The following is a 139,901-nucleotide window of genomic DNA, read 5'->3' as shown; positions in this document are numbered from 1 at the left end:
GGGAAGTACTTCTTTCTACTTTAGGATTTTTCCCAAATGTTGAATTTTTAAAATGAAGAATCTCAAGTAGCCAAACATTTTCCTTTGAGTAGTTTTTCTGTTATTTTTAAACTGCTTCTAATACTAGTCTCTTTTTCAAAGACAAAATATAGACTCAGAGATAATTTGTATTTTTCAAGGTGATCCAGCTTGAACACAAGTGCAAAACAAGCTCATGCAGTAGGTTTACTGCATAAAGCTAGAAGGTCACTGAATGAAAACACTGAACTGTCTGTCTCTTCTATCAAGTGTATGTACCTGGAGTGGATCTAGAATCCTAAAATGTCAAAAAAAGCCATTATATTTTCTGCAAAAGGATATTTTTAAAGTGTAGCAAGAGTACAAAACAATGATTCTGAGGTTAGAAATCATGAGGCCTGTGTTTACTCTGTCTCAAACTTCCTCATCCTCATCAAAATTCCTCCTCTGCAAAATGGGAGTAACGTGGGAGCACTGGGAGGATAACTTCAAATCTGTGAGATGCTTAGCTAGCATAGTAACATAAATATTAAAAAATGCAAGGAATTCACCTATACTTCAGCCTCACTAATACAATAAGAACAAAGTTTAATTCTATTAATACAGTAAAAACAAGTGGTCTTGGCTTTTTTTATTTTTCCACCTTTTCCATCTTTCTCCTTTATACCTGTGACAGAAATGGGACAAGATGCTCAGCTGTGCTAAGTCATCACAAAGCCGTGGAAATCAGTGTCAGTAAACCAGGTAACAATTCAGCCCCTGCACAAGAACAACAGCTGCTCTTGAGGGCTCCAGGTTCAGGATTTCTAGCTCCCACAGTGATGTGGTGGTACATCTTGCCAAAGCTTCAGCATGAACATCTATATTGGGTGTGTCATCAGTTTGCTTCCAGAAACAGTATTGAATTGTCCTCTTCCATTCATAGGTTGGTTTGGTAACAGCATTTGTTCTGCAGAGTTGAGATGACACAAAATAAGTTAGGTAGTGATCAACGACCAACTGAATTGCAGCTGGAGATAAAGAAGCTGAAGCTGTGCATTTTTTAGGAATTCCACTTCTTCCTGCATCAAAACATCAGGTTCCATCTTCTTCTGAGAGGTTAAAAACACCACTGCATTCTCCCTCCCATTAACAGGGACTTCCAGCAACTAAAATGTGTTCAGACTCACTTGAAGTCTCATGTTTTTGTTAATAGAAAATATTTTCCCCAGAGTTTAGATGCTTTGGGGACTATTGCTGCCTCTATTTCCTGCTGAACACATTTCCTAGGACTATGTTTTTTCTTCCTTGTCATGCTTTCCCTTTATCATTTGATGTCAAGGACACGGGATTTTTCTTGCCCTATGAGCAACACATGGCATCTCTGTGTGACTCTCAGACATGCAATACAGTGGAGCCAGCCGCAGGAAGGGCTTCAGGACATGCCCCAGGTAGGCAGTCATGTCTGCTTGTGTACCCACAGTGGGATGGAGTGGGGCTGAGCTGGCTGTGCAGAGGAGAGCCAGGAGAGCACAGAAACGTTCAGGTTACCACCAGCCCCCTAGCCAACACAGTCCCAGTAAAAACCACGGCATATAGCCCTGGCAAGGAAGCACTTAGCTGTGCTTTAATGGCTCACGAGGTACTTAGGTTAAAAAGCTAGAAGGTTGGCAGCTCTGTGTCATCTGTCCTGTTTCTCTGCTTCACTATCCTATATTTTTTTCTCCCGGTTCCTGGCCTAATCTTTTAATCCCTTGTTGTGGTTTACATGTTCCCACTGATAGGAATATACATTCTCATTTAGGAGCAGAGTTTACATGCATGACTCAAGGCACACTTAATACCCATATCAAACTGAGTTTTCTCCACCTACGTTGTCATGCGAACTGTTCTGTTGTGCTACAGAGAAATCAAGACTCTGATCTGAGATATATTCTCAGCAAAGCTATTTCCTTAGTACTCTTCCAAATATGGATTGATGGAAGGAGATAACGAGGTGTCAGTTGCAGAGCTAGACAGTGCCTTCTCATCAGGCTGAATGTACCAATACTCCAGATGACTATATAGTATATAATATGCATAATATTTATTCACATACACATATCGACAAAATTAAACTTACTACTCTCCTGGGTGAAGAAAGGCTTAGTTTCTGGTGGTGTTTTCTGGGAACAGGGATGGGGGAAGGAAGAATCAGCAAGAGACTAGAATATAGTTGGTGGTAGAAACCATATTAATCAGAAGAAAAAAAGCAGGTAAAGAGATTAGTAAAAGAACTAGATAGAGTGTATCTCTTTCTTTCACTGGGAAGTTTTGGAGACATTGTGATGACTGAAGACTGAAACCAGAACTGTCTTTTGACACACCATGTAGAGATCAAGTGCCATCCTTCAGAGCTGCCAGGTGACTCTAGGGACAGTCCTGAAACAGGTGCCGGAGGGGTGACAGGCTGCCCCCTCCTTTTCAAATAAATGATGTAGTGGAATTAATAGGGGAGGAGCAGGACTGCAAAAGCACAGAGCAAGGAAATGGTCTCAAAGCAGTCAGCCACCGGCAAGTCACCACTGTTCTAGGCCAGTGGCTCCCTGTTGGCCCTGCAGAGAAGGTGCAGATGTCCAGCGCCAACACAGAGCCGCCGTGGCATCCTTGGGGTGTGCTACCTGCCCTGCCTGCTACCGCCGCAGCTTGCCTTGGTGCTGGGGGCTGTGCAGATGAAGGAATTTCTGAAGCTGGTGCTAAAGGGTCTACCAGCAGTCATACTGCTGCACGGTGATGATGAGGGAGGTCACGGCACTCACCCGCTCCTGCCACCATATGCTGGCAATGATCTGTGAGTGATAGGGAGCTCCAGGAGAGCTGTGGGGACAGTGGCTGGTTACCCGGAGAGCCACATGCAGCACCACGTCAGGACAAGGCAGTGGGGTTCATCCCTCACACAGCAGATGAGTCACTGGAGCCTGTGTCTCTTGGATCATGACCATTGGTTTGATGACTGCGCTGTGACAGAGAGGCAATATGGGAGGATGCTGGCCAGGACCTGTAAACATGCATTTTTTGTTCCTGTCACCTGTGATAGTCTCCATGTGCATCTACTAATCCTGTTTTGGCCGAGTTAAACTACAGTACAGAATTTGTGAGCCCAACAACAGGGAATGAGCCCCAGGCTATAGGGTGCTTCCTGATCCCAGCTAACTAGTTTTACAGGGGTTTCTTGCATCTTCTCAGCTACTTAAGCGGGCTGGTATGTGTACCTGAGGATGGGATCAGGGTGGAGCCTCTGAATACAAAGGCTTTGTATGGAATACAAAGGCTTTGTATGGTATACAAATCACAAACTCTTCTGAAAGGCATGGTGTGAGCACATGGCTTAAATCACATCACCTAAATTCAAGCCTGTGTTCAGGCATTTTATTCAGTCAACGCTTAAATGCTTCAGTCTTCACATTTTCATCAACTGGGAAGAAACAGCTGAGGGGGTGGCACTGTCTGTCCCATAATTGCAAATGCAAATCTTTCTCGTGATGATCATTAAACTGTAGGTGTGGGTTTCCTGAAGGCATGTCGTGCCAGGCAAAACAAGATCAGGCTTTTCAAGCATTCATCCCCTTGTGTCAGTGATGAAACAGACTTCCCTGGTGGAAACGGGATTGAGTAAGCCTAATTATACCTTCTGGCTTCCAAGAACAGGCCTTTATGTTAATGAAACAGGAGATACATTCTCTGCCCTAATTCACAGCCGGGAGCACTCCCCGACTGCAGTAACTGGCATGATCTTCCAGAGTGGCAACACTCATATTTTCACTTGTTCCTCATATATCTCAAACATACTTATGTATCACAAGCAGATCAGTCCCTTGTTATCACTCTCGGACATGGTTGTTGCAGCACCGCAAGGCGAATTATGTGTTTGTACTTTGAAAAGCCTTTCTTTCCATACAGAACATTGCATAAGAGTCAAAATCCTTCTGGAATAGGCGCAGATGGCCCCTCCCTTCTAGGGTCATTTCTTTCTCATATGCCAAAGCCAAGCTGTTTCTCTCAGATAAGGACTTGGAAACACTTCTGGGGAAAGGAGGGGAAGCGTTTCCTTTTTGGGCCTCTGCCCTGGTCCCTTCTAGTCTTGGATTACTTCACAATGTAATGGATGTAGAAGCCAGAGATGCCCTCCTGGGGCTAGGCAAAGGCCTGGGCTGCCAAATCATCTGTTTGACAGCTAATTTGAAAACAAACAGACCTTAAAATAGTATTTCTGCCATGTCACTGGCTTCAGACTTCCAGCCCTACAATGAATTGGACCAAGCAAAAGGAGCAGAATAAGCAGCGCTAAAATGACTGTTGTGCCTCCTTTGTCCTCCTTATGTGGACTCCTACGTCCACAGCTTTTTTTTTAATTTCCTCTCTTCTTCCTTTATGTGTGTTCCTTTATTATTTTTTTTTTGCTCTGCCCTTTCTCTCATCACCTGTGTGCTCCACAGCTCTCCCTTGAGATGTTCACTTCCTTCTTGTGACCACTTGAAGTGCCAGACAAGGCTTGAGAGATTGAGAAAATAAGAAGAGAAGAATGATGGAAAGGAAAAAACCTCTAAGGCAAAAAGCCATGTGACTTTTTCCTTTACTTTAGTGCAGACAGAGCCCTCAAAGCACGTGTAAAGCTAGTCTGGAGGGCGTGCCTCTTCAGTATCTCCCTGCAACATCCCATCATTGCATGTCTACCCAGCAGGTCTCCACACTCAGGCTAATCATAACCTGCTTTGTGCCCTTCTCCAGTCACACTGCCAGCAATAAAAGCTCTTCTCTCTCTACACACTCATTCCAAAATTACCCACCGGCTTCAGGGGGCTGCTCTCACCCCCTCTTACAGTGTGCTCCGTCTACCTCAGACAGATGATTTATTTTTGTCCGATTGTTTACATGAAGTCTTTATTTGGTACAGGCCTTCCAGAACACAGACATACACATGAAACAGGGAATCTCAGAAGTTTCTTCTCTTTCCTAATATAGGCAGAAAAGAAAACCTTCTCTTTCGTCTTAACCCTTTAGATTTACTGAGCATTGAGGAAACGTTACCTTTTTGGAGGCTTTGTGCTGTCTTCCCAGTTACAGCATCCCTGGAGCTTGTCCAAGCGCACACGGTGACCTGCCTCAGCTTTGCCTTTTGCTCGCCCTCCCACATGGCTCATCTACAGACATCACTAACCCACTCGGCGAAGAAGTCATGAGCTGGATTAGCCGGTCTTCCCCTTGCCACAAGCATGGTGGCTGGCACTGAATGCGTGCAATTCTTCACATGCACAACTACCCTTTTTCCTCAAAAATTAGCGTGCTAGCATTATTCAAGTTAAAAGTAATTATCTTTAAGCATGTGTCTTCAACATTTTAATTACTGCAGCAGCTCCCATTGAAACCTCTGGCAAAGCTCACCCCTCAGCTTGACTGGGAACAGGACCCAGCCTGAAACTTGCTTGAATCTTGACTTTTATTTTTGCCCTGAAAAACTGAGGAAAACTTCCTGTGAAGCACATTTTTTTCCTCCAGTTAGGAAATAACATGGTTACTTATGTCAAACATTATCTAAAATTGTCAGAGACAAGATAAGATGGTATCACCTCTAGCACAATAGTGCATCTGGGCTGGAAACTGACCTGGTCGTCAGAGGACCGCAGTTTCTGGACAAGGTAGGAGAAGAATGAACAGAAAATCCTGAATACTTTTAGGATGGAGTATGATCAGCTTAAATATGGGGTTTTTTTTAATGTAATAACAAGAAATTGGGCTTTGGAAAGCAGGAGCTCCCTTCTAGTCCTGCGTTCCCACTTACTTCAGCACATTAATGATCTCACTTCAGTTTAGTGCAAAAAAAATCAGTATAATCTCCTTTGCATCTGTTCTGCTCTTGGGAATTCTGGATTCAGGTGCTGTGTCTGCAGCAGTGGTATTAATAAACTCTGCTTATTTAGCTTTAATCTTGTTCATGGGTATGTCTGGGACTTTCCATTCCTGTACAACCAGTGGAGCCTTCAGCATTCCATTTGTTTCATTTTGCAAGTCTTGCAAGCAGGAGAGTTGTCTGAGGAAGAAGGGGGCCATCTTCTGTGATTCCCTGGAGGCCAGAGCAGCCTTAAACAACTGCAAAAGCAAGAGTACGCCCTTGTGCCTGCAGCTCCTTCTTCAAGGGAACCGAAAAAGCATGTGAGGCTGCCACAAGGCTCATGTCCTGCCCCAGCAAGGATGACATGGGGATGGTAGGTGTGAGCACTGTAAGCATAAAACAAGAATCTTAGCAAATGCCTCCTGGCCTACTTTGCTTATGAAAGAAGAAAAGTAATTTGAATTGTAATATTGGTTGGCTTATTGTTTTAAATCAATGCCATCTAGTACTTGATTTTTTTTTGAGTCTTTTTACTTAATGCAGTATACAAAGAAGTATTTAAACAGCCTAAAGGATTTTTGCCATTTCATTCAAAACTTAGAGATCAAATGCACCAGAATAAAGATTTCATCCAAAACTTTTTTTTACCCCCGTTTTCGTAGTCTCATTTTTAAAGAGCGATGGTAGGGTTTTATTCTTATTTATATACTTTTGAAATGCCCCTGGGCATTCCCTTTTAGCAGACTGATAAGGCGGCGATTCGCCTTTGTTGACGGGAGATAACCCAGGACACACTGGGGAAGGTCAGAGTGACAGGGCTGAGCACCCAGCCCTTCCTCACGACAGACATATTGAGGCTGTGTCTCAAGGTGAGGAGCACGGGCTCAGGGAGCATGAGCCTATGACACAAACAAGCTCTCCCCTTTTCTGTTGGATACAGAGAATGATCAAAATCAGCACAGCAGGGCTGGAGGGATCAGTGTTGCACCCCCCAGTTTGATCCTTGGAGACAAATTACCACAAAGTTCATGACTCGTGGGAAATGTAGGCCCTAGTTCCACAAAGCATTGAACATTATCAGCTGTTATTACCATAAATGGGGTAAAAGATGGTTGGTACTTTGTACTCAGTACTTTTTTTCCAAGCATATATAAATACGAGCAAACTACACTAGATGACAGAAAAAGGAGGCACCAGGCGTGACGGTAATACATGGGAAAGGTTTATGTCGTAGGGGCAAAAGGGTTCTGGGACAGGAATTAGCAGGGCTCATTCGGAGAGCTTTAAACTAGATTCGAAGGGGGATGGGGTAGTAGCTGGGCTTGCACCACTGGGGCAATGCTGTAGTGTTGAGGTAGACCAGGAGGCCTCCCATCCCCCTGGGATGAAATCGGTGTGCTCAGCTCGCTCCCTGAAATGCCTGTACACCAATGCGCGCAGCATGGGGAATAAACAGGAGGAGTTGGAAATCCGTGTTCGGTCGGGGGGCTATGATTTAGTGGCAATTACAGAGACTTGGTGGGACGCCTCGCATGACTGGAATGTGGTCATGAATGGCTATGTCCTGTTCAGGAAAGACAGGCCGCTACGGAGAGGTGGTGGAGTTGCTCTTGATGTGAGTGAGCAGCTAGAATGTATTGAGTTCTGTCCAGGGGCGGATCAGGAGCGAGTTGAGAGTTTGTGGGTGCGAATTAAGGGGCAGGCTGGCAGGGGTGATACTGTTGTGGGTGTCTATTACAGGCCACCAGATCAGGATGAGGAGGGTGATGAGGCCTTCTACAGGCAGCTGAGAGCAGTCTCACAATTACAGGGTCTGGTTGTCATGGGGGATTTCAACTACCCTGATATTTGCTGGGAGGCCTACTCAGCCAGCCATCCTCAGTCCAGGAGGTTCCTCCAGTGCATTGATGATAACTTTCTGATGCAAATGGTGGATGAGCCAACTAGGAGAGGAGCGCTGCTGGATCTTATCCTCACTAACAAGGAGGGTCTGGTTGAAGAGGTGAAGGTTGAGGGCAGCCTTGGTTGTAGTGACCATGAGATGGTAGAGTTCAGGATCTCATGTGGCAGGAACAGAATAGCTAGCAGAATCGCAACCCTGGACTTCAGGAGGGCCAACTTTGGCCTTTTCAAGCAATTGCTAGGGGAAATCCCATGGGACAGGGTACTAGAAGGTAAGGGGGCCCAAGATAGTTGGTTAGCATTCAAGGACTGCTTCTTCCGAGCTCAAGATCAGAGCATCCCAACAGGTAGGAAGTCAAGGAAGGGTACCAGGAGACCTGCATGGTTAAACAGGGAACTGCTGGGCAAACTCAAGTGGAAGAAGAGGGTGTACAGATCGTGGAAGGAGGGGCTGGCCACTTGGGAGGAATATAAGTCTGTTGTCAGAGGATGTAGGGAGGCAACTAGGAAAGCTAAGGCCTCCTTGGAATTAAACCTTGCAAGAGAGGTCAAGGACAACAGAAAGGGCTTCTTCAAATACATTGCAGGTAAAGCCAACGCTAGAGGCAATGTAGGCCCACTGATGAATGAGGTGGGGGTCCTGGAGACAGAGGATAAAAAGAAGGTGGAGTTACTGAATGCCTTCTTTGCCTCTGTCTATACTGCTGGAGGCTGTCCTGAGGAGCCCCGGACCCCTGCGGCCCCAGAAGAAGTCAGGATAGAGGAGGAATCTGTCTTGGTTGATGAGGGCTGGGTCAGGGACCAATTAAGCAACCTGGACGTCCATAAATCCATGGGCCCTGATGGGATGCACCCGCGGGTGCTGAGGGAGCTGGCGGAAGTCATTGCTAGGCCACTCTCCATCATCTTTGCTAAGTCGTGGGCAACAGGAGAGGTGCCTGAGGACTGGAGGAAAGCGAATGTCACTCCAGTCTTCAAAAAGGGCAAGAAGGAGGACCCGGGTAACTATAGACCGGTCAGCCTCACCTCCATCCCCGGAAAGGTGATGGAACAACTTGTCCTTGGTGCTGTCTCTAGGCACATCAAGGATAGGGGGATCATTAGGGGCACTCAGCATGGCTTCACCAACGGGAAGTCATGCTTAACCAACTTGATAGCCTTTTATGAGGATGTTACCCGGTGGATAGATGATGGTAAAGCTGTGGATGTGGTCTATCTCGATTTCAGTAAAGCGTTTGACACGGTCTCCCACAGCATCCTCGCAGCTAAACTGAGCAAGTGTGGTCTGGATGATCGGGTAGTGAGGTGGATTGTGAACTGGCTGAAGGAAAGAAGCCAGAGAGTGGTGGTCAATGGGACAGAGTCCAGTTGGAGGCCTGTGTCTAGCGGAGTCCCTCAAGGGTCGGTACTGGGAATGTAGTAAATATATATTCATGTAGGATGAATGTAGGAATATATATTCAATATATTCATTAATGACTTGGATGAGGGAATAGAGTGCACTGTCAGCAAGTTCGCTGATGACACAAAACTGGGAGGAGTGGCTGACACAACGGAAGGCTGCGCAGCCATTCAGAGAGACCTGGACAGGCTGGAGAGTTGGGCGGGGAGAAATTTAATGAAATATAACAAGGGCAAGTGTAGAGTCCTGCATCTGGGCAAGAACAACGCCAGGTATGAGTACAAGTTGGGGGCAGACCTGTTGGAGAGCAGCGTAGGGGAAAGGGACCTGGGGGTCCTAGTGGACAACAGGATGACCATGAGCCAGTAGTGTGCCCTTGTGGCCAAGAAGGCCAATGGCATCCTGGGGTGTATTAGAAGGGGTGTGGTCAGCAGGTCGAGAGAGGTTCTCCTCCCCCTGTACTCTGCCCTGGTGAAGCCGCATCTGGAGTATTGTGTCCAGTTCTGGGCCCCTCTAGTTCAAGAAGGACAGGGAACTGCTAGAGAGAGTCCAGCGCAGAGCCACAAAGATGATTAAGGGAGTAGAACATCTCCCTTATGAGGAGAGGCTGAGGGAGCTGTGTCTCTTTAGCTTAGAGAAGAGGAGACTGAGGGGTGACCTCATTAATGTTTATAAATATGTAAAGGGCAAGTGTCATGAGGATGGAGCCAGGCTCTTCTCAGTGACATCCCTTGACAGCACAAGGGGCAATGGGTGCAAGCTGGAACACAGGAGGTTCCACATAAATATGAGGAAAAACTTCTTTACGGTGAGGGTGACCGAACACTGGAACAGGCTGCCCAGAGAGGTTGTGGAGTCTCCTTCTCTGGAGACATTCAAAACCCGCCTGGACGCGTTCCTGTGTGATATGGTCTAGGCAATCCTGCTCCGGCAGGAGGATTGGACTACATGATCTTTCGAGGTCCCTTCCAATCCCTAACATTCTGTGATTCTGTGTTTCTGTGAAGGAGCAAGATCAAATGATACTGTGAGTTATGTATGTATACTTGTGTATATTTATGTATTAACACATTGTATTAATTGCCATTTTAACACAGCAGGACACAAATAATTTGATCAATATGTGCTCTAAAAAATTACAAACTTTTCAGTTACATAAACAAGACTTCTATATGTGGTGATTTTTTCTTTGATGATAGTTATGATTTTATCAGATTGGTTTCCATGAAAAGTACTTAGCAGCTGACTAAGTACATTGTAATACAGGTAATTTGCTAACACGGTCACATTTGCTTGGTCTTTATCACAAGAGAAGCAGCATCCTTCATTGATTTGTGGCTCTGGGTTCCTAATACTCATCCACAAAAGTAAGATCAGTAGGCCCACATCGAATTTATTTTTTTCTAGTGATTTCTCTGCATGCAGTGCTATTTAAAAGAGAATCTCTGCTGTGCCATCAGCTCAATACTGTCAGCTTGGACGTTTGCATAACTTGCAGAATTTTATTTCTAACCTTTGCAGAAGTCCTCTCCAATGAGCAGCTTTCTCTCTGCAAGAAACTGTTTTTACCTGCCCCTTTCCCTGCCTGAGCTGAGATCTTTGTAACCCTGCTGTAACGGGGAACTGAGAATCACTCAGTAAAACAGCTGTTACAGAATATGCAGTACAAAATGCATATCGGCTTTAACTCTGAGGTGTTTGATAAACCCCTTTCTCCTTTGGTGAAGTAATTTGTTTAATTAAAGTAACATTCAGAGACTATTCTGTTCCTAATACATTGGACTCATGAGAAATTAAGTTGTTTGCAATCTCTCTGAATTATAATACCTATGAACTTTTAAACTATTTGATAAGAAGATTATATTTTTCCATCAGCTTCAGTAATGCGAACTGATGGCAGAACATCCCCCGCTTGCTGACAGAGAAAACAGTCCTTGTGACACCACGACAGAGTTGAACACTGTGTTGTCCCTCATTACAGACCCAGCAAAGCCTAATGAGACCAAATCCAAGGGCTTAGAAGACAGCATGTTATTTCTGAAGGCAGTCTTTGTCAGGTGAGTGCTTCCCACGGCCACTTGGGCTTCAGAGGGAATGGTGTCATCCTCTGGTTTCTGTGCTCCAGGATGAAGAGGAGCAAATTTACTGTGTGTGCCTTAAATCTGGCTGTCGCCGATGTGACCTCCATACCAACACTAATGGACCTGCAGTCACTGCAGTTCCAGGGGAGCTTCTCAGCTATCTCGACGTGGTGCTGGGCGTTGTTTTCCCCATTGGGTACAATGCTGGTCCCTTCCTTTTGACAGTGGCCAGCGCAGCATGGTGCCTGAGGGTTCTGTCCCCACATGGCACCGGTGCAGTCGGCCTGAGCCCCTCTCATCCCGCGCGTGTGCTCTTCTCCCGAGCCTGTCCTGCCCACTCAGTGGGATGGGGGATTTCGCCAAATGGAGGATTCGCAAGCTCTGCTAGCCAAGGGCTCTGGGACCAGCAATGCAGTAATTATCTTCACTTCTGTCATAAATTACCTCATTTTTACCCCGCTTGTGGTTCTCTCCGGTTTGATTTAGTTCACCACTGTCCAAAAGAGTCCTCTGCAACAGGGCCCCGATTGAGGCTTGACCTCACCATCGTTGTCACCATCATGGCATTCCTCATCTTTGCTGTGCCTGTCAGACTTGCAAGCACTGTGAAACGCAGACTTCCTACACTGCTGCTGTTCCGGCTCGTTTATGTTTCTGCTTCGTTCAACATCACCAACAGCAGTGCAAACCTTGCAGTCGCCTGTGTCGGGGGACTGAGGGAGATGGGACTCGGAGAAGCCATTCAGAGAGCACTTCAGTGAGCCTTAAAGGATGGCACAGGGAGGGCAAGGTGAGAGCAGAAACAGAGCCAGGATGGGCTGGAAACCCTGGAGTTTAGTTACAAGACCGTCTAGAGGGGATGGACTCTGCAGGTGGATGAGTTTTTCAGACTTGTGAAGACTATAAAGACAGTGAGTGACTACACAAGATTACTGAGGAAGACTTTGTAGTCTTCAGCACAAGTGGATTTGAAGAGGAGGTGAAAAAAGCGGCGGGGGGTGTTGTCAGTCCTGTGGTGTGACAAAAACAAAACATTTTCCCATTGCCAAAGAAAATAAGTTTTTGAAAAGTTAAAGTGAACTCTCCATATTGTTTTTCAAAAATTGCCCCAGTTTTTGTGGTGAAAACTCCATTTGTGGATGAACTTGGGATTTCTTTGAAAAAACCCCCTAAATCTTCAAAACTTCAATGGGACAGAACATTTCACATCTCAAAAAATGAGATACAAGCAGCTACAGGACGGGAAGCTGCTGCTCAGGTATTGCGGGGGTAAGAAGTGAAGGAAGTAAAAAATGTTTAGATAACCCTGCCAGGTAGGCACCCTTCCCTAGCTAAGAAAGAAAATTAAAATCATGCAGGGTCCCTGCCAGAGTGATTCGAGGGAAATTTCCTCCCAGCTCCCAGCCTGAACAAACCGGCTGAGCAGACTAAAAGGGGCAGGGAAACCAGCTCCAGCGTGGAGGGCTGAGGACAGGCTGGCTGCCCAGCACTGGGGCATGGCACAGGTCCAGGCTGACTCTGACACCGTGGAGAGCTGGGTGCAGAGTGGGGCAACCACGGCTGTATTCAGCTGGCCCAGGATCCCTGGCTGCGGATAAGAGACCTGTGAACACAGAACAGAGCACCATCCCTGCTCTAGAAAAAGCAGGGGGAAGGAAATCCACACTACAAAGAAAGTTGCATTTATGTTTATACTTCAGAGCTGGAAGAGGAGAGCAGCAGGAAAGAAACCCTGACCCTTGCTGCAGGTTGCCAGCTCCTCATGTCAGCTGCTCCAGGCCTCTTGCCCATCACTGGTAGAATGGACTGGGTGGATTTCATGCTGATGTGGCTCCATTTGCCTGATTAGAGGGTGAATGTGCGTGTGCCATGAATTCATGACCACTGCTGTAGCACAAATACTAATAAAAATAGCTGACAGGCAAGTACATCCTCCTTGGGAACGGCCTGCAGCAAGGGGACGGAGCAGTGCCTTGTGCAGTAGGAGCCCTGCCTGCTGCTTGGTGCAGTGTCCCTCAGCACAGTGACCCCACCATTGGCCAGCAGCCACCAACAGGCAGGATTTGTTCTTCCAGGTGCCTCCTCCAGCAGTAACACCACTTGAAGCACACAGGTAAAGGAGGCTAAGCTCAGTAGGCAGCAGCTCTGGAATCAGAGGTGCTGGCCAGACTGTATAAACATTTGGGAGTCTAAAGATAGCGACAGGTGCCTATGGGATTAGGAAGAGCTCCGGTTGCCTTTCTGTCCCCCATCACCGTGCTCTTGTGCTAAGTTACGGTACGTGTAGAATATTCATCAATGCAAGCTGTGGAGCAAGAGCATCCCCCTCCACAGGGATGCCTCTGGCTGAGCAGCCAGCCCCAGCCCAACCCCTGGAGGCTGCCCAGCTGCTGCAGGACCGCAGGGGAGGCCCAGGAGCCTGACGCAGCTCCCATGACGCATCAGTTCCCATGACCCAGCGGCCCTATGGAACAATTACATCAAGCTGCTTCAGTCCCACATCCCAGGGGAGGGGGCAAGTTTTGAGCACTACAGGCAGTTGTGGGAGCTTGTGGGTTTGCAAATCCGTTGCAACAGCAAAATCCGTTGTACAAGTTTCATGCACAGGACAGATGAGCTCCAGTGGGTGAGTGAACGATTGCCTGTTTTGGTTACGCTGGCTGCACTTGTAAGCAAGCAGCTTGTTAAACAATGAGAAATTGTAGACAGCATGACCTTTGGTAACCAAAAGCTGGAGGCAAAGCAGAGATTTCAAGCAGCATCTTTTAGAGCAAGCTCAGAACATGCCACAGCTCTGTCCGATCAGTAGTGCCAAGTTTTATGGGGCAAATAAAACAGTTTGTATTACTTCAAAATACAGAATGGGGATTGCCGATTACTCTGCCACTGCTTAGAAACCCAGGTGAACTCCAGGGATGTCAGTCGGTTGGACCAGGTCCAGACTTATAACTATTTTAAGAGTTCTTCAGTTTGTGTGTGCCTGGGTGGTACTGAATAACTCATTTTCATGTTTTAAATAGTGCTTTTCTTTTTCTTTTTAACTGGATATGGTTCTGTCGGGACACCATGTGTTTCTCCTGTGTCATTTCCATTACCTCCTGCAGATTTCCATCTCATAGGTATTTTAAAAGCAAGCCTAACTTACAGCACTGGCATTAGGTTCTTTGCCAACAGACTTGCTGTTGCCATTTTCTTTTAAATCTTGGCTGCAGAAGGTCTTGTATAGGTCTACGGGTTAGCACACTTGCTCCAGAAACAGGAGAACCAGTGTCAATCACTCCTGTGTCTGCAGGGGGGCCTTGGCTGTCCTACGTGGGGAGGAGGGGGTGCAGGAGCCCCATCTCCATCTTGCTTTGGTGAAACATCCGTTCACCGCTGTATGCTCACCTGGCTGGTGAGAAGTTGCAAGAGGCTTCAACTATTCACCTGTTTGTTAGGATGCCAACGGGAAAGGCACATTCGAATACCCTCACACCGAGAATCTGGGTCTCATTCCCCTGCCCAAGCTGCAGGGCAGGGTGCTGAACGTCAGGCAGGAGTGCTGCTGCGTGCAGTGCCTGTGCTTAAAAGCGAGCAACCCTGGCCCAGGTCCCCCTCAGAGCTGGGACTGCCCCATGCTCTTTCCCTGAAGGTGAACCTGAAGGTGGTCACACGATACTTGAAGTACTCGTTTTGTTAAAACTGGTTAAAACCACAAACTTGAACAAGGTAGCTTCTGCAGGAAGAGAAAGCATAGATGAGCTGGGTGAGACACTGGGCATAAACTCTCCCTTGTCCCCCACACATCCTGGCAGTACGACTCTTCTCCAGTTTTCATGGCCTCCTGCCTTGCAAAACAAACTCACAGCTCCTCAGGGACCTCCGGAAGAAAAATCTTCCTTTCCATCACCTCTGCCTGCCTATGTTCTCCTTCCAGTCTGTGTCCTTGCTGAACCCCCCCTTTCTGCCAGTCCCAGCCTGTACCCCACAGCCACCCTTGGCTATCTTCTGCTCCAAGAGCTCCACGTGTCTCTGGGGACAGAGATAGGGCTTGGAGGTGGCTTGCCTCCCTCCTGCTGCTCCACCACTGCCTTTGTAACAAAATACGCAGTGCTTACATATGCTCGCGTGGGTAGCTCTCCCCCAGCACTCCTGGGAACGCATGGGCTAGCCCTGGCAGCAGCTCTGCGAGCCAGCATCTCAGTTGTCAGCTGTCCCCACCACAAGACACACCACACATCCAGTACACCTTTAATCCGTTGCTTTTGGGCTCCTCTGGCAAACCAAGAGATACGGAGATTTGTGCTCTCCCCAGCATCGCTGGTCTGTACCTCCTTAACCCACCTGCCTTATGGAGGGGACTGGGCCAAAACAACACTCCCCTTCTGAGGGTCCCTTGTGTCAGACTGGGTGTAATCACCCCCTTTCCTTAAGTGTAAGGGTTGTTAGAAGAAATACGGCCACAGCATTTCATGCACTGCCCCCTCAATTAGTCTTCTTGGAGTGGCTCTCCAGTGGTGGAGACTACAACCGGTGGAGAGGGGCTGTCGGGAAAAGCCATGGGAAAAAGGGCGATAAAACCAGAGAAGGAAAGTCAGATCTGTTGCTGTGTATGGAGAACACCACAAAAATGTGTTAACGGAGCAGTTGTACAGCAGGGCTTTCCCATGTCTAGGGCATATGGAAATTTCCTCAGTTGCTTCATCAGCACACAAAGTTCTGACCCAGCTGCGGTGCTGCGATACAGCCAAAGCCATTCTGGCTTGTTAGGCTACCCCGCATCAAGGGGGTGAGCTACGCTGGCACTTGGCACGGGGCTGTTTCACTTGATTCGTCCAGCAAGACACATTTGCAACCTCGGCCATCCAAGGTGCACCAAGGTTTTAAGCTATGATGTATTTTGAATGAATGCATAATATTAAGAAGAATCATTGATTCACACAATTAGAAAGCATAGGAGTATATAAAATCTTCTTCTCTATAAAAAGAATACCTTGACTTTTAAGACTGCTCTTCTCCCATGCCAGTGTGTATCTGGTATATCACCACTGAAGCCAGAAGCAGTAACAATGATGTTTTAAGGAATATTTAGGGATAGTTTTGCCTTTTCCATGTATGGATCCGTAGCCATTTTTGCATAATTGAACAGAGTTGTTTGCTTTTTGTTTTTCAAAATTCACGATAAAAATAAATTTTCTCAACAAGAGTCTGGTGTGATGGTATTTCTTTTAATCTGAGACAATGCTGAGCTCCTCCATTGCAACACTTCCACTCTGGGTATTCAGCAACAGGAGGTGCCCTGAGAGGCTTCCCACTGGAGTGCAGACATTATATCAAAAACCACATATTTCATCTTGAACATGTAAAAAAAAAAAAGTCAGTGTATCAAAAATCGACTTATTCTTGGAAACAGATATATTCTGATCTGCAGTGCTCCATTTGCAGGGTTATATTTTTAATGCACACCTTCACAATTTAAATTTTAATATCTTGTTTCATTGAGTGTTGGAATTACCCTTTCAAGTGTTACAGCTAAAGCACAAATTTCTCATAGTGCTGAGAACCAGGTGTGCTATAACTGCTGCCAGGGACTTTGCAGAGGTTTTATCAGTGTCTTAGGGAGGCAGGTTTGATTTTCTGAGGTGCCAGCCCTCAGAGCCACTCAGCAACTTTGACATGCATCTCTTCAGAGCCAGAGTTATGAGACAGGTTGCACCACCTTGAATTGGCTTCACAAGAATCAAGAGTACCCCCCCCTCCTTGCAGAAGACACGCAGGAACAAGCATAACCTGAACTACTTTTGATACTTCCAACTTCATTTAATAACAATTCCCTAGTCTGGAGCAAAAGCAACAGCTGAGGTGGGAATGGCCGGGTTGGCACATTCAGGGAGATTTTGTCTTGATCTACAGCCGCTCAGAAAAACTTGTAAATCTGTTCCCACAGCTAAAAGTTGCTGCTCTGATTTGTTAGACTAGCTCCTGGCTAACCCGTTTCATGGGAATTGACTGCTAGTACATCTGATTGATGTCTTTAAAAGGCTCTGAGCAGGGAGTGACCCTAGGTTATTACAGACAGGCAACTCGTTTCTGTAAATTCTCCCCTAGGAAGATCAGAATATACTCAAACCGCTCTCATTTCTTCTTCATGTATTTACTCTGCATGTAAACTTAACTGATTTATAGTAGGAATATCTATTAGATCTACAGCAATTGTTATTTTTAAGTTCTCCCAGCTCTAATGCAGGAAAGCCAAGTCTCTTGATTCACTACACTGTGTTGCTACAGGAGGTACGTCTGTTCCTTGGAAAGGGGGAAGGCATGGTCAGACCCATGAGCTATTTCTCAAAAAGGGGTGAAAGGATCTCTGGTTTCTTCCATGGGGAAGTGTGTTTCTCTAGAGGGTGAGCCATGACAGAGAACAGGACTGCAGGGAACTAATTAATTAATTAATTGTCTGTGTGCCACTCAGATAAGAAAATGGGAGGGAGTAAAATTCAAAGGCAGAACAAACAATTTCTTTGATCCTTCACCATGCATACTCCCTTAAAAGCTGCTGTGCTTCGCAGAGGTAACAGCATCTTCATGATCCCCAGACTGTAAAGATTAGATGCAAGTGAGACTGCATCTCCCCACAATTAAGTAACTAACTGAATCCGGGCCCCAGAGAACAAGGGTATATGTTTCCCAGATCATAAGCCAAGAAGAGTGTTTTTATGGGAAAATGCATGCAACTGCATGCAACACCCAGTGAAAAATCTCCCAAATCTACACCACACACATAGCCTGTGCTCTCCTGGACACATTGGGGGCCTCTTGTGGTGCTAAAAACCAAAAAACATTACAGAATAAACAGGGAGATACTTACACTGGTATTTGAAGGAACACTGAGACAGAGACTCCCATCACTGAAGGGGTTACCAAAAAAAAAAAGTCATCAAGAAGTCAGTTACTTGCTTCACTACGAGCTGGCTTATGAAGCAAGAGCTGTAAACCACAGGCTGTGCAGAACTCGAGAACCACAGCTGAAGACACACTGCCCTTTTCTCCTAAAGGGCAGCAGCGCAGCAAACTGTTAGCAGCAGACAGCACGTGACCGTCAGGCACACCCCAATGCGGTGCTGCTGCTGTAAGGTCCTCTGCAGCAACTCCCATTTTACAGTCAATTAAAGGCAGATTCTACGTATCAGATGACCACGGGCCCCATCCAGTTAGGCCTCACTAATGAAATCTAGGGGCCATTCTTGGGAACCCATGGATCAGCAGGCTGTTTTTAAAAAGAGAAGGAAATTCATAAGAAAAATTTCTGAAGACCGCAGTCCGTGGACTGACAAATACTCCAACTGTATCAGAGAAACTGATCAATGCCTCATGATATTTTTGGATAATGGACCGCTCACATGCTGTGCACGAGAAGCAAACAGAAGTGCGTGCCAACTCACCTGACCTGTGTATATTCCACAAATTGGAAGGTGATAAATTCCATGTACCTGTGTCTGTCGTCAGCTCCACTGCCACTGAAACTACCACTACACAACACTGACAGCACTGCTAATTATTTACTATTCCCCAGAATCCTTCACAAGCCCCAAGAGTGGTTTCTTCATGAACTCTGCCCATTTTCATTTGGTAAACAGTGAAATTTCCCCTGCTTTACAACTGAAGCTAAAAATAGCCTCTTTCACTTCATAACTTCCAGAAATGTGTTTTATGCAGCAGCGCAAGCACTGGGAACAAACTGGGGTTATGAATAGCTGTGAAGAACCAACAGAGGATCAAAGTACATTAGGCATCGAAAGAACCACCTCTCCCTCTTCAGAATGGGAATGCTTTGAACAGATAACAAAATACCACAAACTGGAAACCAACACAACCTCTTTAAAAGCACATTTCCAAGAAAGCAATTAAAACCACTATTCATACCTTTTTTTTTGCGCATATTTTATTGAGTGAAATGAAACAAAACATAGACAAACACAAAAAATAAGATCTGCGTTCCTCACATCTCATCTGTACGGCAGTCCTTTAGAATGAACAGCAAGGAGCTCCTCCGAGTACGAAGGCCAAGAGAGACCACAGTGCCACAATACCAGAGACTCTAAAGGGCAAGAATAATATAATGTTGCTAGGCTACTTACATTTAAGGCTTAATTTTGTTCTTATTAAGCACTGAGATTCTATTCCAAACAGTGTCAGGCCAGAAATTCACCCTTCATGAGCACTGGTGTCACCACCTCACGAAAGGGGTGCACTCTGAGCGTGGAATTCTCTGCTACTACAGAATCACAGAATGTTAGGGATTGGAAGGGACCTCGAAAGATCATGTAGTCCAATCCTCCTGCCGGAGCAGGATTGCCTAGACCATATCACACAGGAACGCGTCCAGGCGGGTTTTGAATGTCTCCAGAGAAGGAGACTCCACAACCTCTCTGGGCAGCCTGTTCCAGTGTTCGGTCACCCTCACCGTAAAGAAGTTTTTCCTCATATTTATGTGGAACCTCCTGTGTTCCAGCTTGCACCCATTGCCCCTTGTGCTGTCAAGGGATGTCACTGAGAAGAGCCTGGCTCCATCCTCATGACACTTGCCCTTTACATATTTATAAACATTAATGAGGTCACCCCTCAGTCTCCTCTTCTCCAAGCTAAAGAGACCCAGCTCCCTCAGCCTCTCCTCATAAGGGAGATGTTCCACTCCCTTTATCATCTTCGTGGCTCTGCGCTGGACTCTCTCTAGCAGTTCCCTGTCCTTCTTGAACTGAGGGGCCCAGAACTACTACCAAGCTTTTGACTCTACTGTAGAAAAAAAAACCACATCCATCCCACACCTGGGAGACTCTGCCTCTCTCTCCTCAAGCTTGTTAGAGCTAGCACTACAGCTCATTAAGATAACCCTCTATCTGTTATGATAGCATATACATGGCTTTGTGCTACCCATGGGGTAATGTTTCCTGGTTAATCAGGACCAAGATTAAAGTGCAGCTGCCCAGGGCTGAAAGCTCACAAGCAGCCACCCAGCAGCTGGCAAGCGAACCTCCTTCTGAACCCCTTGTTCTCCTGAAGGACTCACAGAAGGACATTGCAAAAGAGCGGCAGACTGCTGCTGTGACAGGGCCAGGCACCCTGACAGGAATGCCTGTCCCCCATCCCCATGCCAATGCTTCCCATAACTCACTGCAGCAGGCAGTTCACGCGCGGCGAGTGCCTCCAGTGGTGATAGACAGAAACCCGCAGGTGAGGGTGATCCTTATAATCTCGCAGAACAAGCCTGACACTGTAATGAAAGCCGGTGTCATGAGCCGTGGCTTGCAGGCTGCTTACAGCATCTCACAGCTCAGGACAGGAATCTCTTTATCTAAGAGTTCTCACAGCAGAGGGAGGGTGGGATGAAGACTTGGATCAAAGAGGATCAAGGGACAGGAAAGTGACTTTCCGGTCACTTACTGCTTAAATTTATTGGAGAGCAGAATGAACTGGTTCTTTGAAAGCCGTCTGACATCAAAGCGACACAGAGCTTTAAACTCTTGATAAATCTGCCTTTCGTTCAGCCCTGGCCAGCCTCGGACTTGGACAACCAAGACAGGAGGATGTTGGCAGGGAACATCTTCCCCAGCAAAATTCTGGAAAAATGTACAATACTGAGACATATCTGAGTTCGGAAATACTATAGAAGCACTACTATATAATCAGAAAATATGCAAAACATGACACATAAATAAGACACAGGTTGTATGACACAGCTATTGGTGTAAAATTATTTTTCTTTTGTCCCAAGATTCTTCTAAACATGAGTCATAAAACCAAACTGTCACAATTACCATGGAGAAACCACCAGAGAAGCAGCAAGCTCTCTTACAGAGCATAGAGAATTAGGGCAACGTCAACTGACTAATGCCATCTTACAGGAAACAATACTAATACATTTCACAAAGCAGAAATTTAACTCATCTGACATGTTGAAAGGTCAATTGTGTCATTTGTATGATGCCAACTTCTGCCAAGGTGGGCCCAGGCACTGGTGGATTTTTCTCCTCTAATGAAGCCATCAGCTAGGCTACTGACCTACGCACCCCACAAACTGGTCACAGACCTGCAATTCATACGCACAATGCTTGAAACACCACCTCGGATGAAATTCACTTTGTTCAGATACTCGGCTAACACGGTGAGATACTGAGAGAAAGAAGGATCAGCCTCCACTGCATCACTACATCAGAAAACAAAATGGAACAAAGTGTTGTTTCTCCAGCGCTGCACCGCTGCACAGTGTCTCTGGAGTGCAGAGCTCCTGAAAAAGCTCTTTAGTGACAAACCAGGTATTTCAGATCTTGGTATCTTCTACAGAAGTCAAAAAGCTGCTAGCAAAGGGAAGGGATTTGAACAGTTTGAACCTCTTAGGAACTTAACTGAAGGCACTGAATCACACTGATTTCAAAAATGGAAACTAATGGAAAATGATTTGACCCTTACCCCAGGGAACAGAACTTGCGAGAGCTTGTTCAAGGATAAAGGAGTCACAGTGCCATTTCCCAACCTCTGAGCCATCGCATGGCCCCTGATTTCATTTATTAAATGTCAGCTTTGACATAAAGCTACTACTTTCAGATTTATAAAATAAAAATCTAATTAGAACAGTGACATTTCCAGCAACACTTTCTCTTATCCAAAAGGAAGGCCAGCCTGCAAAACAAAAAGTCAGCCAGAGCAAACTGATGACTGTTTCCCATAGGATCCATCCACGTAATGCAATTTTCAGTAAACATTTAAACATCACTCACTCTGTGGATCTGCACAGTAGCATATGAGCTGACTTCAGAAGAACTAGAAGGAGGAATAATGAAGTGGCATTAGAACAAAGCTAAAGAAACATAACTAAACAAATGGAAAGCAAAAACTCACTAAAGTGCAACTAAGTTACTAAGAGCAACAGACTGGATATTTCTTAACATTAGATAGAGCTACAGAGCAGGAAACGAATTGCCAAGTCCCAACACAAATTCTGTTTAAGAAGCACTTTACCTGAGCCACAGAGAAATGCATCATAGCCTGCCTCGTGAGGAGATTTCTTCTCAGCTGTAAGTGTCCAACAAAATCAAAAAGGAGTAAGCACTTTTAACACGCTGTGGAAACTGCTCCACTGCAGAATGCTAACATTCATAAGATTCACTGTTCTGTTTTGGGGTCCCCCCCCCACCTTCAGGTCTGTTTCCTTCCTCACCCTGAAACCTTTACACCCCATAGAAGGTCTATGCTTCTACCATGCATTTGAAAACAATACCAACAAAAAGGCAGCAGCTACATGAATGCCTGAAAAGCTTAGCGAGATGTATATTAAAAAATTTTAACTTTCATGAAGATCTAAACCAAATTGTGTTGTATACATTATCGATGGTATGGGAACCATTTCAAAACACAGGAGGCCCTGTGCTGCAGGACACCATGCTGCCAGAAGCCAGAAAATGTCTGCCTCACAGCCAGTATCACACCATGTACTGAACACAACCTCCTGCACACGAGCCACTGAGCACCTGCCAGTTTCTGGGACCTCCCTGCCATTAGCTCCCACTATTTTCCATTCTAGGACCAATGCTTCCCGCCTCCCCTCATCCCTTCCGAGGGCTACCAACTCTTCACAGCACCAAGTCAGAATCAGTTCAGTCCACCTTAGTGTAAATGCCATTTGTGCTAGCTGATGCAAACCTGCCCTGCATTACCCTCGGCAGCTACCAAGGACATGCAGAACACGTGACATTTTGGGAGCCCAGGCTTTGGGTCTGGACAAAAATATGTATCGGCAGCTCTATGCAAATTCAGCAGACCCCCTGGCACTCGCTCATGCTTTGCATGTAGACATCCACAGAGTAAAACAAACCCCTTTTAGCTACCTGACTGAAGACTTGCTTAAGAACGTACCATATCTTGAGCAGTCACTTGCAAGAGCTATCACCGGGCACGTGGGATCTTTGGGATTTAGGTTGCCGCTGAAAACAAGTGGATGTGTAAGATTTTTGTCTTTCTGCAGTATGTGAGAGACAAGTTACTGTTCTCTAGTGCCCTGTGGCTTCGTTTCAGAAAATGCTACTGAAGACTTTAAAAGGAACTTTGGTAGTATTCTGTGAAAAGGTTAAGATACTTAGCTGAATAGTATCTACCAGTTTTCTTCCTGAAAACTAACTCCTAAATACTTCCTCAGTCTCTTCCCCCAATCAAACCTTTTAGGCAACAAATGTGCTCTAATTGTATACACAAATTGTGAAAAGAACTAAAAAAAATCAATGGAAAACTCCAAAAAGGGATTTACTAGGTGGTTAATTTGAAAGTGGGACTCTGAAGGATCGATTAATAAACAGATACCCATGGTATAACTGAAATAAAAGAAAGAACAAAGCAGCATAAAAACTCTGGGAATCTGCTGTCTGAAATTGCTAAAAAGAAAAAACAAAAACAGAATCCCAGTACTGTTTTTATAAGCACTAATTTTGTATCTCCTTCTTGGGAGTAGGGGGTGAGGGGAAAGAGGAGAAATTTCACTTTTCTTAGCAAAATTGACACAAAAACAATTTATCCCCAAAAGAAGTGTAAAAAAAAAAGAGAACTCTTCTACCACATCATGGCTAAGCTCATGAGATATGATACCTACTCATGTGCTCAATCTGAACACTGTATTTCGTTACTGCTTTAGGCTCAGTGCAGCTCTTTCTTGGGAGCTGGCATTTGAAATTAGGGGGTATTTTCACGGAGAACTGAAATTCACTCATTTCACAACACGACAGAAGCAACATACAACTCTGAAGTCGTATGTAAGGCTGTCTGCAAGCCAAACTTGTGACCAATGAAGTAATGGTGAGATGTGATTTAGAACAAGTAATTTACTCCACAATTACTTTAGAAGAAAGATGAGCAAATCTTTTGCTCTTAAATTTAGGAAGACAAGAAATCAGCTGAAAAACATTTGGGAGGAGGAAAAGTATGAACGTATGAAATGACTGACTTTGAAATACCTTTCCCAAGAAAACAAAGGGACTGCTGAAGGCTTTATAGCCCACCACTTACCTGCACAAAACTGCATACACCTCCAAAAGATTAGATACCCGGGGAAACTGACATTTCTGTAAAAGAAGAACATGTTAGAAAACCAACCAAGACAGAGCTCATTTACTGGTACTGCTGATTCATTAAATGAGATCTAAAATCAGAATGTTTCAGGGCAACACTGAGAATTGGTCACAGTTCTGTAACCACTGGGCACTGAGGAAAGATATCGTCTCTTTTGGGTGAAAGACAAGCTTTAAATCCAAACAAAAAGACCTTTGCATCTCACCTTCCAGATGGATTTTGTTACAGTCTTGGTGTCTATGAGGACAGGAAACAGGTTGTGAATGTTCCTTTTAAACTCCTCATAGCTTTCTGAAAGCAAAACACATGTGGAGAACGACATCATAAAACTGAGGAAAAGCCAGTGGTACTTCAAATAAATACAAAGGAGAGGTGACGTCAGACAAATGATGCACTGCTCCAGCAGTTAGAGCTCAGAGGAGGCAACTAGCACTGCTGCTTGCTAAGCACTGTGGGTGGCTGAGGTGGCATATGACCACTGTGCTTACTTTCCCACCCTCGCTGCAAAGGTAGCAGCCTGGGGGCAGCAGCTATGTACAGCATTACCTGGGAGGGGCTTGTAGAACTTGTCGTGAAGATGCATAAGGTCCATAAGCATGTTGTGTCCCACCAGGGGCTATGGGAAGAACAGAAACATTACAGTCCACTGGAGCATATTTTTGAAGGGAGCTCAGAGATAACAAACTTTAGGCATGTTCAACAGCTGTAATCCTTTCCTCCAGTGGACAGCATCCACACACGCTCACCCAAAAGCCATTCAGGCTGCAAGACTCACAGGAGGACTACTGCGTTCAGGAAATCAGACTTGTGGATGCTCTGAGGAGGGTATTTTTTCAGCATCATTCTATTTTCAGGGGACCTAAGGAGCTAGGTGGATTCTCAGTTCAGCTGAACACTGGTAAAATCTTCCAGAGATCAGATTTATAGGTTCACTTACAAGGGGAGGGACAGCCTTTGCCTGCACACCACCCATAGCCTTCTGATCTGAAATTCAATAATCTGCATACACAACATGAGAATCTCCACACATAATCAGACCAATGGTCCACATGGTCCAATACACTGGTCTGTCTCATGCTAAAAAGCATAACTTGCCCAAAAGGCAATAATCTGCCCAGTTTTCTTAGATGGTTACTCATGCTGTGCAACACAAGGATTTTCAACATTGTCGACTCCTGCATTTTCTCAAGTGACATAAGAAACACATTGCAGAATGGGCTCTGGCTCCCTCTCCCCTGGCTGCACTTGGTTTGCAGGAGTAATAGAAAAGTAACACGGGGAAATCTGGTTTTTTGGATCCATAATTCTGAGCATGCTTTGGGACTGTGACCTGGTCAGTAAGAAGATGTCATGTTTAACACTCGTTTTTTCTAACCATGACTGCAATCTAAGAATTCATCTCAGTTTTACTGACAACTAAACAGGATGATCACACTGAGTGAGTGGAGTCATTTAATACAAATTACTACTTTATCTTTTATCATGCCTCTACATCCAGTGTAGCAAATCAAGAAGAGATGAAAAATGAGAGCAAGGATGAGGCATTTTACCTTCTTGGCTTTAACAAGTGTCTGGAAGAGGTTGGTGAAGCCCCGGGCAGACAGGAGAATGAGCTCCTTCTGGCAGCAGTCGTCAGGAGAGTTCTCCAGAAGCCGACGATGCTGCGGACTCACTTTTTTCACCATTACCTGAAAAGAACAGTCATTGGGTCTCAGCTTCCCATGCTAGTTGTATGTACATTGCTTACTGGGGTTCAGCAATGCTGAGGACATGTTCAGCTTCTAGGCTATGAAGGATGGAGAAATAGCACATCCCCTGGGACCTCAGGACTGCCTCACTTCTCTTCCATATGGAGATCAGTGCTCCAGTAACAAGAGAGACCTGCTCTAAGGGTGTCTTATTAATGCTGCTCTTGTTAAGAGGATGGTTCCTACCACAGTTTCTTTTGGAGCACAAATGAACATAATTCAATTTAAGTTGACACCAATACGGTAAGTTCACCGTACCAAAAACCAGAAACAAACTGCAATCACACAAACTGAGTCCCCAAAGGCTATGCTTCATGTGAGAAGGCTGGGTAAATCTGTCACTCTGTTGACACTGGTTATCAGACCAAAATAGTAATAATGCAAAAAAAAGACTTCTCTAACCTACTTCTACGCAACTGACTGGTATCATACTCATACCATGTTTTGAGAAGTCCACAGCCACAGGTTTAATTCAGAAAATATTGCACCAAATGTAAAATAGCAATAGCAAATAGCAAAACAGCAAGCCATGTAACAGATGAGTAAAAGTCTTCAAAGCAACTACATGGCAAAATTCAGCAAAGGAAAACCACAAAAAAAGGCTAAAACCTGTACATTCTTGTGGAGGTATTGAAGGTGAGATCTAACAAAGTCTGGAGACACAGAGAGGGTCCCTCCAGAAGTGCCTGAAGGACAAGCACTTCCAGCTCACGGTATTTTGTGGCTACAGGACAAACAGAAACCAAAGTTAACTCAGTTTTCTGGATCCCTTTTCTAGGGATTCCACAATCAACACTTCCCAGAACATTCCTTTGTCATGGTCTTCTCCTCCTCCTGGACTCTACCACTAAAAGTACAAGCAACAGTTCAGAGTCCCTGCAAGAATGCCAGTCCTACCTGTCTTGATAGAAACCCTCTTTTCAAAAGGTCCACATTTCCATCTCACCTTCTTGTCTCCAAGAGACTGCGTCCAAACATTTTGGAGAGCCTGTCTCAGAACCAGCTGAACTTCAAACATCTGATAGCCTGAGACTGAAAAAAAAAAACCAGGAGTAGTAAAAACCTCAGAGGTGCAGACAAGCCTATTTAGGAAATCACATTTTTCTAGACAGAAGGACTCACCAGATGTTTCTCCCCCAGTATACAGAAAATACTCCTGAATGTATGATCTTGGTACATTACCATACAAGATAACAGCAAAAAAAAAAACAAACAAAAAAGCAAAACAAACAAACAAAAAAGGTCACAGTGAGAATTTCAGACAAATAAGCTTTTGTGACAACACAGAGGAAAGGAAAAGCCTAACTGAAAAGAAGAGGGAAGGCGGCTACTGGTCTGTAAAAGACTGTCCTGGTTTTGGAAAGAGCAGCATATCCAGAAACCAAGCACAGGTAAGAGGTACCAATGTATTTTCCCCCCACAGCTTACAAGGAACTAATCAAGTCCTCTTCTGAATAGCATGCAAAAAGACACCTTAATCAGCCTTATTGCTTACTTAAATAAATGTCTGTCTTGTCACAGGTGATCACCATTGCCAGACCCCATTAAATACAGCTGACATAGCAGATATAAAACACAGCACACTCCCCACCCTCTGTACTTCATGCTCTGCAAAAAACATCAACAGACAAAACCTTAGATACAGAAAAGGTTAGGAAGGACAGAAAGTATTTTATTCCCCAACACCTGGAGGATTAAGATTTGGTTTCTGTGAGCAAACCTACAAACTATTCTCTGCTACAACTCCCTGTCCCTCAACTCCTCCAAAACAGCACAGCAATTCTTCAGCTCTACTATAGTGCTCCCAAAAGCTAACACAGGTGGTAAGTGGCCTTTTTATCCCCACTGCCATGTTACATGTATTTCTATGGGGCTCCTTGTTGCTCCACATAAGAAGGAACAAACTCTGAAAGGAGACCCGCCTTTCCCTTCTCCAAGGGGAAGAAAACAAAAAACAGATCACCCAGGATTTAAAACAAGTCAAAAGTTGGCCTGATTCAGAGCAACTATAAATTCCCCAGTTGCTGCTCTGAAGAAGCACAAAATGGAAGTGGGTTACCAGAAAGCATGCTCCAAGCACCTAGACATCCACTTCCACTACAGAAAGACCGACCACCTCAACAGAGCAGAAGAGCAGAGCCCAGAGATGAATGCCTGACAGGAACTGAGGCATAGACAGGGGCAAAGCATTGTCAAGGCAACGATGGACACAGATGCTTTCACTCTCAACAGAGCAGTTTAGCAGAACAGGCAGCAACGGACAGCAGCAGCCCCAGAGGAGGAGCACTCGGAGGCACCCTGTTTCATACCACTCAGATCCTGCAGAGTCATAGTCTCCTCTTCCTCTGCTGCAGCTATCCAACAGGTCACTTGATCAATAGCCTTCTTCATCACATCCCTGTCCAGAGCACTAAAGCAGGATCAGGGGGAAGGAGGCAGAGTGTGAGAAAAAGTTCTTTAGAGATGGAGCCTTGTGCCTTGCTGTGGGAGTGCAAAAGCATCACTTCCCAACATTGACCCAGCTCTCCAGATTGTATCCTGTGATCTCAGTCTTCCTTCAGAGAGACCACAGCGTGCTGGAACCGCTGGTGGCAAGGATTCAGACCAATAGGCTTTAATATTTCTACAAAAGGTGATCAAAGTGAAGGTGGGCTGTCAATACAGCCAGTACTGAGGAGCCATCTCCATGAATAGTGCTCACCTGCTGACTTTCCAGCTACCCGCTGATAGATGCTGGCTAAGGATCTTCTCCTGTACCTCATTCATGTACGGGATTCCATCTTTGAGGAACTGAGGGGGGAAAAGAAAATGCCAGGTTGGTTACTCTTCCCTGGACTTTCTTGCAGCAAATTAGAGAACAGCAGGTTAGCCAGGTCCAAAACCAGCATATACTTGGAAGATGCTGTTTTTCCTCATTCTCAGAATATCCTCTTCAAAAATACAAACTGTAGGTAATCCAAGATGCATTCTTACATAAAGGAAGATGTGTTTATGTATGGAGGAAAGAAAAGGATCTTTGTCAACTGTAATCAATTTTTTGCTCTGTTTTTACCTTTCTTCAAGTGTCAAGACATTGCGATGCCCATCCAAAACTGCTAAACAGTGCTCTTATGTGATGACATAGTCTGAATTTTGTGTGAAATGTGGCAATCAGTAAGATGCAGGTAAACTGAGACTTCCACACCTTCATGGCTAGTAAAGACTCCCACTGGGGTCTGTTTAGTAACTCCTCAGCTCACCAGAGATAGGTTTTCTTTTTTTTTTGAGGTGGGGAAATCTTTCTTAGGCTGACAAAGATGTGGCTATTGCCTCTACAGCAGGTCAGAAAAAACAGCACTCACTCTCCCTGTTGTTAATGAACTACACGATACATTCATACTTTAGCAAGATGCTATTTACCCCAGAAATGTAGCATTTAGGGATATTAATCCTAATTTCTCCTGTAATTGCAGACTTCCTCTGTTCTATTTTTCTGGCAGAGAGATTACATACCTTATTATAGTCAAAGCCATAATGAGACAGGAACTGAATGCTGGATGCAGAGAGGGTGAATTCGACATCTGTAACTCCCCATGTTAAGGGAAAGAGAAAAAAGTTGTACGAATGTACCACATACCTACAATGAAAAGAAAAATCTCTCTAGAAGACAATTACAAGAAATAACTCCTCCCAAGATAATTCTGCATAAAATCTCAAGTGCACTCTCTTCATTATAACAGAAAACTGATTTTTTACTTACTTGTTTGAATTTTCATTTGAGAATATTGCCAGCCCTGCAAGAGAAAGAAACCTCCACTGAAATGGCAATGTTTAGCTGGATGTCTACAGATACTGTGAAAATTAGGTAAGGGATGCGGGGATCCCCTGATGGAGTGCATGTTTTCCATTCACTAATGCCACAGTGCAAATCTTAACAGCATCTGCCAGACCATTCCCCAGCTCCCTGAGAGCTGAACAGGGACAAGCTTTTAGTGGTAAGTCGGAAAAGTAGTCAAGTCTGATTACATGGCAAATAGATTGAGCAATGGGTGAGAAGAGGTGAGCTGGTGATGGAAATCTCCAACTATGCACACACAGGTCTGTGGGTCCACCTACACTACAAAAGCATTTGGAAGGAGCTAGGCACCACAGAGGACTGAAATGTGTTTTTAACTACTTAGGTTCTTTTTTTTTTTTTTTTACTATTAATCCCTAAAAAGCACATTAAGATCTTACATAGCCTAAGGCTTTGAACAATATTTTAAACAGTTTTGGAGCTGGTTTCTTGACGTCTAACTGGTTCTTAATTGTCAATAGCCCTCCACCACCACCACAGGCCCTTTCTTGTGTTGACTTTTTTATTATTTTAGGAATATCAGAAATACTAGTCTTCATTTTCCTCTCATAGTCCCCTTACTCATACTCTATATCAAGTGACACAGCCTTGAATACAAGCTGCCGTCACCTACTTCTTGCTTGCATCCTCTGTTTTAAAAGCCCTGTATTTGTACCTGCAATCTTTAAATATGAACAACTTTAGGCCAGCTAAAAATATATGGTTCACCTGACTTTATGTTATCTAAAATATTAAAAGGTTGATAGTATTAAACGTCAGAAGGGAAAAAAAAAGTCCTACCACAGAAAACAAATAGCTTTGTAAGGAGTGAATTAAGCCCAGAGTACCCGCAGGGCCCGCCAGCTGGCAAAAGGCCAGTTACCGCTGGCACCTCGGGAGGTTATTTTGTGTGTCAGAACAGCACTTACCAAGCTGAGTAACAGTGAAGCGCTGAACGCTCTGCCTGGCCTTCAGGTACCGCTCCACGGGGGAATCAAACAGGCTACAAACAAAACCAGAATTGGAGGGGAGTGGAAACGGGAAGGTTTGTAAGGCACAGGCTGTTCTCACAAGAGCTAGAGCAGCAAGTCCCCCTCACGTTTCAAGTCCCACAGCTTTACCTGGGCTCGTTATTTTGTGGGAAAGTTGAATGTAAGCCAGTGAACTCCATATCAAGGGCTGTTGAGGTGGAAAGAACACAAAAAAGTCTGAAATATGAAGCATACATTCTACCAACAACAGGACAAGGATCCCTGGAACACCTCTGGTCACCGTAACCTGTGTCAACGGTGGCCAGCTCAAGAGAAAAGGAAACGGCCTGCTGTGGAGGTGAAGTCTCCTGCTCCCTCATCCCTGAGGCAGGATGAGGGACGGAAACACACAAACACCACCCCCCGCCCCGGGAGGAGCCTGCCTCACCCTTTGGAGTATGGGGTGGGGGGTGGGGTGTCCCCGTAACTAACGCCCCCGCCGAGGCCAGCCCCGCGGGCACGGCTGGCTTTCCCGCCTCTGCCGCCTGTTTTAAACCCCGGTGTCCCAGCGTCCGCTGCTCCCGCACACACCAGCGCCATCAACTCCTAAAATACCCCTCCATGCCCGCGACGCTACGGCTACGGCCTCGCCCCTCGCCGGGCAAGGGCCTGCCGACCCCTCCGCGGGCGGCCGAGCCGCGGGGGCCGAGGCGCCGTTCCCAGCCGCAGGCCGCCCCCCGCCACTCACCCAGGAAGGCGGCACGGCCGATGCGCCTCCGCAAGCGCGGCAGCCGCCGCTCCAAGCCCTCCGCGCCCACCTCCATGGCAGGCTTGCGCACCGCCCCGGGCCTCCGCACCGCCCCCGGACCTGCGCGCCTGCGTGCCCGGCGCGGCTCCGGCCGGGGCGGCTCCTACCCCGCCTTTCACAAAACAGCGAAGGCAGAGCCCGTGGGAACCCGAGGCTGGCGGTGCGGGGTCCGGCGGCGCGCAGGGATGCTCAAATGAAAGACGGGGAGGCCGAGGCTCGAAACGTGTCACGCTGCGCAGGGTCACCGAGCGCGGACGCACGCGGGAGCGCTGCCGAGTCACCGGGCAGGCGAGGGGACAGCGAGAGGCTGCGGCCGAGCAGCAGGCACGCACAGACGGAGGGAACGGGCTTCGTACTCCTCCCAGCTGGCGCTTGCGCAGCTTCCCGCCTAGACCTGCGAGGATTAAATAATTACTCTCTTAAGGGTTGCAAAGATGAGCTAGGGGAATTTAATCTTTTTACCAAGTTTAGCACATAACTTTAGCACAGTCCTGAACATTCACATAAATGACTGCATTTTGCTAAATTAGACTGGCAGTGTACATGGATCAAGCACTTTCAAAGAGTTCAGGTTAGAACAAACACAATCAAATACAAAAAAATAAAATATACTTTAAAATTATTGAATTCTACAGTAAATTCTGCTGGCCTGTGAGGCTAAACCATGACAGTTTATTCCAGCCTTAAAAGAAAGGTATTGAAGATTTTAGAATCAAGAATGTGACACACTTCCACACATTTAAAAACATTTTATTATAAGATGCCATGTTCCAACTTTTTCCAGCTCTGGACCTTCGCTGTGCCTGTACACACGCCTAAAGAAGGGATTGCTGTTCCTTGGGAAGTTTTCCCAACGGTCTCCATTTTACTGATAGATTCTTCGTGGCTCACGCAGAACGACACCACCCTCCTCCATAGCTTTTTCGAATTCCTGAATCTTGTTTAAAAGACAGAGAGACACGAATAAGTATAAAGAAAGCCAAGAGCACCGACGTATCAGTGGGGGTATGTTACGTGGAGAGCCAGAGGTTAACAGCCCCGCTAAAGCATAATGCCAGGAACTGCAGCTTGTCAAAGTTACCCTTTTGAGCATTGCAAGAAAGGATTGTCAAGCCACATAAGACGACTAATGGTGGAGTAAAATTAATGCTTAAACAGGAAAAAAGGCCAAACAAGTGTCAGGAGATGGGTACTTGCCGAGTCGCAGCGATATTCCCAGGGGATAACAGCTTTAAAGTTCACAAAGTTGATTCCTGCTTCCAAACAGCGCTGTGCCATTACACGGCCAAGGTTTTTGCATGCTGTTACTCCCTTGGGGCTGTACAGGTGTCTCTTTATGGCCCACTCTCGGGTAGAGGCAGATACCACAACATCCCCATTACAACGCTCAACAAAGGCTTCTACATAATGCTGTGTCCGCTCAAGCCGTAGTCTGAGTGAAGGAAAGAAATAACATGGGATGTGATGTCTTTGCCAGATGTAAAGAGAGAAAACATTCAAATGCTTAACTGCATAAGTGACTCACTTTACATAAACAATGTACTGGAGCTATTAATACAATAATGATTTCTTAATATTGCTACTATTATCTAGATTTTTGCTTACTTTATTAGGACATAAAATAGGGCTCATTTTACCAGTTCAACAGAGCGAAATTCCAAGAGCAAGATTTCACCAGTTATGCAGGGGACAGTCCTATGCTGCCTCCCACCAGCACTCACTCTAAACCAAGCACAGTGTGGTACGGGTGCTTATGAGCTAGATCAGGGGAACTGCTCCAGCAGAAATGTAACCTCAGATTTGCTACACACTCTCTTACAGGCTTCTGCTTACACAGCAGGTGACAACTTGTCAGGATCAGCAAGTGGTCAAGCAGTACCTCATAAGCCGAAACACACAACAACAGAGTATTAGGAGCAACTATTTCTTACCGCATTGAGACATAATATCAGATTTCCAGGTATGAACAAACTGCGTGTGGTTCTGCCCTCAAGAACAAAATAATGATTTTGAATCCCCAGCTTAAAATGAACTTACTTTCCAGAGAACAAGAAATCAGCATTTCTAAAAAAAAAACCCAAAAGAAAACAAAAACCAAACAAAAAAAAACGCTCTTGTATGGTGCCTCAAATAAAACAACAATGCATGGTCAGCACAGGACTAGCAGAATCCTAAGTTAAACAGCAGTTGCTTAAGCAATGTTACTGCTACCTTAACAATAGATGGAAAGACCCTCAATGCATATGCTAACTTTCACGTAATGCCAGCCTACTGTTCTCTGAATGCAGAACATACCTGTTAATTAAGAACGCATAAGGGGGCGACTGATTCAACAACGCAAAAAGCGCATTTTGTAGAACTTCCATGTGGTGTTTTTTATTTGTTTTGGAGTCTTCATTTCTGCTCACGACTTTCTGACTCACCTATGCCAGAATTCACGCTTTGGCCATGTTGTCTTCCAGCCACGCTCCTTCCTCGCCAGGGCCAACTGCTCCAAGTTCCGAGGATTCCTGTTAGTGAAGTCGGGGGCAACAACCTCATTTTCGCTTGTGTCCACCTCGGTCTCAGTTTTGAGACTGGTTGTAGTTGATGCAAAACAAAGACCTTGAGGGAAAAAGCAGAAAATAAAGACCCACAGAGTTAAAAAAATATACTGCAAATAGTAGAACAAATACAATACTGAATGATGCAGCTTGTAAAAGTTATCAGGGCAAAATTATCTTTTCTTTTTTTTAAAAAAAAAACAAACCACCAAATACATGGATTACTAGAGCTCAACCTGTTTCTCCAGTTTGTGAGGTGGACTGTAAGCTAAAAATGAAAAGTATATTAAATTTTAACTGTGGTTCAAGACCCATGCATAAAGTATACATTCAAGCATGACTAGAAGATCCCTAGGATAAAGGCTTTACAAAATAGCGACTGAACTGCACAAGGAACCAACGACCATGCTACCAAATAAAAAGTTAAAAAATCCTCTATCCTGTCAGGCTATTCGTCATTAAGCTAACAAAGACGAATTTCGAGTTAAGCTTGCAAACTCACTCTGCTACGCAACTTTTCGGTCCAGAGAGGCAGCGGGAACCTTTCACCAGGGTGAGGGTCAGGGCCTCTCCTCAGACCGCTCGCCCCGGCCGGAGATGCACCAGCAGCGCCCCCGTCCCACAGCAGCCCGAACGGCCGTCACAAGCGGGAGGCCGGCACAGAGCGGGGCCTGCGCACGGCGGAGCAGCGCCGGCGAGTCACCCGGCCGCCGCATCACCCTGGGAGAGCTCACCTCACGCGGAGGAGCCCTGCCGGGAAAGGTCGGCACGGCGAGCCGCGGAGGGACTAGGCTTACCCGCTCCACGTGCCTGCAGCCCGCCGGCCGCCAGCAGCAGACAGCGGCAGCTGCCTAGCGCCATGGGGAGCCGGTGCCCGCCACGGCCTGGGGCGGCAGTCACCTGCCCTCGGCTCAGGGGCACCCGGACGCCGCCATCTTGGCGAGGCCGGCACTTCCGCCGGAAGCCGGCCTGCACGGGACTTCCGCCCGGACCTGATGATGCCACACGGACGCGCCCGCGCCCCCTGGTGTGGCGGCGGCTCCCGTTCCGCTGTTTGAGTACCCCCACGCGAGGTGCCTGGGGAAGGGCACGGTTGTGTCGGTCACGTCGTACAGAACAAAGCAGGGAACTCTTCCATGACTGGGGAAACATCTTTATTTTTCCCCTTGGAAAAAGGGCGTCAGGCGACACCGGTCTGCAGAGGCCGGGGCTGCCCCGCCCGGAACAGGATCTGAGGGAGCTGAGCCCAGGAAGCAGCACAGGCGCACGGCAAGGCCCGGAGATGGGCTCCCGCCCTCTCCCAGCGCCTGTCAAAGCTACGGGACAGAGACCAGAGCCGCTGCAAAAAACTGCCTACCGTTATTAAAAGGAAAACTAGCTCTTTTGCGCTGCAGACTGCGGATCTACCGCGACTGAATCGGGCACAAGCGGCGCCGGGAACTGGGCGATACTGCCCACCCCGCGGCGGCAGCCACCCATCCTGCTGCCCGCTCCCTGGCTGCTGCAGGGTTGCCCTGAGCTCTTACAAACCCCGCGCTCTTTCCGCGGACCTAGAGCGCCCTCTCCGAGCGGAATCCTCTGCCGGCGGCGACACCACCACGCCCCTCAGCAGAGAGGCAGTCAGCGCGCCTGCGCGCCAGCCCTCGCCACCTTCTAGAACCTCCTGGAAGCCCTCCTGCCCCTCCCGCGGAGTGGCGGCTTTGTTCAACCTCACCCACCAATCGCGGTTTAAGGCTGGGCCGCACCGCGCCCCTGGATTGGGCAGGCAAGGTGTGGCTCCGCCCCTCCTGCGCGCGGGGCCGCCCCCTGCCCCCCACACTCTCGGGGGGGGGGTGTACCCAGCATCCCTTGCGGCTCGCTGGCCATTCCGCCGCTCCGCGCGCTGCTTGCCTTCTCCGTGTCGCCGCGCGGGAAGATGGCGGCGATGGAGGGGCCCCTGGCGGTCTTCGGCGAGCGCACCAGCGGCGACACGATCCGCACGCAAAACGGTAACGGCTGCGCGCTGCCGGTAGTGGCTCGATGAGCGGTGGGGGGAGGGGCAGAAAGGAGGTAACATGGAGCGGCCGTTACCGCCGCCATGTGCTTACCGGCCTGTGCCCCCACCCGGGAAGTGCCTCGCCCTGCCGCCAGCTTCCCTCAGTCCCGGGCCGCCAGGAGCCGTTGGGAGCGCCGCCGGGAGGGCGGGCGGCAGGCACTACTCCTTTTCCACAGCCTCCACGATGAGACGAGAGGCTCGGGCGATCCCGCGCCGCTGCCAGGCGTCTGGGTGGCGAAGTGATCCCGAGTCCCTTCCTTGGTAGAAGCGCACACGGGGAGGGGGCCGGCTGCTCACCGGAGATGGGCTCGGTTCCACCCCGAGCTCGTAGGGTGTGAGCCGGCAAGGCTTGCAGACTGGCCGAGGGCCCTTGGTGGGGAGGGGGCGGCTGGGGAAGCTTACTGCGCCCCAGCACAGGGAAATAACCTGCTTCGGGAAGCGGGGAGCGACCTCAAGATGAGTGTCTTTAACTGTAGTTCTCAAAAACGTTGCTCATTTGTTAGGATTTTATCCCAAGTCTTGGGGGAAGGCTGCAAATTCCTAGGCTGTTCTCAGTTTCTGAGTAGGTAAAAGACAAAGGAAGAAGCTGATGACCTGCTTCCTGATGATCGTGAGAGTCATGCAGTTCTGATGCTACTTTAGGCAGAACAGTTAGAATGAGAGTTACATTAATCTATGACGGAGATACTCGATAATGGCGACTTTGATGATACAACGATTATGGTTACTTTTTTCAGAAAGCTGCCCTTACTCCTCCAAAACAAAAAAATAGTTACGTTGTTTGAAGTTCAAAGTGAAGGTCTGAATTGTCGCTATTCCCATTATACTACCACTTTTTCAATTTCCAGATTAAGTGGCTATGCTTGTGGGATAGAAAAAAACTTGCCATGGTCTGAAGGAAAAGGTTGATTGTATCTTTTTCCTATATGAAGTTGGCAGAACATCCTTTAAACAAGCCACTACATGAGGGGTTTCATGTTACTTTAGTAGTGACTAAAAGGTCACTTTTGACTTTCTTGACTTAGTTACAGAATAAGTGTTCTATTTCAGTCAGACCTAAGTGTGGCAAAAAGATGTGTTACTAATTGATATATGCTGATGCCATTGTTCTGTATCTGCCTAGAACTGAGGAGTAAATGAGAGTGAAGTTTCATGGTGTGGCTTGCTGCTGCCAAAAGAAACAGTGCTACCAACCTCTGCTAAGTTACCAGCAGTGCTCGTCTGACCTCAGTAGTGTCCTCCATGTTACCAAGCCAACAGAAAATTATTCTTTTTCTGATGGGTTAGTTTTGCCATGTTTGTTAGCTGAATCAGCTTAGAGGGAAGAGGGAGGTTTGGCACAGATCGTATTTTTTAGTAGCAGCAAGCCATTACTAGCTTAGCTAGCCTGAAACCTAATCCTGAATCAGGTCACTGTATCTCAAGTTTCTGAATTGCAGCTTCTTGGCACATTTTCTTGTAAACCTGAGTCACCCTGAAGTTGGAAAGATAAAACTTTTTTTCTTTCATTTATTCAGTTACTGCTGCATCTGCTATTGCCAACATTGTGAAGAGTTCTCTTGGGCCAGTTGGTCTGGATAAGATGTTGGTGGATGACATTGGGGTAAGTAAGCTTTCTTTAAGAAGCATCAGGAGGACTTGTATTCGTGTGTAAAAGTGCTTCCACTTAGTGTGCTTCGTAGGTCTAATGTGTGCACATACCTGCTTTTTTCCATGGTTCTGAGATGGGAGTAGGAGGATAACTATGGTAAAATTGAGCATCAGGTAGTGTATGCTATGTCATTTTAGTTTAATCTAGTACTGTAGTTCATGTGGCACAGTTGTCTCCTTTCTACATGTGAGTTCTTGTCACCGCTTACAAATATTGGTCAAACTCACAGGAATGAGTATCACCATTAAAGTTAGGCCTTGTAATGGTGTTAACTTGTATATCCTGGTCTCTACATTAAGAGAAATAACAAAAAATAATTCAAATAATCCCATAACAATTTTAAAGCAATATTCTGTATTTCGTATTTTAAAATATTTCAAGCAAATGGGGAAAGTTTGCCATTTTACAGACTGCTGTAATAAAATACTGTATTAGAGGGTAGTCACTGCACTACTACTAATCTGGTGTGTGCAAAATGTTTGATGACTTTCTGTAACATAAAGACTTTATGAAAGTGCAGATTCTCCACTAGTAGCATTTCTGTTGTTAGAATGGGACTCCTGGTTAAAAAGAAGCAGTGAACATTTGGTATAAATGGTTATTTTATGGGCATTTGCAAAGAATAGTTAACTTTCATTTGCATAAACATTATGAAACACAACAGTAAAAACATAATAGAAACATGCCTAGTATTAACATTTGATTTCTGAAAATCAGGATGTGACCATTACTAATGATGGTGCAACCATTCTGAAACTGCTGGAAGTGGAACATCCTGCTGCAAAAGTTCTTTGTGAGCTGGCAGACTTGCAAGACAAAGAAGTTGGTGATGGGACAACCTCAGTGGTACGTAGAAAGTTTTACAGGCAGATACGTTAAAAGTCAGTGTTCCATTATCACAGTTCAGCTTTTGTTTTATCCATTATGAATCTTGTTGCAATGTGGATCCACTATACAGAATGAAAAACATTGTGGTTGACTGAATATAAAAGTTTTTTAAAGTAGGTTACAGAATAAAGAAGTTAGTCTTGTGTTTTTTGGAGGTGCTTGTTTTCATACGCAGCTGGTGCTCTGAAATGGAATTTGCTTACTGCCATTCCATTATTTATTTTTTCCTTTCTTGAAGGTTGAGGATAGATTCTGAATTAAGGTTCGTAATTTTTAGCAACCATGAGAAATAAAAATGTTAGGACTAATAAGTATGGTGAGTGCTGAAAAGTTGCCTGAGATTTTTGACAACTTTGGCAGGGGGGGCAGAATCGGGTGGCTTTTACCTGATGTCAGAAACTTTCTAATTCTAGGTTGCAAGTACTTGTTTCCACTGAGTAGATATTGGACAACTATTTGTGATTTTACTTTCCATTTAGTGGCAACAGGTAGTTATTTTTCTTTTATGGAATACATGTATTTAGTGTTTGTGTTTCAAACAGGTGATTATTGCTGCAGAACTTCTGAAAAATGCAGATGAGCTCGTGAAACAGAAAATCCATCCTACCTCCATTATTGGTGGATACCGACTTGCTTGCAAGTAAGAAACTGATACAGTTTAAGTACATTGCAACTATTGTGCCTTAAAAAATGCATGCTTCTTGTTTATTTCTGTATTTGTGACTGCATTAATACAGGCTTCTTGGTGCAAAGTGGATATGGCATTTTGGTTTGGGGGTGTATTTTGGGCTTTTTTTGTTGGTTTGGGATTTTTTTGTTGTTCTTTTAATTTATTTTGAATTTCTGTATTCTTGCATTAAAATGTTACATTACTGTCCTAGAAGATGAATTTATTTCATCCCTGTGTTCTTTGAGATAACATTTAGAAGAGCTGAAAACACATAAGATTTTTGTCTTTGTAGGGGTGGAATTCTTTACCAGTATTTCTCTTTATTCTACAGGGAAGCAGTTCGCTACATCAATGAAAATCTTATTATTAACACAGATGAATTGGGCAGGGAGTGCCTAATTAATGCTGCTAAAACATCAATGTCTTCTAAAATTATAGGAATGTATCCTTTAACTTGATCAAGTTGTTTAAGTGAGAGTGATTGACTGGAGAGCTTGAGTAGCTAGGCTAGTTTCCTTTGCAGCAGTTTTTGTGAATGAGGTATAGTATTCAAGCTGTCGTTCTTATAACAGGGATGTGAAAAACATTTAACAGGTGTTATTATCTGGCATGGGAAAACATGTTCAGACTCTTGGGATGTATTTAGAGCTGGTTAGGCACATCGCAATAGCTTTAATAGTGTATTGTTTCCTTATGGCATGTTAGTGACAATAGATGAGGAACTGTGTGAATGGAAGAATGCGTTATAGTGCCTTACAGAAGTCAAGTGCTTGGGGAGTGAAACTAGAGGAAAGTAGGTTGCATTTTACTTCATAATCATATAGAAAAACCTACAGTTTTAGAGTTTGGGCTAAGATGCAGACTGACCATAGGATAGGTATTTTTGTGAAGGAACAAAAGGTACACGAAGTGCAGGCATCACACTAGCCTGTCCTAATTTTCTTACCAGCGTTTCAGCTTTAAGAATTAACTCGTTCCTTTAAGGGAATGGTAAAGCTAGCGCTTCTGTACCTTTCTGGAATTCTCTTTTTGGAAAAAGTTTTTGACTCTTCGTTTGGGAACTGTCAGTGACTTTTTTTTTTTCTTAAGCATAGTACTAGTTTTCTTCAGTTTTAACCTTAACAGCATTTTAGTGATGGTGATTTCTTTGCTAATATGGTGGTGGATGCTGCGCTGGCAGTTAAATATACAGACCAGAAGGGTCAGGCTCGGTATCCAGTCAACTCAGTCAATGTTTTGAAGGCACATGGCCGCAGCCAAAAAGAGAGCATACTTGTGAACGGTTACGCTCTGAACTGCGTGGTGGGCTCACAGGGTAAGAATACGCTATGTTTCGTAAAACTATTGTGTGAATTCAATCCTCTTAGTCTTTCTGCATGGATCTTATTACTGGCCGCATTAGTTGCAAATCGTGGGTTTTCAATTCCAGAACAATTAAACAAGAACAGAACACTTACGACTTCACTAGTGGTTTCTAGGCTAGGGTCTGCCAGCTAGTAGTGACCTGCAAAGTGTTCGTAGGTTACTGCAGTTTCCCTAGCTCACTGTCAGCATGGTAACGCTGTGATATATGGGAACATAAACAGCTTCCTTATGAGGGGCCAATGTCAGATTTGTAGGGAACTGTTAGATTTAGCAGAGCTGTGTTGTGATTAGGCAACCTAAAGGATGCGAGACTGGTGGGTCAGCTTTTCGTGGTCTTTCACATTTGGGGATGGGGTCTGTAAAAGGGTAACAGAGGTTATAGTAGAGATTTTTTTTTTTTTTTTAAATTCTCTCTTTGAAAGTCTTTGTTAGCATTTTTCTGTACTAGGGCAGAACTGGAGGCAGAGAAGCAAACTGAATAGAAATGTGAAATGTGAAAGTAGCATTAGTTTTGATCTCTAATGCTAACTTGATGTTCTGTTAACTTGATCTGACGTCCTTTTTCTTGTTCTCTTTCGTCAGGTATGACCAAGAGAATAGTTAATGCGAAGATTGCATGCCTTGACTTCAGCCTGCAGAAAGCAAAAATGAAGCTTGGTGTTCAGGTTGTTATCTCAGACCCTGAGAAGCTGGACCAAATAAGGCAGAGGTGTGTAGAAGCTTGAGTAACTGAGACAGTGGGGTTTCACAGGCTTATTTTGGTCTCTTCGGTTGAGGTGGCTCAATGTAATTTTGGCTGAGCGCAAGAGGTAAAAATGTTTTAAATGTTAACATTTCCCAACAATACCATATATTATGGTAAGGGTCTTCACTTCTGGAGGAAGAACTAGTATAGGTCAGTTTTCGAGAAATCCCAGTATGTTTGTGCAGTTGTTCCTTCCCCTTGTAGAGCTCTGCATTAAGATTTCAGGAAATGGGTTGACAGCATGTGATTGCAGACTTGTTGTAACTTTGACTTTATCCTTGCAGAGAATCAGATATTACCAAAGAAAGGATCCAGAAGATTTTGGCCACTGGTGCCAATGTTATTCTCACCACTGGAGGCATTGATGATATGTGTCTGAAATACTTTGTTGATGCTGGTGCTATGGCAGTACGAAGAGTTGTAAAAAAGGACCTTAAGCGGATTGCTAAGGCATCTGGAGGTATCTGTCTTTTTAATTTTTGTTGGTTTTTTTTCTTCTTCTTTTTTTCCCCTTTTTTTTTTTTAAGGAAAAGCTGCTGTTAGAGTATTAGTAACTGATTATCAAAACATGGCTTCTTAACATGCAAGCCATGCAAAGAGAGGATGAGTAGAGCTGAGCCACTCTTGTTAGGTTTTAACTTTACTGTTGCTTTTAAGTGACCATTCTGTCAAAGTGGATGAGTACCATAAGCGTTGACTGCTGAAGATCTACAGTGGGGGAAAAAAAATGCTGCCTTGCACTGGGAAGACTGTCTGCTTGTGGAAATGGGAGCCAGAATCTGTATTTATTTAGGAATCTTTATTAAGCACACGTTCATAAGCCTGTTTGGAGAATTGTGTTAAGTACCATGTTTAGATAGTTGAAGACAAATGAAGAATTTCTAAATCATTAAATACATACTGAAGAAAATTCTGGTCCTATACAGATTTTATCTGTCAGTTAAATTTGCAAGAAAGCATTTTCATTATAGTAAAGCACAGGAACTTGTACCAGCTGTGGAAAAGTAAGTGCTGTAAAAGTTGAGCAAAAATAGTGGTATCGATTATAAACTGCAGAATATTGCTATGGGAGAATTAGAAGTGCTGTTGAATTTAAGAAAAATCTACTTACGCTGCTTTTATTTCTGTTTTCAATTTCTGTTTTTCTTTCTGTATGCCTGTTCTGTGAGGTCGGCAAAGGATGTGCTGGAATTGAATGCTAATTTCACTTTTTTGTTTGTTAAAGCAACCATATGTTCAACCCTTGCAAACCTTGAAGGTGAGGAGAGTTTTGAGGCATTAATGCTGGGACAGGCAGAAGAGGTGATTCAAGAGAGAATCTGTGATGATGAGCTGATTTTAATCAAGAAGTAAGGATCCTTTTTAAAATACTCAGTTTTGCGTACACTTTCTATTAAGTTCGAGATAAAATCCCATTTATTTACTTCCATGCTATCTCAGTGATATGAGTAGTTACACGCATGAGAAAGAGTATACAAGTCTACTGCAAACTAGAGGTGAAAGTACCAGTATTTAATCTCTTCTGCTGGGGCAGGACATCTGGTTCATCAAAACATAATGTCAGACAGTCAGATTGCTAGATAGACTACTTAAAATTTTGTTTATAAGCAAATTTTTCTAAAATCTACAATAAAATTTGATTAAATTGCTGGAGACGTTCTTACAGCATTCATATCATGTTCCTTTACCTGGCTATTAGCAGTGTAGTCACACTGGCTTCCCTTTACAGACAGTAAAGGGAAATAAGTACCATCTGAGTAATTTCATCTGAAAAAGGAAGTGCAAGCCAGATGTTACCATTTATAGTGGAAGACAGGGTTTACTTGTGCTGATTTCATTGAATCAGTCATCTGCTTGGTAGTGTGAGATGGACCACACTGTTCAAAGGGTATTTTTTTTTTTTTTTAATGGGTAAGAAGAGCAACAATTATTAACTGTCCAGACGTGGTATTTTCCCTTGAAGTTCTTGGTATGCCACTGCTGTCTGGTACTTGAAGACCTGGATATCAGTTTGTTTAGCAAGAACGTACCTCGGATGTTAACTTTTCCGCTGCTTCATTATCCCTTCTCAGTGTTCAACTTCTGTAGTCTCATTTGTGTGTGAATGTAATATTCTGACCATGGCACTTGTGTGGCAGTGATGTGACTGCTTACACTGTCGTGTTGGAGGTCATTAGCTCACTTGATGGCTATGCAAAAGAGAACTTTCTTAATATCCAAGTACATTTTCCCTGTATTTGATGGGAAAACGTCTGTCATACTTTTGTCAGGTAGCTTTCTCTAAAAGACTAAACTCAAATTAGTTTCTTGAGTATTAGAACTTAAATATTTACTTACTAAGTTACAATGTACATATCCTGCAAGGGTGCATAACAATGTTAAGATTTTCTTTTAAACATTGAAAGAATCTGGCTCAACTGAACTTTGCTTTAGTCAGCAAGAACTGTTTTCATGTATATTCTGTTCAACACAGCTGACTTCTGATTCCTTTTTCTCCTAGTACAAAGGCTCGTACTTCAGCATCAATTATCTTACGGGGAGCTAATGACTTCATGTGCGATGAAATGGAACGATCTATACACGATGCTCTCTGTGTTGTTAAAAGGGTGTTGGAATCCAAGTCTGTTGTCCCAGGTGGTGGTGCTGTAGAGGCAGCACTTTCAATATATCTTGAAAATTATGCAACCAGCATGGTAAGTCTTGCACAAAGAAGTAACAGTGTCTATGTGTTAGACTAGGACAGTGTGAATTTTCAAGCATTTATTTTCTTCTACAAGAAGGTTCGTGAAAACCTAATCATCTTACAGAATGTAAGATGCTTCTTTAAAATGGAAGATAGAGTTACTCTTTCTTTGATAATTAGACTATATGTCTCTTTGACCTAAAAATAGGTTTTGCATGTGAAAACCCCTACCTACTATTGACACTCTTGATCATGACTGTATTTTTCCTCTTTTGTTGCAGCATTTGGTTTAAAAACTTTTTCCTCTTTCTAGGGATCACGTGAACAACTTGCAATAGCAGAATTTGCAAGATCCCTCTTAATAATTCCAAATACATTGGCAGTAAATGCCGCTCAAGATGCGACAGATCTTGTTGCAAAGTTGAGAGCGTTCCACAATGAAGCTCAAGTTAATCCAGATCGCAAAAATCTGAAATGGCAAGTACCTACCTGTAGAAATGCTATCCAAAGTGAAGTGGGTTGGTGACTTAGATGAAAATTTTTTCTGCCAGTTTACCGAACTGTGGTTTGCATGTAAGGAAAGGATGTAGGTTATCACTGAATTTTTCTCCGTCTGTCCTTCATTCCTATGGGGGACCCAGTAGTAGTTAAACACCATACTCCCAACTATATTTCTGCTTTTTCTACCTCTCCATCTGATAATATTTCTTTTCAGGATTGGCCTTGACTTGATAAATGGAAAACCTCGTGACAACAAGCAAGCTGGTGTCTTTGAACCAACCATGGTGAAAACTAAGAGCCTAAAGTTTGCAACAGAAGCTGCAATTACTATTCTTCGAATTGATGATCTTATTAAACTGCACCCTGAAACTAAAGAAGAGAGAGGGTGCTATGAAGATGCAGTTCATTCTGGAGCACTTGAAGAATAATTTAGGTTTTATTTATGTTTGTCTCACACTTCCCACTCTTGTAACTAAAATGTTAATAAAACAAGTGGTTGAATGCTGCTGCTGTTTTCTTGTTAACAAATTAATTTGTGAAAGTGAGGTTGGTCCTTGCATTGAGAACTTAAGCTGTCGCGTGTGTTAACAATTAGAGTGCCTGCAGTAGCCACTCATCTTGTCACAGCAATGATTGAGTGGCAAAAAGTAATGGAGTAAGCTTATTTAATTGTAGGCAAAACAAACAAAGGTAAGCTCCATGATGAGAAGTTTACTAATAAACTGTTTCAAAGCTAGTTAGCACTAGCCATTCAGTCAGTCAGTCATTCACATTCATCTCTCAACGCACATGGCTATTCCCATTCCTCCTCCTATACAGAGAGCGGCAACACCACGTTTTCCACCTGTTCGTTCCAGTGCATATAGAAGAGTAACAAGGATGCGACAGCCAGAGGCGCCAAGAGGGTGGCCAAGAGCAATAGCTCCACCTTGGATATTAATCTAAAAAAAAAAAAAAAAAGCCAATCCAGAAAGTCAAGTTAGGAAATTGTTTAACCAGCATAGTTGAGTTTCAACATGAATGACTTCACTGGATATAATCCTCGATTGTAAGCAAGCCTGAAACTGCTACCACCCTTTCAAGGAGAAGTTGAACATGGATAAAACAGCTGTTGTAATTCGTATTTCTTCTGAAAGGGGCTCATCTCTACTCTGAAGATAGTTAAGGTGATAACTGAGGTGAATTCAGGGAGGGGAGAGTTAATAGCTGAACTTTTTGCCATCACTGGAAGAATACAGTGGCAAATACACTTCCAGCAGCAAGTTCAGATTCTGAATTCATTACATGTATGCGTAAGCAGTTATACTGCGAGTTGCACACAAATCCACTACAACACAGTTGGAGCCTGTTAGCTGGGAAACAATGTGCCTGCTAGCAACGCAAGCCTACAGCAGAGCAGTGCAGGGAAATGCCTTCTGGGGCTCCCATCCTTGCTTATGGCAAAGTGAGAGCAAAAGGACTGTTCTCGCCTCTGGAATACAATCCAGATGCACAGAATGGAACTAGTTTGAATTACAAGAGGTGTACTAATGATGGCCTCAAATATATTCATTACCTTGTCTGGATTTACTTTCAGTTCTCTTGCTATTGCAACAGATAGCGATGCAAAGGCTTCATTAATTTCAAACAGGTCAACTTGCTCCAGAGTCCAGCTGGCTTTGTCAATCTGAGAAAACAAAATAAATAGAGTCTTTATTTCCTCAGCACTGGAGGAAGCTTTTCATAAGACTTAAATTGGGTGATTTGAAGCCACCACTTCTAAAAAGTTGAAGGAAATAAATTTTTATAGCAAGGGTCGATGACCTATTCTTGAAAACAGACAAAATTTCAGTGTCAGCAAAAGTCACTACAACGTGCTGTAACATACTGGCTGCTTTTAAAAAATCCTGACTAATTCTACACACGTGGGGGTGGTGGTGCAATTGCGGGAATCAAACCATATGTGGTGCCCTTAATAGAGCAAAGCACTGCTCTCAAAAGTAGGTTTTAACAGATTAAAAGCAAGTTTTTCAGGACATAAGTTGATTCCATTAGAGATTCTCTGCTTAATACGGATTTTTATGCAGGAAATAGTGAAGTGACCATTAGTAATGGGTGTCAAATGTAATTTGTCCAGTCTTTCCTGCCTTAAGTTGAAAGTTGCCACTTGAAGCTTCTCACAGGTGGCTATTTTGGAAGATGGTTGGCTCATGTTTTCACTTGAGAAACTCTTGTGGTGCAATTGCCTACTTGGGTACAGGCTTAGGCTTGTTTCACATATAATTTTTACTTCCACTCACTTTGTTTCTAACAAACAGCAATGCTTTATCATCAGAATCATCTGCAGCAATGATGTTTCACAACAAGCTCACCAGGCTGGTGCATCTCCAGGACTATAGTCAAGGAAGAGGGCCTCTTTCTACTAGATACATAGAGACAGTATGGAAATGGTTCACCATCTGGGAAAAGTCTTCTCTTTCAAGGATTTACTATGTTGTTGCAACACTAAAATGCATGGCCTAGTCATTCTCTCACTATAAAGTGCTACTATGAATTTCTGTAGAGATAAACTGATAAAATATGGAAGGTGTGAAGTGTTTGATAACATACAGTATAAAGTTTACATTAAGAAGTAGTGTGCCCTTTTTCAGAGTACCTATAAATTTATAGGTACTGTTAAATACAGCTTGTCCTACAATTTAAACTAAAAATGTGTTTGTATATACTTTTATAGCATGCTTGATTTAAAAGAACAGTTTGAGATCTGATAAGAAAAATCTTCAGCATTACAGTTCTGATTTTTCCGTTAAAAGCCACAGAGCTTGGGTGAGTTCTAGTTAGGCTTTTGCATCACCAGGACATTTCAGAGATGAACAGAATAATGCCTTTACACAGTATAAATAAAACTAAGAAGGAATACTAAAGCAAGTTATCCTTACTAGCTGTACAAAAGCTCTTTCCATGCTCAGTTTCATAGCTCAGTTTTAGCAAATAATCAGCTGGGGTTGCCATGGGCCAAGTCTATATTAGCAAGCAGTGTGTTACCATAGGGGCTGCTTGCTCAGGGCATTTTATTTGAGAACCTTGTCCTGTGGACTGAGCACAGAGCGCATCAGTGGATGCAATAATGGTTTGAGCACATTAGATGTGGTTCTGGAGTGCACCTTCTTGTTTAGTTTCATCTGAAAGGAATACAATTTGCATGTTCCAACCCTTTCGCAGGGCAAACCGGAGCACAAAGGGCACCACCACATTTGCTAACACAGATGCGCTCACTGGCCTTTCTCTCAGTGTTGTACTATCACAAATACAATCAGACAGTGATCTGAAAATTAACGTGGCCAGACACAGCATCAGAACCATATCGCGGCAGAAGCAAATCATCCCCAAATTAGGTTAGTATACACATGCATGAAACTTGATCTTTAGCCTCCTACGTTATCTAGGTGGCCTTTCACAAACCTGACTAGTTTATGTTCTGAACTCCATTCATACACATACACATTTACTGGTTTTTTTTTCCAATGAGTAGGCACTAGCCTGGCAGCACTAGAAATCTTAATCTTACATACTCTCCACTATTTTAAGCCTTGTTTTCACTTAGTTTATTTTTGCCACTAAGTTTTCCTTAGAATATAGAAAAACCAAGATATGGCCAGAAAATGAAAAGCACTTACAAGCAGAAGTTTTTAAATAATAGATACATAGATAATTACTTACAGCTTGCTTTATTGCTGAAATGGGCCCAACTCCCATTATAGATGGATCTATACCTGTCTGAGCCCAAGATACAATCCGAGCCAAAGGCATAAGACCTCTCCTAGCAGCTTCCGATTTCTTCATTAGAATTACAGCTGCCGCTCCATCATTTATACCTGTGGAATGACAAACAACTTCTATGTATTTGTTGGGTTTTATGGCTTTTATTGTACCACTTTTTCCTGCTTGCATAAGTTCACAATCCAGACAAAAAAAAAAAAAATCACAAATCCTTTATTGCTTTAGGTCAGTATTTTTTTCAGATCAGGCAAGTATGACCTCTGACACAAACACTTAAAATGGGTAACACATCTATACAGCTGTACATGTGACACATTTGTGATTTCCATTCGGAAAGTAGTGGGTGGAAGAATTGAGACACAATTTGAAAAAGGAGCACATCAGATTTTTTAGGTGGACTGCGGAAGAGGCAGCGTAAGGATCAAGGAAGAAGTTTCAAAGCTGCCTGTGGCAGGAGAGTTAGTCCCACAGGAATAACATTTTCAAAGATGAATTGTTAAGTTTTCCTTTGTGCAGACCTGCAGTATCAGAAACCACTAGACGACTGGTTTTAAAAAGAGAGGATGTAGTTTCTCTGTGTTCCAGCCTATCAAATATTGCTGTTAATTGTCAAAACACTTGCACTGCTTCATGGAAAGCAAGCAAATAAGACAACTCATCTATAAAGAAATCCACCACAGTTATATTCGAGTTCTGCCTACGTTGTCACACAAATTGCCATTTTCTGCAAAATATATTCGGCAGCAACCCCTCGCAGAGACCCTGCCTTGAGCCACAAGCAGCTACTGTTCTTTTCCATTTCTGTTGTAGTCAGACAGACCAACCTGAAGCATTAGCTGCTGTTACTGTCCCAGTTCCGTCTGTCAGGAAACAGGGCTTTAACTTTGCCATTGTTTCCAAGTTGCTCCCATGTCGAGGGTGTTCATCTGTTTTAACTTCTACAGGACCTGAAAAACAGAGCGTACTACTCATGGGAGGGTCTAATAACGCACACACGTCTCGAACAGAAATCTGGCACAAACAACAGGCTGATTTGGAATATATGCCATATACTCCTAAATACCTAACATAACTAATATATGTAACATGACCCAGTTAATTAACTAGTAACCCTAATTATTGTCACTGTGTATTTTACTAGGTGGCCAAGGTTTGCCAGATGAACATGACTGTTTTAAGTTTGATGCAGCAGGAGCCTAACAAAACCAAAATACTGATCTTGGTACCATATCCAAGCCTATGTTAAGTCAGCGGTTTGCCTGGGTAGTAATTACATTCCCGATAAAACAGATAGTAGTAGTATTTGCAGAGAGCTACATTTAGATATTCCACATTTGCATTGCTTCTCTCTTATTTAAAAAATAACCACTGGGAGTTGAAAAAGAGAGCAACAGGCTACATGCTTACAGAACAGCTTACAGAAAAGGCTGTGCAAGTGGGAAACCATCCACTGATTATACGAGACATAGTAGAAAACCCATTTTTTCTTTAAAATCAGCTCTCATTATCCATTCACACCTACCTTTTTTAGAAGGTACAAGAACAGGAACAATTTCTTTTGTAAAACAGCCAGCTTTCTGTGCTGCCTCTGCCCTGTTCTGTGACTGTACAGCAAGTTGGTCTTGTTCCCCTCTGCTGACTTGCCACTGGTTAGCCACATTTTCAGCTAAAATAGGAACAAAATGCAAATTGCCATCAGGAAATACTAAAATTTTAAGTTGTAAAATTGTAAGCACAATTAATATTTGCTGTCTCAGAGAATCACAGAATCACAGAATGGTTGGGGTCGGAAGGGACCTCTGGAGATCATCTAGTCCAACCCCCTGCCAAAGCAGGTTCCCCTAGAGCACGTTGCACAGGGTCATGTCCAGGTGGGTTTTGAGTATCTCCAGGGAAGGAGACTCCACAGCCTCCCTGGACAGCCTGTTCCAGTGCTCTGTCACCCTCAAAGTAAAGAAGTTTTTCCTCATATTGAGATGGAACTTCCCATGTTTCAGTTTGTGCCCGTTGCCCCTTGTCCTGTCACTGGGCACCCTTGAGAAGAGTCTGGCCCCATCCTCTTGACACCCGCCCCTAAGGTATTTGTAAGCATTGGTAAGATCCACCCTCAGTCTTCTCTTCTCCAGACTAAACAGACCCAGCTCCCTCAGCCTCTCCTCGTAGAAGAGATGCTGCAGTCCTCCAATCATCTTTGTAGCCCTCCGCTGGACTCTCTCCAGTAGTTCCTTGTCTTTCTTGAACTGGGAAGCCCAGAACTGGGCACAGTACTCCAGGTGTGGCCTCACTAGGGCAGTGTAGAGGGGGAGGATAACCTCCCTTGACCTGCTGGCCACACTTTTCCTAATGCATCCCAGGATACCACTGGCCTTCTTGGCCACAAGGGCACATTGCTGGCTCATGATGAAGCTGTAGCAAGCAGCTAAGCTTGTTGAATGGTTTGCATTCCAATTTCCTCGCTTTGTTTGCTCACGATTCTGTTTTCTTTTGAGGGTAAAAATTTCTGTTCAGGATCTCCTCCCAGATGGTATATCAAGTTAAATACAAATGCAAGCAAGCTGTTCTAGTTTATTGCTTCACTGGATTATTATGCTTAGATCTCCCTACAGCTTCTTCAGAGGAGGGAACAGTTCTGAAGTTAGTCTGTTTCATAAGCAGGGTCTGAAAAAGCAGTTGGCTGACTATGCCATCCACCATGCAATAACCTGAGGTTGAAGAACTGTGTGTACCCACAGTACACTTTATGTAATTTCCCCCGCCATGAATCTGTGCTGCTGAATGCTTCAGTTACATACAGGGATTATTTTGTTTATTTTTCCTGAAATTAAATTAAATTGCTCAGATGCAAAAGAGATGCAGTGAGATTAGCTCAGACAGAAAAAAGACCCAGTAGCTTTATAAACAAAGCAGAAAATGCCTTCAATGCCTTTCAATATTAGGGATTTCTTTCTTTTTCACGACTACAACTTAAGGACATCTTGAAACACCTTATTCAAAACTTCAGATTTCTGAAATTTCCTATCAGTGAATTCCTCCCCCATTAACAATTTCATTTTCTGGACTGTCACCACTTACCTGTTATACCCATATGATACTGATAAAAAGCATCTGTAAGGCCATCAAGGATTACAGTGTCCTGCAAGGAAGCCTCTCCCATTTTCACCCCAGCTCGCATGTGAATTACATGAGGAGCCTGCAAGAAAGTATTTCGAAAGGAGTTAGATGTTTTATATCTCCTGTGCACAATACAGCCAGACAGCTGAAGAGGCAGGCCCCCGCCTTGCAGCTGCAGGTAGCTACCCCAAATCCCAGCAGTCTCCCCGGCTGTCTGCTCTATCTCTCCCTCCGGTGCCTGGCAGCTGGCATGCTCTGTTTGGCTTATGCATTTCCCTGGCAGCAGATCACCAAGCACCAAATGTTTTCTCTCCACAGATTGATTCAGTCGTACCTGGGGCCATGCAGCCATGGCTGCCCCATCCTACCAGTCTGTTCTAGGTGGTTCCCGGTCGCACTCCGCTGCCAGCCAATGCCAACATCACCCTCAGCGTGGGCAGCTAATGAGCCCTGGCAGAAGAGTCTGCTCCCTTGTTAGGCATCAGATCACCAACCCAGCGTCATTCCTCGATACAGCCTTGAGCTGAAAACCTTGAAAAGAAAGCCCTTTGCTTCCTTTCATAGCTCAAATTCCTTAGTGAACAATAATGTTTTCAGTTATTCCTTCCTTGGGCTTCTTGCAACACAAAACAAAACTGTCTATTGCCAGCTGTCACAAGCAAATCATTCAGCACAACAGAGCTAGATGGAAATTAAAATGGAATTTTAAATACGGTGTGTGTTTGCATGGCACCTTTTCTGTAGCTACAGTAAAAAAAAAAAGCGGCTGAAGTCAATCGTTGCATGTGTAAATTCATTCACAAGTGAAGCTGCGCTTTCAATCTGCCTCCAGAGCATTAGCCTAGAAATACTGGGTTTCAACTTAATGCTGCTTGCTCCCAGTAAGTCAGTGCAATGCGAGTACAACTGTTTGCTTTACCTTGCTCATACTTTCCATGCCTCCTGCGACCACGATGCTGGAGTCTCCGGTCAGTATGGACTGAGCAGCCAGACATACCGCTTTCAAGCCTGACCCACAGATCATCTGGCAGCTCCAGGCGGGCACAGAGTAAGGGATTCCCGCAGCAACACTCGCCTGCCGGACGGGGTTCTGGCCGGCACCTGCAGGAACAGGCAGCATTTTTCCTTCGTCTGTTCTTAAAAAACAAATGTCGGCCTTGTCACTTTTCACAACAGGTACCCTAATTCCACCAAAATTTAGAGCTCGCTCCTATTTTCAGTTGGTAGATAGAGAAGTTCCCAGCAGTAATCTGTAAACAGGAGCTCAGTTATCTCTTTCATTTATATTGCTGATCAATAAAATATCTGCAAGATCAGACACTTGCTACTGATAGTTTTATATCTGCAACTCTGCTTTTGATGGCAGGTCAGATGAAACACCAACTTCAAATTAGCACTAGCCTGTCATACGTGTGTAAGATGAGAGCTCATTTAAATTGCTACTTGCTGAAGGGTTTCTTTTTGACATCTCCCGTAAGTCACGAACAGACAACTTTCCCTAAAAGTTCCTATGGAAACCAAGAGCACAATTATGCAAGGACAGTCCTGAAAGCTTCCATTCTTTGCTGTAATCCTGATGGAGAGAATAGGAACACTACATTCAAAGAAAACATTCTTCATCTGCATCTGCCCAGGCGAAAGTAATGCCAGCTCTTTGTATGCAAAGAAACTGAAAAGGAGAGCATACCATTCAGGGAGCTAAAAATATACAGGAATCTGGATCAGCTTTAAGTAAGACAAAAATATTTATTTCCTTTATTTTCTCCCTCTGTCTTTAAAATACAAACCTGCCCTATGACTCTGATGATTAAACATTACCCTGGACAGAGCCGGGGACCGTTCAAAACAAACAATTCCCTATCAGCCACATTTTCATTAAATCAAAATATTTGTCTCCCAGCAAGCGGCACCACAGATCTCACAGGTCAGTCTTGCACGTAAATGCAAATTCCAGGCCTCGCTCTTAAAATCTCAGAGTTATTGTTACTTATGATATTAAATTTACAAGAGGAGATGACCAACGTGTGAGGAGGGATGCTGTAACAGAAAAAAGTAACGGCCTTTCACACATAAACCGTTAGCTACTTTGGGGATTTAAAAAACCCAACCTATCCCCCCACCACACCCTTCCCAAAAACCCGGCAATGGGTTTGGTCATCCAGAGCGTATGGAGAAGCGGCCAGTATGCCGCTCAAGTCCTTTGTTAACGAACCGCGTTCTCAAAGGCAGGGAATAACGTTCTGCACCACGGAACCGGAGCTGTTCCGTGGGGCAGCTCAGGGGGGATGTGGCCGCGGAGAGGAAGAGCCCATCCAGCACCGCCCGGCCGCGGGAAGGGGGATCGCCGCCGCCCGCCTACCTGCGGTGAGGACGTGCCCCAAGATCACCTCCGACACCTCCTCGGGGGCCAGCCCCGCCCGCCGCAGCACCTCCCGGATGGCGGCGGCCCCCAGCTCGTGGGCCGGCAGCGCGGACAGGCCGCCGTTGAAGGAGCCTAGGCGGACACAGAGGGAGAGCGCTCAGCACCGGCCCCGAGGGGACACCCGGCCAAGGAGGGGGGCACCCGCCACCGGCCCGGCCCCGGGAGGGACACCCGCCGCCCGGCCCCTCACCGATGGCGGTCCTGGCGGCCGAGACGAAGACGACGGAGTCCGCGCTCATGGCGGCGGCAGTGGCGGGCGCGGAGCGGCGCTGGGGAGCGGCAACGGGAGCGGCAGCGGGAGCGGCAGCCGCGACCGGAGCGAGAGCCGAGCCGGCGCCGGAGCCACCCCTCGCGTGGTGCCGGTTCCACCCCTCGCGTGGTGCTGGTTCCGCCCCTCGCCTGCCGCCGGGCGGGGCGGGCCGCTGCCGGCGGCGGGGACGGAGGAGAGGCCCGCACGGGTGACTGGCGGCCGGGCCCCTGGGGAGGGAGGCCGGCCGGCTGCGGGGCCCACCCATCCCCCCAGGTGGCGACGGAGTAAGGGCGGCCGCTGCCATCTGCCGCCCGGAGGCGGTGAGAAAAACAGCCAGAACGGCGCCGGCTGCCGGGCCCGGGGCCGCCGCGCACCTCCGGGGCCTTCGGTCCCTTCCCTCTCCCCCGCCCCGGTAATACACACCGGGTCTGTTCAGCGCCGTTTGCCAACTCTTGCTAATACTCAGTTTACTTTTGTACAAAATAAAACACGCAGCTGAAATGCTCTGTTATTATATCGCGGCTTATAGGCAGATCGTTTACTTCATGGTGGCAGTTCATAGGATTTATGTGAGCAGAAAAAGCCCCAGCAGAATAATTTAAATAAAATGATACAAAATTGCTTATCACTGATCTGCTCAGCAACAGTTACTGACACCCAGAGGTCACCCACACCCAACGCACGTCTTTTTTTTTTTTTTCCTTTTTTTTTTTTTTTTTAATTTAACAGAAGCTTAACATATTTGTATTTTTTTAGCGTAGGCAGCGATACGCTGCTGGCCCAAGAGCCGTTCCTCTCGGCCCTGCCGAAGGAGGCAAGCGGGGGCCTGCTCCAAGGCTGCCTCGGTGGGCGGCAAATGCTGCAAGGGGAAAGCCGGGGTAGCCGAGAGAGAGCCGGTGCTGGCAGCAGGGTCTCCCCGGCAGCCAGGGCGGGTGAGGCTGGAAGGAGAGGAGGCGGCAGCAGCGATGGCAGCAACTCTTGGCAGGGCGGGTGGGCAGAAAGGTTTCTCTGTGGGGAAATGCAGCTGGGAAGCCCAGAGATGTGGGGAGGGGAGCAACATTATGACGTTTGGAGGAAGAAGGGACAGAGTAAAGGGAGGAAGCAAGAGCATAAGTCAAAGAAAATAACAGCAGTAAAAAAAAAATATGGATAGATGGACTGGAATCACTCGTCTGTCTCACAACCTGCATCTTCAGTCCTTATTCCTTCCTGTGCTGTGTCCTGTGCTGACTTGTTCGCAGAACAGGTACTCGGCCTAATGGCCATGCCAGCCAAAGCACCACATTGAAGTTGCAACGGAAGGCCACGAAGATAGAATACGTTCTGTCGCTCCTACCTTGGCTAGAGTATCAACAAAGTTGGGAGATTTTTTTTTCACCCATGTAGTAAAATTTAGTAGGATTTGGGGGTGGGAGAGGACAAATTAAGTCCCAGAAAAGCACATAGTATTGTGATGACAAACACTGACAAACATATATATGACAGTGGATGCATCAATGCACCCGTGATCACATTCTGCACGTTGGCTAATCTGAACTTGGTGGTACTAAATCTGCATGCATAAAACGTATCCGAACCCTCTGTGTGGAAACACTGAGCACAGGAGCAATATAATACCAGAGTTGGATTCCTCTGGCTCCTATCAGTCACTATTCTTGCTTTATAATGTAAAAAGCCACAGCATTATTAGATAGGAAAAAACTCCACTTCAGCTGTGGAAAGCAAGACTGTAAGCCTAGATTTCACCAATAACTCTGTTAAACCACGCTGGTCAGAGTAACTCCAACACTCAAAATAGGTTTCTCCTCTTAGATATTTCAGTCTGACTGAAGGATAAGGCCAAAGGAGGGAACCATGTGTCATAAGATTTCTTCAGTTACTTTGGTGTTTCCAGCTTTTGGCAAGAGAAGAATCCTCTCAGAAGTCTTCAGGAAAGGAAATCTCTGGAAAATCCTGTGGGCAGCCAAATCCTTAGGTGGACTGATCTACCTGATCTACCAGCCTCCTAAGGATGCATTAACTGGCAACAGGCATGCGCTACAGCTTTTCTTTAGTGATGCTGTGCGCGCAGGGCAGCTGGTAACACTAACAAAGACCTCCCATTAAATCCAGATGGGAAAAACATGTTTGGTACCTTTTCAAAAGACTCATCAGTAAGTAGCAGATCTATCATACAAGCAAAACTTGGGAATAAATGATTTTAAGCAATACAGAGTGATTGTTTTAGAAAAATATTGTACAGGTCCTGAGCAATCCTATATAACTAGATGTAGTCTCTGTGTCTTTTCAAAATTCAGTAGAGAATGAGTAATATAGATGTATGAGGGCAGCACCAAGTAACCTAGTTTATCAACTGTATCATATACCAATACGTCGTTCTTAATGTAATATTTCATTGATTACAACTTAAAGTCGTTACTTCAAATACAAAATCAACAATGCAAGATGAGCTCAGATTAACACTAAATGTGAGCAGGTGGGCAAAGTCCAAAAACGACAATACACCTGAAGTAAGCCTTACAGACAGGATTCCCTTGCATTTAAAACTTTACAAATATCACCATAAATACTGGATAGAACATAAAGTGAGCCTTCAGCTCCTTCCCTCCCCACACTTCACCTTTAATCCACTAACAGATGGAAAGAGTTTGAACATGAAGCAGGCCCAGAGACTTCAGGCCAGCTCACCCAATGAGCTGACCTGCTGCACCTTTTCTCTCAGCCCCCAACAGCAGAACTGTTCTGTGACAGACCAGGCTGCAATGTCGGGCCACACTGAAATGACAGAGATTAATCAGTTTTATCTTGGTATCTTTATCAGACTTGCAGTACTCTACTTAACTCTGCTTGGACGGTGTCCAGGATGGAGATCCAAATGCATAAAAGGGACATGCAAAGGAACAAAACAACACAGCAATCACACAAAGGCAAATAATGATGAAACGTGTATGGTACAGATCAAAGTTAAGTTATTTAAATGTAGAAAAAAATGTAGCAAATGTGACTAGGCAGCTGTGCTTTTAAATACAGTATAGTTAATGAGCAGCATAATACTCAAAAGCAAACTACTGCCCTATGCTGGTACATTTTACCATTTCTTGGAAATTTAAGCTCTGGGAAATTAAGTCAGTAAAAATTAGAACATCAATTCAGAACAGAGAGTTTATTTGCTATCAGTAAAAGAGTAAGGCTGTGTTGCGCAAAGTTTATTTATTACCTTTCTATGAACACAATGAAATGGACTTGTGCCTTAAGTGAAATATTTGAAGTGCAAAGATTTTGGCATTTTCATTTGGTAATGGTGGCTCAGTTTTATTAGAAATAGGCTAAATTAGAGCATTTCGGTGTTCACTAATTTACTCTTCTGCTAAAAATGTTTTCTAAATTTAATCTTTACAGAGATCAGTGTTGTTACCAAAATGTGAAACCCTTGCTTTTTACCACAAATCTGACACTTGGTGAATATTTACAAAAATACTTTTCTTGGGGATGTGAGTTTGATAAAAACTAAGCTGCACCTTTTACAGGCAAAAAAAAATAGAAAAAAAAATTTACTTTAAATTCATTGAGTCTTGATACAAGATCATTCTAGAATTTCCAAAAAAACTTAATTCTACAACTTTCCTGTAATAGGAAATTCTCTAGTCTTTAAAATCTTATACACAAATGATGGTACTAATATCTACTTTGTTGGGATCCTTACAGAAAAAAATGCACATGGGATTGCTCAGGGAAGGAGATGTGGCTCCTCTCCTTCCCTGCGGATGTTGCCTTGCATCATTCCATACTGTACAGCCAGATGAAACTGCTGTGCTCCTCTGGTCACTCGTGGGGATATAACATTATACACATCCTCATCGGTGTTCAGTTGATCTGCAGCTGTGTGGGAACACTCATGGCAGTGAAATAAGCAAATGCCAAAGTGTTCCCATCCTCATATTTTATGGAACTGGCCCGATGCTGTAGGATATGATACTTATGATGCTTAAATTTAATGTCAAATAATTGGCCAACATTTGGGACTTTTGTTACTAACAGTTGTAAGAGTATACTCCTTTTTGTTATTTGTCTTTTGTTTTTTTAATCTTTGCCGGCAGCATGGAACACGACTACTTTGGCAGCAGTGGGCATTAAAACCGGCATCTTCAAAGACAGGAGTTAAACCTTGCCACAGTAAGTATGTAAGACACCTCACAATCCTCGGTACTTTTGGGGTCCATGGTTCTCAACTGAAAGCATTTAAGAGGCATTCACCCTTTAGATACAGGTTTTCTGTGCTTTGTCTGTGTTTGAAATTACTTTTATTCTTGATAGGGAATAGGAATTGTTTTTTGGTTGGTCTAAGCAAAAAGCCTGCTTTTTGCTCTTTGACAAAGTGACAGCAAAGTCACCCTTTTTTTCTCCTTAAAAAAGGTTACATCAGCTACCAAAACAAGTGAGCTCAACAACAAGCATCATTTCATGAAAACCAGAGCCTTTTTCACTTGGGAAAGATCTGAGGAAGCCTTTCCCTTTCTCCACATGCTGTGACATCATGTCAGGATATATAGGGCACTCAGGCTTGCTGACCACCTTTAGTACATTTAGGCCCTTTCTCAGGTCTAGAAAGACAATTCATTCTTTTTCCAGGTTTTCTTATGAGTGGGCTGACACTCAGTTGTCTATGGATAAGTTCAGCATGTAAGGCATGGCTCAAAGAACAAACTGTTTTCCAAGTAAGGATGAGATTTCCGTTTTCGAAAATTCCTCAACCTCAAGTTCCTGATAGGCAAAAAATCTTCTTGGCTGTTCCTTGAATATGTTTTTGTCAGGGAAAGCTCATATCTAGTCAGTGTTTAATAAAAAATGCTGTCGTCCCTTCAGACAGAAAAACCTTTGCATTATCAAAACCATCATGGCCTTTCTGTGGCTTAAAAAAAGGTATAGTAAATAGCTGGGTTTACATCCTCAGCAACTATATGCACACCTGTACTTCAAATGCAAGACTGCAGTATTTATCAAGCATTCCAAAACTGAATTTAACTCGAGTCACCATTTGGCTGTGACTGTATCTTGACTGATTGATTGTCAGTCAGGGGATGTCTTCAGGAGAGGCTCTGGGGTTCACTCGCTGCTGTGGTCAGCCCCGAACAGGAACAAAATTCCTGACCACTGTGTTGCACACACCAGCTCACAGGTATGCGGTAGCATCTTGGACACGAGAGTTGCAAATCTAATTGGCTCTGTGGAGCCGTACATTATGATACTTTTGATTTTATATGCTTTCATGGAGCCTTTTATATATATAATCGTAAAAAATTACTGGTAATTAAAAGAGAAGTCCATATAAGAGCTTTCTGAAGAAGTTTAATTACTTCTTGCTTTAAACATGGAAGAAAAATATGTGATAATTCCAGTAAGATCCTTCAAAATTTTTTATCAGGGGATATAAAGAAAGCATTAAGCTTGCAGCCTAGTGTTCAGGAAGCTTCTGTAAGAAAGGGAGAGTTAGTGGATGTCAAATTTGGGCTTTTTGCTGCCCAGATCCTTACCCAGTAGTCACCTGAAGGACCCCTCTGTACCACTCCCTTCACAGTGCAGCAATCCATACATTTTATCTCCCCCCCTCACCTGTAGGCCACAGCAGCCCTTTCTGGCACACCCCCCCCCTCCCCCCCGAGAGCTCACTCTCTGCTCCAGCAGCAGCGGTGCCGCGGTTTGCCCTCCTCCCTCTCACGTCCTCACAACCCAAGGAGCACCTCTGCGAGGGCTGATCAGCCTTTCTTCAGCTCCTGGTATTTTGAGGTCCTTCAGAACGCTAAGAAACGTACGTAACGGCGCTCCAAACGTTTTTTCCTTCTGAACAGCGCTTTATCTCACCTTTTCCCCATTCCCTCGCCCGCCTGGCCTCCAGACTGTTATTTCATGAGTCCCTCACACTAGTCAATAGTGCCTCTCGCAGCCCGCGCTCCCCACGCCGCGGGGTCTCGCCCGCCCCCGCCTGCTCCGCCATGACACGCGGGGCGGTGGGAAACGTGTGGAGACGCGCGCCCGCGGCTCCGCAGCGCCCCCCCGCGGCCGCCACCGGGGCCGCCGCCGCCTCCCGCCACACCGGGGCGTGTGGGGGGAGGGCAGGGGACAGCCAGCATCCCTCTCAGCTGAGACGCGTCCTAGCGTGTGCCTTGTTCCAGCTGGCTGCCATCTCACACCAGGGGGGGGGAAAGGAAACCCAGAACTGGGCAGGTAAAACCCATTACAAGCCTTCCAGTTAATGAATAGTTAAGTTAATGAACGATCTTTCAGAATCACAGAATCGTCTTGGTTGGAAAGCACCTTTAAGATCATCGAATCCAACCGTTAACCTAACACTGCCAAGTCCACCACTAAACAAAATCCCTAAATCATGTCCCTAAGCACCACATCTACACCTTTTAAATACCTCCTGGGATGGTGACTCCACCACTTCCCTGGGCAACCTGTTCCAATGCTTGACAACCCTTTCGGTGAAGAAATTTTTCCTGATATCCAATCTAAACCTCCCCTGGCACAACTTGAGGCCATTTCCTCTTGTCCTATCACTTCTTACCTGGGAGAAGAGACCAACACCCACCTCGCTACAACCACCTTTCAGGTACTTGTAGAGATCGATAAGGTCTCCCCTGAGCCTCCTTTTCTCCAGGCTAAACAAACCCAGTTCCCTCAGACGTTCCTCATAAGGCTTGTTCTCCAGACCCTTCACCAGCTTCCTTGCCCTTCTTTGGACTCACTCCAGCACCTCAATGTCTGTCTTGTAGTGAGGGGCCCAAAACTGAACACAGTATTCGAGGTGCGGCCTCACCAGTGCTGAGTACAGGGGGACAATCATTTCCCTAGTCCTGCTGGCCACACTATTTCTGATACAAGTCAGGATGCTGTTGGCCTTCTTGGTCACCTGAGCACACTGCTGGCTCATATTCAGCTGGCCATCGATCAACACCCCCAGGTCCTTTTCCACCAGGCAACTTTCCAGCCACTCTTCCCCAAGCCTGTAGAGGTGCATGGGGTTGTTGTGTCCCAAGTGCAGGACCCAACACTTAGCCTTGTTGAACCTCATACATTTGGCCTCGGCCCATTAGTCCAGCCTGTCAAGATCCCTCTGCAGGGCCTTCCTACCCTCAAGCAGACCAACACTCCCACCCAACTTGGTGTCATCTGCAAACTTACTGAGGGTGCACTCGATCCCCTCGCCCAGATCATTGATAAAGATGTTAAAGAGAACTGGCACCAACACTGAGCCCTGGGGAACACCACTTGTGACCGGCTGCCAACTGGATTTAGCTCTACTCACCACAACTCTTTCGGCCTGGCCATCCAGCTGGTTCTTTACCCACCGAAGTGTATGCCCATCCAAGCCATGAGCAGCCAGTTTCTCCAGGAGAATGCTGTGGGAAACGGTGTCAAAGGCTTTACTAAAGTCCAGGTACACAACATCCACAGCCTTTCCCTCATCCAGTAAGCGGGTCATCTTGTCATAGAAGGAGATCAGGTTAGTCAAGCAGGACCTGCCTTTCGTAAACCCATGCTGACTGGGCCTGATCACCTGGTTATCCTGTATGTGCCCCATGATAGCACTCAAGACGATCTGCTCCATAATCTTCCCTGGCACCGAGGTCAGGCTGACAGGCCTATAGTTTCCCGGATCCTCCTTCTGGCCCTTCTTGTAGATGGGCATCACATTCGCTAATTTCTAGCCCCCTGGAACCTCCCCAGTTAGCCAGGACTGTGGATAAATGATGGAAAGTGGCTTGGTGAGCACTTCCACCAGCTCTCTCAGTACCCTTGGGTGGATCCCATCCGGCTCCATAGACTTATGCGTGTCTAAGTGGCATAGCAGGTCTCTAACCATTTCCCTGTGGATTATGGGGACTTCACTCTGCTCCCTGTCCCTGTCCTCCAACTCACGAGGCTGGGTACCCAGAGAACAACTCGCCTTACTACTAAAGACTGAGGAAAAGAAGGCATTAAGCACGTCAGCCTTTTCCTCATCCTTTGTCACCATGTTACCTCCCGCATCCAGTAAAGGATGGAGATTCTCTTTGGCTCTCCTCTTGTGGCTAATGTATTTGTAGAAACATTTTTTATTGCCTTTTACAGTAGTGGCCAGATTAAGTTCTACCCGGGCTTTGGCCCTTCTAATTCTTTCCCTGCAGAGCCTCACAACATCCTTGTAGTCCTCCAGAATTGCCTGCCCCTTCTTCCAAAGCTCATAAACTCTCCTTTTTTCCTGAGCCAAAGCTCTCTGTTCAGCCAGGCCACTCGTCTTCCCAGCTGGCTTGTCTTCCTGCATATGGGGACAGCCTGCTCCTGCGCCTTTAAGATTTCTGTCTTGAAGAGTGTCCAGCCTTCCTGGACTCCTTTGCCCTTCAGGACTGCCTCCCAAGGGACTCTGTCAACCAGGCTCCTAAACAGGCCAAAGTCTGCCCTCTGGAAGTCCAAGGTGGCAGTTCTGCTGACCCCCTTCCTTACTTCTCCAAGAATCGAAAACTTTACCATTTCATGACCACTATGCCCAAGACAGCCTCCAACCATCACATTACCCACAAGTCCTTCCCTGTTCACAAACAACAGGTCCAGCGGGGCACCTTCCCTAGTTGGCTCACTCACCAGCTGTGTAAGGAAGTTATCTCCCACACACTCCAGAAACCTCCGAGACTGTTTCCTCTCCGCTGTATTGTATGTCCAGCAGACATCCGGTAAGTTAAAGTCCCCCACGAGAACAAGGGCAACTGATGGTGTGACTTCTCCCAGCTACTTATAGAATATTTCATCTACCTCTTCATCCTGACTGGGTGGTCTATAGCAGACTCCCACCACAATATCTGCCGTGTTGGCCTTCCGCCTGATCCTTACCCATAAACACTCCACCCTACCTTCAACATCCTCAAGTTCTAGACAATCAAAACACTCCCTAACACACAGGGCCACCCCACCGCCTCTCTTACCTTGCCTATCCCTTCTGAAGAGGAACTTAAAATTGGATGAGACAATACGAACAGATTTAAAACAAACAAACAAACAAAAGAGAACCATTTCCATTAGCATCCCCTGAGCAGGCCCTGGACACCAGGCGGGTGGGCAGGGGTGCAGGAGCGCAGGGGATGCACGCTAATGCCGAAATGCCGGCCTCGTCAGGATGTTCTGCCTCTTTTTTAACCAACTTTTCCATCAAAGCCAAACGTAGAAGAGAGGGAGTCTGCAACAATTTTGCCATACGGTTCAGATGACCTCTTAAACAGATACAAACACAATACACTTAATGAAAGTGCAGCGGTCATTTTCACCTTAAACAGATTTATTTCTTGCGTTAATTATGGCAAGCTGTCCTGCCCACACATTCATAATCTAGTTCCTATTTCATCTTATCATTATAGAGAAGAACAAATATATGAATTTTGTTTTTTCCTTGCTGCTTGGGCAGATTGTTACATGTCCTCTCATCTGAGGACAAACAGCGCTGCTGGGGGTTACGCTTGCACCTATTAGTTGAAAAGCAAATTTACTCCTGTTATCACGCTGTAAACACAACCCAATGCAGGTGTCAACATGTTCATTCCAGGAGCACCAAAGAGTCCCAGGTTAGTTCTCATTGCATTAGGTGATGTGCAAACAGAATAAAAGACTGTTTCAGTTAAACATCCTCTTCCCAAAAGTATCAAAGGACCAGTTAACAATTTGCTGCTCTTATTTTCTCAAACAAAAATTCAAGCGTAGGATGATAATACACGTGTTAATTTGAAGGGACAGAAGAAAGGCAGGCCAGGATACAAAGCTCTGCAGACTGATTCCACTTATCTCTAGACGTCTCTGGCTGGCTGCCTCTTGCTCAGCTAGCATGTTTCCCACAAATGTAATCTACGCTTGTAATGATAAATTTAAAATAACTAAGTGCTGACAAGGGGTAAAAAATGCAGGAATATTTTCTACATGCTCCTGGACACAAACAACAGGCACTGGTGGAAGGTTTAAGGTCCCGCACCTTACGGTCTATCTGAGCTAGAACTTCATCTGTACTATTAAAAAGACAGAAGGGAGGCCTGGTTTCTGAACATAACAAAGAATAGCTAAACTCCAAGCAAATATTGGGAAATCTTGTGTTTAAATCGCCACTGATATACAGAAAAGGTTAGGTAATTTATACACAGCATAGAAATACATAGAACAGAAACAACCTTAAGTACAGCTCTGCATCCTTTTTATATGGAAGAAGATTCAATTTCTTGTCCTACAAAACTGAGGATCTTGAGCACTGATCCTTGAGGATCATGATTTTTGTCCGGTTTTGGGTAACCGTGTCACATCACTTGAGGTATGGCACGGGTTTCAAAATGTTTCAAGTTCTCACTGAAAATCTGTGTTTATTTTTATATACACACACAGAGATGTGTTCCTACAGAGATGTAGGAACATATACATTGGAATCTGTTCTGTAGCAAATACATTCTTTCTACTACCCGTAAGACAGTGAAGAGAGCACATTCCTAGAGCATCTTCCACAGCCACGTAGCAAGTGACCACCAGTTACAGCTGCACAACCCAGCTGACAGACTAATTTAGCCTACAGGAGCTTTATGACTGGGCTGGCAAGAGGGGAACCTATTTACTTGTCCTAATAGCATTGCTTGAGAAATGATGGTAATAAATAAGAAACGTAAATTTGATTTTAAAGTAGTAGCTCACTGCTAGGCTGCAATTAAGGGCAAAGAGTATGGTTTATCTTTCCCGAACACTGAAGTTTAATTTCTCTGGAAGCAGCTGGAATTTAACTCCCTTTTCTCGCACCGTCAATTGAGGACACTGACTTGCACCGATACCGCTGAGCTCGGTTTAACCGAGTGAAAACGATCACTCCCCGACCTGGCAGGCGGGCAGGACGCCCCAGCAGTCTCGCTGGGCAGCCCGGCGCCCATCTCGCACGTTACTAACTGCTACACGCAGTTTCCCTTTCCAAAGATGCCATCTTCTTTCCCGTCAGCCTTCCGAGCAGGCTCTCCCAGGCGGCCCCCCGGGGCTCCTCCGCCGCCGCCACTCCCCAGCAGCCGGTTTCAGGCCCGAGGCCGCAGCAGGGTGCCTGCCCGCCCCAGCTCGCGTTCTCAGCTGTTCGCACAGCGCCCGTATCCTTCCGCCCGCCCTGGGATGCCCCGCGGCTCGCTGCGCGCTCCCCTCCCCGCCCCGCCCCTCTGTCCATTTAACTGACAGGCTTTAAATCAGCGTTCAGGGAACGCCAGGAAGCCGTCGCACCGGCAGGGCACGGGCACCCCGGCACCGTCCCCCGGCGGGGCACGCAGGCGAGGGGCGAGCTCCCCAGAGCAGCCCCGCAAGCGGGACGGTCCGAGCCGCCCGCCGCCCGGCTCCTCACACCATGTCGTGCCATGCCGCCCCACTGCGGCGGCTGCCACCGCCCCGCCGTGGCTGCGCGCGCAAGCCTCCGCCCCTGCCGGGGGGGGCGGCCCGTGGGCGGGGCGGCCGGGCGCTCATTTCCTCCTTGGGCGCCATTTTGTAGCGCAGAGAATCCGCAAATAAAGAGCGGGCGGGAGCGGCGCGCGTGAGGGAGCTCGGGCGGGGGGACGTGGCGGCGACCCCGGCTCCGGAGCGGCGGTCCCGGTAGAGCCGGTTGCGGGTGCAGAGGTGGCGGCAGGCGTGAGCGGTGGTGGTGTTTCACCCTCGATGTGACGGGTGCGGCCCAGGCAACTAGTGCGCTCGGAGAGCGAGGCCTCCGCACGGCGGGCGGGAGGTGAGTGGCCGCGCGAGCGCTCCTCCCCGCCGCGCCCTCGCCCCCCTCTTTCTTTGGCACCGCCGTCTTCCCCCTCGTGGGAGGTGGCGGGGCCCGCGGAAGGGACCAGGCACCGCGCGGTCCAGGGGCGCCAAACCCCGGCGGCGGCTGCAGCCCTCACCTCGAGCAGGGGGAGGAGCGGAAGCAGTTAGAGCCATTTTGTGCGAGGCCCCGAGCCCGGCCTGGCTGCTCGGCTGGGATCCTCCTCCCCCAGCTTTCGGCACCCGCCACGCCCGGGCACGGTCGCCGCCGCCCCCCCCCCCGAGCGCGGGAGACGCGTTTCTCGCATCTCTTGTTGGAGACGAGCGAGGGCGGCCCGGCCCGGCGGGGCGGGCAGGGCCTCGGCTTGGAGAGGGGAGGCGGCGGGGGTCTGTCAAAGGCCTGCGGCGAGCCAGCGGCCTGCAGCTGCGCCTGGCCCGCAGCCGGCGGGGTCTCCGCGCAGGAGGCGGGGCTGCGCGGCGGGGCCTCGCCGTCGGGCGGGGGGGGCGGGGCGGGACCCGGCCTCAGACAGTGGTTGCTGAGGAAAGCGTGAAGTCTGCCCAGTCAGAGTTATTTTGAAGCTTTTTTCCACCTTTCGGGAGCCTGGAGCCTATGCCGGGATTTTCCCCACGGAACTCTTTTCCATATCGTTAAAATAACTGGCAGTTAGTTCAGGTGTAACTAGTAAAGCAGCATACCTTATGTTATTTACTTACTTTGTTTATTAGGGTTTTTTAATCCTTAAATCCCATGCCTTCTAAACATTGTAGTAAAAGGTGTACAGACTACAGGAGTTCCCAAAGTTAAAATGCACTTTCCCCATTTCAGTTCTCTTCATATTTAAATTGACATAAAACCCTAAAGCTTGATGAGATTACATAAAAATTCGTTCAGTGCCCATGACAATGTTATTTTAAGTATGGAGTGTGGTTTTATATTGCTCGTTGCCAGGAGCAGATATGCAGAAGGAGTGGCATGTAGCAGCCATCGTTTCCCCAAAATCATGAAAGTGCTTAGTTAGGATAGAACAGTTAAGCTGTTCATCATATAAATCACAAAATATAATCGTGTTAATTCCAGTCAGTTATACAGGAATGTTGTTTTCATTGATTCTTTTTATTGTAGAAAATAGTACTTCATCATGCTTTTGCAAAATATTTCTGATGTGCGTAGGAGAGAGATCGCCTCCTCTTTTAGAGAAGAGCCAAGTGATGAGAAGCACCTCTTGCTGCACAGTACTTGAAAAGTTACTGTATTAAATTCAAAGAATGAACATTTAATTTGTAATTTTATTGTCTGTAGCATACAAATTCCTCTTAATGAACAGAAAGCTAGGGCAAATCACTGTGGCAACTGATGTAGTCAGCCTGATACTCTTAATGTTTCTGAAAAACACTGAGCAAAATGGTAGAAATATATAGCAGTAATTTCTAAGCTTTTGGTAAGTTAATGTAGGTGCCAAAAAAGCTGTTGCATGGGAGTAGTGAGGTGAAATTCACAAATACAGAAAGAGCACTGGTGTTAATCTTTACATGTGATCAACCCAGCTTTTCCAAAATAACCTGTAGAATGTTTTTAGCTAGTGTGGTTTTTTTTTAGTGTACAGTTCTGTCACTACAAGTGCTGATAGGTGGCAGTAAGATATTAACTTCTGTAATGCAGTGGCCTGTAACCTCCCTCTGTCTTCAGCACTTTCCTGCTCTTGTCTGAAGGCAAGAGATGGCTTTGTAAATGGTGATATAATGGGCTTAGCGTAGAGGTTAGAGTAGCCAGGTCTGATGCTGCTGTAGAGAACTGGGTGCTGGAACCTTGTGTTGAGGTCTAGAGGTATGAGGTAGACTACTCTTAGATGGAGCATCAGCCTTAGATTTTTCAGTCATGATTGTGGCAGCAATCAAGTGTTTATAATTGTATGCTGCTGCAGGGTATGTGAGCCAAATCTTTGGGGAAACTCACCTTTTTTGGTATTTGTATGCTTCTGGTACTTTTCTGAGGAATACACAAATAATGACTTGGCATCATCTGGACACAATTTAATCAGTGTTAGCTGTAGTTCTGTGGGACATCTGAAAAGCATGTTTCTCTCTGTCAAGGATGTAAATCTTGCTGAGATCTTCAAGACTGCTTCCAAACACTGAAGGAGTTAAAAGATTCTAAAAATCTTTAGGAAAATTATAGTGGGAGAGGTAGGCAACCTAAATACAGGGGTCATGAGCATTCCCCCTGTGATCTCAAGTTACTCTGTGCTATTTTGGATGACTGAGTTGGGCACCGGCAGTTTGTATCGATAGCCTGTTATGCTTGAATATATTTAAGGTATGTTTTTAGTAAAACAGTGTCAAATAAGGAGCTACATCCAGAAGTTAAAGCAAAGTGCTTGAGTAACTTCTGGTGTGTGAGAGGGAAGGGGGTGGGGGGGACTTCTTAGGCTAGGGAAGCGCTTAAGTGCCTGTGTGTTACTAAGAGTAGGAATAGGAAGCTGCCATTCATCAGTGAGATACTTCTACTGAATGTTTTTGGAAACCTTCCCTGGGTTCTAATGTGAGTTTTTATTTTATGAAAGACTTAGAGGTTGTTTCATCTGTGCAATGTGCTTGGTATGGGACAAACAAAACAAAAATTTGTTGTTTTTTTAAGGGGGTTGCGTGTTTTAGTTTGGTGTGTGGTGGTGTTTTTTTTTGGTTTTGGTTTTTGGTTTTTGTTTTTTTTTTTTTTTAACCAGGGCCTTGTTTGATAGTGTTGTGTATTTGTCAATGGTTAGTGTAGGTTGAAGAGGCTCTGCTTCATTTGGCATGTATTTGTTTATCTTATTGACAATTTTGGGATTCATTTGTCTTGGGATTTGGAAAAGTTAAATTAGTTCGTTGGATGGTGTTGTGAAAATACCTAGGGTAGTCTGTAAAAGTCTTTTTGAGAAGATAAAATCTTTTTTTAACTACTTAAGAGCATTGTTTTTGTGAAGCTGTGTTCACAACCAAGGAGTTGATACATCCTTTTCCTGGTGTATGTGCATTGCAGCAGCTTTACAAGCTTGTCAAATGTTAATATTATGTGCAACTTTTCTGTTGGAAACCATATTGCAAAGATGCATGCCTCTAGCAAGCATTGTTACGTGTATCCTTATGAACTTTGCGGACTCAGTTTTTTGATATAATCATAGGTGTAGAAAATATTATGTATTATTCTTTTGAGGTAGGGAAGCATGTCCTGTAACTCAAGGAAGTGTGAATATTTAACCTAGCACAATGCAATCTCAGTGTGCTACATACACAAAAGAGGAATTGAATTTGATGGTGTATCCAAGCCGTTTATTTGGCATCTTTTCCTAAAAATACTCACAAGAGGCTTAAAACAAATGCTTAATACTTCCTGTTTATCAGACTCTTAAAAGTTAAGAGAGTAAGTAGTTGGAAGAGCATGTTATTTTGACATAACCCAAACATTAGTCCTAATGTTCACAGATTATTTACTTTCATTCCAAAGAGATACTGTAGTAGTAGTATAAATTGCTTTCCTCAGACCCTGATTATCCTCTGCCTTGTAGAATACTGTGTTAAATAGATGCAGGCACATACGAAATGTCAGTTTGATCTAAACAAAACTGGAGAAAGTTGGGTGGTTTTGCGTAGTTAAATAGGAATTGATTACTGACAGGCTTTTTAGATACCTAAAGGAAGTTTTGGTTAACTTTTAGAAAAAAATGCATCTATTGACTTGTATATAGATTACAGCAGCAAACTTGTCATAGTGTTGTTTGTACTCTACATTGTGTGGAACCAATATTTCACTAGTCTAATATTGCAAATAAAAAATTAAGGCTAGAAGTACAAGTTTCTGACTTTTTCAGTATTTCATGTACATTAGTAACTATACTAAATAAAACTTTTCTTTCTCTTCCTGCAGAGTTCATAATGACGAATGAAGAACCTCTCCCAAAGAAGGTACGTTTAAAAATACTTGTGTCCCCTGGCCTCTTCCCCCCGCCAGGTAATCATGACAGCTTGATAAGTTGTGCTTTTCCTTTTGCTCCATAGGTTCGCCTTAGTGAAGCAGATTTTAAGGTTTTACCTAGAGACGAGCTTATCTTAAGGTAAAGTAAAAAGCAGTTTTTCCATCTCAACATTTTAGTGAACTTTTAATGGAAGATGTGTGACCTCCCTCTTCCACTGTTTTTAACATCCTTGTTCTGAAAAACTATTTTATCCTTTTCATGATGCATCTCTTTTGTAAATTTCTCATCTTGTCTCAAGTATTTTTATATATAGTTTAGAGAGAACACTTTTTCCAAAAAGACAAAATCCTGAACAATATTTTGTAGGAGTTTTTTTCTTGTAACTTTAGGAGATAGAGTTGCTTACATTCCTTGCTAGCGAGTTGTTTTTAAACATCAAAAAAATGTCAGCTCCTTACTCCTACAATGAGTTTTAGGTTTTCTTAGTCCACGCAGTTGTCTTCTCAGCATGTTCAGGTGTTAACAGTAAAATGTTAAAATGAATTTTTCATCGCCTAAAACTTGCATGAAGAGAAGCCTGGCCATCTTTTTCACCTTTTAGAAAGCTAAGCGTCACCATGGAAAAAATAATAGGCGATTCGGTCATGCAGACTGCCTGCTTAAAGAAACTGACCTAAGCTACTTGTCTCTGTATACCTGAATTTCCTGATTTGTAAACAAGGAGCTAACTGAACTAGGCATCTGTGGGTCATCTGTTTATGTGCTGGAGTAGTTCGTGTGTGCATTTTGGTAGACTTTAGTTTTTTGTCTTTTTGTACACTGTAAGTTATTAGCGTTATTAGGGTCTCTCAAGTATTGCTATTTCATAGAACAAAGACTAAACTGTGTAGAAACATGAGGATACAACTGCAACACTTAATGTATGTGATCAGCTGCTCTCTCTTCTGAGCAAGCTATCCTGCCAGCTACTTCTGGGGTGACAGTTCTTTCCAGGGGAGTCAATGTAGTCTGGCTCCATATGTTTAAAACTGGTTTCTGGCTTCCTCTGAGTATCTGTTCTTTTGGGTAGTAAAGGATAATGTATTTAAGCAGTAGGAAAAAATGCTTCTTTGATGTTAAGTGGTTTAGGCCTTGTGAACCTTTTTGTTATAGTTCCCATACTCAGTATTATCCCTTGGAATAGCGAACTCCTAAGTCTGTAAAGTTATGCCTTTACTTCCAGCTATAAAATTCCTGTCAAAGTATCAAAGCATAGATTTTGTGCTACTTGTTTTCTGATTGATAGTGTGAAAACAAAAAAAGGCTTCCAGCTGTAATCAGTTTCTGTAATTTGCAATGATTAGTTGCTACTGTAGAAGAGATCCATTTCCAGCATGTATTCAAGTGAGAATGTGATGGAATACATCCAAGGAGGAAAAGTACGTCAGAAGCTAAAGTGCGTTCATGAAGAGACAGGAGGGATTTTGCTAATGACAGCTATGTTGCTATCAAATCTTCTTTTTACTACAGACAAAGCAACTTCTGCTCTTAAAAAGGCCACTTAATTGATTTAAGGAGAGTAACTGTCTGTTATACCCAGAAGTGGAAACTTAAATGCTGTTTTGGCCATGTCCATTTTAGTTGTTTGCATTAAGCAGTCCTATGAACACTGTTGTTTATTCTTTGAATGGTGTACATGTTTAATGGATTTACATTAAGTTCACCTTTAATTGTGATTTCAGGTGAGGGTAGCTATTACTACACTAACTGCTGGCTTTGTAAGTTGGAATGAAATTTAACACTATTATATGTATACCATATTTTAAGCAAACACATCTCTACTACTTTCAGACATAGAAAATCATGCCTGCTTTTGGATTGTCTTAAGATTCGGAGTGCATTTGTTTTGGTCCATGCTTTGGTGAGGCAAATGCTCTATAAGATATGGACATGTGTCATCTGCTTTTGGTCTTCTAGGTAGTCTAGGTACAGCATCATCATTGCTGTACAATTGCAATGGTAAAATACATATGTAGAAAATACTAATTCTTTTTTGTCAGTTCCTGTGCTATGAATTCCAATTTCACTGTTCTTTTCCATGAGGTACGTAGTTTAGGTTTGCTCATTTTAACTTCTGTTGACTAAACATGAGAAGGATCAACAAGAAGCCTTTCAGTCCAGCCTTTTGGGAATTTCTGCGTGTCTCATTACTTGTTGCTGTGGAGTCTTCTCCTCCATCTTTCCCCTCCCCTCTTTAATGCAGTAGCTACTTAGCTTGACTCTGTAGGAGCTTCTGTGAAGAAAGAAGAGCCAGGAACATGGTAACAAAGCACTCTCTAGATCATAGCTAAAAATCTGATCAGTATTGCCCTGATTGTTTAGCCTAGTGGTTGGTCTGTAAAACACTGAAGCACCCTGATTTACACAAGCAGTTCTGAGGAAATAACAGTGCTTTTACTGAACTTCAATCAACATGGACTTTTAGCCAGTCACTTTTGGAATGGCTTAGGTGCAATGCTGTGTGTACCCTACCTCCTAAGTGCTTACCATTTATTCTTCGAAAAAGTGAACCCCAAAGCTCAGCATAAGAAGTGGGTACTCGAAAAGAATAGTGGTATTTATAGAGGTATTTTGAAGCCACGGAATCTTAAAGTCTGCTTAGTTTTAGAGAATGAAGGGAATTAACTAACCTACATCATGCTGCTCAATTACCTTTCAGTTCTTGTGAGACTGTAAGTGACCCCTTGAATGTACATCAGATTCAGGACTATCTTCCTAGTTCTGTGTACAGCTCTGTCTCTGTTCTTTAGTGCATTTCCAAGTAGCACTTTAGTGAAGGTCTTCAAATTGTCACTGTTTAGCCATCAGATTACTGTCATGAACTACTGAACAGATCAAGAAGCCAATATTGAGTGAAAACCAAACTGACCGAAGAAAAAAGCTGACTTTTAGCTTTTGTCTTTTTTCCCCACTCAAGTTCACTGATGAGCTGCCTGAGTCCCCTACAGATGTACCAGGAGGGGCAATATGTGGCAGGGAGGTCAATGCAACTCTCACATTTGCTTAAACCAATGCATCTCTTTGATTACATGTGTGAAGAGAGCTATCTTTTTCTTGGATCTTCAGAAGAAAGGCTTCAGACTTAAGGTCTGGCCAGCAAGTTCCTATAAATCACTGGTTTATTTAAAGAAGCTTTTGCAAGTATGTGCAAGTTCTTAAATAGTTTAACCGAAACGTGGATTTTTATGTCACTGTAAGTGTTGATTTTACCTATGTCTGTTAAAAAAAAGTTTAAAATAATGCAGGTATTATGTGTACATGAAACCTGGTAGAAGGGATAGATCATCTTCAAGTAAGGGAAAAAGGTTTCCCAGAGGTGAATGCTTTCCTCCTGTGGTTGAAGATGTGCTAGTAGCAATCTTCAAATTTTAATTCTGACATAAGGCGGGGAAAGAAAAATATTTCTGTTTGTATCACTACTGATTTTTTTGAACATGTTTCTTTTACTGAACTGTAGCATGTATTTAGGGGCAAAAATCTTTTCACTGGAGAGTCTGTAAAGTGAGCTACCTGAAAAATGTTTGAAGTATGTAATTTTTAGGAATGCTATTTATATGGAAACACTCATAATTTATCAGAGATCTGTAATGTGTTCTGATGTATTGTGGGGAAGCTGCATGTTTTTATGTAGAAGATTACAGTATATAGGGGTACAGTTTGCATTAAAGTTTCTAACTGCATCCCAAAAAAAGACCTACTCTGTGGCATATGGTGACATTCATGAGTTGACTTTTTCTGTTTCCTGATAGCAGTAGGGCCTAATGGAGGCTTCTGGTCATACTTGCTTTTTTGCCTTTTTTATGTGTGTTTTTTTGAGGGTGTTGTGTTTTGGTTTTTTTTTTTTTGTTAACTTGCAGTTCTGAACACTTGGACTGTACTGGAGTTTTGTTTGGTGGCTGGGAATTCTAGGTGATACTACATCCACTGCTAGATGAGTGTCAGTTTCTGCTGTCTCGTTTTAACATGGCATGGCTGAGATTCCATCACTGAGCAAAGGCATCATTACAACATTCCACAAACTTGCTGTCCTTGTTAACCTCTTTCAAGCTCTGTGTGAAGACTTAGCATGAGATTCATGTAATGAGAATGCAGGCTCACCTCAGCCTTGCATGTCAGCAGCTGGGAGTCTGTATTACTGAAAAAAATGTAGAAGCAAAACTGTTTTGTGTAGAGATTCAGTTGTACAATGTAAGACTAAAGTCGTGCATCTGGAAATACTGGCCTTTTTTTGTTCAGGTAAAAACAGATTTTCTGTGAGAATTGTTCATTTAGAGAATGGTGTTACAGACTCAAACACTGTTCATGTAGTCATTTGAGACCTAGAAATAGTTTTACACCTGTCCTGTTTGATTGTAGTATCATCTGGTCTCCTCTACCAGTGTAGACATAATAAACAGATAAGAGTTAACAATGTTCAGAGTTGGAGCACTAAAAATATTTTCAATGACCTTCAGCATCTGCTGTTTTTTTAAAACACTTTATTCTGTCATAGTTCCATATTTTCCTTTTTATTTTCTCTTGTGTAACTTCAGAAGCTACAACTTTGTAACTTCAGCTTTTCGAAGATCAGAATTCCACTTTGTTAATGACTTGTGCTACTACTGTAAACAAGGGAAAAGATGAGAGTGAAATAAGCTGGAAAAGACAGTATTTAGGAGAATAGATTATTAAAGGCACTGAACAAGAAAAGTTACTACAAGGGGAGGCTTAAGAACTTAGAAGTTATAAAAGGTGCTGTCACGGTTTAAAACCTTAAGTTGGTTAATAGACACTTAAGTGAAAACTACATTATCAAGGCCATCACAAGACTGTTTTTAAAATAACTAAAACTAGTCAAAGTGTGTGTGTGTATATATATATATATATAAAAAAGGAAATCTTTGTTTTTCTTCCTTTAACTGGATTTCATGAATGTTCTTGAGAAACTGTCTTGTTGATATATTTGGTAAATATTTTGACATGTCAGTCCTCAGGATTACTGAGATCACTACAAAAATATATACACATCACATGAAGAATCACAACTGCAGTTTTGTTTGAAAGGGAATCAGTCCCCTTTCAGTAAGGGCCTACCAATATATTTGCTTATTTTCCTGAGCCAAAGTTATAAGAATGGTCTGCTTCATTAATGTGAACGTTTTTAAACTTCAATTCTTTCACTTTTTGTTTTGATGCTTTTAGTCTACTTGATTGTCTGTTTTAATGATTTTTTTTTTTTAAAATCTAGTTGCATGAAAATTGCCTGCTTCTGATTTTTGTCTCTTCAGTTGCTAGCTTTCTGGTTTGCCTGAAGTGAGGTGAAAACCAGCTCAATTGCTAGAAGGGAAAGTTGTTTCTGAGATCATCTGTGGTTATAGCAAAATTGAGACAGTGCACGTGTGTGAAAGTAAAGCTACTGTGGTAGAAAAAGTTCAAGTTTTAAAACTGATGGCTTGGTTGTTGAAGAGTTCTCTTTGGCTACGTCAGTATGGTGATCACAAGTTTATTCTGTACAATTTCATAAACTTGCTTGAAGATCACAGAATCACAGAATGTTAGGGATTGGAAGGGACCTCGAAAGATCATCTAGTCCAATCCCCCTGCTGGGGCAGGATTGCCTAGACCATATCACACAGGAACGCGTCCAGGCGGGTTTTGAATGTCTCCAGAGAAGGAGACTCCACAACCTCTCTGGGCAGCCTGTTCCAGTGTTCGGTCACCCTCACCGTAAAGAAGTTTTTCCTCATATTTATGTGGAACCTTCTGTGTTCCAGCTTGCACCCATTGCCCCTTGTGCTGTGAAGGGATGTCACTGAGAAGAGCCTGGCTCCATCCTCATGACACTTGCCCTTTACATATTTAGAAACATTAATGAGGTCACCCCTCAGTCTCCTCTTCTCTAAGCTAAAGAGACCCAGCTCCCTCAGCCTCTCCTCATAAGGAAGATGTTCCACCCCCTTAATCATCTTCGTGGCTCTGCGCTGGACTCTTCTCTAGCAGTTCCCTGTCCTTCTTGAACTGAGGGGCCCAGAACTGGACACAATATTCCAGATGTGGCCTCACCAGGGCAGAGTAGAGGGGGAGGAGAACCTCTCTTGACCTACTAACCACACCCCTTCTAATACACCCCAGGATGCCATTGGCCTTCTTGGCCACAAGGGCACACTGCTGGCTCATGGTCATCCTGCTCTCCAGTAGGACCCCCAGGTCCCTTTCCCCTACGCTGCTCTCCAACAGGTCTGTCCCCACCTTGTACTGGTACATGGGGTTGTTCTTGCCCAGATGCAGGACTCTACACTTGCCCTTGTTATATTTCATTAAATTTCTCCCCGCCCAACTCTCCAGCCTGTCCAGGTCTCTCTGAATGGCAGCACAGGCTTTTGGCGCGTCAGCCACTCCTCCCAGTTTTGTGTCATCAGCGAACTTGCTGACAGTGCACTCTATTCCCTCATCCAAGTCATTAATGAATATATTGAATATTACTGGTCCCAGTACTGACCCTTGAGGGACTCCACTAGATACAGGCCTCCAGCTGGACTCTGTCCCATTGACCACCACTCTCTGGCTTCTTTCCTTCAGCCAGTTCACAATCCACCTCACTACCCGATCATCCAGACCACACTTCCTCAGTTTAGCTGCGAGGATGCTGTGGGAGACCGTGTCAAACGCTTTACTGAAATCGAGATAGACCACATCCACAGCTTTACCATCATCTATCCACCGGGTTATGTCCTCATAAAAGATGAACTACAACAGTCTTCACTGGGTTTTTGATAAAATATTATGTCTGAAGAGTCGTGTTTCTAGAAGAGTTGGCAGGCACGTGGCTTGAAAAATCCATGACATGGGCTGTTGCCCTCTGGGTTTTCTTTTCCAGGAATTCAGTTCTTGCTTAAATACTAGCAGCTTTTGGGTGGTGACTTAGAGGTATTATCTCTGACGTTCTTGCTGACCACAGGCTATGTGTGGGTCGTCCCCCTGCCTTTGGTGGTTACTTAACTTGTGTTTCAGGTCTTCATTTCACTTGCTTTTTGTATAGCTCCTATTATTGGGCAGGGGGTGGGGTGTCATGATTTTGACAGAATTACTGTTTTCAGGCTGTGAGATGTAACTTAGAAGTGAAGTAATCCTGCAGCTGTATTTAAAGATCAACTCTTTCATTTTGTGTAATTCTTTCATGTAAAAATTAAGTTCGTTCTTTCTTTCTGGGTTTGCTATTTAGCAGACTGTTTCAGTTTTACTTTTGGGGGATGGAAATCTCCTGAACTAGCATAGAATTATTAGTGGTCAAACAGTGAAACTTCTGTTTCTAACACACTTGTCTTTTTAGAGCAGAAAGATAACTTTAAGGGTTAAGTGGGAATACAGCTGCTCTCTTCTGCAGAGCTTAAGATAGTTAACTCATGCTGATTTCATGTGCAGCTGAAGAGATGCAAAATTTTGTTGCTGCTAGAAGGAAGAGATCTTGTGCTTACTTTTGCTTTTCCCAGTGTTGTGATCTCACTTGCTGTTACAGATCTGATGCTTTTTAGACCCTTTAACGACCTGTTTGAATTCATTAAATGGTCAAAAATGATGTAGAGTTAGGTTTTATAGTTTTGATTGAGATAGCGGTGTTGTAGATTAGAGAATCAAAAAAAGAACAGTTATGATGAGTCTGGCATAAAATAGGTGTCAGGGAGAAAAGGTAGTTGGGAGGAGGGACCAGAAACCTTCCCCTTCTGTAGTGGTAAGCTATTAGATGAATTTGTTTCATTCTGTGGAATCGTACCGTCACGAGGAAGACACATAGGAGCAAAGTACTACTTTAAAAACAAACAGAAAACCCCCAAAACACCATCCTGTGAACTTTGTTGGGAAGGCGTGTCACGCTAAGCTTTACTGCAGACTCTATTTGCTACTGGTTTGATGGTTTGTATCAAATGCAACACTGGTTTTAAGTGTGAGGTTTTCTGACTGTGGATGAATCGCTTAAATAACATGCCTTCAAACCAAGACAAGCAGAAGTGTATTACAATACACTAGAACAGGCAGTCTAGGTTAAGTAGCTATACCAGCTCATTCAAACCAAGACCATACTCTGATCATATTCATCAACAAGAAGCCAGTCAGAAAACCTCACACTTAAAACCAGTGTTGTTCACTTGGTAACAGACTTAATGTTGTCTGTGTGATGGTTGCTGTTACAAAATTCAGTTTGAATTGTTCTGCTTTGAGAATGAGGTATATCTTAGGTACTTTGCTCAGGTAACTAAGTAATTAAGTGTTTTACCCCAGTGTTTGTCCAAAATATTACAGTAAGTTTTAAGATGACAATTTATGCGTTGTTACGCACAGCTACCTTTTTATCCTTTTGAGATGCAAAGTGAATTTAACTATTTCTGTGATTAAACCCCTTTTTTAAAACTGGAATTGTCTTTTATGCAATTGTGTAATTCCTTCGTGACATTTTTTTGATTATGGTATGAATGTATACTCTGAAAGTCTAGGAATCAGATGCCTTGATTTAATAAACTGAGCCTCAGAAAATTCTTTTTTCTCTTTGTCTCTGCAATAGGTGGAAACAGTATGAAGCATACGTGCAAGCTCTGGAGGGCAAGTACACAGACCTTAATTGTAAGTTAGCCAAGTTTCAAAATGGTACGAGTTACCGGAGTGTTTCTATAAAGCTGAGTGTTCAAGTAATGTCTGTGCTTCCTAACACTGCTAGAAATAAGAGATAATAATCTATGTCAGTTTTGTCAGGAAAAAAAGTCCCTGTTTTTCTCTAGTGTAAGTTTTTAGCCTTTCACAACTTTCTCAGCCACTTATTTTTCTTTGCAGATTTTACAGAGCATCTAAAAAGTCTGTTTTGCATCTGTAGGACCACCTGTACCCAGACTGCTAGGGGAAAAAAACCCTCAAAACATAACCCCCCAAATAGGTGTATTTTTAGGACTTTTCCATTAGAAGGGAAATGTTATCCTCTACCAAAATACTCCATGAATGTTTGTGCCTTCAGTACTCTCATAGGGTTGTAAACCACAGGGGAGGGGGAATAGTTTGTAGAGGTTAAGGTCTAAAATGAGTCCCCAAGTAATGTTTGATCTGATTAGGCAAATTAACTATTTCATTGTCATTCTTATGTGGTCTTTAAAACTTGGTCTGTACTTCAGTCTTTCAAAAGAGAATATGGGAAAAACATCCTACTCTCAAATGGAAAAAGCTGGTTACGTTCTGGAAGTGACTAAATTGCCAATGCTAAGTCACTTTTAAAAATTGTATTGGCAGCTAGGTGGGCTCTTTCCTGTTTTCCGCTCACCTTTTCAGTCTACATACTTAAAAGACTTGGTACCACTGAGTTTGAAGGGTATTTTTCTGTCAGTCCAAATGGATGTCCTCTCTCTTTTCTCTGCTACATCCCTCTTCTGCTGCCACTCCATAATGTTTGTATTTTGGAGAGACTAAAATATAGCAAATGTAAGCAGTTGATTTCCTTCTCAAACTGTCCGAACAGATAAATAATAAGTTGTTTTAACATTCCCAGTTCCTCAATTTTGGAAACTCTAATACAGGCTGTAGAATGAGTATTATTGAATTATCTGCAAAGAATTATTTAGAAATAATTGTCCTGAAGCAGTTTGTGATGTTCTTGGTTTACATTTACAGCCAATCATTCTCAAGGAATTGACAAAAATAAAAATCTTAATTATTCCAACTTTCCATCCTTTTATACGTGACAAGTAGCAGAGTGAATGTATAATGTTTATATCGGGCTGCTTGCATGTGTTCCTGTTTGAGTAATTTGGAAATGTGCTGTGCTGCCTTCTCTGATATTTCATATATAAACTTTCATAAATGTTCAAGGATCAGAAGAATTCTAATTGTGACTCAACTGCCGTTTCTGAAGTTGTCGAATGTCTTACTGTTTGTTCATGGAGTGTTGAGATCAGTTTGAGGATTGACCACAAATGGCACGGTTTTACAGACGGTGGATCATTTTTTGCCAGAGCGTAGACTTCTCTCTGCCACCCTGGCCTCAACATTTCTTACAGATACCAGGGCAGTTCCAACTTCCCACATTTCAGACTGGAAGTAGTAATAGTAGTTGGTTAAGCAAGCAATTTAGAAGTTATTTCCTATATAGACATGGAAACATTTTCAAAAGTTTAGTAAGTCTTCGGAAGGATCAGAAAGATGTATTTAAAACCAACTGTTGTCAAGTTTTTCTAACACTTAATAATATTTTTATTTTTCTTATTTGTGCTTATTATAGTTATGCTTTTTATACTCCTGCTTATTTATGACTCTTTTGCTGTTTGTGAGTTTGGTTTTTAGTTTCTTTTAGCTGTCTTTGAAAACTCTTCATGAGAGGATGGTATAAAATGTGCTTTTTGTGTGTTATTACTTGTATTAGCTAATGATGTGACGGGATTGAGAGAATCCGAAGAGAAGTTGAAACAGCAACAGCAAGAGTCTGCCCGAAGAGAAAATATTCTGGTGATGAGGCTGGCAACTAAGGAACAGGAGATGCAAGAGTGTACTGTAAGTATTTAGAGAGGATAAGTGTTTTCAGACTGTTACAGGAATATCAGCTTTTGAGCCAGTACTCATGTGCTCTGTAGCATCACATTTTCTGTCCTTAAAGAAATGGCAGGGCACTTAAACTTTGACTGAATTAGTAAAGATCACTTAAAATTTGCTTTTTTAATATTGGCTATTTCAGTTGATTTGCAGCAGCAATTGTGCTTGGAAGGACTTTTGTTTCAGAATCAAGCTAATTCTTGCATGAGCCGTGCTTGCTTACTTCTAGCGTTTATCAACTGTGCATATTTACCAAAAATGTTACTTCTGGCTATCATTGGATGCAGGAACAAATTGAAACGTAAGGATAAGATTAAGTTTACTGGGTTTCATTTAGGAGATTGTAGGCTGATACTTACATTGGATTTGGATAACAAGGTATTTGTAAGCTTCCACATCCATTTGGCTAAGTAGGGCAAAGAGCTACTGACTCTCTGAGAGGAAGTTCTTTTGAAATTTGGCAGATCTGCTTCTTGGGGTTTATAATATTGTACTGAATACCTTTTTTGTTGTTGTTTCTGTTTCTTTTTCTTATATTTCTGTGGGTTTTCTGTGACTTTTTCTTCTGTGTTTCGTTTTGGTTTCTTGAAACTGTCTTCTACCACTTTTGGACTTTTGATCTTTTTTGGATTACATTCTTAACATAATTTTCACCTGCTGCTTTAATTTGGCAGTTCCTGAGAGAAGATTGTAAAAAGCTTCGTATTGCTAGTTTCTCTAATATACTCCTGAGAGCTTCTCTTATGAAAAATACAAGCTCTGTGCAAAACTAATAACTAATATTGTAGCTTTTCTCTGTTATTTTCTTTTAGCCTTCCTGTCTTTTTTCCTGTAAGTTTTCAGAACTGTCAGGTATGGTAGTGTGACACTTAACTCTGTACACATTATTTTCACCACTCTTAAGACCATAAGATGGCTTTAGTTTGTAGTAAGCACTGGTATGAAGAGAAGAAAAGGGGGGGTAAAACTTGCTTTGCAGTGGCAAAAAATGAATCAGAATCACTGAGGTTGGAAGGGACTTGCCATTTGTCTAGTCCAACCTGCCTGCTCAGAGCAGGGTCAGTTGCACCAGGTTACTAAGGACTGTGCGCAGTCGAGTTTCGAGCATCTCCTAGAACGGAGGCTTCAAAACTTCTCTGGGTGACCTGTGTCAGTGTTCGACCACTGTCATAGCAAAAAAAACGTTTTCTTATGTTGAAGTGGAATTTCCTGTGTTTCAATTTGTGCCCATTGCCTTCTGTGCTTTCAGTGGGCACCACTGAGAAGAGCCTGGCTCTGCCTCTTTACTCTCCCCATCAGATGTTTATGCACGTTGATAAGATCCCCCTGAGCCTTCCTTCTCCAGGCTGAATAGCCCCTAGTGCTCTCAGCCTCTGCTTGTATGTCAGATGCTCCAACCCCTTAATCATCTTCATGGCCCTTTGTTGGCCTCACCCTAATATGTCCCTGTCTCTCTCATACTGGGGAGCCCAGAACTGGACCCAGTACTCCAGATGTCTCACCAGTGCCAAGTGGAGAGGAAGGATCACCTCCCTTGACCTGTTGGCAGCACTCTTCCTAATGCAGCCCAGGATGCTAATGAAGATCTGTTCTGGTATTATACTGCAACACTTCCCCAGTAGTAAGACTACTATATTGATCCTGCTTCTCTTCTTAGTTGTACTGATAAATTCTGTTATGAGGAACAGCAGTAATAAGAGGGCTTTTTTCCTTTTGAACTTCTGAGCATATAGCTGAAGCAATAAATACTAAAAAAAATAGAAAGAAATAGAAATTTTTCACCAAAACCCAATACGTGTGTACTATTTTCACTTTTCTTCCTCCCTATCTTTAAAAGAACGAGTTAGACAAAAATTTCAACTATTTAAGACTATGAATTTTGACATGATCATGAAGACCTTATAAGATTTTTTTGGCTGCACTTTGTTGTAGATGTTTATAGCTGTGATGCATAGACTTTCCAGAACATCTGTTTAGAAGAACTTCTGAGGAGCTTTTATTAATTTCAGTGTACTTAAAAAAAAAAAAAAAAAGGGGGGGGGGGAACCCACCAAAAAGAAACAAACACGCACACAGAAGTGGCCTGTATTTTTCCGGGTGTTGACACATGAGTAACATCAAGGATGTAATCGCCTCCATAGTGCGTGGAGGTAGGAAGATGCATCTTTGAAGAAGGGGGTAAAAGCTATAATGGAGACATCAGCACCTTAAATTGTTTTCAAGTTTAGATGCACGTAGTTTCAAGAAGCTCTGAAGGATGACTTGGCTTTGTATTGTTAGATAGTACTTTTCCAGTAAAGTAACAGTAGCAAAATAAAACATTGGATGACATGCAAAGCTAACCTATAGGTTGCTAAATCATTTCATAAATGAACAAAAACTATTCACATATGATAGGTTGACATGTCTAATTAGCATAGTTAACCATTTTTTATAATCCATATCTACATATAAAATATACCAGTGACAGTTAGTTGTTTTCTGTCACATCTTAATTAAAAAGACTGAGCACCTATGGTGTCAAGTTCCTGGAAAACTACAGATGAATATTTACCATATGATACTTACTGTTCATACTGCTCTTAATGTATTTTGGGACATGTTTTATACTTACAAACTTACCACATTCAGGTCACATTCAAATTGAAATGGATAAAATTTTAAAATACCATACCATATTCAAATGGTAGTAGCTGACAGACATAAGTGAGTTTTCTGATTACCGATGTGTAAAACACCTTGATAGTTAAACTATTACTAGCTCTGTTTTAAAATAAGGTGTGATAGATTTTGTCTTAGTTGCTGTTTTAATTTGTACCCTTCTTTTAAAAAGGTAAAACACACTAAAGCCTACTTCAGCTTATAAAAGTCACCAGTCATTGCTTTGCAGGTGTAGGTGTGCATGTCACAGTATCAGTAGCCAGAATCATTGTCCTGATTCTGTTTCAGTACTCCCTTTGAAGAAACAAGGTGGTAGCGCATAGCTCCATTCTATCTCTTGCTCTGTGCCGAGTCTAGCAGCAGAATATGTGGGTTTCTTTTGAGCTAGGAGCTTACTGCAAGTCTGGCTGGTGTTGCAGACTTACTCTGCACAGTTTAGGGTGGCTAGCTAAAGGGCTAGATTGAAGTCTAGGTTTTTAATACCTCATGTGTCCTATTGTCAGCAGCAGCTTTGAGCTACCTTCCCCCTAGCAGGAACAACAACCTAAGAGGTTGCTGCTGTTAGGGAAGTGCAGGTACGGTATTGGCTACTGTTTCTACATAAAGCTTTATTTCTGGCCAAGGTGGCGATGAACCCCCTCCCAAGCTACTGCACAAGCTATTGTAGGTCAATAAGCGGACAGGCATTTGGAAATATTTCCTGCTCAAATAGGTTTTCCATGGAACAGATAACAATGAGTGGAAGCATCCTATGGGTGAAGCTGGACTATAATACCTAGACAGTCATTATTCTTAATAACCTACTTGTGGTTCTGTTTTGTTAAATTCTTAATGTCAGAGGGTCTGTCAGAGGGTCTGTTCTTTGTGGATATCTTTGGACAAGTTCAGCTGAAAGGATTCAACTGTTTCCAAGAATATGTGAGAAGCAGAAGGGTTGAAAATAAAGTCTGTCTTAACAAGAAAAAAATCTACCCAAGCAAAGCCCCACACAGCCTGATGTCCTCTGCCTAGACTACTTTCAGTGTTCTCCTGCCTTGGGTTAGAGCAGAGAGAAAGCTGATACCAAGGTTTTTTCTGTTTGTGAAAATTCATCCATATTTGTCTATCTGACAGGCTTTTGAAAAATACCAGCTAGTGTGTGCTTTCATGTTCAGCAATGTGAAGAGCCAGTAGGAATTGGGCAGAAGGGTTAAGAGGTATGAGCTTGCTTTGGGAGTGGGTCATACTGAGGGGGAGGTTGCTAGGTCTGGGTGGATGAAAAGCCTGACAGGTGAGAACTCTGGAGTTAACAACTGGAGAAAGCACTTGTGGAGGGATGGAGAAAATCTGAGTTGGAAAAACTGGAGGAATAACTGGTCTTTAAATTTGGGGAGGGAATGAGCAAGGGTTGTTCAGCTTGAGTAAATTCTTTTTATGCTACTGTTTTAGGAATGACAGTTGAGGTGTGTTATGTGAAGCCTGTGCAAGTGCTTTCTTCTTGGCCTAGGAGCGTGAGCTAGCGATAGCCAAATGAGACTGTTAAATAACTGACATTGGACAGAATCAGCTGGGTCCTCTTGAGTGTTCTAGTGCATTTCTGGCATGAGTGAGGAGCAGGTGGCAGTAATTCTTTGTGCTACTGATCCAAGGAATCTGTTACACTTAGGCTGGCAGTAGAAGAGGGAGGAGAGCTATGCCTAGGTAAGACAAAGAACATGGTCTGTTTTCTTCCTCGATGCCTGTCTAAAAATAGGTTGGGAAACATGTTGCTGTAGCATTATTATATTCCTGGGATATGTTGGCAGCTGGAGTGTGTGTATGTGTGCAGACATCTGTTAAACTAGCTGTTTCACCCTCTACTAGTGCTAGCCCTCACAAAGAATTGACAGGTTGTTGGAAATATTTCCAGTAGTGCAAGCATCAGAAAGTTGAGTGGATAGAAAAGATATATCAATAAATATAAATTAAATAGATCTTTATTCAGTGAGCAACATTTTGTGTATGCAGTGAGGCAAAGGACGTGTGAGGGTAAAATGCCATCTGAGAAATGTTAGGATAATCTGAAGTTGGATTTCTGTTTCTAAGTAATGTTTGTAGGTGGGTTCTTGAGTTCTTTATTTCTTTAAAATATTTTTATGCTGTGCTTTATTCCCCTTATATTTCTTTCTGGACACATAAAAGTTTGTCTATTTAAACTTCAAGTACAATGGTTATTTCAAATTTTTTTTAAGTAGCTAAATATTTTTATTTTGATAATATCAAATTAATGTGGAGACAATGGAAATATTTTGGTTATTTCAATACCTATGAAATCACTTATTTGAAATAAAATCCAAGAATTGTTGCTAGTTAACAAGATATAAATTAAAACATATGTTGTCCTCAAGAAGTGGCTGAGGTCACTACATTTTTAAGGTAAATAGAACGTTTGTACTTACACTTTCTCTTTACCATTGCTGTGTAAAGACCCCATAACAGAGTAACAGTATATACAGGAAGATGGTTAAACTGACAGTGCTTTTGACTATGCTGCTTGTCCCAAGTAAAGCAAAGTGTGAATGGAGACTCCTCCCTCCATTTTGCTGGTGATGCCTTGTACTGTTCATCAGTGAAGCTCTGTTGCTATCAAGTCTGGTTGCAAGATTGTGTGCAGCAGGAAGCAAAACCCCCGACTTTCAATTAATGTTTCTTTTTTAATCTCATGTAATTTTGTTCACCTCTTGCTGATGAAGAAATGTGTAATACAGGGAGCATAATAAACTGAATTTAAGAATGAACACTCTCTGTGTAGGCTGATGTGATTTTGGAGACTAACTGGATTCTAAATGTACTTTTTAGTACATTTTAAGATTGTCCATTGTTATGGGATTAAAATATAAGAAACTTAAGAAAAAGTTAATCCTATTTAAATACATACAAGTTTTGACGAATGCTATATTTAAAAGAAATCTTCTCACAGTTACTCCTGAAACTTCTACTGTCTTCTGGGTTATAAATTACAAAATTGTAAATCTCTTGGGTTGTGGTTATCGCAAGAGAATCAATCTGTTTAATTGATGTTAATATTTCTAAATTAATTTTGTTTAAAAAATAAATATGCGAATTTGCATCATAAGTGACTATCGCATTTGCAAAAAAACTTTAGAAGTTTCTAAGAACCTTTTGTAGTAGTTGCTTAAAAATATTACTTGTCAATATTAGCTGTGATGTTCCATAATAATTTTCACTGAATGTACATGGAAATTAGCTGTCATTGTATATACTTTTTTTCCACAAAAAAGAGTGCAGGCAGCTATAAAAGAAAGGGAGAATTCTAAGGCTCCAATCATTGCTTTGGCAAAAGTAAACTGACATGTAGAAAACAACTTGAAGCAAAGAAGGAGTGGGGGCAAATCACCCTTGAAAGTTTAAGCTTGGCAGGCAGTGGGATGGGGGATTGGGTGAATATGCACATTAGTTAGGTGCAGGTGGGCAGAAGTGCTTTTTATCCTGCCTTTTTCAGGTTACAGTGTTGAAAGAAGGCAAGCTTCCTTGATGTTATCTTTGGAATAACTATTTTTATGTGTATGTAAAGGACTTTAAAATTTTATTTAATGTTGTATGAATAACAGTCTTTTTTCTTATTTTATGCAGAATCAGATTCAGTACCTCAAGCAAGTCCAGCAGCCTAGTGTTGCCCAACTGCGATCGACAATGGTGGACCCAGCCATCAACTTGTTTTTCCTAAAAATGAAAGGTGAACTGGAACAGACTAAAGACAAACTGGAACAAGCCCAAAATGAACTGAGTGCCTGGAAATTTACGCCTGATAGGTAAACAAAACAAATACTCCCCAGTCAAGACTTCCCTGACAGTCCCACTACGAGAATGCTATGGTGGGACAGCCAAGTACTCGTTTCCACACCAAGACTCAGACGTTTTGAGGCAAAAGCCACATTCTTATACTGTCCAGCTTGTAATGCTTAATGTAAAACTTACCAGATGAACCTTGTGTTTCAGCTTTTTTCTCCCCCTTTGCTTCAGAGGCCTGACGGCGTCGGACTATTCTGAAGAAATGGCCATCTTCGGAAAAAAAAAAATCTTTTCTAGAACATGTAGACATTTGCAAAATTCTTCTATTTGAAGAAAATAGAGGGAGAAACAGAAGTCTTAAGTCTGTGGCACACTGTGTCTACAGACAGTTTGGAGGAGAGAGAACCTAGAGATTATAAATCATGAATTGAACATGTAAAATTCCCGTAAAATGTAGAAGTGGAATATGCTTCACTCTTAACCTTGAGCCTAGTGACTTAGAGACACTGTAAGTCAGTTTTGCCAATAAGACTGTGGACTTCCTGCTTGTTCACTGAACTGCTGGGTCAAAACTCGATGAGGTGAATTTTGCGTTAAAGAGTTTACTTGCTAACCAGCTTTGGATAGCCATGAGAGTGCTATTTGATATCACAACAGTGGTAGCGTACACTTTTGACTGTTTAGCCTTTGGGCTCTCTAGCACTTGACGGAGCCTTAAGTCAATGTTGCTAATTAACGAACTGTTTTCTGGATGGTTGGTGATGCTGTGGACGCCTCAAAATTAGGACTGTACGAAAATGTACGTTCTATCTAATTGCAGGTTTAAAATTGTTGGAAGCAATATATATTTGATCACAACTAGCATGTATAAGAAAAACTGGTTGTGACAATATTTCACTGCATGTCTTCATGCAGAAATGAGAATTTTTCTACTATACTAAGAACTGATCTCAAATGCTCAATACAGAAGGCACGCAATGGCAACTGTCTTCAGTGTTGGTGGGGTGTTTTTATTCCTCTGTACACCTGTTTTTTTGTATTGAACTTCTATATAAAATGTGCCTTGAAATAGTTGTAATATATAGTTCAAGGAACACTACTGGTTATACTGTTGTATTGTGAAACTCCTGGGATGAACGAGAATTGAACAGGTTGTTATTTCTGCATTGTCTCGTTCTCTGAAAACAAAGTCAGTATTTTAACAAACCAAAAAAAAAAAACTTAAATGCATGCATTTTCCTGGGTGAAATCAGTGAAGGAGCCTTTGCTACTCTATTGATGCCTCTGTTCTGTTGTCCCAAGATACTTGTAAGAGTAGCAGTCTGACAGTTGGGAGTGGCATGTCTGAGGTGTGTAAAGTGAAATGCAGATTTGCTATAGCATTTGTGTGTTTATTTTTTTACTTAGTGATTTGAGTTCTATTTAGTAACCTGAGGTTTTGATTTTCAAAACAGTTGGACAACATTTTATGACTCAGTCTGATCCTAGAAAATTCAATTTTAAATCAAAAAAAAAAGTCATCCAGCTGTCACAGAAGGTGATGTATTCCAACTGTTTCAATGAGTTTTATTAAGATGGCATTACGTATTTTTAACTTGGAAGTATCTTAACTGTTTGTGCTTCAGATGATTGAAGAGTAGTGTACTTATGCAGGTCTATTTTTTTTGCATGAGTAATGACTTAACAGCAAAAGAAAAAGCTACAGAAAAACTTTACCTTTTTAAAAGTGATACATCTGGAATGATTTTGCTATAGCAGTATCTAAGATTTTAATGATCTGATAGCACCAAAACAGAGGTAAGACTTGCATTAATAAATTGTTAATGTGTTACCAAACCATTTGTAAAGCTCGCTATAATGTGCGGATAGAGGCATGCTGTGCAGATTGCTTGTTTAACTTGCAGTTCAAAAAAATTATTTAATACATTTAGATACAGGCTGGTTGTTAAGAAGTCCTCAGGCTCTAAATGTGTGTGTACAACCGAGGAGAAACAAGTAACTTACCACTTTCTTTCAAGCAAAAGTATCAAAAGAAAATGTTATTTCTGTAGCTACAACGTACCCTAATATGCATCATAAAATTTTAAGTCAGTGGTGCGAATGTGCATAATTCATATATGCGGTAGCTGGAGTACCAAAAATTGGAGTTATTTCCTGGTAAATAATTGAGGCTGTCTTCATTAACTGGGTTAAGATTTTATTAATTTTTATTTCTGGAAAGGTAAAGAAATGGTGATTTGTGAAATATTTATAGAATTTTTCATTCTCTTTGCATCCAGCCTCCCCTTCCCCCCCCAACCCTCCCTCACCTTTCAGTTGCTTTAATCGTCCATCCTTGTATGCAACTACTCTTCTTTCATGGCATTTGACCTAGTTTTTGAAAGATGATGCTCCTATTCAGATCCCTAACCGGTGTTCTTAGGGTAACATCTTAACTGCAGCCCTAAGCAGTATTAGTTCTGAGCCTTAACTATAGATAAGGGTGTACAGCATAATCATTGCTGATGTCTGGAGGGAGAAATAAATGGGCACGTAATCAAAGGAGTGGCTATGCTAAGCCATTTCAACCATCATTAAACACAGACTATACACTTGGATTAAAAATTAGTAGAAATGTCATTTGCAGTAAGCCTAGTACAACAAGCACTAGTCTTCTGAAATTTAACCACTTATATTCTTACAGGTTTTGTTGCATGTATGTTCAAGAGGATTTGTGAAAACAATGACAAACTTAGTTCTACAGCTAATAGGAGTTACTTTAATAGTTAACTGATTTCTAAATCATGCATGTGTTGTCTTTTTTGTAAATTGCAAGGGGAGTTTACTTGGTGCCATACTTGTTCAGAACATCTGGAAAAGTTTTCATGGGAAGAAATAGCATTATAGGTAACTATGCAAATTTCTATACAGGTAATAAATATTTTACATTTTGACAGGAGTTAAGATGAAGAAATTGATGGGATTCTAAAATTGTCCCAATTCCAAGGAAACTGGTACTTGCTAATTCTACAGTTGACATTGTTTTGTGAAGAGAAAAGCATTACATGACTGTGAACTTCGTCAGCTTGTAGTGATGATGAATACAGTAACAGGAATCTGCAAATGGCTAAAAATCATTACCTGTCTGCCTAATAACTTTTGGGGTATGTCACATTGGTTATCTCCAAAGCGGTCCTGCTTTACACAGAATGAACATCTCTAAGGAAACTTTCATCTTAAGTATGCGACTTGGACTGTATTAGGTCAGCACTATTTAAACTTCAAGGACCTGGCATTGGACATCACATCAAGAAAGAAAACAGGTTGCTGCCTTTAAGCAAAGTTTCAGGCTTCCAGGACTTTACACAGCCAGATTCCTTCTGGAGCAGCCCATCTGAAAGATTTGGGAGAGTCAATCGGAAAATGTTAAATGGGGCAGAGCTGGCAGAACTTAAAAGTTGTTTAAGGCTTGAATGCTTAAAAGGTAGTTTGTAAGGAAATTATTATTTTAAATTCTTTTGGTTGGGTATTTTGGTTGCAGGAGAGAACTGTGGCTGTGAATTGTAGCAGAAATTTCCTGTCTACTTTTTTAATCCTCAAAATTTCTTTCAGTCTTTGTCACTTGTTTTAAAAGCAAACAAACAAAAAATTAAGTGACCTTATTGGTCTTGAAAAGCAATGCAAGTCCTGCCATTGAATTCACAATAAGCCTGTTCAAGTTTGGGTTGGGTTTTCTTTTTGGCAGAGCTTACACTTCTGTAGAAAAGAGGACAGCTTCGTTATGTTGCTGAGTCTATTAAAGGGAGAACTGCTGTGGTTGCTATCCTGATTTTGGCAGACAAGAGTAATTTTTTTTTCTTTTATGGAGTCAGCTGTATTGCCTATATATTAATTTGCATACTACTTCCTATAATGCTTTACAATGCAGTTTTTATCGTGAAGATTAAAGATGTGTGATGTTACCCATTTAGTAAAAAAAATCTTGTCAGTTCAAAATATTTTTTTCCTGCCCGTTTCCCATTTTTTTTCAGAAACTGGACGTGCTAAAGATCATTACTCATGATCTGAAATCTGTCATTCCCAAGGAAGTAGATTAATAATATACTCCTTTCTTAACTTCCTGCCAATTTTTAACTACATTTTACATCCTCCTCACCATGCACGATGTGCTTAGGAAAGCTGACCATAGAAATCATGAAGCAGACTGTGTACATTACTGTCAAATATATAAATTGAGTTGAAAAATAGACATTAATTTTTTAAACAAGAGTACCTGCACAGCATTCAAAAGAATGTCTAAGCCTCTTAAAGAGAAATGGATGTCACTATGAAAAATGAACATGGGAATTAAAATTTTTCCCCAAGCAACTTTCTTCTCTTCACCCAGATTTAATTATTAAATTTTACTAGTACAATGAATGAAGAAGGTTTTTGTTTATAATTCAGTTTACACATGTAATTTTTATGCAGTACTCGATCTTTTGAATTACGAGGCACATCTTTAATCAAATAGTTAACTCCTTTGAGAATTAGCACATGCAGGATTGTGCATACTGATAATCCAGATGTTGGTATCAAAAAAAGAACAATATGCTTATTCGTATTTGCAGTAATAAAACTTGCCTTCCACTTTATGGGACAGCGACAGAAGATCAACTGCCATTGGAACAGCACGTGGTAACTATAGGGAGACTTTCTGCTATGACAATTGTGTTGAGGCATAACGTTCCTTGAATTGTAACATGCAGAAATTGCATCTCCTTTTTGTCTGTAATTGTGATTGAGGAAGATTACTAAAGGTTTTATATTCATTTTGTGATAGATGGCTCTTTCCTTTGCAGCCAAACAGGCAAAAAGTTAATGGCGAAGTGTCGAATGCTTATCCAGGAGAATCAAGAGCTTGGAAGGCAGCTGTCCCAAGGACGTATTGCACAACTTGAGGCAGAGTTGGCTTTACAGAAGAAATATAGTGAGGAACTTAAAAGCAGTCAGGATGGTAAGGGATTTTTTTTAAGAAAATGGAAGTTGCCTTGCACTTCTGCTAGTTTAATTTTCCGATGATACGCATACTGTAAAACCATCTTTACTGGAATGAAAAAGGGCAATATTGAGTAAAATACAACAATTGTGTCTTCACTGGTAGTTTTAATTTAAAAAAAATACATATAAAAATAAAAACTTAATTTTGGGGGACTGGTGGGATTTGCCATTCCAGTAATGCAGCATTTGAATTGCCAGATTTCGTACTGTAGGTCTTGCTATTTAATAGGGAATGTTTAGGCTGCACACATTATTGGTGAATTGGTAAGATGAAAGCTAAGCATGCACTGAGAACAGAATGCCTCTTGTTAACTCTGACTCATTTTGAAGTTATCAAACTTTTTAACAATGCCTAAAAAATAAGAAAAATAAATTTTTTGTTTAGGTAACTCAGATGAACTAAAACACTTCATGATTGTGTTCATAGTCCAAGTTTTAGAGCACTGTGAACCTAAATTGAAATTACCTATAAACTCTGACCTCTTGTATAATTTAAATGGAGGGGAAAATGCAAATTTAAAAAAGTCTTCAGTTGAGAGTTCTGAATAGAATCAGTGGGTTTTTTTGGTAGAATGTTAGAGTAGCTTATCTGATTATCTTACAATAAGTCTTGGGACATGAGCTATTTAGACATCACATAAACCTGGATATCTTTCTGGTTTACAGCTGAAGTCTAAGATTGCATAGGCTTGATTTGGTGTTATCAAAGTGTGACATATCCTGTATTTGTAAGGATAGACCCCCACCCATCAAATTTTTGAGAAAGTAGCAGTATAAAGTAGTGTATAATAGCTACAATTCTTAAGGTAAATTATACTTTATGTAATGACATTGTTGGAATAGTTATTCCTTTGCTGCTTAACTACTGTTTAGATAATGCACTTCATCTAAATTTGTCAAGTTCATAATTGAAGTAAGCATGGACATCCTTTAAGGATTTCTGCTCTTGATTGCAGTAAAGTAAGCTCCAGAACTGAGATGTGTTCTTAGCCCCTTTTGCTTCTTCCCCATATGAGCAAAGATGATAATCCTGCAATAGCAGTTTTTGTAATGATTTTTTTTCCATAGCAGCAAGAACACTTTAATTTTATGATTTTTTTTACAATAATGAGCAGCTTGTATTTTATTTGCTACATCATGTCAATGGTGCAGTTGAATGGAAGACTTAAGGGAGTCAGTGTTTCTTTTACTGTTTTCAGGTCAAATTTGTTTTGCTCCAAAATGCAGTCCTGATTGTAAAATCCTTTTTCTTGGTACATAAGTACTAAAACACCCTGTGGAATTAGTTAACGGTTTTGTTGGTAAGAAAGTCTGTCTTTTAGCGGCCTGTTGTGCAGGACTTAAAGGATTAAAAACAGCAAGAGCTGAGACTTCCTTGAAATGTGACTAAAATCTTTTTTTGTCACTGAATAGGCTTTTGTAGTTATTCAGATCTATTATATACAGATGTGGTTCATGGTTACTTCTACAGTATTTCTGCTAAGATTTTTTACTTGAGTAAAAGTAGATACATGAGGATCTACTTGCAAACTATTAATTGTTGGAATTGAGCTGGTTTCCAAATACCATCCTTTCGTGCCCAGATATTAATTTCTTCTCATATATTCTGAGCAGCAGTATAAAAAGTATATAGATGATTGTTAAGCATTTCCACCTTCAGAGGCAGAGTGTCAAAACCAGTGCGTACCTGATGGCTGAAAAATAGTCTGTTGAAAAATTTCAGCATAAAATGTTGAGTTACAGGCTTTTTATTCTTTTGTCTGAGAGCTATATATGGGCTATTAAGTATTTGCAACAAATGTGTTTTCTTTATATAGAATTGAATGACTTCATCATCCAGCTTGATGAGGAGGTAGAGGGTATGCAGAGTACCATTCTAGTTCTTCAGCAGCAGTTGAAGGAGACTCGCCAGCAGTTGGCACAGTACCAGCAGCAGCAGTCCCAGGCCTCCAACCCAGGTACCAGCAGGACTCCATCTTCTGAGCCTACAGACCAGGGAGAGGCTGTAGGTAAAGACTGCAGCCGCCTGGCAAACGGACCAAGCAATGGTAGCTCCTCCCATCAGCGGACGTCTGGGCCTGGATTTTATAGGGAGGGTAGCAGCACAGAAGATGACTTCCCGGCTTCTCCAGGGAATGGTAATAAGCTGTCCAACCACTCTGAAGATAGAACTGGTAGAGGAGGTGGTAGCTACATAAACCAACTCAGTACTGGGTATGAAAGTGTAGACTCTCCCACTGGCAGTGAGAACTCTCTCACTCACCACTCAAATGACACAGACTCCAATCATGATCCTCAAGAGGAGAAAACAGTGAGCATGAAAGGTAACAGAACTGTGGGTTCTCGTCATGTCCAGAATGGTTTGGACTCCAGTGTAAATGTGCAGGGTTCAGTTTTGTAACATTTTTCTGCAACATTTTTATACAGTGTCATTTAAATTGGGAGAGGATACTGTCCAGAAGCTGTTTCAATTAGTGCATACTTGTCACAATTTTGCCTTTTTGTGGGTTTCTTTTTGCTTCAATACCTCTGCCACTTTGGAAATTTTAACAGTTAATTACGTTGAATGTTGCTAAAAGGATGTTTGTGTAGCTCAAGTTATTTTTATATGAGTTAATGTGAAGTTGAAATGGAAATTATTTCCATAAAGTATAACATAAATGATGTCTGTACAAATCTGTGTATATCTAGAACCTGTGCTGTGTAAGGGCATTCTTACTCATACTGTTACACTTACACCACCTTCAAGATTTGTCATAATAGCTGTGGGTTTAGGACTGCCAAGTTTGCCCAGTACAGTAGTTTTATCACTAAAAGATGGACTTACTGAAGGAGTCCTGTAGTAGTTTCAGTGTTTAAATTACAGTTTTTCCCACCATACATCTGTGCATTTTCTCCTTAGGTGACTGAATGTTTATGAATTGTGTGCATAGTTACTCAGTTTTTAAGAACTGTTGTATCCTGTTTATGCATATTGCTCTGTGACTCCAATATTATCTTACCTGTACTGACCAAACCTAAATAAAAACTTTTAATAATGTAATTTCCTCATTGTTCTGCATTGGTTTACATGGCTTATTTGTATGCAGTGTATTTACAGTACTTGGGTTTTTTTTTAGTTGAATTTGTTCCTGTGTCAATCCTCTCTGATACAGCTTATGCCAAACACCTGAAGTTCCTGGTGTGTACTCTCATACTAATTTCAGGCCAGCCTGATAGTGCTTATTCTACAGGTTTTGTCCTGATTGGCAGATTTAAAAAAAAAAAAAAAAAAAAGAGAAAGTTAGTAAAAATAAACCTTAGAGTTGGAACCTGGCTTTTATAAAGATTAAAGAAAAACCAAAAAGCTAGAAGTATCCAACAGGTAAATATACAAATTAAACTACAAAACTTCAAGGAGTTAGTAGTTCAGCCTCTTAAACCAGGTATAACTGCTGTTGTTTTTTAAATGCCGGTTGGAGGGAACTGACTTGTTAACAGGTGCAGAGAATGAAGTTACTTTTAAGCATACTTTTGTTGTTCAGTGGCAATGAGTTAAGAATTTCTTGGAACCTGAATATCTGGTGGTTATTTTCTCTCTACTGGTTTAGTGATGGTAGCGTATAAGCAAGGAGATGAAAAAGCACTGGACTTTAAGCACTGTTCAAAGGGAAAATAAAAGTACTTAGCAGTATACTTTTGGGTAGACTTAAGTCCAATTTCAGCATTTTTCTACCTGTGAATCTTGTAATTACCAGATGACTTTTCATCTCTTATGTAGCCACTAAAACAATAGTAAATAGTGTATAGCTTTACAGTTCACTGTGGAAACAGACTCTTGTTTGAAAGCAGTATTTCTCCAAAGTTCTAGGGCATACTCGAATACAGTTATAATAAATCCCTAGATTATAGAAGGGTTTCTGTAATACCATTTTTAAGTGGCGTATTATATGAGAACTGGCATCTGCAGTAGTATTGACCAAGACAAATGGATGTAATTAAAATACTACTAGCTGCTGTCATCTGTGTTAGACATGCTAGTCCATGTACCACTGCTACTTTAATTTCATAGGGTTCACTTAAATGTATTAAAACCACTTAGTAGTTGTCACTGGAGGCGTAAATTCCATTGGTGATACCTGGTTGTTTTTTGAGCATTACTTTAGCCCTCATTGCCTGAAAAATAGCAGTTACTAGTTGAATTCATGAAAGGGAAGCGGCAAGTATCTGTACAAAAACGTACCAGCATCTGGCACCCAAAGTAATTTCTAGTTTACAAAAATCCTTGAAGGTGATGTAGATCTGTAGTTGCTTGTGATATTATATTTGGTCTTAGTATCATATTGCTTGATTATCTGTAGCATGTGTATATGTACATCCTGGATCCTGTACATGGTAGAATATAATATTTGTAAGAAGATTAAAATGCTGAGAGTAGATTATAACAATGGCTTTATCTGATAGTATAGATGGTAAAAAGCCTTGTGGAGAAATCTCAGATCAAATCTCAGTCTAAAATATGAAAGCGACTCATGCCAGGAAAATGGTAGACATCATTTCACCCGGTATAAGGAATTAGAAGGATGTAAAATATCTTTGGAGTTACAGTAATTGCTATTAATTGTGCTAAGGTTAAAAAAATGCATAGCTTTCAAACAGCTTGCTACTGAAATCTGTTGGTTACTATAGGACATTCATGTCTTAAAACCTCGTATAAAGATGATTTTAATTTTCTCAAGAGTGTGTGGTACTTAATTTTTAAATAGTAAAAAATTAAAGCTCAGCTAAGGAGCTAAAAAATCTTTTTAGAGGGTATCTTCTAAATAAGCAGGCTGGGATGTTTTATTTGATTCCCCCCTCCCCCCCCCCCCCAAAATGAAAGCAACCCAGCAACTGCACCAGTTAATAGCAAAAATGCATTGTATAATTGACTTGCTTTCTTGGAACACTTACTGCAAAGCATTGGTGAATTGCAGTATAGTAATACATAGAGAAATGCTAAAACCTGTAATATTCACGTTCTTGCCTGGCTGTCAATGCCTATATTGTGACATTTTATTGATCACCGATAAATACAACATATTTCTCTTTAAAATTAGGTACTGCCTAAATCTTGCTGTATATATTTTCAGCATTCAGGGGAAAATCTTGTTTCCAAACCTCCTGTTGATTTTGGACAATTCACCTTTTATCGTATCTATTGATAAAGCAATTATTTTCACTGCTCAGATTTCCAGAGTGCTGCTGGCTGACAGGTGGAAGTAAATCAACATGGTTTTCTAGGGTCCTTCAAGCAGCGGGGGGACAGACACACACTGCTGTACGGTGCCTTGTAGCAGGCTGACGGTCCCCGTGTGGGTGTCTCCAGGTGGGTTTCGTGGTGATTTCCAAGATAAGGTAATTTATTTTCAAGAAGGTTGTTCAGACCTAAACCCCACTGAATTTTTGTAACTTGTGGTTTTTATAGTCTGATAAACGTAGGTTCTGTAAGATCTTGGAATATACGTGTTCATTTAAAAAGACAGAAAACGGAAGACTGAGGGTTTTGTGGTTACAGAGATGATTTCCATACAATTCAAATTTTACTTCATGTTTGTCTTGTCTGCAGAGTGCTTCCTAACTCCGAGGGAAGAGTTCTCCTTGCTGACCTTTCTGCAGAACCAATTTTTAATGGGTCTTTGAACTCATTTGCTCTAACTATGCAGATTATTTTAGCTGATGGGGTTAAGGTACCTGAATGAAGGATTCTCATCAGCACTAAAGGCCGCTGAATTGCTACCAGGAGGAAAACATGGTGGGAAACAAGATGTGCACAAAAATGAGGAAAAGAACAGAAATTAACCAAAAAAGTAGTAAGTTGTAGACAAAATAGCTGAAAAGGTATTTGTAAGCGCTATTGGTCCCGTCAGTAAACTGACAGAGCTTAACAGAGAGGTAAATCAGAGCTTAGTAGAGATGTTTTGTGCCGCTGGACCCTCTCCGGTGCCCAACAACCCTACAACAAGCCTCAGCAGCTGAGGAGAGCGAGGCCCCACGCCAACCGACTTTCCATGGCAGCGAAGCTCGGCCCCCTCAGCTGCCGCGAGGCGGGCGGTGCCGAGGGCGGGCAAAGACGCGGTTGCGCCGTCGGCGTAGCGCCCGGCTGCGAGTGAGGCGCCATGTTGTGCCGCCTTGCCTCGGCGGGCAGGTGAGAGCCGCACCGCGGAGGGGTGGGGGGAGCGAAATGTCGGTTGGAGCCCCGCAGCGTGAGGTGGCGGCCGGACCGCCCTCGCCCTCCGCGGCAGAGCGATGGGCGGGAGGGGAGGAGGAGGCGGAGGAGGTGGAGTCGCCCCCTCCTCGCCCTATCTGCGGCTCCCCGCCATTTCGGGAGGAGGGAGGTCGCGCTGCTCAGCGGCCGGGGGGCTGCTGGCGGGTGTCCTTTCACCCTCCCAGGTTCCGCCCTCGCTCTCCGCAAAGGCGCTCTGGTCGCCTGACATGGTGCTGCCCGATCCTCTCGTCTTTCCTAGACAGGGTCGCCGCACTTGGCTGCCCTTTAGGGCTCCGAGGGTTTTGCTTTTGGTTTGTCCCTGGTTTATGCCAAGGTCACCAGCGAAACATAAAAGGGCCTCAGGGGCTGACCTTCCTCCCGGTCCAGCGGTTCTCCTTTCATCGTGGTCGCTGTTATGTCTCATGACAAGTGCGAAGTCTTAAAATGGGGGTGACCAGAACCTGCATGGTTTTCTGTGCTGACATCGCGCTGCCCTGTTGTCACGCAGCGTATGGTTTTCGAGTACCCACCATAGGGACAGGGAGGCACGTGTGTTGGTGTTAATGCCAGAGAGATTCAGTCCTGGGAACCCAGTGACTGTGTGGGTTTTTCAGCCTTTTTGTTACCCAGTACAGGGACCCTGTGGATAGTGAGGGAAGGACACTTCAGGGACATCTTTGCTTCTGTATATAATGAATAAAGATTAGGTGAAGCTTTGAATGTCAGCAGGTTACTGCTGGCTTTCCATTCCTACCCCCACCTTTGCCTTGCCTGTATGCATGGAGGGTGTGTGACTCTTTGCAGTGGCTTGGAGGGCTCAGTTTGAGAAGTGTCAGCTTCACATTGTGAAGCCCTGTGACTTTTATGTGAAGTCATCTTTGCAACTAAGCTACAGAATGTGCTTGCTTTGAGTTCTTGAAAAATGGAAATTTGACTTCTTTACTTAAGATAATCACCCCATGTACTTAAAGCAGCTGATTGTAACAGTCATGGTTTCAGTCTGCTTCACTGGTAAAGCCCAAGTACTGAATAAGACTACTTCTTTCTGTTTTTTCCCTTCTAGAAGCGGTGCCAAGTTGATAGCACCATTGGGATGCTTGGTGTCAAGGCAAAAGCACACTCTTCCTGACTTGCCATATGACTATGGTGCTCTGGAACCTCATATTAATGCAGAGATCATGCAGCTGCACCACAGCAAACATCATGCCACCTACGTGAACAACCTGAATGTTGCAGAGGAGAAATACAAGGAGGCACTGGCAAAAGGTCTGTGTATCTGTAGTCAACAGATGAGACAGAAGCTAGTTGACATAGATGACACAAGAGGAAGAAAAATGGATAGCCCTTAGTTCTAGGGGAAATAGTTTCTTTTAAAAGTTTTGGATTATCTAATTCAAGCTTTCTTTTTTCTTTTGTTCTTTTTTTTAAAATAAAGTGAAATGCTATTAGGAACAAACTTTCATTGTAAGCTTCAGTGGTGCTGTTGATTGGAAACTAGGTGTAACTAAAAAGCATGAATTCTGTTCTCTGTAGTACTGTAACAGTAGAAGAAAATTCATGGATTATTGTGGATTTAGTCCATATTTACATTAGTAACATGAACCAGAGACTGGGTTAATGCGAAACTGCAGTCATTTTACTAAAGAAATACTTTGTAATGAAAGGTTAGCAACAAACTTATATGAAGTATAAAATTTGTGCACCTTGATGGTTTTCACATCAGATGCTCTGCTGATTCTTGTGCAATAATCTTAGTCGCCTACAAATGGAGGTAAGATAAATGTGCTGTTAATGTATGCAACACCCAGTGAAGAGATCTGAATTTGACTGTCAGTTGTGCCATTGGATCAGATTAAGGGGTCATGTAGGTCGCATGCCAGCGTGAGGCACCAAAATACATGTCAAGCCATCATGGTATTTTTTGTTAAGATCTCAAATTGAATCTTGAGATATGCTGACTTCTGTGAAAACTTTACAGTTGTTCTAGCAGGGCTACACTGAAACACATGAAATGCCTTTTTCCAAATCTTTCAGTCTTTTTAGTTGCGCTGGCGGAAGTGTGTGAAATAACATGTATATGTTTTTAAGAAGGTGGAATACTTTCTGAGTTTTTTTTCTGTTGTGATGATCTTTCTAAAGAGTATCAATTTATCTCTAAGAAGTGATTACTTTATGGACTTACTGCTGTGTGGTTGCCAGGTGGCTTCACAGTGTAATTTAACTGCTTGGGCAAAAGTGGGAATTGTCAATATCTGAGTAAATTTGAACCCGCTAGTCCTTGAGAATTGCCAGTGTGCTTGAATAGAGGATGTTGGTTACTTATGAAAGTTTAGAGATTATCAAGTGCCTAAATAAGCCTAAAAATAACTTGTACAGTCTAAATTAATGAACTAATGAGATTCAGGCAGTCAAGTTTGGCTGCTGCTTTGTGCTGCCAGTGGTGGATCCAGGAAAGCTGTATTCCAGAGATCTAATTAGTGCAAACAGAACTGAGAAGGGAACCTGAACTATAAGAAATCGGTATATCTGCGACTGACGTTACATATGCTGTTTAATGACCAAGTCTTCAGCCACTAGTGGAGGTGGAATTTCTAGTTAGCAGGAACATCTGCAGTGCCGTGTATCCTTTGAGGTATTTTTTAAAAATACTATCCTTTGATAGGCTCTCATTGCATGCTTGTGTGGAAATGGTGTATCTCGAGGTACAGGTTAATCTTTCCCTAAGGACTTCGCAGTCATTATTTTGCAAATGGATTGTGTACCCATAGTGGTCATGTACATCAAAGCAGACAAATATTTGCTTGCAATTGCATGTTTGTGTGTTTTGGTTTGGCCTTTTTTTTTTCCTAACTGGTGTCCCAGTATACTGTCTGTGGTATTTTGACCCTCATTAGAAAGACTTCTAAGACCAGGCTTTACAAAAGCACAAAGTCTGAACTGCCACCTCGTTCTCTCAGTATTGTCATTCTTTTCCCATACTTAAAAGCTGAGCATGATCAAAAATCGTTCTGCGCTGCATTTCAGTATTGGGTTACACAGCCCGTCTAACCACTGTCTAGCATCTCTTCTGGATAACAGAACTTTGTCAGTCGCCTTTGTTCAGCAATAGAAAGCAAAGTATTCTCTTCAGATCATCTATAACATGTTCCTCACCTATCTGTATCTGCTTAGAAAACTCAAATAAAAGCTGTCCCGAGTTGAGTCCCGTTGGCAGCTCATTTGAAAACGAGTATGCCGTTCTGTCGCAGGGTGCAGCGCAGGACTTTGTTGTTTGTTTCAGCATAAGCGGGTTCTGTTTATTACTGGTCCGTCAAAATGTACAAGATTTGCTAATTGAAGGGTATAAACTTGAAACTTATTTTCAGTGAAAACTTGTGCCCACCACAACTTTTCCTGCTCTTTTCTGACCATCATGTGACCTGTGGTGCTTTACTTAACTCCTTACAAGGAAACAAATCACTCTCAGCAGGCTGAGAAACTGAGCTGACTGGTCTCTTGGGCACCTCAAAGTTGCCTGTCTTGGTTTACTGAATTGTCCTCTACAGCTGTGTTGAGGAGTGCAGTAAGCTGGAGCAAAGGCCAGGGACTCTGTATACAAATAAATTCCAAGATACTTTCACTGTAACTTAAGGGCAAGTTACTTATTTTGCATTGTCTTTTCCAGTGCAAAGTTCAGCAGGACTGATTTGACAGCACCACAGATACTATGTCTTAAGGACAATGGTCAAATGCCATCTCTGGTTCCTAGTGGTCCTGGGGTATAGGTTCCTCTAAGGAATGGTAGGATAAACAGTGATAAAGACATTAAAGGCATCATGGGTTATTTTTTGATTTCTGGCTTGTGGTATGTTGTATGCTCTGGATGAACTTAGAAGTGTCATTAAGGCATGCAAAATTCAATGAAAATGTCCCAGAGATGCCATTCGGGTGGATATGAGAGATGTCTCATCCTTAACTTGATGCCTGAATTCAGCAAATAGTGTTTGTACTAACTGCATTGGATGCTTTGTTCCAGTCCTGTACCCGTCTGGTTTTGTTGCTCTGGATAATATTAGGACTGGAGATGCAGAGATCTCATGTTAGTCACAGACTGTTCTTTAACTTACAAGTATTTTTCTGAATGGGAAAAAAAATGAAACCATATTGCATGTGAAAGCAAATTTGTGTAGGCATGACATTGTTCTTAAGAAAAGTTTATAGAAAACTTTAGTTTCTGCATCTTAAGGAAAATCTTTACTGTAACAGGGATCATTCCCAAATGATGCCATAGGCGTGTGAGTGAGCTCTACTGTAATTCATTTTAGCAAAGCATTGAATTCTGTATTTTTGGGCAACTTGTGAATCATACTGGAACAGCTTCATCCAGATATTTTTTTTGTATGAAGCTTACCAAGGCTGTTGTAATTTCTGAAGGGTATGAGGAGATAGTCACCATCCCTGGAGGTATTTAAAAGACCTGTAGATGTGTTGCTTAGGGACATGGTTTAGTGGTGGATTTGGCAGTGTTAGGTTTATGGTTGGACTCAATAATCCTAAAGGTCTTTTCCAACCTAAATGATTCTATGATTCTATTAGGGTGAGATGCTGAGAACCTGGAATCTGTGTTAGAACCTTACTAACAGGTGTGCTACTGCTTTGTGGTTTTCCTTCACGTCTGTGTTAAGATGACTCATTTATTGCTATAGGAAGACTTCCACCACTCATTCTGAAAGAGAGTGGAGGAAACAGCTGCCCCCACTGATTCCTTATTAGAGAATGTGTTGGAGTGGTGGAAAAAGCCTTCAAAACCTTTGAAATGTTTCAGTTCTTTCAAAAGCCAAAATAGCATTCAAAAGACTTGTGTTGAAGTGGTGCAACACCATTTATAGCCACAAGGCACCAGTGAATTCTTTAAGGAATATGACATGTTGTGGAAAGGGAGGATGTACAGGCCTGTCTGATCTTGATTTCAGATGCAGGGTTCTGTCATGTGGAGTAAAATGATCTGGGTCACTATCTCTTCCTGCAAGTACCTCCCTCCAAAAAAAAAAAAACCAAACCCAAAACCAAAAAATAGGAGGGAGAAAAACATTTTTTTTGTGCATGTGTTTCCTGTACTCATCAACTTTCTCTGAAGCACAAACTGTTCGCCCTGTAAATTGTTTAAAAAGTTAAAAAATTCTTATTTTGCAAATCAGTGAGCTAATGGGTGAACAATGTTCTTGTCTTGTAGTGGTAATACTGAGCAATTTACAAGTGCTCGGTCCTTAAAATGTTCTGGCTGTACTAGTTGCTTTATTCTGCTGTAGAATGGCAGTAAATCTTATATGTGTAGTATGGGTTGCCTGATAGGTGCAATATTGGCAGATCACCTGTCATTGCAGGATAAGAAAAGGTCAAAGATAAAGAAATCTTTAATGTAGTTTGTCAGTGACTATCTAAAATATGGATAACAGTCACAAACATTATCTTTTCCATAGACATGTTATAGGCTAGTAAGACTTGAAAGATTTTGGAGATCGATGGAGGCCTAGTGGCAACTTAGTGACTGCTATGGTGATGATGATGATGAAGTTTTTATGTATCTATGTATTTTTATCTCCTGCATCCTTAGGTGATGTTACAGCTCAGGTGTCACTTCAGCCTGCACTGAGGTTCAATGGTGGGGGTCATATCAATCACACCATCTTCTGGACAAACCTTTCTCCTAATGGAGGAGGAGAGCCTAAAGGTTAGTGCTTGTTACTATGGTTTATTGCATCAGTTTTAATTGACCAGTAGAACTGATGATCTTTTCTCTCCTTGAAAGAGTCTTTCCTTTTAGACAAAAATGTAAACGCCTGAGTGTCCTGTTGATAGCACTCTGACTGTGTCTTTTGAGAACGGCGTGTTTGACTACTGCACTAATTTCTTTCTAGTCTGCTTGCCCTCTTAAGCAGGTTGGGACAGAACTATTAATTTGTGATGCAACTACTCTGTTTGTCTAGACACTTCCTTCCCACAGAGCCCAGATGCTTCTGCTCCTCTTTCCTTCTATTTCTGGGTGATATCTGGAAATTGAAAGACGTTAAGTACCTGATGTTCTGTGACCTTTCTGTGCTTTTTTTAAAGGAGAATTGATGGAAGCCATCAAGCGTGACTTTGGTTCCTTCGCAAACTTCAAGGAGAAGCTGACAGCTGTATCAGTTGGTGTTCAAGGATCAGGCTGGGGGTGGCTTGGCTACAACAAAGAGCAGGGGCATCTACAAATAGCAGCTTGTGCAAATCAAGACCCTTTGCAAGGAACAACAGGTCAGGTTTCTTTCCTTCCCCTCTGCTTCTCTCTTTGTAGATTTCATAGGCAAGTGTGTGAGATCTGAAAAGGGGTTTGTGGACAAATGCTGAGAAGAAATTGCTGGATAAATAGGACTGGAAAACTGAATATCACTACTAGCAGAAGTGAAAAACAGTTGCAATTTTTAAAACAACATTTGTAAAGCAGGGTTTAAAAACTGTAAAGAGCAGTAGAGTTTAAAGTCTGTCTAGTCAAAGGGGAAATAGATGGGGCATATTGTGAAAGTGCATTCTCTTAGACAGTAGTTTTAGCTTAGGCTCCTTTGGATTATTTCTGAGTAACTGGAGTAGCTTGCCTGTAGTGAGGAAGATTAAGCCTCTTGCCTTTAGATTGTTTTCTCTGGTAAAGGGGTTATTCACAGAACTGTCAGCATAGGCCAGACAGCAGGAAAGGGGAAGGTGCGCATAGTGACTCTTGTTACTGTGTAGGCTGGGTTTAAAATGGAAGGCTTATAAGCTGCTGCTTTAATATTGGTAATGACTGTCAGTTAAATAAGCCAGGCAAGCAGCGTGATACTGGCTGTGATCACTTCTGAAGATATTTTCACTTGCTTAGAGTGACATGGCAGTGATAATGACAGGCTGGACACCCTCCACAGAGGGAAGAGCTCACGGCCAAAGAGAATCCTGCCCGCAGCGGCTGTTTGTCCAAATCCTATTGCAGATATCTTTAAAACACGTTCTGTAGAATTCATTGGGAATGGCAAGGAATTTCATGTATTGTCAGCAGTCTGCATATTGCTTATCAGTAGGAAAAAAAAATAATAATTTTATATGGGGACATAACAGCATAATGTGGGTAAACGTCACTCCTCCGCACCATGAAAACTCCCCATTAAAAATGCAGTGAGAAGGATATTTTAGTGCAAAAGCAAGGAAAGTAATTAGACAATAACTTGTGATTAAAATATTACAAGCAAGCTGGCATGGCAAGAGACTCCTTCATGGTTTAACTTTTCGTGAAATGCATAACTGTGCAAAAGATGTAAACCTTTCAAAAATGACTTTTATCTCGTTTCAGTTATGTCTTCAAGGCAGTTCTAGAGTATTCGTAGGTGTTTTATCTTAATCAGCTCTTTTGGTTTATGCAATATGTGTGTGTGGAGAGCAAACAATTCTTTAAAATGTTGCAATAAGCATCTATGCGCTGGAGAGCTCTGTGTCTCCCTGCAGATAAAGACTCAGAAACTGGGTACAACTTTGGGATGCAATGTAAGACTTTACATGTGAAGCATGTTTTAATAGATTTACAAAATTTATCCTCTGGGGTTTTTCTTTTTTTACAGGCCTCATTCCTTTGCTAGGAATTGATGTATGGGAACATGCTTATTATCTTCAGTATAAAAATGTTCGACCTGATTATTTGAAAGCCATCTGGAATGTGATCAACTGGGAGAATGTATCTTCACGATATGCAACTTGCAAAAAGTAGAGTGGAATTCTTCCACAGACTACTAAAATGTCACCACTTCTACTCTGATACCACTCTTGTAGTAGTGCCTGTGGCTTACAAATGAATTGCTCTACTGCAGAAAACACTTAGCTCATCCAACAAAACCAGTTCATAATCAAGCAAAGTGTCTGTTTGTTTAATTCTGTGAGAGGGATTTACTTAGATTTTTGAAGCTTCAAACTGTTGTGCAGCGAAGGGAGACACTTTAAATAAACTTTTCCATTGCATATAGAAACACAGATCACCTTGCTGAAGCTTATTGAGATAATGGATTTCCTTGTTGCGCTAAAATACCTAAGTGGAAACATGTATTTCATGTTGCTATAAACAAATAAAACTCAAAAGGAGAATCTTCTATAACTGTCCATAAGAGACTAATTTTTAGTAATAGCTGGTCCAGTTAGTTACTTGATTTGAAAATGGTTGGAGAAGAGAAACACCTCTTGTAATTTGTTATATTACAAGGTATGGAGCTTTCTTACAGATTAAAAAGATAGGTGAAAGGGGAAATAGATGTTGCTGTGCCTGCCTGATTTGACTGTCTTCAGTCATCCCTACAATTTCCTGGATCTCTTAAGTGAGATCTTCATGTATTATGCTGATGCACTAGCTTTTGAAGTATTACTTGGGCAAGAGATTACAGTACTGGGTCAGGCTAAATTGTTCATATAGGACTGAATGACAGCATGTGATACTCGTTCCATACCAACTGTTCAAGTATATCCTAAAACGTCCAGTTATAACAAGTTAAAGTTAATACTTGAGGCAGGAATGAAGTATCGTCTGGTCTAAAGGAGCTGGCCCAAAAGGTCTTGAAAAATAAAAGAAATGGTGTGTTTTGTTTTTTTTGCTAATTCTGTTGCAAGTATTTTAGAGTGGATACTACTGGACATACATAGTACCTTGTGTATAAGTTTTCTTTGAGCTTTCTTAGGATGCTCCTTTAAGTTCAGGATGGATTCTCAGGGAAACAAGAAGTAGGCTTACATTATCGTACTGCTAGGCTGCTATTTTGAAGTATCAAGTAAGATTAAGGGAAGAAGTGTTTACAAAGAAAGAAATGCCTTTCATTAGCAGATGCAGGGAGAGAAACTACCACCACCATAGGAACAGTCGTCAGTCACTAACCAGAGCTGTGACTGGTGAGATCGCTCTGTTGCGAATGAAAGCAAGTTGTGCAAACACGGCTTATTTCACATTTAAAGTGTGGTGTGGGTTTTTTTTCCTGCTGTGGGATATCTTTTCTCTAGGCCTACTTCTCATCTCAGATATGCAGCTTGAGCTTCTGCTTAAGTCTGGATTGCTTCATAATCTTATTTAAAACTTGGATCATCATCCTTCATATGCTTGGTTTGCCTCTGAGGGTGTGAGAGCAGTGATGAAGAAAAGTCTATTGGTAATCAGTCTGGCAGCTTTTGACTTGAATTCTAAAAGCTTTTGACTTGAATTCTAAAAAAAACCAAAAAGCCTACTGAAGGGTCCGTATTCTTGCTGTCTGCAAAATCCTCTGTAAGTCTGGAGAGCTGGTGAATGAAGTCTCTGTCACAAACTATGCTCAGCTTTTCTTCTTAGAGAGGAAGCCTGTGTCTCCATGAGTAAACACTAGCATCACATAGATTTTTTTTTTTTCCCCAGACAGAAACTTCTGGCAGAACTACACTTTCTAGGTGACAATTCAAAACTAAATCTTTGCTGTAGTTATTTACTGTGGTAATTGGTTTATTTTGAAATCCATCTTCCTAACGTAATGTGCCCAGCCTCTGTCCTCGTGTGTTTCCTTCTGAGTGATTCAGAATGCTTAGATTAATGCAGAATACATCATGTATCCCACAATATTCCTGTTGCAAGACTATTGAGGCAAATTCTTTTTAAGGACTTAATATTAGTTACATAGTTGATTAATACTGTTGATAATTATTGGAAAAAGGAGCCGTATTCACCATAACTTGTAAATCATGTAGCTAGCTATAGATAAAAAGCTTAATTTAAGCAAGTTGGGTTGGTATCTGGATTAGTAAAGGCCAATACTTAGGTTTTAGTTGTCAGACTTCAGTTTATTGAAATCCTGCAGATAAGCTGGATTGAGCGGGAGTGAAGCAGGGGCATTTTTTTTAGAGGAGGAACAGGCACTTCAGATCTGAAGAGAATCCTTTGCTGCTTACTTTCCAGAAGTACCTTCAAAGTACAGAGGAGGCATGTGTTCACCATGGAGTCTGCCTGAAGATGAAGGAAACAGCGGAGTCCTTTTTTCTTTCCTTATTCAAGACCATATGATATGGTGAAATGCCATATAGCAGAGATCAAAAAACCTCTAGTGGAGTGCTCCTCCTCCTCAGGAGTGACTGCTGAGGCAGGGCTTTGTTGGTGAGTGCCATAGCGCATAAAGAACAGGGATGTAAACACGCATATAGACTCATGCTCTGGAAGGGAGTGCTTAAGCTATGGAGGAAGCCTGAGTTAACTCCAGGCAGTGAGGACGTAAACCATGGAGAGCTCCGCAGGCAGGACTGGCTCTTGCTGAGGCTTTAAAGCCAGTAGCATGAGACCCAACACATGCTGGTAAGGCTCAGTTTCTGCTGTGCACCAGGTTGAGAAGAAGCTCCGCTCATCTCCTGCTTACAGTCAGCTGGTGAGCTTGTCCTGGTGCCTTGTATCCTGTCTTTTAAGTCTGAATGTAGAAAGTCCAAAGCTGTATACAAACAGGAATGTTTGTGGAATAGGAAGGTGAAAATTTACTAAATGTTGAAGGTAAATAGTAGGAACACAAACAATGAAAATTATTTAATGGTTATTATGGTGGACAGTTATAAAGGGCAAACAAAGGTTGGTTGTGTGGTTTGTTTGGAGTAAGGGCTGGATTAAACTGTCTTAACTCCAAACTTCTGTGAAATCTGGAAAAAGTCCTAGTGGTTCTTGTGACACTAGGAACTGAAGTACGTGTCCATAACTTAGCACATCTGCTAGCAAAGCTGTCAACTGTCTGGGCAGTGAAAGTGCATAAACCTTTTACTGATCTGTGTCACAGTAAACTTGGGGCTGCTAGCCCCAAGAACTAGCGCTTTGCATTACAGAAGGTGCTGTGAAGGTGGGCAGATGTGTGTCTCCCTACATGAACTGAGAAACAGGAGGGTAAATAATTACAGCCAGTCTCACATGTGCTGTCTGAATGGACATGTCTAAGACCTGTTACCAAAACGCAGTTTGTTCTACCTAGAGCTTCCTGTCTCTAACGGTAAAAATAGCAGATGTGTGTGTAAAGTTGTCTCCAACCTGAACTGTGTGGGGTATATCTCATCAATGAGCGTGAAATTACTTGCAGACTTGATCTGCATGACAGGAACAATGAGTTTTCTAACTTCAGTGCTAGCTGACTTGTTTTTTAACCTGGGCCAAACAGGAGAGTTGCAGGAGAATTGCATTCTGACAGTCCCCCTGTGCCTAGCTTTTGTCAGTCCTTGCTTAACTCTGTTGCTTATGAAGATGCTGTGTATGTATACACAGTTAATTTGTGTGTAGGCCACAGTATGTTGAAACAAGAACTTTGAATTATTTTCAAGAGGGGAAAAAAGTGCAGTACCTGACCCAAATCCTCTCGGAAATGATTATGTATTATGAGTCGGAAGAACAAAGTGCATCAGGGTGATCCCATAAGAAATACTTAGGGGTGGCAAAACTGCTGCACTTAGAGCCTTTGGTTTGAAGACTACAAACAGATTTCAGTGGCTGAACTTCTTTTCAGAAACAGATGCAATCAGGTCTCAAAGGGCAATATGCTGCTGCGAAATCAGAGTGCACGTTTGTGATTTTTTGCTGACCTGTAGAAGACATTTGAAGGCTAATAAGAGTTGCAAAGCATGTGTGTCTCATTCTGTACTAGAAAAGATTAAAGCAATTTCAGACCAGCCAAATTGAGCTCTTGCAGCTTTTCTGCTGTCCCTCCGGGATGGGTGGGCAGTGGGGCTGATGCCAGTGGCTGGTCCCAGTGATCCCTGGGGGGTCGCACCTTCATCTTGCTCTTGAGACAGGAGGGGTCTGTGGGTGCTTTTATTGAGCACTCAGAAGTGGAAATAGAGAAAAGATGCTTTTTTTCCTCCAGCTTCTACTTTCCACTTCACAATTATTTATTTCACCTTTATCTAGAGCATGTATTAAAAAAAAAGAAAAGTAGTAAACCCCAAACTGTCTCCAGAAAATACTGTCAGTGACTCAGCTTGGGAACTGGTAGGCTCTTACAGACGTGTTAAAACCTCTTCTGTTTACGGAAGAGTTACTTGTCTTTGTTTTGTATTCAAGAATTTAGTTCTCTATAATAGCAAAATAGGTTTAAAATGCAGCTCTGCCATTCTGCTAACATTTTACGTGCCTATCGCATTGACCTTGCAGACGTTAATCATTACTCTACTACAAAGCACGAGGGCTGTGTTTGCAGCCGGGCCTAACATCGAGCGGGTAAAATACCGGTCGCTTAGTAGAGGCTTAACCTGCCTTTTCCTTAAAGTGCTTTCTGCTTAATCATTAAAAGTAATGCCCTCAGATTTCGTCGTAGCTGCTGTGGGGGTCCGTGGTGGGGTGCGGAGCAGCGGAGCCGGCGGTTCCCACTAGGTGGGGGTGTGGATCTGCTGTACGCTGCGCAGGGAGGGACCGCTCCGGCTGTTGCTGCCACTTTGTAAGTGATGAGAGTCACCCCTGCCACTGAGGCTACCTCTCAGTATGTGGGGAGCAAGCAACGCTGCTGTAGGGAGGACAATTTTTTTAATACATACAGTCAAATACAGGTCTTGCTGTAACTAGAGCCAGGCAGGCAGAGGCTAGTGGAAGGTACTCCTAATTAAAATGAAGATGCTTCTAGGGTTCCCACCTCATCGGGCCCTAACTGTGTCTGTGTAGGGACATACAATGTCCATGATGTTCTGAATGGTCTTTCAAGCCCAGAGAATGGAGATTTAATCACAGAGGACAAAGTCTGTTCAGCTGCTATAGTGAAGCCAAGACTGCAGAGTACGCAACAGGCTACCTGAGCCACGGAGGTGTTACAGTTATAGTTATGCTGCCTCCCAGGGCTGTTGCTGATCCAGTGAAACTCCAGCTTTTCACTGGATCTTCTCGCCTGAAGAGGTGGACAGACAAATTAGCACAGAGGCAAGTCAGCACACCTGCTGCCTGGACCTGCCAGAGCTGGTGGTGGACTCACGTAGCCTTGCGACACCACTGAAGCAGCTCTCTGACAGATGTGTACCACTGCGGTGTTTTTAAGCATCCCTCTGGGTTGATGGCAAATCCCTGGAACGCAGAGAACTCCCTACAGTGCAGCACTTGGGAAGTCTTAGCATTAGGGCAGTGTGAAATGACTGGCAGTCCCATAGCTGTGTGCTCCTGTTGCACATGAAGTTACAGAAGAAATGGTAGTTTTCTGAAGGTATTAATTTCTCCAAAACTCTGGGGAAACATGCAAAAGTTGCTGGTTACTGCACTAGGTATTTGCAGGCAGGTTTGGGACTTCTAGAACTGGACTTCCTCTGGGGGAGTTTTGCCCTGCTAGGGAAGGTAAAAACTTTGAAAAGTCCAGGTCTGTCTTCAGTTGGACTACAATTCCCTGGTCCTTTCTTGTTTTCACCACCTTTTTCCTGGGGAGGAACCAAGTCTCTACTTCCCCGGCTTCTCCCTACTTCTGCTGAGGTCCCTTATTGAGGGCTACCTCCTTCAGAGCAAGCTCCTTGTAGCTGGGTTCCTTCCCACCGGCTGCTCCATAATGCTTGTGTCTTAAGCGCTTGTCCTTTATACTATTGGCAATAGTGCTGTAGCTCTAAGAAGTCAAATCTAGAAGCAAGTAGCGTGGTAATTCAGCTGTTTTTATCAATGAGTTTTGTGACACAGGCAGTATCAGAAGACTCCTGCACAGGAATTTCAGTTTTTCCTTATTTTTTTAAGAGCAGGTTCAAAGTTTTCACACTGTTATTGCAAAGATTATCACTGGCACATCAGAGGTCTGCAAACCAGGAGGTAAGGAGAAAGAAGACATGTTAATTTAATTGTCATGATTTGAAGGTAACGCCACGGTTCTGAGAAGGGCCAACTCATACTATTTCAGTATTTGGCCTTGACAGGAATGAGTAATATTGCAACCTCTGTTATGCCTCTAGAAATTCAGACCTGAAGTAGCTAAAAGCAAGGGCTTCCAGTTTGCAGGAATTTTGAAATTTGACTGTGTTCAAAACTGGCCAGAGTTGAAAACTTGTCAGTATTTCTAGGCACCCAGAAGCTCCCCAGGCCCTACAGCTGCTGGGAGAGTCTGATGTTCTTGTCTGTCAGGGCAGCAGTCATGGGCTTCAAGCCTCAGGCTTCTCCAAAGGTCATTCAGACAGAGCCCTTTCGAACAAAGCATCTTGGGCTCACCAAGGCAGTGTTTCAGAAAGCTCTCCCTCTGTGTATCTATGTATCTGTCTTCTGACTAAATGCTTCACTGGCATGTTTCCAGCCACTCTCAGCCCTCAAGCAGAGTTGTGTTGAGTAGGAGGCTGTAGGGAGAAGGGGAAATGCAGTCTTTCAAAGGATGCATCATCAGACTGTCTTTGACTTCTCCCTCCCATAAAAGATGCACACACACCTGGCCAGCCTGCCCCTCTGGCGGAGAAGAGCTCAGCTCTTGGGTCCTCTGAGTGTTTTGAGTTCATTTCCCAAGATGCTGAGAGAAACTTGTGTCAGAATCTGTTTACCCTTTTCTGCCATCTGGGCTCATCCACCTCTGCTTAAGATTTCAAGCCATTTCAAAAGACCTTGGGTTTAATTTGAATGACCTGTGCTGGTGTTTACAGGGAAGAAATGCTCATTTATTTTTGCTTATTTATTTTTCTTATGAAAGAATAAGGATTGCAAAACTAAAACTCTCACCTGGATTTTTTGGGAACAGAGAAATATTATTTCTGACAGCTAAGTGTAGGGCTTGGTGCTTTTTTACATAATTAAATAAAAAGGGAACAATAAACTGGAATTAGCCTGTCTGAGAGCCAAAAGCTCCAATGGGATTTTTCCCCTTGCCTTCATCAGATCCAGGTCAGTTAAAAGCAGTTCCGCGGCAGGACTGCTGCTTTTCTGTATTATCTAGCTGGGGACTGGAGTTGTTCCTGGATTTTGTTTCATCTTAAACATAAGTTGTAGCAGTTAAGTGGTTGTTGTTGTCCATCTGCTGATGATCGTTGCTGTCCTAAATGCATTCTGTCCAGCTGGTGTGGGACTGTGCAACGCATGTTGAGTGTGTGTAAGTCTCAAATCCATGTTTTGTATAGGAGAAAGCACAGGATATTAAATGGAAACAAATGTTTTTGTTCCAGATGTGGCTGTCTGGCATAGACACTGTGGGACAGATACAGGTGTGGGCTGGTGATGAAGGTTCAGTCCTGAAGCTGGTCCTTTAAAGTAACATCTGCATCTACTGATTTCTGGACTGACCTGCCCAGTGAGCTCTCTCCAGTGAGCTCTGACATCAGCTTCATTAGAAAAAAGCACATTTCTGTGGCGTCAGAGAAGTATCCAAGGAGCAAGCTCATGTTGGGATGTAGGCCTGTCCCATCAAAGCCCTCTTTCCTTTGCCTGAACCCTTTGCATCAGAAGCTGGTGCATCACAACAGTGCAACGATCTTCCTGCTGTATTTGTTATTGCAAGCCTCAAAGAGCTCACTGTAGGGCAGTTTCACATGGGTAGAACAGAGCAAAGCTGTCCGTGGCCAGCTGAGAATCTGTCCCCATGTGCTGCACCCAGGAGCATGCTTGGAGCCAGCGTCAGAGAGATTGTGGGCTGCACCCCTGGGCTGGTCCCACCGTCAAGGCAGTGATATGGAGAAGTCCTAGTCCAGCTGTTGCTCACTTGGAGGTTCTTGCAGCGTCTGAGCTGGACCTGACATCTGAAATCCTAGCTGTGCTGTCCAATTATGGATCCTGAGGGATTACAGTTTTGAAGGGGCTAATACATATATATATACATATAGATGTAACCATCTGGTTACGCTCACTCTTGCAATCCAATATCTGGCTGCCAGACTCGAGAGGCTGTGTAATCTCTGCTCATGTGGTTTCCATGCTTTGATTCCCCACTGCGACTGAGCGTTGGAGAGCAGCTCACCCCTCTTGGCAGAGGGAGAGCTGACAATGTGTTGGAAGGACAGAAGGTGTCCACCATTAGACCTTGTTTACATCTAAGTGTTGCCAGGTTAATCCAAGTGACAGTATATGTGTATGGTCCCCATATTGCTTCATCACTGAAACCTTGGTCATAAGAAGCTGTTGCTTGGGCTGGAACTGCGCTTGCAATTACCCAGATGTATTGTAGAGGTGAAATTCTAGTTCTGCACTATGAATGTCATACAAAATGAAGGCTTCCTGTTAGCCTCTGAACTGAAATTCAGGAAAAGTATGTTTTGTTCCCCACCAAGGAAATCAGACCTTTAGCCTGCCCCCTTGATTTATTTCTGGATGAATGAAAAAGAGTGGGATGGCAGCACTGTTCATGCAAGGAGGAAGGAGGTGGGTGCTGCAGCTTGACCTCTGCTCTCCAGGTAGGTGTTAGGACACTCCTCCAAAATGCAGGAGAACAGCACTGAATTCTTCCTCCGCTGAAGTAGACCTGAACGTACACCTCACCAGAGTGCCCTGCCTGCCATGTCAGGAGCATTTTGGAGGTGATGAATTCTGAGTTCCTGCAGCCAAAATTACTGAAATGCTCGTTAGCTGGGGCAGTCAGGCAGAGGTGACACCCTCCAGCCCAGTGCCCGAGATGCTCCCCTAGAAGGGAGACTCGGGATTTCTGAAAAATGCTGCGGGCCCATGTCCTGACTGCTCGAGGGGAGCCTTCTGCCCTCGTCACGGTCTCGCTCCACTAATTGAGCCCCACATCCTCTTTCTGGCTTCAAGTATTTGGTGACTTTGGATGAATTGTCAAGACATTTTGAATCAGTCAACACCCTGTATTCAGTAAATGAATTATTTGCTTCCCCCAGTCTTGCCCAAAGCATTTTCCAGCTTCATGAAACTGTTTTCTATTGGCTTGAAAGAGGAACAGGAATGAAATAAATTTGTTGACTGAGTCAGAGAACATGTAACGGCAGCTAAACAATAACTCTGATTTACTGATTTTCGTCATGATCAAATTTAGACTTCATCTTCTACAGATATTTAGGGGGTGGAGTGGGGTTTTTTTCCAAAGAAATTCACAATGAATTTGTTCATCTCAAGTCAGAATGACTGTCTTGGTGGCAGCTGGCAGTGACATTTGGGTTATGTTAATGTTAATTAAATATAGCACAAAATTAAATAGAGCACCAAGTAGGAATCAGCAACATGAAAAATTAAGTGAAAAAAGAATGAGCTACCTGTAAGACTGCAGGTCAAAAGGAGAGTGTTATTGAAAAGTCACAGCACAAGTTTTTTTATGTTATTTTTTTCAGGGAAAAGCAAAAAAAAAAAGACTATAGGCTGAAAATTGGGATAATCACATTCTTTTTCAAAGCAACACAACCTCAGCTTCTCTTGGAGAAATGATCAGATTTTATCCTTCACCTTGACCAGAAAAACAAATGCAGTGGAAGAGGCAGTGAGAGGAGAGCGCCTTGTTTTGTCTTTTGTACTAATTTGTGTGCTGTTCTTGACAATGGTGAGAAACTTGTAAAAGTTTTCTGAAAAAAACAAGGAATCACAAAAAGGATATAACTGGAAAACAACAAAAACAAAAACCCCCTGTGCTTGTAGAAAGGCAGTTATTTGGTTATCAGTTAACAGTATTTTTTTGGTGAAGATTAAAAGCTGCACAGAGGAGTTAGTGTCACCACCATCCACCCAAAACAACCCATCATCTCCATTGACCTCATCTGCCAAGTTCTCAGCTTGCAGTCAAGGATTATCGGGAATGCCCCAGCCTTGCTAACATTAATCTTTAAGAAAAATACATCAAATAAAAGACAGGCCCCACCTAGACCAAACAATATCCTATTGCCACAATAACCTTCACTCTCAACTTGAACTAACATTAAACTGAGCAGCGTTAGCATATGTACGGATCATCTGCTCTCCTAGAGGTAGTTGCTCCTTCTCACCAAAGAAAATGCTCTCAGAAGAGCCTGTAGCTGCTTGTGGGGTTTATTGTCTGATGTATAGACAGTCCAGATTCAAACATCCACCTTTCCTGATTGACAGTAGTGGCACACCCCAGGTCACAGAATCACAGAATGGTTAAGAGTTGGAAGGGACCTCTGGAGATCATCTAGGCCAACCCCCTGCCAAAGCACGTTCCCCTAGAGCACGTTGCACAGGGTCATGTCCAGGCGGGTTTTGAATGTCTCCAGAGAAGGAGACTCCACAACCTCCCTGGGCAGCCTGTACCAGTGCTCTGCCACCCTCAAAGTAAAGAAGTTCCTCCTCATATTCAGATGGAACTTCCCATGTTTCAGCTTGTGCCCATTGCCCCTTGTCCTGTCACTGGGCACCACTGAGAAGAGTCTGGCCCCCTCCTCTTCACACCCACCCCTAAGGTATTTGTAAGTGTTGATAAGTCACCATGATTCAGGTGGAGCAGGCAGCTGAATTGAATACAGCAGGCAGCTCTCTGGTAAGACATTATCTGTATAGGCAGGGAAGAGCACTTCCAGCAGGAGATGATGTTTATTTCTATAGGAACAAAATAATGCATTTTATGTCACTTTCTTTGCCACGTGGCAAAAGAGAGAGGGGACAATGGTAACCCCTGGCTGCCTCTTGTGCTTTCTAAAACTGTGCAGATGATGCTGTGCAAATTAAAAAATCAGTTTTTGAACAAAAAGTCTTTTTCATCTCTTTCCCCAGGTACTCCCTGCTGTTGTTCATGGTACACTATCAGCTCAAATACGTGGAAGAAGCAAGAGCTGTCATGCTGAAGTGTCCTACTTTCATTTCATTCTTCTCAGAGTCCAGCCTTGCATTGCTCTGGTTGGAACTTAGGCAGACCTACCGCTTTCCTATAACCTTTCTGTGGACTATTTTCTGCTCTTTGTCATATGTCTTTAACTGAGATTGCGCTTTTTAGTGGGACTAAATAAAAATAAAATCCAACTTTTCCATTAACCAAAGGGATGCTCTGGTTTATTAGCACACGTAGGCATTTCACAATACTGTGCTTCATCCTTTATTCAAGGTGGCCAAAAACGCAAACAAAATTGGCTGTAAAAGTTGCTTGTGTTCTTCCTAGTAGGATGAAGTATCGCAACATAGTACAGAATGGAAGTGGTGCTTGATATAGCTGGCAAATAACCATGTGGTACTTTTGGGGAAATGGCATTATGTAGAAAACAATGAGAAAATTGCCCTGAAATACATATTCTGCATTTAAAATGATTGATTTGTATGTTATCTTTCCTTTGCAAAATGTTTTTGTTTTCTGAGAGCTAGGTGAATTTTTTTCTTCAAATTTGGCATGCCACCTTTGTTCTCTGAACTTGGTTTTGCGTTTCAAGCTTTGTGTGGATCCCATTTCCAATGAATGATTAATAAACTTAATTTGGTTTGGAACTCATCCAAGCAAGGCATTGCAATTAAAACCTTAAACTGGCCCCAATTCAGGTGAAAATTTCCTGAAGTTAGTGAAACATTTGATAGAAAATGAGTTGAGGAAACAGGTGAATTTGGGATGTTAGTATGTAGAGGTCTAAATTCTGAACAAATATATTTATCTCCAATTTATGTTAAATTGTTCACATGTGGTATTAATAGCCAGGAGTGTCATGGAGTAAGAAGTTGGCTGCATTTCAGTGATCTCTGTGTCAGGCAAGTCTCAACACTTCTCTAAAGCTGCAGAAGTCCACGAGGTCCTGACTGCTGGTCTTGTCCTGCATCCCCAGCATGTAAAACTTTCATTCGTCACAAGTCCTTTGGGAAATTTCAATTGCAATTTCTCTAAGAGGCAGGATATCGATATACTTCAGAAAGGACACAAGCAATGGAGACCAGAAAAATGCTGCTGCTCCTGCTGCTTTCTGAAAACACATGAGATTTGTATGTATTTGGAGAAAGCTTGAATATCTCGAGAAGTCTTTTGTATTTTTTCACTGGGAACTGAAAGAGCCCTTGGGGGCCTCATCCAGTGTGATGGTGGTCTGTGAATGTCTGACTGATAATGCTGGATTAGAACAGCTGTGAGCAAATGGGCTGTGTGCTCTTCTTTCAGTACCATTTAACAGATTGAGGTTAAGAAATTTAACGTGGCGTAAAATTCTGTCCAAGCAGTTACTGCTGTGGCTGTGGTGGTGTCTAGAAGGTCATTGCCTGAACCCTTGGCCTGAGATTAAATTTGTTTTAAAAGAACACTCTGTATAAGTAGGGCCCAGGGACTGCTGGCTGAGCGTGGGACGGACTAGGCTGTCTGCTTGCTCCCCTTAAGGCACAGCCATAAATATCTCTGTGATAATGAGAGCTTGTAGAAAAATCTGAGACAGATCTTCCTCTGAGGGATGTTGACGTAGAAGGAGTTTGAATAGCAGTATGTGTTCTCTAATAAAGAGGTCTGGGACATCCCATATTCTTCTGAGGTCCCCTAGTGAATGTATTGGCCATGTCTGAGGTATTTCTGCACAAGAATTCACATCCAGCGTCTGGAAAGGGGTACAGCAATATCTTCCAAAAAGGTGAATGGGTCATGCTGGTAAAATACTGCTGTATTGGGCTGCAAATAAATGCTTTTTTTTTTTTTTCTGAAGATACCTGTAACACAGCTGTAGAGGAACTAACCATGTATTTGGAGGTAATCAGTCATGTCAGGGCCTGGCTTATGCAGGAATTTATATGAAATGGATGATCGCAGTGTCTCTTTGTGTTTTAAAGCCAGTAAATTTAATATCTTTTTCTTTCCTTTCTCAATTCCCACATCATGTGCTTTACTCTTGTCTTTCTTCCTGATGAGAAGTTGAGTTTTCCCTCTCTCCAGAAGCTGAGAGCTTCAATCAAATCCTTGCCTCCCTCTTACCAGTATGTGTAACCCTGTCAATTAGTAGGATGCCTGTGGCTGGTCTGAGCCTCTGCACTAAAGTGTATGGAATAACGAGGTTTTCCAAGGCCAACCAATCCCATATGGTACAAGAGAGCCTCAAAAAGAAAAGATGATCTCTGTTTTAGAGACAGCAATAACTAAACCCTGTCTGAATAACATTGATGTAATATAATGTATTTTTTCCAGTAGAATAAGGAGTTTGGATAGGAAACTTTCATGAGAAAACTAAGGAGCTGTAGTACTAATAGAATCATAGAATCGTTTTGGTTGGAAAGGACCTTTATGATCATCAAGTCCAACTGTTAACGTAATATAGGCAGAAGACTCAGGTTGCCAAGAAGATAGGTTATACGTGGCGAGCAATGGGTTTTTCCGTAGAATAAAAACTTAATTAAGATGTTCACAAGCCAGTTTCCTGTTCCCATGCTTTGCTTTATTTAACTGAGCTGCCAAAAGGCATCTCCTATATGGTCTGTCACCAATTGCATGGACATGGACACCAACCAAAGATGAGATTTTTCTTGTAGCTGATCTATGAACCTGCTTCATTTTTCCAGCATCCCTTTGTATGCATGGTTGTCAGCGGGTACTTAGAGGTCTCCTTGTCCTGCCTTCACCAGTACTGTATGCAGAGGGTAAAAGCACCTGCATGCTTAATCCCCTGTTTACTTACCACAGCATCCCATTAACTCTGTGGAGAATCTCAGGCTGTTGTTTTTTTAGAGAAATGAAGTAAAGTTAAGAGAAGTTGAGGTGGGATATATTGTTACCTATGAATTATATGTACTAGACAGAGTACAAAAGTAGTTTTTTGTGATCGTGGTGTAACTTCAGTAATGGCTGATGTGAAAAGCCCCAAAGTGGACCCTTTAAAACAACAAACATATTGCCTAGGAAAAAGCTCCACCGCTGCAGAGGGATGGCTGGCACAACAGATGTTCTTTCTTCTCTGGTATGGTGAGCTGCTTCTCTAGTATGCTGGGAAGGGAAGTGTATCCCACCAAAACACTGCCCTCCTTCCACCGCAGGGCACGGGGCTGGGTGTTTACTTGCATCAGCCTGCTGTACAAGAAGTCAGGATGGAGCCTTCTCATCTGTTTGATAGATTTTTGAACTAAGCCTTTTCTGTGGGCTGTTAGGGAAGTTGCGGATGCTGCGGTTTCAGCTGATGACTGTGTAGGAGTCCATAGCAGGGAAGTGTACTGGCCAATGTGAAAGGCAGGATCCACCTCAGGTGTGTCCTTCTGCAGACCTGGGAAAATATCATTGCAGAAGGTGACCTTCTGCCTTGGTTCCTGGGAACAAACAAGTGCTCCTAAGAGTGGCCATGCAACTTATTTTGCAGCCTTTCAGGCTACTTTCTCCCTCAGTTTCTGCTGTGCTGGTGATCATTTCTAGTACCATGGCCTGTGTTCAGATGCCTTACAACAGCTTCCTTGCTTTGGAGTCATGGCTGCCTCTCCCTGCTAACTGACTGTGAGGAGAGCCAAGGTCTGGCAGCGCAGGCAAACATGTTGCCTCGGTCACGTGTCCTGCCTCGGTGCAGGGCAGGCACTGGGGTACTGGTTAGATCCTCTCAAGTTGCCCACTTTTTCACAGCCCCAGGCTGCTTCACAGCCCTGACCCTTGCTGGAAGGCAGGGGGGCGCAGGGGCATCCTTCCCAGGGAGGGACAGCAGCTGCATTTAAATCCCTTATCCATGGGGATACCTTTTCCAGCACTGTAGTGATTTTGCTACTCTTCAGAGGATCAAATTCCAGCCCTGTGTGTACCTGGTGACTCTCAGATACATGGGATATATGTGTATGTATACATGTGCATGTGCACTCAGACACACAGGAATGGGCATCCCTGTATCCAGCAGTGCCAGGTGTCAATACAGTGCCAGAGAGGAAGGTGCTCAGAAGTAAACCATTTACCAAAATGTGTTTTATCGACACAAAGCCTCAGTTCAGCCAAACACTTCAGCAGGTGTTTGATTATAAGCAGAGGAACACTCACAAGCTTAAAGATAAAGCAACCATGAACGACCTAGCTGAGCAACACTAAAAAGGGGCAGCAGCTGGCCAGCTGTGATCTTCAAGAACAGTACAGGGCTCTTGGTGTAAAATTACCTTTTTGGCCAACATTTTCTTGTGGGTGACACTGCTTGTCTTTGATAGATAGAACTGATTGGAAGAAAAGAAACAAAGAAATGAAATGAGGGGGGATCCTAGCAAGTGTAAACATAAATCTCTAAAATTCCTGACTCTGCAACAACGTGGCTGTCAGTGGCAAACCTTGTGTGAAAGCTGAAATTTCATTTTGGATTTATCAGTCGACTCTTTTGCTACTGAAAAAAAAGAAAAGAAAATCACACTCCCTTATGAATTGCCAACTGAACGCACAATAGCTGCATTTATTTTATTAGCCTTCTGACCTTTCCCTTCTCTGGTGAGGTTTCTTTTTCCTATTAGCTCTATTAGAGCGTCTACTGAGATGGCAACAAAACAAACACTGTTATTGTTGGCTAATTCGCTCTTTTCTCAGGGAACAGGGATGTGCAGGCCACGAGCAGATGCTTGCCTTGCAACTCCAGCCCCCGGCAGGTGTGGGAGTCACACTGCGCATGGGACACCGGGTCCCGGTAGGAAGCTCTCACCATGAACACCACCGCGCTGAGGACTCTGCATCTATTTTCACAAAGCGCTTCAAGTCATTCTCGACTTGGAGCCTGGGAGTAATTTATTTGCCTCCAATGGAGAAGAGTTATTTTGTTTTGTACCATTCATGTATTTTTGCACAGATATTGGGTTTTTTCCCCACCTCTTTTTTATAACTGCCCCACAACACTGCTTCTCTGGAGGTGGTCAATGCTAGAGCACGTGGGGATGGCTGGATACTTCCTGTCCCTGTGGATTCTGGGGCAGGCTGGTTTGCTACAAAGCAATGCAGCTCCTGGAGAGACGGGTGTGATTATTGTGGCAGCACTTGCCCCAAGTCCTATATGGATTTAGTGTCCTTAATTTACCGATCAGTGTAACTGGCTGCTTAGCATCAGTGCAACTGGGTGTTTCAAAGATTTATACCAAGCGGGAGTCGGCTGTCACGCTGGCATGGAGCAGGACTGTGGAATTTTTGGACTTATATGGAAGTCTGAGAAAACTTCAGAAATAATTCTGGAGTATTCCCAGCAGACTGCATGGTAACAGAGGAGCTGGCTGAGGAATTTATAGCTGTGGAGGGAGAATAATAATCTTTTCTCTAAAGAAATTTTGATCCCAGGAGGGGAAAAAACAACTCAGAAGGCTAGTGGAGAATTTGTCAATTACTTTTTCCTTTGTGGGTAACTTATCTGGGACCTACATAAATCATAGTAGTAACACAAACACTGTGGAAATTACCAGCAGCATTTAAGCAGGAGAATTTGGGGCTAGGATCTCACCAGCTTTCCAGAATACCAAGATTGCAGTGCCATGTTATTCTAGTATTAGTCACTTCTGGCAGATAAGATTGCCTATAAACTGCAACCCCTCTGCAGTTTCAGGAGGGCCAAAGCAACCCATTTAGGAAGAGTTAAATTGCTAGTTCTTGAACATAAGTGGCAGGATGATAAATGTGACCTGTTTGCTGTTAACTCCAGGAAAGTGCAGCCAGTTTTTCTTTAGTTTAGCCTAAGAGAAAAAGCATATTAAATCTTTGCATGTTGGCATTCAGAGTCTTCTCTTTTTAGAACAATGGCACACCACTTTAGAATTTAAGGGGGATGGCTGAATCAATTGCTCTTACACATTTACTCCATATAATTACTTTGTTCTCCTAATTAATTTCTTTATATTATTTTACCACTCAGGAGACTTAGTTACTTGCTATAATCCATGGTACTAGACATGCTTAAAACTCACACCATCAACAAAAACCCCCCACCTTTCTCTCTTTCTGGGGCTGTCTAGGAAAAGAGTTTAAGGTAGCTTGCATGCAAGGTGTCTTTGAAGTATCGTGTCTGCTTGGTGAAGAGGCAGCTGGAAGCACCCCTGACAGCCTGACGTGTGCTGTGCTTGTCTTGAGCACACCAAGAGATGGGGAAATTGCTGACTCTCACAGGGCAGTTGTATATCTAAAAGTGAGCAAATGACTAACTGTGCTGTTAGAGGAGATGTGATAAAACAGAGACACTTCAGACAGCGAGGAGGATAGAGAGAAATAGGGTCAGGACCCATCCAGTTATGGGACAGGCCTTTTCAGCAAGGCTTTGGGATCATGCACCACCTCAGGTAAGGTTATACTGAGTCATATCAAGATGATCTAGTACCTAGATTCCCAACCCAAGATTCCCAACCCAAAGACTGAAGAGTTGGGACTGCGGTATTGCAAGTAAAATAATAACAGCTGCAGCATCACAAGGGCTTGCTTGCAGTATGAGCAGTGATGTTCACCTCTCTCTGTGATTTCACATTGATCCCACCTCACCATCTGTTTGGACACCATGTGATTTTCCAGAAAGCTGCTTATGACAGGCAGAACAGCAGAGACTGTGGTACTCTTCTGGACCCCTTGGCACAAGGGGTTAAGCCAGGATTAGGGTGAGCACGAATGTTTTTGCTGTTTGTGTTGAGAGGTGCTTTAGGGCTGCCTCTTAAGAGCTATTGCCCAGAAGGCCACAACAGTTAAAAAATGACTAAGAACATCTTCAGCTGTTTTTCCTTTCTTTTTCATGCATCTGATGCAGGTGCTTAGCACAGCATGCCGAGGAGACTGTTCCCAGGCTCTGCATTTGTGCCACACCTGTGTAGCGCCAGCCGTGCTGGAGTCCTAGCTTATTCACAGGGTTCATATGGACTACATCTGTACAAAAATATAGGTGTGAACAGATAACTATCTTCTAGGTTAGCATCCTACTGTTGTTTTCACCTTTTCTATGCACAGATGTTCTTGCAAAATCCCAGTTAAAAGACAGAAAGGATTAACAAAACCTGCTTCCAGGGCCTCTGCTAGATCCAGGCAGTACCTCTGGTTATCCAGTTTGAGCCAGGGCGTATGTCAAGAATGTATGTACCATCATGCACTGGGAAGATACATGCTCAATAAACTCTGAAGTCTTGAATGGCTCAGCTAGAAGTATTTCTAAATGATTGTTGCAAAACTTTGTATGTTTTTAAAATGGCAGTTAGTCTTTTACTATTTTTTGAGCAGGATTAGTCAAGAGAATAATAGAGTCAAAGAAATTCCAACCCAATGCATTCATGGCATCACATTTAATAGCAGTGAACCAAATAGTGCAAATTACCCTAATGATACCTTTCAATTTAATAGCTGGGCTACCTCTGTATTTTTCAAATAACTGAGGTTGTAAAGTTTTCTGCTCCTTAACTAGGTTGCTTTTTGGTGTCAGTTAATGTTATGTTTTATTAAGTTAATGTGGTGGTTTCCTGCCAGTTTTATTTCATGTTTTACAGACAAGTCATCTCTATAGGGTACTGTTAGAAAATATTTTATAACATTTCATGTCTATTTGCTAACCACAAACAGTCTCTCTGGTAAAACAAAATGCGTTCAATTATCTTAATTTTTACTAATTTCACTTTTCTCTGAAAAGTCCCTTCTGATGTGGAGAGCACAGCTGTACAGGCGGAAGCCAAGAGCAGCCCGGAGAGAAAACAGCGGTGCTGGCGGGAGCCGCCGGACGGGAACCGTGCTGCTCCCGGAAACCCAGCCTGTGGGGAGGGGACCCCCGGGCTCTGCTCCCTTCTTCCTGCACCCGGGGCAGGGATGTGGCTAAGCCACCACCAGCTTCTGCCCCCGCTGCACCGGAGCTGTGGGCCTGGGGGATGGCAAGGCAGCTGTCACAGCTGCAGGTGACAAGGGCATGGATGGAGGTATGTTGCTGATGGGTGAAAGCGCCAGCCCGTGTCGGTGCATTTGGTGCGGGCTCACATGGCGGCTGCCCAGCAGCCTGCCCGCAATGGCTGTGCTCTTTCTCCAGAGCAGTGAATACAGAGGAGTGAGTTACACAAAGTGGTGCCAACAAAAACCGTGCTGCTGCTCCACTTTTTCTTTTTTAATGATGTGGACTGGCACAGCCCTACTCTTTGGGATCAGCCCGGGAGGCTTTTAATGCTTTCCTTTCTTGAGCACAAGGCTGAAGTGATTGGATTGACCCAGGAAAGCTGGTTGCCTTGACCTTGGGGTATATATTGCTTGTAGTGTTAAGAGTCTGGTTAACATCAAACTGGGATTATGAAAGGGGTTGTCTTCAATTTGGAGCTTTGTTTGAGTCTTTACCAACTTCTTCTACACTCTTCTTTATTAGAAGCCAGCTGCTCTAAGTACTGTCTTTTCAAAGGTTCAAGATTCCCAATATATTTTCCATATGATTTTATTTTAAACATTGAGTATGGCCTTATGGCCAAAAGACTTTCTCATCTCTGCAAGCATGTGGATGTAAAATAACCCACGCAAGGTTCAAGCTCTGAATGGTGTGCAAGGCTGAATCATTTTGTTGGAAGAAGGGACAGACAAATGGAAAGAACAATTTTAAGCACATTCTGTCACTGCAAGGTATGAAGTATGTGTTGGGTACAATTCCTATTTATACTTGTATTCCAAAACAGTCCAAAGTCCAAGTTTAAATTTGCTCTTAGTGCAGTGGAACAAAGTGCTCATCCCACACAGGGACTGGATGCCTCGAAGGAATCCTGTTACTCCAAGCGGCATTTCCAGGGAAAAGATGGCTCTCCACCTCCTCGAAGGCTCGAATCTGAGGCACAAGTGCTGAGTGTCAACACCGTGGTATTTCACCCCCCAACAACCAGAGAGGGGCTTGCTGTCACCCTGGTGACATGCAGAGTGACATGCTAGACCCTAGCGTTACACCACCTCTATATATTCTCTCAAAAAGTAATTCCTGTCTACGGCAGCAGCAGTTTCATGGTGCTGAGCAAAATGTCCCCGAGGAGCTGCAAGAAAGGCGTGTTCTGCACGCAAAATACCAGGGATTAATTAACATTGTGTATTTTAGCTGATGTGGCTAGATAGGACAGTGTAGGTATAGGCTACGGGGCTTGAGTGGCTTATTCTGATTTCTTTTAATCTATTGAAAATAAAAATGGTTTAAGCAAAGCCAAAATACGACATTACAGTACTGGGTGCCTGTGTATAAGCTCTCATTGGCTCGATCAGACTCATTAAAACACTTAATAGCTACACCAGTGAAAACTACTGTGTAGGTAAGACCTGAGACTCTCTTTCATGGAAGAAAGATCTTAGAGGAGGTGTGTGAATGATCCACTGATAGTTGACCAGACTTGCTATAAAATGCATCTACAGGCACATAAGAGCAACCAAGTGGGCCAGGACAGTGTTCACCCAGCCCAGCAAGCTGTGCCCTGCCATCGCTAACACTGGAAGCCATGGAATGGTATAAGACTGGGCAAATGCAAAGGGATGCTTCCCCATCCTTCAGCAACTTGTGTCTGAGCCAGAAGGGAATGCCTTTATATGTAATAGCTCTTGATGTATTTCTCGTTCATGAACTTGTAAAGTTGGCCCTTGAACCCATATAGACTTTTATACCTGCAGCATCCTGTGCCAAGCATATTTAGGGTGGAAAGATATTAATGGTGGATTCCTCATGTCATGAACAGAAGTAAAGGTTTTATCTGCCTTTTCACCGTTGTCAGCAGTGAGATCCAGAGAGCTACTCAGTCTTCTTGCAGAGATTTTTTTAGAACCAGATGTTCCAAATGACCTGAGATGAAATATTTAGTAATAGTAATAATATAAGCCAGGCTTCTGACACATGGTGTCTGCAGCTATGTCTGTCTTCTGAGGTCCAGGTATACCAAAAGAGCCATAATCCCCATTGTAGTGATTCACACTGCATTTCTGTGCGGTGATTTTCCCATCTGGCATCCTTTATTCATAGCAGCAGCTCTTCTTCTCTTCTAAGATCCTGTTTCTTTTTACTTTGTTCTTTTTCCTTTGAGCTTTCTCACCAGTTCAGGGAAGATAAGTGGATACGGAGATGGTGTTGCACAGGGTGAGACGGAGTGCACACCTTCAGAGCAAGCATCCATTGTCATCAGCTTTTCTGGTTTCATTGGAGCTCTTGTACTTTCCCTTAGCTGTCTTCATGCATCAACAGCCCTGAGTAACAACGGACCCTAAGGTTCATCAGTTGTATGCAGGTGCTGCGCCAGTGCCGATGTTGGGCTACACTCTCTCACACTTTTTATTAAGGACCAAAATTTTCAGGCGCTGGAGGGAAAAACGTTCCTGTTATGTCCTAAAGAAACTTGAATGTGCTGCAGCCACTGTCTGCCTGCAGCTCATAAATTAAAAACAATTAAATGCACAAGACACGGCGAGTCACTGCTTCCTATTGGCATGCCTTCTTCCTCTTGCCTCGTACAGTCAAGCTACCAGGAAGCAGCTTCTCTGACAGAAAAAAAACAACAAAAACCCAAACCCCAGCTCCCCAAAAGGGAAAGAAGAAAAAAAGCATCAGGGAAACAAACTGAAACACAGGAAGACGAGTCTTGTGACCCATTAGCTCTTTTGTTTGCAGTATAAATCACTCTGTTATAATCATAAAATTGAGGACATAATTGGACTCCACATATAAATCTATTGCCAGTGATTACAGGCAAAACGCCCCAAGCGATGGAGCCTGCAAGCCAGCGCTGGTGCGGTTTGGGGGCAGGCCTTGGGTAGGGGGGAGGGAGCCTCTTCAGCCGCCAGAGTATTTTCCATGAGCAGTTCTGTAGCTGGAAACAGATGCTCCGTGCTGCTGTCCAGCCAGCAAAGTAATGTAAAAAACATTACAAAGATACCCTTCAAAGCATTCTTTGCTTTGCTCATTGTCTGGCAGTGGCTTGTCCTCCTCCTCACTCCCCACCAAAAGCCCCATGTGGGTATTGTGAGGGTCTCTCTGCCCCATCCCTCTGAGAAGGGGGAAATGCCCCCCCTAAAGCTGGGGCAGCTCTCTCCTTTGTGGCCAAAGATGGGTAGTGTTGCTGTTTCTTAGTCTCAGGTCCTGACAGCATCCTCCTAGACAAACTGGCTGCCCGGGGCTTGGATGGGTGGACTCTTCAATGGGTTAAAAACTGGCTGGATGGCCGAGCCCAGAGAGTGGTGGTGAATGAGGCAAAGTCCAACTGGCAGCTGGTCACTAGCGGTGTTCCCCAGGGCTCAGTTCTGGGGCCGGTGCTGTTCAATATCTTTATAGATGATCTAGACATAGGGATTGAGTGCACCCTCAGCAAATTTGCAGATGACACCAAGCTGGGTGGGAGTGTCGATCTGCTGGAGGGTAGGAAGGCCCTACAGAGGGATATGGACAGGTTAGATAGATGGGCCGAGACCAACGGCATGAGGTTCAACAAGAACAAGTGCTGGGTCTTACACTTCGGCCACAACAACCCCATGCAGCGCTACAGGTTGGGGGAAGAGTGGTTAGAAAGCGGCCCGGTGGAAAGAGACCTGGGGGTGCTGATCAACAGGCGGCTAAACATGAGCCAGCAGTGTGCCCAGGTGGCCAAGAAGGCCAATGGCATCCTGGCCTCTATTAGGAATAGTGTAGCCAGCCGGTCTAGGGAAGTGATCGTCCCTCTGTACTCGGCACTGGTGAGGCCGCACGTTGAGTACTGTGTCCAGTTCTGGGCCCCGCACTTCAAGAAAGATGTTGAGGTGTTGGAGCGAGTCCAGAGGAGGGCAACCAAGCTGGTGAAGGGTCTGGAGGGTCTGACCTATGAGGAACGGCTGAGGGAGCTGGGGTTGTTTAGCCTGGAGAAGAGAAGGCTCAGAGGTGACCTTATTGCAGTCTACAACTACCTGAAGGAAGGTTGTAGTGAAGTGGGAGTTGGCCTCTTCTCCCAGGCAACTAGCAATAGGACAAGAGGACAGAGCCTAAGGCTTCACCAGGGGAGGTTCAGGTTGGACATTAGGAAGAATTTCTTCTCAGAAAGGGTCATTAGGCATTGGAATGGGCTGCCCAGGGAGGTGGTGGAGTCACCATCTCTGGATGTGTTTAAGAAAAGACTGGACATGGCACTTAGTGCCATGGTCTAGTTGACAGGGTGGTGTCAGGGCAACAGTTGGACTCGATGATCCCAGACATCTCTTCCAACCTGGTTGATTCTGTGATTCTGTGATTCTGTGACTGAATGTCAGAACTACAGAAGGGCTTTTAGATCTCCTTGGTGCTATTTCCTGAGCAAATGTGGATGCTGTGCCTGCAGGAACAAAAGGTTAAACTCATCTCCCACCCGGCTGTCCACCTGGGCACCACCTTGCCCTCCACTGCCCCGGGGTGCTGTTCTCCAGTTTGTTCAGTTCATGCAGTTAGCCATGTTATAAAGAATGTAGCTACGAGCAGTGATCAAACCTGGGAGTGTGAAAGTCCTGTTGTCATTTTGATTCATAACCTTTCCCCACAAGGAAGAGGCTGGTTATGCAGGGTAGCAAGCTTTAACATTGTGGTAGCCATTTTAAGTTAAGGTCCAATACCTGGATGCCGGGAGAAACTTGTGCAGCGGCACAGTTGTCCTTCAAAGTGAAGAAGTCCAACCAAGACCATGCTGCTCCATCTAAGGCTGGGGTGGTGGAGCTCTGCATTTACAAACTCATTTTCAAGTTTTTGAAAAATAGCCATATTATTCAGGCTGAATTCTGCACTGGTGCTTGCTGCTTCTCCCTTGTGTATGTTCCTGCACATTCTGTGCTTAACCGTGTTGATTCCCCAGGAGAGCATGTGCTGGACACATGGCAACTGAAAGCAAATTTAGATGGACAGAGGTTGTTTGCTGCTGGCTACAATGCAGGTACACCTTAATGTGACTTGTACGTCTGCATGTGCCCTTAGGAGCATGTTCCTGACTCTGCCCTTCTACAACCAAAGTAGCCAAGATGAGGGAATGCTGCTGTGGAGATGCCAAGGGAGAGGTAAATCCACACAATGATGGGCTGAGAGAAGGACTGTTGTGTGAAATGATGGATCGGAACAGCTTTTGTCCAGGTTGGAAGAAAAGATCATGCATTAATTAAGATGTGAGATAGAAACTGCTACAGCTAGTTGTCCAGATGTACAGGTCAGCACGCTGCAGGTTCAAGACGCAGTCGGCCTAGGTGTGAGGACCTGGAGAAAAGCCCAAGTCCAAAATGAAGCCCAGGTTGTAGACAAGGTGGTGGGACTTTATCACAATGGCCAAGAAATATGGTGTGCCATAACCCTGCCTCAGCTGTGCCACAGCCTTGCTCCTTCTTGTCTTTGCCCCTTCAACCCTTCTCAAGGCTTCCTGCCCCCAGCAGGGTGCTGCTGGGCCCCACACTCCAAAGCAGGGTGTTGGGGGAGCTGGGCTACTGCCAGGCTGAAGGGCCCCTCCAGACAGTGAGGTGAAGCAGGGTGGGAGGCAGCTGCTGGCTGCGGTGCCAGGTGAGGCTTTGGGCGCTCCTGAAGGTGAAGCAGCCTCTCTCAGCCACACTTGGCCCTTCCATTACACCATGGCTCAGTGGTCTCCTAAAGAAAAAGTTCTTGTTCCTGAGGAAAGCTGGTTGATTTAGTGCAATTGATTGGATATGTTTTGCTTTTTCCTATGAATTTTTGACATTAAAAAAAAAATTTCTCTTACTCCTAGCCTTGCATTCTTTCTGCAGCAGATGCTTAATGGCGTTTCAGATGCTCCATCCCAAAACCAGCTCAGCTGCTTTTCTAGCCCAAAGAGAGGTTGTTTCGCTTTCCAGTTCTGGTGTCCAGATAGCCTCCTGCTACCTGCATTCTGGTGACATTTTTCTTGTTCCTTATTTTTTCTTTAAACACAGCATTTTGAGCATCTGGGGTTTACGTGAAGCAGAAATTCAGTGTTCCCCACATTTCCCACCAGTATGGGTTGTGGGACAGAATTTTGGAAGCATTCCCCATGTAGATGATAGACTTTTGGGCTTCAAACTGTGAAATGACTCTGTTCTTCCTCGTCCTCACATGGCATTTCTTACTCCTCCAGTAACATATTTTGGGAACTTCCATGTCTAGCTACTTCTCACATAGCAAAACATACTTGTTTTCCAGCTTGTCTGCTGTTTTTTTTTGGTTTGAATCTGTCTTAGAAAGTGAGAACAAGTGCTAGGTTTTCTTAACCATCACTTCTTTCAAAGTCACTTCTTCTCTACCCATGATACACTACTGTGTTTGTCTTTCAAATAGCTTTTTATTAAATTTGTGTAGCACAATAATTTTCCTTTACAGAACTTGCATTTCCCTCTATTAACACAGTATTTCCAGCCAACATCAAACTTCCCCCATCTTTAACAAGCCTTCTGGGGATATAAAAGTTTTTGGCAGTGATAGAAATGGTTCTAATCCTATCTCCGCAATTCTTGTTGCCATTTGGCTTATTGCTTTTGAGTCTCTACCATGCTAAGCACTCATTTTAGCCAGACTGCTCGTTCTTGTTTTTCTTCTCTCTCTAGCATATGTCACTCTGCTTGACATGGTGGTGTGATCATGACCAGAAGACCATTGTAGAGCTGTTTCATTGTAAGAAAATCCTATAATAGCTCAAAATACTGAAAGGGGAGAGTCTCTGCTGTGAATGGGATCTGCATATGGCACGCTGTGCATGGGTCAGAGTTCTGCTCATGGCTCCCAGCATCTAAAAGGGACATAAGGCTACTTATCTATCTATACTATTCTCTTCTTATAGTGTTAAAACTAATAAATAGCATTTTAAATTATACCTTACAGAGTGTGAGTGCTGTTCTTACTGAGATCATAATGGACCAGCACCTCCTGGTGCAAAACACATGGCTACCGTTTGGGTGGTGTGTTGGATCTGCCTGACACCAGTCTAAAGTTGTTTACAGATTTGGTGGAAGAACCATGTTCAGATCATGAGCACAGGGATTTCCCTGCTCAGAGAGGGGTAAGCACCATCATCAGGGATGCAAAAGGAGAATGTGTTGGATATTGGACCCATCTAAGAACTGGAAAGAGCAATTAGCCCTTTGAAAATGCCTTGTGTGTAGCTACTTCCCTGTTTTGTTAGGAGAGAGCACCCCTCCTGGGCTTCTGGAGGATGGAAAACCAGAATGAGAAAGGAGAGAAAGGGAAGGGAAAGAAAGGGAAGGGAACGGAAGGGAAGGGGAGGGGAGGAGAGGGCAGGGGAGGGCAGGGCAGGGCAGGGCAGGGCAGGGAAGGGGGAGGAGAGAAGAGGAGAGAAGAGGAGAGAAGAGGAGAGAAGAGGAGAGAAGAGGAGAGAAGAGGAGAGAAGAGGAGAGAAGAGGAGAGAAGAGAGAAGAGAAGAGAAGAGAAGAGAAGAGAAGAGAAGAGAAGAGAAGAGAAGAGAAGAGAAGAGAAGAGAAGAGAAGAGAAGAAGAGAAGAGAAGAGAAGGTGCAAAGTAAGTGGAGATGTTCACAAAAAGATGGGAAAAGAGGGACAGACAGAGGGACTGGGACATGTTGTTGGACTTACTCAAAAGATTCTTGAAAACAGAAAAGCCACCACCATTTTTTGAAGGGAGCTTTTAAAGCATTATGACTTATTTCACAGCTGCTGTAAGAAAGTGAAGACAAAAGGGGAGTATTAAAAAAAAATGGAGCATGTGCCAGCACATGGTGCACAACTCATACCTCTCAAAACAGAGGGTCTCTGCTGACTCCCGCCAGCACCATAAGAGTGTGCCATGAGTTCTCTCTGGGGAGGGCTGGCATAACCGCTCATGGGAAATCCACTTCCTTTTGGGTGAGGATATCACAAAATCTCCAGACCCAGGTAGGAGGGCACCTCTGAAGGTCACCTAGTCCAGCCCTACTCTTGATGCACAGGTGAGTCCTGGGGAAACCGCCAAGGCCGGGAAGCACACCCCGTACCTGGGACCTGCTCCAGTGCTGCAGTGTCTCCTGAAGAAAAGATTTTTCCTAATGTTAAGTGAAATCTCCTAAGTTACAATCCATGTTTGTTGCCCTCTTTTGTATGATCTGGCACCAGTGAGACCAGTTCGGCTCTGCTGTCTTCATAGCTCCATACTTTTTCTTTGCTCACAGCTTTCTGCCTGTGCAGGCGATGCTTTTCATGGCTTAGGCAACACCCAGCACCACCTGGGTGTTCAGGCCAAGACCTGACCAGCGGTCAGCTGTTGAAGGGGTAATGCTGGAGTGCTGGTGGGGCCACACAACCACCTGTATTTGTCACTCTCCCCACTGCTGGGGTAAATGGCCATCACAGCAGGGCTGCAGCTCAGACACCACAGGAGTCACCACCTGAGACTACTCCCCTTTATGCTCTTTGGGCTGATCTTTGTTGGCGCAAACTTCTTGTTTTCACTGCTGGATTTCATCTGAAATTAAGTTACTGTGGGCTGAGTCAAGTTGCTGGAGGGTCAAAGAAGGGTGAGTGTGAGCACAGGAGAGGAAAAGCAGCCCTGTCCTTTCCACCTCTGCAAGCCATTATACAGGCTGAGCTCGAGTTGGCAGCGAGTAGAGGCAGGGCAGGTTAATCTGTGGAGGTGCCAGCCTCTTTCATGGACTGCAGAGTAGAGCAGATGACCTGCTTGTGCTAGGTGTCTAAGTTACAGACAGTAAAATTAATGAGATGACACCCATGTTTTGCTAGACTTTTCTAACCAAATGAGTTAGGAAGACTGTTTTTATAAGAAGTGAAAGTTGAGATTTTCATCTAATCCAGATGCTTTCAGGAGTGGGGTCTTCATTAAAAAGTTCAGTATCAGCAACTCATGATACAATTGCAAAAGCTGGCAATGCCGAATTTCTGTTTGCCAGCATTTTTAGTAGCCAAGTTGTGCAGTGAACAGTGGCGGGAATTGCAACATTTTCCCCATTTTAGACATGGTTGTAGCTCTCTGTAATGTCCATGGGACCCACCTGCTGACATTCTTTGGTAACATTTTCTGATAGATTATTTTGTACAAGCAGTTAATTGCTCTCTCTGGATGAGTTCTGGTTTATTGATGACAAATTCAGAGCAGAAAACAGATACCAGTGCCCACAGAAGGCAAACAAAAGAAGCCAAAGTATATGCAATTTGCAATAAGATGATATATTTAGCTCTGTTTAACATATGTTAGCAATGAGGGCAGTGGTTGTTAGATTTAATTGGATCCAGAAAAATGATGAATATTAGTCCCTTTGGAATTATTCTTGGTGAATCTCCAGGAAGATTCAGAAGTATTTTAATAAATTAAACACAAATGGAAAAGAAGGAAAGAAAAAAAATCAACTGATTTCTTCTTTTCATCTCAAAGATTCCAATTTCATATCCTCACAGTCACACGGATAATGCTCTAGGATGCTGCACTCAAACAAACAAAAATAATGTCCAGTGATAGAAGTAACTTTCTCTGGGTCTCTGAGATGCTGAAATTTATCTCTAACGTACTGCGACGCTTTCCTTAACCAGGGCCAGCTTGCTTGCTGGGGTAGGGCTCTCAGGTGCAGAATGACACCCCTTCTTCCACAAATCAGCCCCAAGCTCTGCTGAGTGATGCCAAAGGGGGTGTGTGCCCACAGCTGCTGGAGCAGATCCCTGTCCAGAGCAACATGGTGCGCTCTCTGGTGCTTCTGCCATAAGAAAAACTCTGGGGACTTTCTCATGTTTCTCTGCAGGGATGGGAAGCCTGTGTAGGGAGTGGGTGGACCACAGCCATCGCCCTGATACCGGAGGAGCAGGCTGAAGGCCAGAGGTCGGCACAGGCCTGGGAGAGATGCTCTGGCATGGATCATCACCCAGTACATATATGTGGTCTTGTGCCTGTTGTTGAATTAGCCAACGTTCCCAATGTAATGGTTGTAACAGCTCTGTGCTTCATGCAAAATCAAACTGGTGGTGCTTGCCCACAAGAGCACAGGCAGCACAAAAATCTAGTACAGATGAGAGCTGTATAACCAGATTATAGGTGTTTGTGTAGCAGTCCATCACTAATTAGGAAGGTGGCATTTAGGTAGACAGTTGAGGAGAAGCTCTTTGGACCAGACAAATGCTAAGCACAGATGGAGGAGAGGAGCAGCCTACAAAGTAGGCTCCTACTAAGGTCCTGTTGGCATCCCAAATCCATGCCAGAGATTCTCAGGGTTTTCAAAGCCAACAGGAGAATGTTTGGCAATCAGGAGAAAGCTGCTTAGCCTGGAGGAAAGCAAAGAAGTAAAATCCATTGCAGAGTAACTCTTGAAGCATATATTACATCATACACACACTGGCTTTAATCATAAACACTGTGTCAAGTCCCACAGACAGGTTACCTCCACTTACTACTATTTCAGCTCAGCTTTCCATTCAATTGGATCTGAAAATAAACAAATTTCTGTTGCCCTGCCCCTGTCTTGAAAACAAAATTATTTTTCAGAGAACCTCCTTGGAAGCAAGAAGCCATCTCCACAGACAGGGCTGCTCAGGGTAAGCAGGGCAGCGGCAGTTACTCCTGTCTCTCTTTGGACCTGTTTTTGTTGTCACTAACATTTGACAAAGAATATTCCCTGCAATCTTTGAGTCCAAAATGCTGCAGAGTAATTACAATAATGTGATTAAAATAGCAAGAAGAGAGAGAGGAGCTAAGAAGCATGAGCAAATGAGACACTTTTTGCAGAAAGATGTGAAGAACATTGGTAAAGTGGTGTGAGGGAGAAATGCATAATAGCATTCAACTAAAGATGAAGACCAAAAAGTTAACTGGGGACTATCTGGTGAGGTTTTAAGAAATGAAGACCATTATAGCAATAGGAGCTTATAGTGCTGTTATGTTTCTTGTCCATGTAGAAAAAAATGAAGTGACATTATTGTTTATGGAATATCTGAACCTTGGACAGATATGAGAAAAGGGAGAGCTAAGACAGTCAAAAAATTTGTGTCATCAGTGGCAGAGTCACTGCAGAAATAGGGATTTATCTGGAGATGTGTCATGCAGAAGGAGAAAGCAATCTCAAGGCAAGAATCTCATGTTTTATAGAGCAAAGGCAAGTTGGGAGTCTGGACTGGAGAAGGCAAAAGGGGAAAAGAACTTCTTGTGGGTCCTGCTGTTGCTGAAAAGAAACACTTTTAGCTTTGACTGATTGAGCCAAATGAGGCTGAAAAGAGGTTACTTAAAAGGAGACAGCACATGGTGAGGTGTCACTGGGAGCAGCAAAAGACCCTGACATGTACCCAGCAGGGAAGGAGTTAAAGAAACAAGGTGACAAAGGGGAAAAACAGTCAGTGAAGATTCAAGAGCCGTTGTGTCTTGGTGTTTGGTGCAGATGGGCTTTGGGGCAGCAGAGAAAGTGGTTTGTTAGGATGCAAGAACCCAAAGACTGTACCCCTGGAGCTGAGCTGAGCTGGTGCAGGGGGAGACAGGTTGGGGGTCTGCTTTCTGACACGGAACAAATGCCAAGAAGCAGAGAGCCTTCAACAGCCAAGAGAAGAGGCATTTGCTAAAGCAGAGGCATTTCTCTGCTGTAGACTGAACAAACAAACCACTGGATCAAAACACGATACATAATGCTGTGTGATGTGAAGCAAAGGAATGAATGTCCCTGCTAAAGCACCTTGCTATGAAACGGGAGGTCACTGAGAGGCCAGTCACTAGTGATGGGATCAAGGAAGAGATTTTAAGAGTGAGCAGATGGTGACATATTTTAAAGAGGTTATAAAAGGGGGAATCCTCAGGGCAGATGTTTTCTCAAAGACACCAGAACAAAGCACTGGCAATGACAAGAAAATATGCAGAAAATATGCAGCTGTTAGAAGATGGCAGCAGTCAGATGGTTCAGATTAACTCAGCAATGATTGCAAAGACAAAGTATAGCAGCAGGTGGGTCAGGCCTCAGCGGAGCTACGGCTGTGCAACAAGCCATGTGTCCTCCATCCTCTTTACAAAGGTGTAAACATCTGGCAATGGGACTTCAGACCTCACGCTCCTCACCTTACATATTAAACTCCACAAAAAGCTCTGCTTTGAACCCTTAGGATAAACTCAAGCCTGGTCGTGAGAGAAACTGATTATGGTTGTGTGAGAAAGTGATGAGAAACTTGTGGTTTCACCTGGTTCATGAAAGCAGATGCACCTTGGCAGGTTTGACAAGTGCCACCCCGTAGGAAGAACAGGAAGACATAAGCTTGCCAGAGGCCAGACAAGGGATCACGCATAGCGAAGTGTTTCAGTGGAGCATTTAAGACCTGGGCAGATGTTTGAGCTCATACAGTCACCAGGAGAGCGGACGTGAAATCTGTGAAAGAAGCAAAGAGGGAAGGTGTAGACTCACTGGAGGAGTAGGAAAGAGGATAAGCTTGAGGATATTTTTTTATCTGAAGGGATATGAAGACCTGGAAGGACAATAGGCAAGGGAAGAAATTGGTCAGAGAAAGTACACTAGAGATTTTAGAAACAAAAAAAGAGTACGAGTCTGTAGATGTATAGATGTGGTGCTCTACAGGCAAAGCTGTGTGGTGGGGGCAGCCCCTGGCCCCATTGCAGAAAAGGCAATGGTGCTGGCTGCCAAGTGCATCTGGAGGGGTGCGGCCCTTGGGATCACCAGGTTGTCAGCGTAAGCATTCAGGGTTTTGCCAAGCCCAGCACCGCCCTGCGGTTTGGACAACAGGGCTGAAGCAGGGCATGTTCCTGAAGAGCACTAGACACGTTTAGCTTGGCTCCTCTCAGGAAGGTCTGTTTTATACGTTTTCCTCTTGGTACAGTGCAATTTTATCATTCATTTTTACTGTATAGGAATTATCTGCACATTTTGGAGAGAATGTTTGCCAAAATAATCATTTCTGTTGCTTCAAAACATGAGTCTTGAAAAAGCCTAAGAGGTTTCTTAGGTCTGGTGCTGAAAACGTGGCACTTCTGAAGGATGATGTCTTCTCCAGAGACATAGCGGCATGGGGGTGTGAACACCTCAACAAGCAACTGGACTTCTAGGGCTTTCTCTTTGCAGTATAGTGAACAGGACCAGCTTTGCCTTAAACGTTCTCTATCAACAGCATACTATTCATCATTAACGTTTGACCAATAATTTTTTTATTGGGTTGGCTGAAGCCTGGCTAAAAGTTCAGTCAGGCACTGGACTTATGAATGTGTTTCTAGGAGAAGATTTTATTATGGAAGTTTAAAAGTGCTCACACTCTAATCCCTATTTGAGAGTAAAAAATGAACTTTAAATGAATGTTTGAACATGAATGTATGTATGTCATTTACGCAACAAACTTGTTTGTAACTTACTGCCAAAGTGTCGGAATGAGACATATTTTTTGACTTATAGCATCTGCTGACTGATATTTTACACCTGTCCTCAGTGGCTGAAATGGGAATTCAGAAACATCAGCATGAATACCAAGATAACCTGATACAGATACTTTGAAGTCCAGTTATTAGCCTGTTCCACCTGCCTCCCCTTGGAGCCTGCATGGCTTTTTAAGGTGTTGGCTTTTCAACCACTGCCCACCCTTCAATTTAATTGTATTAAACACGCACCTTTATTGTATGTCTGCTACTCCTGAAGTATGTTCTCTACATCCCTCTGCATTTATTGCAATGCCTACTAAGCCCTTTCGTCAGGTGTTTTCTGGTAAAATCTCACTGTGTGTCCATTAGTTCTCAGCAACTTATTTCAATTTATTTTTTCTGCTTAGCTGTTTAGAGATTTATGCTGCAGCTATCCCATGGTGTTTTCATGCCTCAAATCTGGCATTTGCAGATAGTGCATTGATGATGTTTTCTGAGGGGAATTTTGTTCCCACCTTTTAACAGAGTTGCAGTTGAAGATCTGGACCGTAACTGTCAAGCAGGTTAAAAATTTCACTGGCGCACTGGGCTGTGTGATCTTGAATTACCTAAGGCAAAATGTGAGTTTGTGGTGTTTCATTGTTGCCAACAACAAACTCTTCCCTGGCTCATAGAGAAAACATGAAATGAGAGAAATTCTACTGGTTGATTAGCTGCAGTGGACACATAATTTAATACAAAAAATTGAGGTCATTTCACTGAAACCAGGGCATTTAGGAGCGTGGTTAGAAGTCTTTGCCTGTCGTTTTAATTCAGAGAGGTGTCTGTCATCTTCTGTCCATGCAGCCTGGTGGCGGCTTGCAGGAAGATGCAAAAGCTCTGTCAGTGTGACCCGAAGGAACCGAGCGCATGGGGAAGGGAAGATCTGAACTCTAAGCAACAACTGCCAAGATATTTCTCCATTTTTACCTCTGGCAGGTTTGTGCTCGCTGAATGTAAGCCTGAGCAGCTGTCAGGTTTTGGCTGGGTCCAGGCTCTCGGCCACTGCAGAGAGCACTTTGCATTTGTCACTGGGCTCTTTCGAGGACATGTCTGAGTCCTGTCCTTGCTGGGCTCTCGAGCAGCTCTTCTGCGGGAGGAGGCAGAGGCACAACACTTCTTACAGATATTTCTGTTTATCCCATTAGGGGAAAATTCACCTCTGGACAACGTGTTTTCAGGCTGATGCTGTGGTAATGATTAAGGACGTTAATGGAATTGGCATATTTATACTTCATGTGGGACCTCTGAATATTTCAGTATTCTTCCACTGAAGGAGGAAAACCCAGCCAGTCACCTCAGCCCACAGGCTGGAAAAATAATGTTCAGCTTCTTTATAGATAATATGATCTGAGCTAAGGTCTTAGCATGCTTGTCCTTAAACACTATCCCATGGGAGGCAGCAAATGCTTTAAGAATAAGGACTGCTCACTGATGAGTTTGCCATGTATAGAGATCTTTTCTATATATACACATATATATAGTTATGTACATATAGATATATTTATATATACATATATAATTTCTGTATAATCAAGTGTATCTGCCCATTCTTATAGCTCTATACCTGATTAGCAAGTACTAAAGACAACTCATCCCATCCTGCTTACTGTCATCTCCCACTCCAA

At 43.3% G+C, this 139,901-nt stretch overlaps 6 protein-coding genes and 1 non-coding gene across 10 annotated transcripts; 4 read left to right on the top strand and 3 right to left on the bottom strand.

The window, feature by feature from the left end:
- Window positions 1-19,170: 19,170 nt before the first annotated feature.
- Window positions 19,171-31,719, bottom strand: PNLDC1 (PARN like ribonuclease domain containing exonuclease 1). Of its 3 annotated transcripts, XM_068399123.1 has the most exons (19): window positions 31,625-31,719; window positions 31,027-31,084; window positions 30,835-30,908; window positions 29,831-29,864; window positions 29,584-29,707; window positions 28,793-28,881; window positions 28,401-28,501; window positions 27,038-27,123; window positions 25,894-26,031; window positions 24,890-24,959; window positions 24,549-24,634; window positions 24,281-24,336; window positions 23,141-23,208; window positions 22,247-22,300; window positions 22,006-22,048; window positions 21,335-21,434; window positions 20,672-20,847; window positions 20,403-20,501; window positions 19,171-19,328 (listed from the first exon to the last, which is right to left on the bottom strand). In XM_068399123.1, the coding sequence occupies exons 1-19, from the start codon at window positions 31,698-31,700 to the stop codon at window positions 19,256-19,258; spliced, it is 1,605 nt and encodes a 534-aa protein (XP_068255224.1). In that variant the 5' UTR covers window positions 31,701-31,719; the 3' UTR covers window positions 19,171-19,255. The 3 variants fall into 3 exon arrangements, with proteins under 3 accessions (XP_068255224.1, XP_068255231.1, XP_068255241.1); XM_068399130.1 differs by lacking the exon at window positions 20,403-20,501; XM_068399140.1 differs by lacking the exons at window positions 31,027-31,084; window positions 31,625-31,719 and having other exon boundaries at window positions 29,584-29,651; window positions 30,835-30,905.
- A 699-nt stretch (window positions 31,720-32,418) lies between these two features.
- MRPL18 (mitochondrial ribosomal protein L18) lies at window positions 32,419-35,197 on the bottom strand. The gene is made up of 4 exons (XM_068405045.1): window positions 35,025-35,197; window positions 34,108-34,288; window positions 32,882-33,116; window positions 32,419-32,621 (listed from the first exon to the last, which is right to left on the bottom strand). Exons 1-4 carry the CDS (start codon window positions 35,086-35,088, stop codon window positions 32,550-32,552), a joined length of 552 nt encoding a protein of 183 aa, XP_068261146.1. The 5' UTR covers window positions 35,089-35,197; the 3' UTR covers window positions 32,419-32,549.
- An 868-nt stretch (window positions 35,198-36,065) lies between these two features.
- Window positions 36,066-45,271, top strand: TCP1 (t-complex 1). The gene is made up of 12 exons (XM_068399593.1): window positions 36,066-36,215; window positions 37,780-37,865; window positions 38,631-38,759; window positions 39,344-39,441; window positions 39,803-39,913; window positions 40,605-40,786; window positions 41,419-41,545; window positions 41,866-42,041; window positions 42,807-42,930; window positions 44,082-44,274; window positions 44,578-44,741; window positions 44,980-45,271. Exons 1-12 carry the CDS (start codon window positions 36,143-36,145, stop codon window positions 45,191-45,193), a joined length of 1,677 nt encoding a protein of 558 aa, XP_068255694.1. The 5' UTR covers window positions 36,066-36,142; the 3' UTR covers window positions 45,194-45,271.
- LOC137672806 (small nucleolar RNA SNORA29) lies at window positions 37,077-37,212 on the top strand. Its single transcript, XR_011049648.1, has one exon. It is a non-coding gene; the product is annotated as a small nucleolar RNA SNORA29 (small nucleolar RNA).
- A 142-nt stretch (window positions 45,272-45,413) lies between the features above and the next one.
- Window positions 45,414-54,527, bottom strand: ACAT2 (acetyl-CoA acetyltransferase 2). The gene is made up of 9 exons (XM_068399601.1): window positions 54,248-54,527; window positions 53,995-54,129; window positions 52,555-52,736; window positions 51,597-51,714; window positions 50,047-50,190; window positions 49,349-49,471; window positions 48,465-48,619; window positions 46,321-46,431; window positions 45,414-45,706 (listed from the first exon to the last, which is right to left on the bottom strand). The coding sequence occupies exons 1-9, from the start codon at window positions 54,294-54,296 to the stop codon at window positions 45,539-45,541; spliced, it is 1,185 nt and encodes a 394-aa protein (XP_068255702.1). The 5' UTR covers window positions 54,297-54,527; the 3' UTR covers window positions 45,414-45,538.
- Window positions 54,528-65,820: 11,293 nt separating this feature from the next.
- On the top strand, window positions 65,821-95,101 carry WTAP (WT1 associated protein). 2 transcript variants are annotated; one of them, XR_011048539.1, is made up of 8 exons: window positions 65,821-66,056; window positions 69,978-70,015; window positions 70,109-70,164; window positions 78,602-78,660; window positions 80,441-80,568; window positions 86,881-87,838; window positions 89,976-90,502; window positions 91,860-91,942. XR_011048539.1 is itself a non-coding variant. In XM_068405083.1 (8 exons), exons 2-8 carry the CDS (start codon window positions 69,986-69,988, stop codon window positions 94,457-94,459), a joined length of 1,191 nt encoding a protein of 396 aa, XP_068261184.1. In that variant the 5' UTR covers window positions 65,821-66,056; window positions 69,978-69,985; the 3' UTR covers window positions 94,460-95,101. The 2 variants fall into 2 exon arrangements, 1 of the variants encoding a protein (XP_068261184.1); XM_068405083.1 differs by lacking the exon at window positions 89,976-90,502 and adding an exon at window positions 93,876-95,101 and having other exon boundaries at window positions 86,881-87,059; window positions 91,860-92,014.
- Window positions 95,102-98,135: 3,034 nt separating this feature from the next.
- SOD2 (superoxide dismutase 2) lies at window positions 98,136-106,409 on the top strand. The gene is made up of 5 exons (XM_068409059.1): window positions 98,136-98,224; window positions 99,348-99,550; window positions 103,878-103,994; window positions 104,375-104,554; window positions 105,883-106,409. The coding sequence occupies exons 1-5, from the start codon at window positions 98,196-98,198 to the stop codon at window positions 106,026-106,028; spliced, it is 675 nt and encodes a 224-aa protein (XP_068265160.1). The 5' UTR covers window positions 98,136-98,195; the 3' UTR covers window positions 106,029-106,409.
- Window positions 106,410-139,901: the final 33,492 nt, after the last annotated feature.

The sequence above is a fragment of the Nyctibius grandis genome, chromosome 1, assembly GCF_013368605.1.
Source record: "Nyctibius grandis isolate bNycGra1 chromosome 1, bNycGra1.pri, whole genome shotgun sequence".
NCBI classification, from domain to species: Eukaryota; Metazoa; Chordata; class Aves; order Nyctibiiformes; family Nyctibiidae; genus Nyctibius; species Nyctibius grandis.
This window is presented reverse-complemented; position numbering and strand designations above follow the sequence as displayed.

Excerpts from the sequence above, each read along its gene's own strand:
- PNLDC1 (XM_068399123.1), bottom strand. The coding sequence starts at position 31,700 with ATGGAGGTGGGCGCGGAGGGCTTGGAGCGGCGGCTGCCGCGCTTGCGG. Across the intron at positions 22,049-22,246 it reads TGCATTTCTCTGTGGCTCAG|TTCTTCTGAAGTCAGCTCAT; the intron begins GTAAAGTGCTTC and ends TCCTCCTTCTAG. Across the intron at positions 20,848-21,334 it reads GAGGTGGTGTTTCAAGCATT|AATTTTGCTGGGGAAGATGT; the intron begins GTGCGTATGAAT and ends ACATTTTTCCAG.
- MRPL18 (XM_068405045.1), bottom strand. The coding sequence starts at position 35,088 with ATGGCGCTAGGCAGCTGCCGCTGTCTGCTGCTGGCGGCCGGCGGGCTG. Across the intron at positions 34,289-35,024 it reads GCTGCAGGCACGTGGAGCGG|GTCTTTGTTTTGCATCAACT; the intron begins GTAAGCCTAGTC and ends TTTTCCCTCAAG. Across the intron at positions 33,117-34,107 it reads AAGCGTGAATTCTGGCATAG|ACTACGGCTTGAGCGGACAC; the intron begins GTGAGTCAGAAA and ends TCCTTCACTCAG.
- TCP1 (XM_068399593.1), top strand. The coding sequence starts at position 36,143 with ATGGCGGCGATGGAGGGGCCCCTGGCGGTCTTCGGCGAGCGCACCAGC. Across the intron at positions 38,760-39,343 it reads GTGATGGGACAACCTCAGTG|GTGATTATTGCTGCAGAACT; the intron begins GTACGTAGAAAG and ends TGTTTCAAACAG. Across the intron at positions 39,442-39,802 it reads GGATACCGACTTGCTTGCAA|GGAAGCAGTTCGCTACATCA; the intron begins GTAAGAAACTGA and ends TTTATTCTACAG.
- ACAT2 (XM_068399601.1), bottom strand. The coding sequence starts at position 54,296 with ATGAGCGCGGACTCCGTCGTCTTCGTCTCGGCCGCCAGGACCGCCATC. Across the intron at positions 54,130-54,247 it reads GGCCGCCAGGACCGCCATCG|GCTCCTTCAACGGCGGCCTG; the intron begins GTGAGGGGCCGG and ends GTGTCCGCCTAG. Across the intron at positions 49,472-50,046 it reads TCTTGTACCTTCTAAAAAAG|GTCCTGTAGAAGTTAAAACA; the intron begins GTAGGTGTGAAT and ends TCTGTTTTTCAG.
- WTAP (XM_068405083.1), top strand. The coding sequence starts at position 69,986 with ATGACGAATGAAGAACCTCTCCCAAAGAAG. Across the intron at positions 70,016-70,108 it reads AAGAACCTCTCCCAAAGAAG|GTTCGCCTTAGTGAAGCAGA; the intron begins GTACGTTTAAAA and ends TTTGCTCCATAG. Across the intron at positions 87,060-91,859 it reads TGGAAATTTACGCCTGATAG|CCAAACAGGCAAAAAGTTAA; the intron begins GTAAACAAAACA and ends TTTCCTTTGCAG.
- SOD2 (XM_068409059.1), top strand. The coding sequence starts at position 98,196 with ATGTTGTGCCGCCTTGCCTCGGCGGGCAG. Across the intron at positions 103,995-104,374 it reads TGGAGGAGGAGAGCCTAAAG|GAGAATTGATGGAAGCCATC; the intron begins GTTAGTGCTTGT and ends CTTTTTTTAAAG. Across the intron at positions 104,555-105,882 it reads CCCTTTGCAAGGAACAACAG|GCCTCATTCCTTTGCTAGGA; the intron begins GTCAGGTTTCTT and ends CTTTTTTTACAG.